The sequence below is a fragment of the Megascapheus bottae genome, chromosome 5 (genome assembly GCF_031878675.1).
Source record: "Megascapheus bottae isolate mThoBot1 chromosome 5, mThoBot2.hap1, whole genome shotgun sequence".
NCBI classification, from domain to species: Eukaryota; Metazoa; Chordata; class Mammalia; order Rodentia; family Geomyidae; genus Megascapheus; species Megascapheus bottae.
Genome location: NC_143513.1, coordinates 23,180,359 through 23,324,537, shown reverse-complemented (window position 1 = coordinate 23,324,537; position 144,179 = coordinate 23,180,359). Strand labels below are relative to the sequence as shown.

Genomic DNA, 144,179 nt, shown 5'->3' with positions numbered 1-144,179 from the left:
AGTAGCTCCAATTGTTTTTCCTGCCAATAGGCCACTGCTCCCTATGCAATTAGACTGTGGCCCATATAATTGGGGGAGCAGTTCTATGCCATTTTTTTCATAACTAATGCAGTCATCATAGAATGCCACAACATCCATATATTGTCTCTTCCTAAAGATTACAGGGCAGGTCTTTAAGAGCAGCGGCTGGATGGCTCTAGCCAGGACACGGGGCGTGCCAATTGCTAAGATGCTGCTAGGCCAGCTACACCCAAGAGCTGGGGCCTGTGGCAGTTTCTAGGAGCTGGGGACTTAAGGCCTGAGAGGCAGGCGATTGTAGCTCCTCAGGGACAGGGTGTGGAGGCTGTCCTGCTGTAAGCTTTTTTTGGGGGGGAAGGTCAGAGTCTCCTTGCAGAATATCATTGAGGGGCAAAAAGATATTATTAGGCAATTTTAAATAAGGCCTGAGCCATTGAATATCTAAGGGTATGGAGGCAGTCAACACGAAAATGACTTTATGAGGAGATATTTGCAAGCCAAGGTTAAGAAAGGCTTTAGAAAGTAGATCTGGCCTGTCCTGAGCTGCCAACAAAATATCATCAGGGTGTAGGGGAATTGTAAAAAAGCAATCTTTAAGATCAATGATCATTTTATCCACATAAAAACAATTCCTTGTCAAACACATTTGGTAAAGGCTATTTACAGTGTACATGGCCAAGCATGCACTATTTGTAGTTTCAAACAGAAAATGTTCCTTATTTGACCACAATTGCAATAATTACATGAGAATTCTTATAAAAACATGAATCTTCTTAATCATTTAAACAGTCCCCGACTCTTTAACATTTAACCTCATTAATCGTTCCCTTCTTGGGGAACCAAGGACATAATTCTTCTAGGTAATCGAAAAATGCCTTTAAATCTTTCTTTTTAACCCAAGTTCCTCGTGGCTTGAGAGCCTCTTTTAAATCTGAGATGAACAATTCCTGTGACGATGATGCCTGTCCCATGGTCAGTCACTTACCTTGCGCCATCTTCACTCCTCAGCGTTGACCGAAACTGATGTCTCGGGTGGGTAGCTCCGAGCCGGTCACACAATCACTTGGATCCAAGTTTTCCTGGAAGACAGTGTTCCTCAGCCTCTCGGGCTCCTGGGCCTCACGTTGGGCGCCATTTGTCCCGTCCAGCGGGATGTCAATTAGGGCCAAGAACCTAGAGGGAGGAATGAAAGGGACAGGAGACACGAAGAAGGCAGCAAGACAAGCGTCCTGATCAAGCTGCAAATTTTATTTTTCACACAGGGGTTTATATGCCTCTTCAGGAGAGGCAGGAGGGGCTTGGGGTATAGGAACTGCTCGGGTAGGGGGTCCGGTAGTAGGATGTTTGCTGGGGGTAGAGGCCAGGTGGTAGGATGTTTGCATGTCAACGCAAGCAGGCATGTGTTGCTAGTGACGTATTACAAGATGCAGGCACATTCTTACACTAAGAATTCAGGGAATGGGAGAATGTCCCCAACAGTGAGGTAGCTGGGCACTGGTGGCTCATGCCAGTAATGCTAGTAGATACCTAGTAGGCTGAAATATTAGGGGTTCAAAGCCAGCCTGGGCAGGAAAATCTGTGAAATTCTTATCTCCAACTAAGTAGTAAAAAAAAAAAAAAGAAAGAAAGAAAGAAAGAAAGAAAAAGAAAACCTGAAAGGGAGCTATGGCTCAAGTGGTAGAGTGCTAGCCTTGAGCAAAAAAAACAAAAAAACCCCAAAAAACTGGCTCATTCAGTGCACACAAGCGTGTATACACACACACACACATACACACACACACACGCGTGCGTGCGCACATGCACGAAGATGTTTTGCTTGACCTTGGTGATACGTACCTGTACTCCTAGCTACTTAGGAGACTGAGATCTGAAGATTGCAGTTTGAAGTCAGCCCAGACAGGAAAGTTTCTGAGACCAATGCACACAGACACACAAAACTGGAAATGGAGCTGTGGCACAAGTGGTAGAGAACTAGACTTGAGTAAAAGCACAAGGATAGTACCTAGGCTGACTTCAAGCCCCGGAACTAGCACAACAATAGAAAAAGAAAATGAGATAATATAGCATTTTACAGATTCACTTGAGCTCTGAAAGTCAGTTTGTGCTCGTTTAGGCTCAGCTCCACCACTTACTGTGTGCTGAATATGTTATTTTCTCCCTTTGTTTCTTATTATTAGCATGACCTTGGGCATATTACAAATCCCATTGTGCCTTACAGGACTAAATATAAGAGCCAATCTATTTTAGAAGAATAGCAAATACCAAGACTATGGAAAATGCCCATAGTGCCATGTAATTTTGAAATAGATAGCAAGGATTTTGTTTTTATTTTTTGTTCAGTACTGTGTTTAAAAGCAGGGTCTTACCTTTGCTCGGCAGGCCCTATACTGCTGAGTTACATCTCCAGGAAACCAAGGATTTTTTTAAGTCTGTCAAAGAATATAGAGTCTGTCCTCCCTCCCCCTTCTCTTGCTCCCTTCTTCCCTCCTTTCCTTCCTTCTTTTCCTTTTTTGGTAGTAGCTTCTTGTTATATAGCCCAGACTGGCCTCCTGCTTCCTATTCCTAAGTACTGGCATTATAGGTATATGTTACCACATCTCCTTTTCCAATGTTCAATAATATCTCATTGTATGAATATATATATATACTATATATTACACATATACACAGTGAATCAGCATGTGTGAGAGAGAGAGAGACAGACAGAGAGCATGATTGTTACTATGAGACTTTAGAGGAATATGGAGAAAGGTGGAAGACAAAAGAAAGATGAAGGGTGAATAATTTTGAAATGCATTGCAGTATATATGAGGATAGTACAAGGAATTTCAGTGAAAGCTGCTGATCTACAGGGTGTTGGAGTCAGACAAAGGGAAGCAATAGAGAGGGATATTATACTATGTGCACAATTGAAAGACCATGGAGAAAACCCTTGGTACAGTTCACACACACACACACACACACACACATACACACACACACACACACACACACATACACACACACACACACACACACACACACACACACACACAGAATGAAATGGCAGGGAAATATAACAATCTCTCCTGGGTTAAGTGGGTACCAGCAGGAGCCTGGAGAGCTAAGGAAGGGGGAGGATGAGGATGAATATGATCAAGGCAGTCATGTGCATTATGAAAATATAATAAAACTTGTTTTAAGAAGGGAGGAATGGAAAGAGAGAGAGAGTTAGAGGGGATGAAATTGATCAGGATACATTATATGCATCTCCAGATGAAATTCCACTTTGTATAACTAATGTATGCTAATAAAGAAAATTCTGGGGTAGGGAGGTTGGGGAAGGAAAGAGCAATAGAGCCGTTGACCTGATTAATGTATAATCTATGCATATGTGAAATAACACAACAAAGCTTCTTTGGACAATTAATACACATTTTTAAGATGAAGGACAGGATATAAAACAGGCCCTGGTTGAGAGTGAATCCTAATTGGAAGAGAGAAGGTGAATACAGATGGTACATGAGGGTGAATTTGGTTGGATGTATGAAAACAACATGAATCTACAGAAATTTAAGAAGGATTAAGGGGAGATGAGAGAGTGATGGAGGGGGTGAGTTGGATCAAGGTACATTTGTGTAGATACAGAAATATCACAGTAAGAACTCCTTGGATAAATAATAATGTCAACAAAAATTTCCTAAGATGAGGGGCTGGGAGCATGGCCTAATGTTTGCCTAGCATGTCCAAAGCCTTGGGTTCAATTCTTCAATCACTTACACAGAAAAAGCCAAAAGTGGTGCTGAGGCTCAAGTGGTAGAGGGCTACCCTTGAGAAAGTCCAAGGACGGTGCCCAGGCCCTGAGTTCAAGCCCCAGGACTGGTAAAAATAAATTTCCTAGAGTGAAGTTTACAATATTAAGCACCGCAGTCCTACTGAGAAGCTGCCCTAAGCTGGGCATGGGGCTCACAATTATAATCCTAGCTACTGAGGAAGATCAGATTCAAGGCTAGCCTGGGCACAAAGTCTGCAGGATCTCAGCTCCACCAATAAAAGCTAGGCAAGGTGCCATCCCAACTCTAAGAAAAGGATGTAGGGCTGGGCCAGCCCAGGTATAAATGTGAGGGTCTACTAAATAAATAAAGTAAAAGGGACTGGGGGCATGGTTCAAGCGGTACAGTACTATAAGCCCCTGACAAACATCTGACCTAGAGTTCAAGTCCCTTTTAAGAAAAGAAGAACAAGAAGGAGGAAGAGGAGGACAAAGATGTCCTAAAATGTGAAGTATTTTAATACTTGGTTTATGAATTTTTTTTGTATTTTTTCATGCTGATACTGGGGCTTGAACTCAAGTCCTAGGTGCTGTCTCTGAGCTTTTTTGCTCAAAATTGGTGCTCTACCATTTGAGCCACAGGCTCTTTTGGTGATTAATTGAAGAAAAGACTCCCAAAGACTTTTCTTCCTTGGCTGGCTTCGAACCATGATCCTCAGATTTCTACCTCTTACATAAATAGCTAGGATTACAGGTGTGAGCTACTGGTGTCCAACATTATTTTTGTCATTTTGACACAGGGTCTTGATGTGTACCTTAGACTGGTCTCCAACTCATTATTTTCCTGCTTCTTCCATGTTATAGAATAATACATATTTGCCTTTATGGATTTTGGTGGGGGAGGAGGGACTTTGCTTTGGTTCTACTTGTTGTTGTTGTTGTTGTTTTAACTTTCCACAGTTCTGGGACTGGAACTCAGAGGCCTGGGCATTGTCCTTGAACTCTTTTTGCTCAAGATTAGCACTCTACCACTTGAGCCATGGCACAATCTCCAGCTTTTTCTGTTTATTGAGGAATTGAACCCCGGGCTTTTATGCATGCTGGCAAGCACTCTACCACTAAACCATATTCCAAGCCTGGTTTTGCTTTTAGACAAGGCCTTGCTATATTTGTGTGCTTGTGTGAGTATATTTGCTGGCACTGCAGCTTGAACTCAGGGACTTGCCCCTTGCTCACCTTTCTTATTTACTCCCCCCAACTCCTGGTTCTCCTAGTCTTTTCAGTGTTGAACTATTGGCATGAACCAACATGTCTGGGAATTCATGGATTCTTGACTATGAGTTTAGGAGTGATGGGAGCTGGACTTGAAATGTCATATGGGTACAAATATGAGTCCCCTGACCCACAAGATGAAAGGAACTGACGTGGAGATCCATACTGTTCTACCATACCTTGTAGGTGTATGGTGGAGTGTCTAGTGTGAAATGTAGTTAGACAAAGGTAATAAAGATCACCCATGAGATAGACACAGAGAAAAATGAGAACATTTATGGTTAAATTGAGTAACATTGTTTCCTAACAGGTTTAGAGAGCCAGAGAAGATGTAAATAGCCTTTCAGAAGCCATGGATTTATCTTTTGACCGCGAGTACCCTTTACATTTGCCTGACTAATGAAAGAAGTTATATTACACATGGGATCATTGGTGTCCCTAATGAGTCAAATTAGTTTTCCTGAAAGGACCCCAGTGGTCCTCTCAATTGCATCCTGGCACAGCAGGAAGACCTGGATCTGAGCCTTGTCTGTTGGCACACATAACTAGCTACATAGTATAAGACTTCCATCTCCACAGCCTTACAAGCATGGGCAGATCTGGGAATGTTGTCTTGGCACTGGGTGAAGCTTGTCAATCCTTTTGAGATTGTAGGACCATGGAGAGTTTTGAATGAGTGAAATGAGATGGGGGTATGCTTCTTATTTCTTTGTCTCAAAACAAATTTTAAGCAAGGTGTTGATGGCTCATATCTCCAATCCCAGTAATACATGTCTGAGAATAGTGATGAGAAGATAGCTGAGGCAGGAAAGTCCTTAAGACTCTTATCTCTTGAGCTACTTCTGGCTCTTCTGATGACAGAGCACTAGCCTTGAGCAAAATAGCTCAGAAGGGGCTGGGAGTTTGGCCTAGTGGTAGAGTGCTTACCTAGCAAACATGATGACTGAGGTTTGATCTCAGCACCACATACACAGAAAAAGCCAGAAGTGGTGCTGTGGCTCAAGTGGTAGAGCTCAGTCCTTGAGAAAGCCTAAGGACAGTGCTCAGGTCCTGAGTTCAAGTCCCAGGACTATTAAAAAAAAAGGCTCAGAGATAGCACCAGGCCCTGAGTTCAAACACACATACACACACACACACACACACCACCACCAACAACAACAATGACAATGACAACAACAACAACAATGACAAAAACTTAAAACAGAGAAAAGAAACTTCCTGACTTAATTTCTAGGGACTCATATCTGTTTGGGGCTCTATTTTTCAATTAACTAAGCATGCTAAGTTCGTGTTTGTTTGGTTTTTGGTTTGTGTGAGGCGTTTAGGAATTGAAAATAGATTTCATGGTGAGTAGCTGCTTGCTTTTCTTCCTTAGTAATTAAACTCAGAGGGTAGTGGTATGTGGGAAATTACTGAGCATTGCAGAGCACCTGTCCAGGTGTGTCCTCAGAACTTTGCCATGGATGGAGTGGAAATGAAAGCTAGAGTGGAGGTTAGCAGATCTCCCATTTTCTGACTTCACAGCTTCTGCGATGCTCGTAGTTGGATTCTAAGTGAGCTCTTGACTCTCTATTGAACTGTTGTCCTGCTTAAAATAGTCATCGCTGTCCATAGATGACTGCTGAGCAATGAAATGCGCTGTTCTGAATGGAGATGGGCCTGAAATACAACATGAGCTGGGTGCTAGCGGCTCCCGCCTGTAATTCTAGGTACTCAGAAGACTGAGATCTGAGGATCACAGTTTGAAGTCAGCCCAGGCAGAAAAGTCCATGAGACTCTTACCTTGAACTCAGAAAAAGCTGGAAATGACACTGCCGTTCAAGTGGTAGAGCACGGAGCTCCAAAGTTTAGGTGATAAAATAAACATGAGATATCCCACTCATCAGATTTTAATGCTGATTATATGAATAAATACTTAAAATATTGGGTTAAATAAAATGTTACTGAAAATAATGTTTATATATGTATGTGGATATAGATATACTTATATGTGTGTATATGTATATACATATGTCTATACAGAGATATAGTTGCCATTTTAGTGGCATCACTCGTTTTTTTTTTTTTTTTGCTCAAGGCAGGCACTCTACCACTTGAGCAATGCCTTAAGCCTACTTTTTGTTAATTAACTGGAGAAAAGGAGTCTTGCAGACTTTTCTGCCTGGACTGGTTTTCTCAGCCATCTGAGTAGCCAGGATTGCAGGTATGGGCCTGGTACCTGCCTCTATATTCTTTTTATTTTTTTGGCCAGTTCTGGAGCTTGAACTCAGGGCTTGATGACTGTCCTTGGGCTTTCTCAAGGCTGGAACTCTACCAGTTGAGCCACAGCACCACTTCTGGCTTTTTCTGAGTATGTGATACCAAGGAATTCAACCCAGTGGCTTTTGAAAAAATGTAAATGACTTGTAGCTCCTATTAGGTTTCTTTTGCACAAAGCTGCACCAGAAAACAGTGGGTTAGGCTGAAAAAAATACATCATAGTGACAGCAGTATCTAAATTCTGTAAGGAATCCTCATATTTCAGGAGGCTTTCTCTTCTTTTACAACATTTAATCAGATTTGTTCTAGGTTGGCCCAGAAATGGAAACAACATATCTATTTTAGTCTAGTACACTCAATGCCAATTATACATGGGAGATAATGCTTGGAGATCAAATAAGTAGCAATCCAGAGAGGCATAAATATATTGTTAATTGCTTGGAATAATAGTAATCTTGATAAGTAGTACTCAACTGAAATGGCCTTAGGAAAATTATTTTCATTTATTCCTGAGAGATATGCCCAGGGCTTTGGCCTTCTTTAAGATACAACTTTCCACTGAGCTCATCAGAGTTAGAAGTAGCTGGGAAAGAGGTTAGCAGATAACCATGTCTCAGGATCAGTGTGTGTAGGCCATAGAGTTTCTGGCAGGTTCTGCACATACTGCAGGCTGTACAAGGAGCCTAAGGTCCTGCCATCCTGGTTCACAGTAAAGAGAGGACATTCCTCCAAGAAATGCTGGTCACATGTGATAATACTCTCCATATACGTCAGCATCTGCCACAAATGCATCCTGAAAGACTGGTTGAAACCATGTCATCAGTCGCTGTGGAGGAAATAGACTTCAGCCGGCAATGAGGAGGCTTAGAAAAGTAAGGCCCAGAAACTTGTCATAGAACTGGTTTTTTAACATGAACATCTCAGTAATAAGTCTCACCCAAGTTGTAGGGCATCTAAAGAGTGTCTGCCAAATATGGTTCTATGCCTTTAAGTAGTCTGATTCAACAAAGCACTTGAAAGAGTACTTCCTGGAACTCTGTCACATTTGTGATCTGCTATGGTTTTGATGTTGAATGTACCCAAAGACCCATGGATTAAGACTTGGTCCCCAGAGCAGTACCACAGTGAGATGGTGGAACCTTTGGGATGGAGTGTGGGTAGGGAGGGTCAGGCTCTTAGGTCACTGAGAGTGTGTCCTCAAAAGGGTTTATAGGCCCAGCATAAGTAGCTCACTCCTATCCTAGCTACGCAGGAGTTTGAGGTCTGAGGATCACAATTCTAAGCCAGCTGGAGCATACAAATTCAGGAGTCTTATCTCCAGTAACTGGCCAAAACCAAAAAGCAAACACACACAAAAAAATTGAAGTGGCGATGTGGTTCAAGTCGTAGAGCATGATCTGGAGCAGAAAAAGTAAAGTAAAAATGAGAGATCCTGAATTCAAGCAATGCTAATGGCATGAGCATGCACGCACCACACATGCACAAGAGTACACCCCCCACTCACACACAGATTAGGAGAACAGGCCCATCATCTTTGTCTCTCTGCTTCAGTTGGCTAGACTGGCTTATGCCAGTCTTATCCATTAGTCTCACTTGAGAACACACCAGCATAGTGTACCTGATCTTGAACCTGGAGCCTCCAAATCCATAAGCTTAATAAACTTTTTCTCTATAAAGGGTTAGCCATCCCAGATATTTCATTGTTCTAATAATTACCTTTGATTAAAAATGATAAGGCTTTTTTTCCTAGCTACTATCTAACCTATACACATGACAATTATAACTGATGGCTCTCACCTCAGACTCTTAGCTTTCCCTCAAGGGACTTTTGCTTTAAGGAGTTTTCTACCAGATCTTTTTTTAAATTTATATTAAGAAGAAGAAGAAAAATAGTTAACCCAACAGACCTGACAGTTACCTTTAAGAAGTCCTTCTTGCAAAGATAATCATTGGTTGGCATCTACAAAGTTGGCTTGGGGGAAGTTATTACCTTGCCAAATAAAACAAAATGGCTTGCCATACCTAAACTCTGTGCAAACAATGAATTATGCTGAAAGTCTGCTTTCCTCTGAGGACTCTGGAATTCTGTGAGAGGTAGAGGGTGACTATGTGACCAGTCTCCAGTAAAAACCCTTGTTGCTCTATAATGAGCTCTGGCAGACAACATTTCCCATGTGTTGCTGTGACTCCTTGCTGAGGAATTAAGTGTGCCCTGTAACTGACTTGAGAAAGGATAATTAAAATCTTACACTTGGTTTCCTCTGGACTGGGTCCCATGTGTCTTTCACATGTGCAACTTTCCTTTGCATCCTTCTGCTCTAATAAGCAATAGCATGAGTATGACCACATGCTGACGCTTGACTCCTCCCACTGAATAACCCAGAAAGTGGTCTTGGATATCTTCCAAGGTAATGTTTAGGTAATAGACAGAACCTACTGGAAAAAGAGTGCCCAGGCCCAGAGTTCAAGCCCCATGACACCCCCCACCCCCGCAAAAAAAAAAAGTCAGCCCAAGGACAAAAATTTCACAAAGGAAGAATGAAAAAAGGATAATGTCATTGAAAAGTATTTTTATTCTTCTACCCTAAAAAATGCAAGCTCTTTGTGTATGAATGGGTTGGATTAGGTTTAGTATTGATTGTGTGTGTGTGTGTGTGTGTGTGTGTATACCAAATACTTAAGAAATAGTAAACAAGGATTTCCTTCTCTTCCCTCCCCTCCCCTCCTTGCTTCCTTCCTTCCTTCCCTCCATCTTTATTTTTATTGTAGGGATAATGTATAGAGGGGTTACAGTTACATTCCTCAGGTAATGTGTACTACTTGAATCTTGATACCCGTTCTCATGTTTTTTTTGGTTGTTGTTTGTTTGTTTGTTTTTTGTGGGTCAGCGCTGTCCTTCAACTCTTCAGCTCAAGTCTACCACCCTACCCCTGGGCCTGGGAAATGTCCCTGAGCTCTTCAGCTCAAGGCTACCACCCTACCCTTGAACCAAGCCCCACTTCCCATTTTCTAGTGGTTAATTGGAGATAAGAGTCTCCCGTTCTTTAGTGCCTAGGCTAGCTTTGATCCATGATCCTCAGATGCCAGCCTCCTGAGTAGCTAGGATTGCATGAGCCATTGCACCTGACTCCCCTTCTCATGTTTTGTCCCCCTTTCCCTCCCCCTTCCTTCCTTTCTTCCCACTTTCCTTCCCTCCCTCTTTCCTTCTTTTCTTCTCCCCCCCCCCCTCCTTCTTTCTGTCAGTCCTGGGGCTTGAACTTAAGACCCTGTCCCTGAGCCTCTCTGTGCTCAGAGCTGGTACTTTACCACTTGAGCTGCAGCACCACTTCCAGCTTCTGTGTATGTGGTACTGAGGGCTTCTTGCATGCTAGGCAAGCACTTAACCACTAAGCTACATTCCCACCCCCAGGTCTCAGTTTCTTAAGTAGCTAGGATTGTGTGAGACATTGTTTCTTTTGTTTTCTCTCTCTTTTTCCTTTCTTTTCTTTCTTTCTTTCTTTCTTTCTTTCTTTCTTTCTTTCTTTCTTTCTTTCTTTCTTTTCTTCTCCCCCTCCCCCCCTTTTTTTTACATAGTATCTCTCTGTGTAGCTCACCTAAACTTTTGAGTTCAGGCATGTACTACCATGCCCAATGGAATGCCTAGTTTGTGAGTTCTACTTCTAATGCTAGTTACTAGCTATAAGATTTTGAACAAGTTAATAACCTGTTAGTCTGTAATTGTCTAAATGTAAATAATAATTCCTTCACAGGGTTGCTAAAAATAAAACCAGGATTAATATATGTAAAGAATGTATATAGAGGCAAGAGTTTGGTGAGGTGGTAGAGTGCTTCCCTAGCATGCACGAAGACCAGGGTTCGATTCCTCAGTACCACATACATAGAGAGAGCTAAAGTTGAGCTGGGCATGGTGGTTCATGCCTGTCATCCTAGCTACTTAGAACCTGAGATCTGAGGATCGTGGTTCAAAGCCAGCCTGGGCAGTAAAGACAATGAGACTCTTATCTCCAATTAACCACTAGAAAACTGGAAATGTCACTGTGATTCAAGGAGTAGGGCAGTAGCTCTTCAGCTAAAGGACAATACAATGTCCTGGCCCAGAGTTCAAGCCCCACAACCGACCAAAAGAAAACTAAAATCCAAACCAAAAACAAACAAACAAAGATAAAAGAAAAAAGAAAAAAAAAGCTAGAAATGGTGCTGTGGCTTAAGTGGTAGAGCACTAGTCTTGAGAAAACCCAAGGACAATGCCTCAGGCGCTGGGTTCAAGCCACAAGACTGACAACAAAAAAAAAGAATGTATATAATCTGTGCCGTATAGTACCTAATTGAAAAACAATAGTGATTATTATTATTATTATGGCTGGAGGATATATAGTAAATGTATTAATAGGACATTGTAAAAAAACACAAAACTTGAGGTATATAATGTTACGTATTGATAACGAATTTGTAATTGAGGTAAACAGAACAGTCTTGTAAAATTTCCCTATGCAAGTCACAAAAGAAAATTACCCAAAACACAGCTCTAAGGTCCAGAAATGTCAATGTAATCTTTTGAAGTTAACCTAAGAATATTATCAATCAAGGGCTGGGAGTTTGGCCTAGTGGTAGAGTGCTTGCCTAGAATGCACGAAGACCCGGGTTCGATTCCTCCATACCACACACATAGAAAAAAGCTGGAAATGGTGCTGTGACTCAAGTAGTAGAGCTCTGGCCTTGAGAAAGCCCAAGAACAGGGCTCAGGCCCTGAGTTCAAGGCCCAGGGCTGGCAAAAAAAAAAAGAATGTTATCAATCAAAAGAGTCATTATTGCCATATGCTGGTGACACATGCCCTTAATCCCAGCTCTTCAGAAGGCTGATATCTGAGTTTGAAGCCAGCTGGAGCTTCCCTGTGAGACTCTTATCTCAAATTAACCACTAAAAATGCCCAAAGTGGGACTGTGGTTCTAATAGTAGAACCTTGAACAAAAATGCTCAGGGACAGTTTCCAGGCTTTGAGTGTAAGCCTCAGGACTGGAGCACACACACATAAAACATCATTATTTAACTGTAGTTCTATGATAAAACTGTCTTGTCAAGTGAGATAAAACTAGAACTTTGAATTTTATGATCTGATTAAAGAAAATTTGAAGACATAAGGAAACACTTAGGTCTAAGCTTCCAACAGTCTATGGCCATTGTCAAAGAGAAGATAATTTCTTCCAAAACAGGAAGCAGCATATTCTCAGGACAAAGTCCTTCCCCCAACGTCTAATAATCTGAAGAAATATTTTCCCTCAAAGCAGATGAAATCTCCTTAAAGACAAGCAATACTCTCTCTGATCCAGACCTTGGAATAAGAAAAGTCACAGAGCTAGATGCCAGTGACCCATGCCTATAATCCTAGCTACTTAGAAAGCTGAGCTCCCAAAAATAGCTGTTTAAAGCCAGCCTGGAAAAAGTTCATAAAAGTCCGTTTCAAACAATAACAAACCAAATGCCAAACTGATGGTGTCACTCAAATGGAAGAGCCCCAGCTTTGAACAAGAAAGCTGAGCAAGAGTGGAAAATCCTGAGTTTAAGCCCCAGTGCTAGCAGGAGAGAGAGAGGTGGGGGAGAATGAAGGGATGGAAAGAATGTTGCAGAAGCAAACCTTGGTGGTACCCATTGTTCCAGTAAAAGAAAACTATACTATGAACCTTGATTTATTGTTTCCACTTACAATACCATTTTTAACATGAGGAGTTACATGGGAGATTGGGGCACTGATTTTGAATGCTATCAGTTCACAATGTATTTGATTTGTCTGTTTCCCCTTGTCTTGATTTCATATCTGTGAAGCAGTCTTCTAATTCCAATGTGAGTCTACCTACCTACAAGGAAAGAATGGACTCACAAGAGGAGCTTAAAATATTTCCAGCATATCACTGAATAGTGTCAGTATGGCTTAGCTTTTCATGTTCTTTATTATAGGAGACAGAATGTTCCGATTATGCTCAGGGTGGTTGGAGTATTGGCATTTTTCTTCTCTTACTATATTAATACATTTGCCTTCTGGTTACTAATTTGGTCTCTTGTGCTTTTTAGCTAACTTTTCCCAGTCTCTTGGGGCCTGATTACTGCTAGGCACTGAGAAAATAAAATTTCTAGATTGCAGAAGCATTGGTCTTCTCATGAACAATTTCACAGACACTCTATTCTCTTTTCAGGGCCATGCCTATCTACTTACAAGCTATAAAGAAGGACACTGACTTTATTAGTAAGATCCAAGATGAGCTACTGTAATAAAAAAGATTCCCAAAAAACAGTGACTTAAAGGATACAAAGGTTTCTTTCTCTGTCATAGGTCTAAGAAAGATGGATGGCTCACACCTGTATTCCTAGATATTCAGGAGGCTGAGATCTGAGGTTTATGGCTCAAAACCAACCTGAGAAGAAATGCCTGTGAGGCCAGAAGTGGTGGTATGGCTCCAGTAGTAGAATGCCCAACTCTGAGCCAAAAAGCCTATCAAGAGTGCTCTAATTTTCAACCTAGTACCAATATAAAATAATTTTTTTAAGTCTAAGAAAAGAAGCCCAGGGTTGGCTTCAGAGCCCCAGGTCTCTTCCATCTCCTTAATTCATTCTCTCATGCCTTCATCCAGTTAATTGAAACTGGCTGTCTGTATGTTTATATTTTAGTCAGTGGGAATAGGAAGAATACTGCTTAAAGCAAAGTACTCACCAGGCAAGGTGGCTAACACCTGTAATCCTAGCTACTCAGAAGGCTGAGATCTGAGGATCAAGGTTCAAAGCCAGCCCTGGTACTTAAGAACCTGAGACTCTTAAATTAACCACTAGAAAACCGGAAGTAGGGCTGAGGCTTAGGGATAGGGCAGTAGCCTTGAGCCAAAGAGCTCAGGGGCAGCCTCCAGGCCCAGAGTTCAAGCCCCATGACCCACGAAAGAAGGAAAGGAAGGAAGGAAGGAAGGAAGGAAGGAAGGAAGGAAGGAAGGAAGGAAGGAAGGAAGGAAGAAGGGAGGGAGGGAGGGAGGGAGGAAGGAAGGAAGGAAGGAAGGAAGGAAAGAAAGAAAGAAGGAAAGAAAGAAGGAAAGAAAGAAAGAAAAGCAAAAGGCACTCTAGCTGAGGAAGTCATACGTATTACCTCTATTCATAACCTACTGGTCCAGGTTTCATCATATTATCACATTTAGCTGTAAGGGAGACCAGAATGTACTTCTCAGATTTCCCGTGACCAAGAAAATATAAAGCACTTTGATCTCTTTGAAGAATTGGTCCAGACTTGTGAATGTGTTGTAACATTTTTGTATAGGGCTGGGGGCATGGCCTAATGATAGAGTGCTTGCCTAGGGTGCATGAAGCTCTGGGTTCGAATCCTTGGTACCACATGCACAGAAAAAGCTGAAAGTGGTTCTGTGGCTCAAGTGGTAGAGCGCTAGCCTTGAGAAAGCCCAAGAACAGGCCCCGAGTTCAAGCCCTGGGACTGGCAAAAACAAAACAAAACATTAAAAAAAAAACCCATAGGTGTGTAAAGGTAATAGTAAACCTTCCTCTCAGAGGTAATCTTTTCTTGCTTTAAAACTTGTATTTTAAATGTAGGTATACATGTTTATAAAAAGAAATACTTTTTATCTGGGACTGGAGGCTCATATCTAGCTATTGGGGAGGCTGAGATTGTGAGAGGACTGAGGTTTCCAGTCTGGAAAGAAAAGTCCATTTCCATGCAACAAGCTATGCATGACTTGTCTACCATGCCTGTCATCTTAGCCTAAAATAGGTGAATTGCAAACCAGACCTGTACCTACACAGGAACTAGTTATTTTAACATAACCATTGCAAACAAGGGCTAGAAGCTGGCTCTTAGCAAGAGAGCAAAAGAGAAACCCTGAGTTCAAATTCTCATTTCACAAAAAAAGAAGGGGTGGGGATGAAGCATAGCTCAAGTAACAGAGTGCCTTCTTAACGAGGTCCAGGCCCCCAAGCTTAAATCCTAGTCCTGTCAGAACAAAGAAACTACAGAAAAAAGCAATGGAATACTTCTACACCTGTAAATGTCATGAATATGTTTATTCTTTATGATTATTTAACATTGCTTTTGAAAGTCATCCAAAAATCTGGGTAAATGATGTATACCTGTAATTCTAGTGCTCAGGAGGTAGAGACCAGAGGATTATGAGTTCATGGTCACTGGAATATATAACAAAATTCTTATTTCCAGAAAGAGACACAGAGAGAGAGACAATCACAGAGAGAGGCAGAAAAACACAGAAACAGAACCAGAGGAGGTAGAGCCAGAGGCAGAGCCAGAGGGACACAGAGAGAATGTCAGATTGTTATGGGGAATTTATAGCTGCTAAATTGATCTCAGTCCATGTGTCCAGAAGAGAATTTAGGCAGGATACAAACATAAGTAAAGGTAATAGAAAAACTTATTCAAAGAGAAATATGCAAAAGATGAGATCAGGATATAGATCTGCCATGGGAAGATAGCACTTCAGCCTGTCGTCACCATCTTCGGTGTTCCTCCTTGCTGTAGAGCTTGGCCTTGTGTTTAATATGGATAATTGGAATACTTGAAGACAACTTTCTGATTGATAGGCCTCCCTCCCTCCCTCCCTCCCTCCCTTCCTTCCTTCCTTCCTTCCTTCCTTCCTTCCTTCCTTCCTTCCTTCCTTCCTTCCTTCCTTCCTTCTTTCCTTCCTTCCTTCTTTCCCTCTTTCCTTTTTTTTTTTTTTTTGCCAGTCTTGGGGATTGAATGAACTTCTTTTACTCAAGGCTAGTGCTATATCACTTGAGCCACAGTACCACTTCTGGCTTTTTCCATTTATGGGGTGTTGGGAGCCAAGTGTGGGGTCAGGCTGGCCCATGGATCTGAGTAAGATAACCACACAAAGAAATGAGCTGTCATGTATGACGCCATGCCTATGAACTTTGAGCTATATCGTCGGTATAGTGAATTACTTTCTGCTGAGACTTGATTACCATTAGGTATGAATGTGTTATTGCTTTATCCCTTTCTGCTGAGACTTGATTACCAATGTAACACCTGACAGTTCCTTGTTTTGAAAGAGAGTATATAAGACTGGAACAAGAAATAAGCGGGAGCTGCAGTCTTAAGTTTACAGTCTTAGGCTGTGGTCTTGGGCTGTAGCCCTCTTTTCTTTTCTGATCCTCACCCCCTAAATCAGGAATCCCGCCTTGCTGCTAGCTGGCTCCGGCAATGTGGTACTGAGAAATCAAACCCAGGGCACCATGCATGCTAGGCACTCTAACTCTTAGTCACATTCCCAGCCCAGCCTTCCTCATTCTTTTTATCATTATTTTCTTGTTCTTTTGTAACACCCTGTCCCTATTTCATTGTCAGGCATATTTTGGATGATAAGCTTATCCTGCCATCTACAGCTGTTTGAGCCAAAATTTCCAATTCCTGGACAGCCTGCTTTTCTGCTAACTCATACTACTACAATGTTCTGTTCTGTTTGAGTTTTTGTTTATTTAGCTATTTGGAACAGTTATATTGTGCCTTCTCTTGGGCTGGGCTCCTGAAGAACACACACACACACCACATACATATATTCCTCTAAGATAAAATTTTAAATGGAATTACAGAATTTGTGCAACTTTACTGTGTAATATCAGATGATTGTCCAATATTTTGTTGGTGCAATTTATACTCCTTTCCGCCATGCAAGCAAATTTCTATTGCTTCATATCTTCATTGTGTCAAGGACAAAATGATTACAGTTTGAAGATCTCCTGCACCAACTAAGTATTTACATCTAAATTGGCATATAAACAGTGAAAAACATCATCCCCACAGATAGGCTGGCGTTTGCATGCATCTGCATAGCCAGATATGCTCACCTGTACATACCTGTTCTTGGACATATCTCTCATGCATTGACCTCAAAATATGCTTACTTTCCCCCTTATGCATCCGGATATGCACAGACATGTCCTACATGGAGAAGTCCAGGGTCTTACCTGGAGAAACAAGTGTTGATGTTCACAACACGCACCCAAGCACTGGGGCAGAAATACACTTGCGTACTTGTGAAAAACACTGTTAGGAAAATGGAGAAGAACAGAAAAGGGACTGGATTTTGGGGTAGGCTTATATAGGGCTTAACAAGGAATCAGAAAATAAAAATGGGCCATGGTTCCTTTGGGGCCCTGGACAGTGTCCCAGAGCAGAATGTTCTACCTGGGGTGTGGGGGCTATTGTCTCCAGAGAGCCAAGGTCATAATGACTTTCCTGCAGACAAGCATGAGAGCATGCACCTGGTGCTTTGCTTGACCCTGAGGACAAAGGCAGGACTCAATCCTTCAGACACACATGGCTGTGAGCTGGGGCAGGGGTGGAGGGGCCTACAGAGTACCAGAAGCAATTAGAGCATAAGAATCCATGGAAATAACAAGGAAGAAAATCCTTCCTCATCTCATAGCCCAGAGAAGAACCCCTACCACAGGCCTTTGGAAAACGAGACCTTTGGACAGGAAGAATGTCTTCTCCCAAACCACTCCCTAAGGTGAAACAGCTGTGATCCCTCACCCTTCAGAAAAATGCAATTTGAACTAGGCTAAGGGAAGGCAAGATAATCAGTTTATCTGCAAAAGCCTCCTGTCTGTCCTGCATGGTGTAGGAGGAAGCATAATATACATTGAGGCTCCTCTTGCTCCCAATTTCCCTGTGCCTACCAATTTTATGTAATTGACTTTATGTAATTGGGAATAAGGCTTGAAGTCCTGGGCACTGTCGGTGAGCTTCTTTGTGCTCAAGGCTAGCTCTCTACCACTTGAGCCACAGTACCACTTCTAGATTTTTTTTAAGTAGTTTATTGGAGATAATAGTCTCATGGCTTCCAACTTTGATCCTCAGATCTCAGCCTTCTGAATAGCTAGGACTACAGTTGTTTTTTTTTTTTTTTAATTCTAGAAGCACACAACACTTTATTTCATAAAACAGACTAAGTGTTCTGATGAGCCCAGCAGAAGAGGTTGATTTCATATACAGAAAAGGGCTTGATGGAAGCAGGGAAAAATAAGGAAAAAAGAGAACTGGCCATTTCATAGTGACATCATTTGTCAGACTAGGACAGCCATTGGCAGCTTGTAGAACTATGCCCACTGCTTAAAGATGAAGCTGACTCCTTCATCTGTTTGGGAGGAGCCACAAAAGTAATCTGTGTATCTTAAAGGTGAGCCTATCACAGATTTTTCATTAATGGGGATAGCACACACCTTTTCATTTCCTTAAACAAAGAAAAAAAATTAAACTATTTGTGCTTTGACCTGAATGAGTTCTCCAAAATTCAAGTGTTGAAAAAGGTTTGTTTTTCCTTATAGTGCTAGAGATTATACCCAGGGCCTCATGTATGACAGGGGAGTTCTCTGCCTCTGAGTTATACTTCTAACTCTGCCTCGAAACTTAATTCTCAGTGCGAGAGTGTCAGGAGAGCTTGGTACCAGTGGCTTACACCTATACTTCTAGCTACTCAGCAGGCTCAGTTGTGAGGATCACAGTTTGAAGCAAGCCCAGAGAGGAAAGGGCATAAGCCTTTATTTCCAATTAAGCAGTAAAAAGCTGGCCAAAAGATGGGATCTTTTGGGAGATGTTTGGGATATGAGGATGCATAGCCTTTTTTTGTCAGTTGTGGGGCTTGAACTCAGGACCTAGGCGCTGTCCATGAGCCTCTTTTGTTTGAGCCTAGTACTCTAATACTTTGATCCACAGGACCACGTCTGGTTTTCAAGTGGTTAATTGCATACATGTGGCTCATGAACTTTCCTGCTGGGCTGGCTTTGAACTCTGGTCCTGAAATCTCAGTCTCTTCAGTAGCTAGGATTATAGGTGTGAGCCATCAACAACTAGTGGTTTTAACATTTAAACCATAGATATAGAACAGATAAAGTGTGTGTCTTATAATTTTCAAACTGTATTAGAAAGTGGGTAGTATATTACTGCATTGTATTCTATGCATTTAGGAGGACATTTGTCATGAAGAAACTGGTTTTTTTCCCCCCCAGTGTTGAGAATCGAAGTCTTTTCACTTCAGATAAGTTTAACAGGCAGGAGTAATAGGGAGTTAAGATATTGGGGTGTCTCATCACATTCTGGAGAGTGTGGATGTTTAGGCTTCTACTTGGCTTTGAGGGACCATAGCTTGAGGAGAGTATCTTCAGTTGAGTGGTGACCTGTCTTACCCCTTAACAAGTTTTCTAGTTAGCTGGCATGCCCCTTCATTCTTTTGTTTCACAAAGAGGCCTTTTATTAAGAATATTTTTGGTCTATATCTTGATATTTTTTAATGTTTGGCTTTTCCAACAAGCTTGGGGGTATATTAAACTACTTATAAACTTATGGAACTTATTATGGTTTTTTAGTTTGGGGATCCTAAAGTACTTAGCTGTGTGGCTTCTTTCCACCTTCCAGGTTGGTTTTACTTTTGATGGAGCAATTCATAACATTTAAGTTTATGATGGCAAGAAAGTGATAAACATTCAGTAAAACCCATAGTCTAAATGTTGAATCTGGAGCTTTTCCTGGGCTTTTGATATATGATCCAAACTTCTAAGAGGCTGGGCAGCAGCAGAGAGCTGCTGTTCTGTAGGTGAGAAGTATGAAATGCATTTGACTCAACATCAATTTCAATTAATAGGCTTGCTGGTACGTGATCTCATTGCAATTGTGTAGTATCTGTATAGTGTCCAGAGCATTTTGTTGCATTTAACCAGAGTAGAGGAATACATCTAGTTCATCTTTCTGGAAGCAGAAGTCCAAAGCTGTCCTATCCTTTAAGACATAATTTCAAACAAAAACACATGGCAAAGACATAGGATAAAGCTACAGTTCCTATCATCAGGAAAGCAATCAAATGAAGAAAGTGAGCCCTAGACAGTAACTGCCTTTGAGAGTAAAATATAATCATACCTGCAAGCACCTTGAAATAGGAAGAACTACTAGAAAAATTCATAATGCTTGTGGAAAATCTTCTATGGAAAATCTTTTAATATCTGAACCAATATAATGCTCTGGGAAGAGACAATAATTTATATGATGGCCTCTGTCATGTTTGACAATACACATCCCCCCTTTCCTCCAAACTGAAGGATTACTGTTCATCAGGAATCTGTTCTACTACTGGAGCCTCATGCTCAGCCCTTTCTCGTCACTTTTTTTTTTTTCCCGGCCAGTCCTGGGGCTTGAACTCAGGGCATAAGCACTTTCCTTGGGCTTTCTTCAAGGCTAGAACTCTACCACTTGAGCCACAGCACCACTTCTGGCTTTTCTATGTATGTGGTACCAAGGAATTGAACCCAGGTCTTCATGCATGCTAGGCAAGCACTCTACCACTAGGCCAAATTCCTGACCCCCCCCCCCCCACCTTTCTGGTCACTTTGAACAGGACTTTTAATACTATTCCCTTTTCAAAGCCATGAGTGAAAACAAAACGATAGAAATAATGACAAAAATAGATTAAAAAGAAAAATTAGATGGGTAGTTCATGCCTGCTAGGGAGTAATCCTAGCTATACAAGAAGCTGAGATCTGAGAATTACTTTTCAAATCCAGCCAGGCAGAGAAGCCTGTGAGACTCTTTTCTCCAATTAACGACCAAAATGCCAGAATGGAGTTGTGGTAGAACACCAGGCTTGAACAAAAAAACCTAGGACAGTGCCTAGGCAAAGTTTAAACTCCACCACTAGCATATAAATACACATGCACACGTGCATGCGCATGCACACACACACACACACACACACACACACACACACACACACACAGATTTAGCTCTGCGTGCTTTTCCTGAGCCCTGTTCTCCTACTTCTAGGAGACTGCTATTCACAAGAGGCAGCCTTTGTATGGAAATAACACAAATGACAAAAGCAGTCTGAACATAAAATCTGGGAGCTAGAGTGATCAATTAATGTCTTGTATGGAGGCTAGACATAGTTGGAAGGAAAAGTATTTGAACAGTTACAAATATACAAACCTGCTGGGCTGCATTTACTAGTTGTGGTAGGTCTATCCCACTTAAAACCTACAGAAAATAAGAAAAGAGAAACATGAAATACTCCAGAAATGAATTAAAAATCCTGTTTGGAGGGCCGGGAGTTTGGCTTAGTGGTAAGGCCTGCCTAGCATGCATGAAGACCTAGGTTCAATTCCTCAGTACCACATACATAGAAAAAATCCCGAAGTGGTGCTGAGGCTCGAGTGGTACAGCTCTAGCCCTGAGAAAATCCAAGGACAGTGCTCAGGCCCTGAGTTCAAGCCCAAGCCAGGTGCTGGGTGGATCACACCTAGCTACTTGGGAGGCTGAGATATTAGGATCCAGGTTGGAAGCCAGCTTAGTAGGAAAGTCAGTGAGACATGTCTAAAAAACTACTCAGAAAAAGCTGGAAGTGGCATTGTGGCTCAAGTGGTAGAACACTAGCCTTGAGAAAAGAAGCTCAGGAACAGAGCCCTAGGCTCAGAGTTCAAGTCCTAGGACCAGAAAAAAAAATCCTATTAAAGTTGGAGTCTCAATCTGAGGAAACTTTCTAATAGCTTAAATGAATTTTCCCTACCTTCTTATCTGCCTTCTCTCTCTTAAGTTTCTATGGGATATTGTGGTGCAGAGCCAACAAATGAAAACTTTTCCTACTAGTTACAGATTGGTCCTGGCATTTTACCATCTCCTGGAAATTCTTAGCATGCCTCAAACCAGGAGAGTATGTTTGAAGATTATCCAATACTTTTGCTTTCTTTATTGTGGCTTCTGACTCTGTGAGAAACTGACATAAGTTCAAGAGAGAGAGAGAGAGAGAGAGAGAGAGAGAGAGAGAGAGAGAGAGAGAGAGAGAGAGAGAGAGAGAGAGAGAGAGAGAGAGAGAGAACGAACAAAATAAAAGGTCAAAGTCAACCTTGGTTATGCTGCTTAGATTAAAAGGTTGGGCAAATACAACCCTTGGCAAAGGAACACAAAGTAAATTTGGAGTGGGGCATGGGGTAGAGACCATGAAGTTGGGAGGTGGGGTGGGGGTGAGGGGAATGTGAACGCAAACCCTAGGCTCTTTCCTGTAGCTTTTTTTTTTTTTCAAAGCTTGTGTTATACCACTTGAGCCATGTTTCCACTTTGATTAATTCCACTTTTTGATTAATTGGATGTAGAAGTCTCATGAATTTTCCTGCTTGTGCTGTCTTTGTGCATCTTCAGATCTCAGCCTCCTGAGTAGCTAGCCTAACAGGCTTAAGCAACTCTCACCCTGGCCTGGTGCTGGGGTTCTTAATGCCTGAATATTCACTTTCATCTTCTTCTTCTTCTTCTTCTTCTTCTTCTTCTTCTTCTTCTTCTTCTTCTTCTTCTTCTTCTTCTTCTTCTTCTTCTCCTTCTTCTCCTTCTCCTCCTCCTCCTCCTCCTCCTCCTCCTCCTCCTCCTCCTCCTCCTCCTCCTCCTTCTCCTCCTCCTTCTCCTCCTCCTTCTTAGGCTTACTTTTCAAGGATTGCCTTTGAGAATTACCTTTCAAACTCAGCCAGTCAGGAAAGTCTGTGAGACTTTTATCTCCAATTAACCACCAAAATGACAGAATGGAGTTGTGGATTGAATGGTAGAGCACCATCCTTAAGCAAAAAACCTAGGACAGTGCCCAGGCCCTGAGTTCAAGCCCCACTACCAGCACACAAATTTGCCCCCTATTCCCTATTCCTCCTCACACTCAGGTTTAGCTCTGCTTGCTTTGGTGTATTCAGGGTTTCCAACCCTTGATTGAGATAGGAAACCCTGCAACTTTCCTCAAGAAATCCACATATATATTCTGGGCCTGCAAAAAAGAATTAGTAAGTGTGACTTCTAACCCTTTTGGATATACATTCTTACAGTGTTCTGGATTTTAATTTACTTTCAGTTGCAAAATAGTTGCAGGGTTTAGAATTTGCAAATGTTAAAGAAGTATGTCTTGAAATACAAAGCCGGTTATTAGAAATTCTGCTCTTCAACAAGAGTAATATTAATTATTTTTCCCCTTCTGTTTTACACATTTATTGAGAAGCCTTTGGGTTAAATAACAGCGAATCCATGAACAATTTCTGTAGTTGCTCTTCAACAAACGTTCTCTGAAAATACTAGCATCAGAAGATCCATGTATTACTTTAGTTGGAAATGCATACACTAGGTCAGACTGGGAATTTTTGTTCTTGCCTAAAAATTGCAGCAAGCTAATGCAGCAAGCTACTGCCAAAGTTTGTCCTTGACTGCAGAGAAGAAACACACGTTAGAAAAAAAGAAAGAAACGCACGTAGTTACAGTCTTCTGCGTGGAGATTCTGGGGCGCAGGCGTATTGATGACACCACAGCCTGCCCCCCCCCAACACTCACACACTCAGCTGTTCAGCAAATGAGACTCCCCCCCACCCTTGGGTAGTAAACAGACAGGGAGCTGGGGGGAGGGGCCAGGAGGGGCTCGGAAGATCTTGGAGGTTTGATTGGTCGATTCTCCTGTCTGTAAAGGAATTGGCAGTCTCCGTTCGCTGGGCCGCACCCCTGGACTCGGCGCCCCGCCCCTCGTGGGCAGGCTCCGGCCCCGCCCGGAGCTGCGAGGGCGCGTGCGCGAGTGTGTCCCCCACCCCCTCCTCCCCGCCTTCCTCCCACCCCGCCGCGGTAGTGCCCGCCCGGCCGCGCACAGTCGCAGTCCACGGGCCATCTGGGAGGCGGCATAGGTCACCGAGGTGGGGAGGCGGGGCAGCATGGCAGCCTCCTTGCGACTCCGCGGGGCCGCCTCCGGCCTCCGGTACTGGGCCCACCGGCAGCAGCCGGCCGCCGCCAGCCTCGCAGCGGGTAAGGATCTCGCGCCTCTTCCCGGCACGCCGCCTCTGGCCGCCGGCTTCCCGCGACCCGGCGGCGCGGAGAGGTCTTTCCTTGGGAGGTCTCGTGGTGGGTTGAGTTGGGGGGTTGAAAAACCAACATTTTGTCTGGTCTGAAAGGCCGGACTCTGTCTGCGGCCGCCGCTCGCAGGGCCCCAGGCTCGGTCTCGGTGGTCTCTGGTCCTCACCCCGTGCCGTGTGTGCGGGGCTCAACGTCCTTCTCCGCGGCGGGGACAGTGCGCTCTCGGGCTTGCTCCCTTGGAGTTGGGGCCCCGAGGACCTGGTTCGGGGGAGGCCCAACTTCCTGGGCTGACCCCGCACCAGTCGGGTGACCCCACCCTCCCCATCTTTCCCGGGGTTGCACCCTGAGTGGGCAGGCCTGGGGACTCCGGGCCGGATCGGCGTTTAATCCCCTCCGTGCGACACGGTAGCCTGACGTTCCTGCGAAGCGAGTTACCCTGGACCGGCGCGGCGGGTTGTACCCGCTCCCCTCCCCCTCCGCCGTAACCGGGATTCCTGAAAGTTACCCTTCTGTCAGATTATTAACCACAGCACCCTTGAAACAGAAAACGAGGGCCCCATCTGTCCCTTTCCTCCCTCTGTCTCTTCTGACGATGAAGTTATCAGCTAACTGGGGACCCGGGGAGCAGAGGCAGCCTTTAGAGATCAGTGAAGATCTACAGAGAACCAGTGCAGACTCTTCACCTTTCACGTCACAAACTTGACGTCTCGTAAGTGACCTAGGATGGAAGCCAGCTGTCTAGAAAGGAGAGTCTTCCTCCTCCTCCTCTTCCTCCTCCTCTTCCTCCTCCTCCTCCTCCTCCTCCATCCACATTTTCTGTGACATCTCGGTGCCTCTTTAATTGAGACGCTTGGAGGTGAAAGCTGCCTGCCTAGAAAGCAGAAGGCCTTGAGTTCAAACTCCGGTACTACAGGGGGGTGGGCAGCGAGGCAAGAAAAAAAAAGGAAAGTTCATTGACTTGTTGGGACAGTGCCATTGTGTATGTATAAAAGTTAGTTTTTAACAAGGCACTGTTTGGCACAGTCATATGCTGGGGGATGAAGCTCAGAGTTTTGCCTAATATGCACAAGTCTCTGGATTCATCCTCAGAAGGGGAGGGGAAAACCCCTCATACTATTATCTTTTTCTGATCCTGTTGAAAAGCCAAGTGCGTGTGATTCATGCCTGTAACCTTAGCTGAGGATTGAGGTTCAAAGCCAACATGGATAGGAAAGAGGAGATTTTTATCTCCAGTTAATCAGCAAAAAGCTGGAAGTGGGGCTGTGACCCAAGTGGTAGAGTGCTAGACTTGAGCAGACAAAGCTCAGCGACAGCAACCAGGACTTGAATTTAAACCCCAGGACTGGCACAAAAAAACTGAAACAACAAAAAAATATCCTCTCAAGAAATTAAGTTCTGAATAGATAGTTCCTACTCTTTCCACGCAGGAAAGCTTACACATTTCATGCTACAGAAAGACAGGCTGTATGTGGTGAAAAGATCTTCTTGTTGACAATCATAGTAACAAGGTCTACACTCATTATGTAAGCTGCAAAAAATATTTTCTCCTTTGGAGCTACAATAGCATTAGTCACCTTCTCATGCTATTAAAGTTTCACATGAATGCACAGTTCTTTCAGATTCAATTCGCTGAGGAAGATGTAGTTACTGCTTAGTGGTTTTGAAAGGTGTTTTAATGATACGTAATGAATCCTCAATGTGCTTTTTTAGGGTTATAAAAGTTGGAGGAATTTATGATGGAAGAATTTGAGACCTAAAACCTCTAGTGTTTGTTTTTGATAGCTGGAATGGCCTAACTCAAAATGCTAGTTTGACCTTTTGCTTAAGGTTCCTTGGCCTAAAGGTATGTGAAAAGAGTTTTGAAAAATCTTAAATGGTTTTGTGATGATGCATTCCCCCCCCAGTGGAATCCTCCCTCCCTCCCTCTCCCCCTTGGATATTGGGTTGTTTTGAAGTCAGGACTTGCATTATCCAGGCTTGCTTGCTGAGGGGATAGTACTTTTTGTTTGTTTGTTTGTTTTTGCCAGTCCTGTGGTTTGAACTCAAGGCCTGCACACTGTCCTTAGGCTTTCTCAAAGCTAGAGCTCTACCACTTGAGACACAGCACCACTTCCGGCTTTTTTTTCTATGTATGTGGTATCAAGGAATTGAACCCAGGTCTTCATGCATGCTAGGCAAGCATTCTACCACTAGGCCAAACTCCTGGCCTGTTGATACTCTATCACTTAACATCTTTTGCTGGTTATTTTGAAGATCGAGTCTCATAGACTTTAGTGCCCAGGCTGGCTTTGAACTACAATCCTCTGGATGTCAGTGCCCTGAATAGGTAGGATTATGGACATAGTGGCCCTGTGAAATTGTTTTAAACATTTCTATTAGTGTTGTTTTACCATAACATGTTAACTCTTTTGATTTCAACTTGAAAAGTTTGTACCAAAGAGTTTCAATTCAACAGTCAGATTTTAAGGACAGTTTATTTTGATCAATGTCACCTCTTTCAGCTTTCTCCCTCATCTTTCCCAAACCTATCCATATTATCAGGTTACATAGTTCAACTTGAATTTCAACTCTAAAAAGAGTAGGAAAATCTTCATGTAAGTTTGAAGTCCAGGGACATTAAAAAATAGTTCAAATAGTGATATTAGTGTTTTGAATTCTGTGGGGATATTTGCCCCCGTAGTACCCTTGAAATGTCTGTATAGGGCTGGGAGTTTGGCCTAGTGGTAGAGTGCTTGCCTAGCATGCATGAAGACCTGGCTTTGATTCCTCGGTACCACATACATAGAAAAAGCCAGAAGTGGTGCAGTAGCTCAAATGGTAGGGTTCTAGCCTTGAGAGAAAAATCCGAGGACAGTGCTCAGGCCTTGAGTTCAAGCCCCAGGACTGGCACACATACAAAAAAATATGGATGATAATATAAGGTTCTAATATAATTTGTTATTTATAAAAAGATGAGACCTGCCAGGTGTTGGTGTCTTATGCCTATAATCCTAGCTAATCACTCAGGAGGCTGAGTTCTGAGGATTGCTGTTCAAAGCCAGCCCAGGTAGAAAGTCCCTATGAGATGCTGATTTCCAATTAACCATTTAAAAACAGGAAGTAGTGCTGTGACTCAAAGTGGGCTAGAGAGGCCCCGAGTTTAAGCCCTAAGACTGACTCCCCCCGCCAAAAAAAGAGACCTGCTGGGTCCTGATGGTGGATCCCCAGTCCAGGAAGCAAGCCAAACAAGCATGGCTCCCAGTTCAAACCCTGGTGTAGGCAAACAAAACTAAACAAAACCAAAAAAACCTCTACCTAAAATCACTACTCAGTGTCATCTTAACTTTAATATATTTAATGCTTCACAAAGGAAATAGGTAAAAGAGAACTATTAAACTATATCCATATTACTGTTACCTTGCCCATTTACTTAAAAATACATTTTATATTTATTTTAAAATGTAATTTAATTTTAACCTTCCTCCCCTCTCCCTCAAGTCTTGGAGCTTGAACTCAGGGCCTGGGCTCTGTCCCTGAGCCTCTTTGTGTTCAAGGCTAGAGCTCTACCACTTGAGACACAGCACCACTTCCAGCTTTTTCTGTTTATGTGGTACTGAAGAATTGAACCCAGGACTTTATGGATGCTAGGCAAACACTCTACTACTAAGCCACATTCCAAGCCTTGTTTTGTTTTTATATATGTGTATATGTGTCAGTACTGTCGCTTGAATTTAGGGCTGGAATGCTATCTCTTAGTTATTTCTCCAAGGTTAATTGTACGTAAGAAGCTCATGAACTTTTCCAGCCTGAACTGGCTTTGAACTGTGATTTTCAGATTTCAGCCTCCTGAGTAGCTAGGATTTCAAGCATGAGCCAAAGGTTCTGGGCTTAGACTATTTCTGTAGAGAGGAAAAATTAGTGTAGAGGCTCTGTACACTTCTTGTGACTCATCAGTATTTACATGGAAAAATAACTGATTGCTTCATAAGTGCCTTATTTCCATATGGTTATGTTTTCACCCGTATAACTTATTAAAGTCCTTTATGTCAGTTCATTTATTTCATTTTTTAATGAAATTAGTTATAAAAATTACATACCTAAGGTAAAAGTCCAAAGGGCTATAGAAAAGTAAGAATCTTCTCTTCACATTTGGGTCCATTACTTTTAACTCCCTGGATATAAGTACTGTTTCTTCTTTTTTTTAAATTTTTAATATATTTTTTATTGTAATTAATAGAAGGGTTACATTATATTCACCAGATAGAAGGTACATTACTTCACATACATTGATACCCTTTCTCATGTCATGGTCCCCATTTCCCTCTCCTCCCCCCCCATCTTGATTTCCCTCCTTCCCTATCCTATATCAAATAAATCAGATAACAAGATGAAACATTGTAACAAAATGAGATAACCAAGGGACAGCAAAAGAGATGGAAGATAACATAGTACATTAAGGACAACAATCACTCATTATGTGGCTTTTGTTTCTATATCCTAGAGGTCTTTACATTTAGCTCACACTATGGCCTTATGTATCTAGATTTTGTTCTATTGTAAATCTCTGCTAGGAGAACCCATTGTCTACTGATTATGACAAATGAGGGAAACCATTGAGCCTATTTTCCTTTGAGTGTGGCTTACTTCACTTAATATGATTTTTTTCTAAGCCTTTTCATTTCCTTACAAATGGGGCAATGTCGTTCTTTCTGACAGCAGCATAGAATTCCATTGTGTATAAATACCACATCTTGTTGATCCACTCATCAACTGAGGGACATCTGGGTTGGTTCCATATCTTTGCTATGGTAAATAGTGCTGCAATGAACATCGTTGTGCTAGTGGATTTAGTATGTCCTTGTTTCTGGAAGTGCTGTTTCTTCTATACCCATATAGAAAGCCAGAAAAAGTAAGTACAGTATAATTTTTTATTCACTCAGTAATTTATCCTGGAGATATTTCCTATGATTTTAGATAACTACCACATTTAAAAGGATCTGCATTGGGCTGGGAGCATGGCCTAGTGGCAGACTGTTTGCCTAATGTGCTTGAAGCCCTGGGTTTGATTCCTGGGTACCACATACACCGAAAAAGCTGGAAGTAGTGCTGTGGCTCAAATGTCAGAGCACTAGCCTTGAGCAAAAAAGTGTCCAAGGACAGTGCCCAGGCTCTGAGTTCAAGCCTGAGGACTGGAAAACAAACGGACAAATAAATAAATATAAAAATTTGCATATTTTATTCTGACTTAATATGACGTATTATGCAGTTTTTCTTCAATGATAAGCAGTGTTATATAATAAACTCTATGCTTTTCAGAGTTTAGTGTGGAGACCAGCTAACTATGGCCTATAATTGTGTACCTGTTTATTTTTTTTTAAATTTTATTTTATTCATCAGGTAGTCAGTACATTACTTCTTGAACATTTATAGTCCTTCTGTTTTTCTCCCACCCCCTCTCAAGTTGTAAAGTTAATTCCCGACATATTATCTTGTGAATATTGCTATTACATTGGTATACACCCTTTGTCCTTTGTCTCATCATCTTGTTTTTCCTCTTCCCTTCCCTATTTCAAACAAACAAGTAAGTGTATGTACAGTACACCGGGGGGTACTTGTTTTTATAAATGAAATTACATTAGAACATGACCACACACATTTGTTTATATATAGTCTAAGGCAGGATAAGTGGAATCATTGTGACAGAGGCCTTTTTACTTGAAAAGTTGGATTTCTATGTTAAAAAGCATTCATGTTTAAGTTTCAAGTTAAATCTAATAGTTCCCCCTTCCTCAGGTTTCTAACCAAAAGAATATGTATTCCACCATGTATAAATGTACTTGATTTCATCAGTCCTTTTTTTTTTAACCAGTCCTGGAACTTGAACTCAGGGCCTGGGCACTATTCCTGAGTTTCTTTTGCTCAAGGCTAGCACTTGAGGCACAGCACCACTTCCGTTTTTTTCTAGTTTTTTCTGTTCATACTGAGGAACCAAACTCAGGGCTTCATGCATGCTAGACTAAGCCACATTCCCAACTCTATTAGTCCTTTTTGTTTTTAATTAAAGAATTTATTAACATTGATTTTTGCATCATATTTCAAATGATGTGTTTAACAAACAAGTATCCAAGAAGGGAATCTCTATATACAATCACAGGCTCTTAATTTCTAGAACGTAATCAAAATTAGGCCAAGGGTTTGTGTATCAATGATACATATTAATCAATGTAATAAAACAGTATGTCTATAGAGTCATACGTTTTTATGTCTATGTAGTTGTGTTTATATTTCCCGTACTATGTCCATATCATTGGTTATGCAAATATTGAGTCCTTGCTCTTGCACTGTTTTGCTATCAGTCTTTTTTTGTTGGTAGATTTTTTTCTTAGGTATAAGAAATGAAAAGTAATCCACCTAGTAGATGGTAATTGATGTGTTGTTCCTTTGGTTTTCATTTCTGTAATTATGTTAAGTTGAATATGTTTTTAGTTTTTAAGGGTATCATTTATTTTCTCTTAATTTCATTTCGTTATTTTCTTTAAAAATGTTTATTCATATATCTGTTTTAGTATGGTATTTTATTTTATTTTATTTTTGTGGGTCCTGGGGCTTGAACTTGGCCTGGGCACTGTCCCTGAGCTCTTCAGGTCAAGGCTACTGCCCTACCCTTGAGCCAAGCCCTACTTCCCATTTTCTAGAGGTTAATTGGAGATAAGAGTCTCAGATCCTTTTGTGCCCAGGCTGGCTTTGAACCTTGATCCTCAGATTTCAGCCTTGTGAGTAGGTAGGATTCCAGGCATTAAGCCTGGCTTAATATGGTAGTTTTTTATTATAGATGATTTCAAATTCAAAGTATTTAAATGATGTTAGCATTCATGAAATGCAGTTAACATTCATGTATTATTTGTTTAAGGGCAGCAGTTGTTAACATTTCACCACATTTACTTTATTTCTTTTCACATGCATTATTTGAAAGTAAATTGCCTGCACTGTAACACTTCAGTTCTAATTTTCCAATGTTCTACCTTTATAACTAAACTACCTCTACTTCACCCAAGAGAATGAACAATAAGTCCATGGTCTCATCTAATACACAGTAGATAGTCAAAACTTAATAGTATTTCTTAAGAATGTCTTTTATAGATTTTTTCAAAAAAATCAAATTAGGGTCTATTTAAACTTCACATGTTAGTTTGATTGACATATCTCTTTTCTAGTTGAAAACTAGTTTTTCTTTTTTCTATAAATATGATGTTGGCTTATAAAACAAATTTGCTGGGCACTTGTAATTCATGTTTGTACTTCTAGCTATTCAGGGGCTGAGATCTAAGGATCATGGTTCTAAGCTTGTGCGGGAAAGTTTGTGAGACTCTAATTAACCAATTAACCAGTTATTTCCAATTAAATATTCCCCCAAAATGCCAGAAGTGGAGCCTGTGGCTCTAGGGGTAAAGCACTACCCTTGAGCAAAAAAGCTCAGGGCCAGCATCTAGGTCCTGGATTCAAACCCAAAAGTCCAGCCTGAATATAGTAAGTACAGTTGACAAAATAAGCTGAGCTTATTTATACACTTTGATAAATTTTGATCTATGTATCCATGAAAACGTCACTATAGTCAAGATAGTGATTTTCATTGCTAAGTCCTCTGAAAATTTCTCATGCCTTTTTATATTTGTAAATATGAATATTGGTATATTTTCACTGAGTATAGATTTAGATTCAGTATAGATTTAGCTATAGTTGTTTTTTTCTTTCAGTATTTTAAAGAAATTGCTCCATTGTCATCTTAGTTGCATTGTTTATGACAAGATGTTTGTCATTATCCTTATCTCTGTCCTTCTGTATATAATTATGGATGTCTTTTCCCCCTCTGGTTGCTTGTGATCATTTTGACTATGGATGTGTCTTGGAATAGTTTTCTTTATTTGCATATTAGGATTTATTGAAGTTGTTGGAAGGATAGAGTTTATAGTTTTCACATTTAGAAAAGTTTCAACCATTAGTTTTTCATGTAATTTTTTTTGTCTCTATCCTCATTTCAGGACTCTATTTATATATGTATTTGGCTTGCTGGAGTTGCCCCACAGTTTATCATGCTCATTTTTTATTTATAACGATGTATTTCCTTTGTTTTGAATGTTTTCTATGGCTTTCCCACTAAGATTATTGTTCTTTAGTGTCTTTTGTATTGCTAATCTTACAAGATATTTTTATTTTGCATGTAGAGTTTATCTCAAGAAATTAATTTGGGTTAAAAATACCTTAAGTATCTTCTTTTGGAATATTATGGAAACAGTATAATAATAGTTTTTAATACTTTTTACTTATAAACCTAATATCTGTGTAATTTCAGGGTTGGTTACATGTTTTTTCTTTTTTGTTTGTCTTTTTGGCCACTCCCAGGGCTTGAACTCAGGGCCTGAGCACTATCCTTGGGATTTTTTAAGGCTAGAGCTCAACTACATGAGCCACAGCACAACTTTCTTGGCTTTTTTTTTTTTTTTCCTATGTATGTGTATCAAGGAATCAAATCTGAGTCTTGGTGCATGCTAGGCAAGCATAGTACCACTAGGCCAAACTCCCTGCCCTCATTTTTTTTTTTTTCTCTCTGACTTCTACATGTATTTATTTCATTGTGCTTCAGAGGACTTCAACTTTTGGGCTTTGCTGTCTTTTTTCTCATTTGGTGGTTTTATGAGTGGCCACAAGTTCACCTGTTATTTAAAAACAAAATATACAAAACAATATTTATCAAAATGAACTTCAAAAAATAAAAATAAGAATTTTTTCTTTTTTAATGTTTTTTCTTTTTGGTCTGTTTGTTCATTTTTGTGTCTTTGGGAGGCACAGAAATGTAGGGACAAAGGGCGAACAAATGCAACAATGGCACTCACTGGACACTGTTGAAAATGACCTATATACAACTTGTGGGTAAGGATGGAAGAGGAAAACAGAGAGCAAGAAAAGGGGGGACATTGTCCAAAAGGAATTGTACTCTCTACCTGACTTAATGTAACTCCTCTGTACATTACCTTTATAATAAAACTTTTAAAAGGAAGTAAAAGTAGCAACCACACAGATGATTTCTCTTCTTCACCTTGAAGCCTTGATCTTAACATTTCCTATAGAGCACTGGACATTTTTCTTTTTCTTTTTTGTGGGTTATGGGGCATGAACTCAGCCTGGGCGCTGTCCCAGAGCTCTTCAGCTCAAAGCTACTGCCCTACCCTTGAGCTAAGCCCCATTTCCTATTTTCTAGAGGCTAATTGGAGATAAGTGTTTAGTAGTGTCCCGTATAATAAATATTAACTATTACTATTTCTTTTCTAGTTCCTTGAATATCCATACTCATATTTCATTTTTTATGTAAAGGTCCTTTCCTTATCATTTTCCTAGCCATTTGAAATCTTAACTATCCTAGAAAGCTAAAGCCAAATTCTACTTTGAAGTTTTATCTCTCTCCTTTATCAGCAGGATATATGTATTCATATACACATATGAATGCATATGTGTACACACAGTCTTGTGTTAGTATTTGTATACTTTCTGTCCTCTTAGATTTTAAGAAGGTTGAGGACAAAGTATGCCTCTGAGATGGATACATATGAATGATTGTTGTTTAATTCTTGCAAAGTGTGTGAATAAATTTGTAGTTCTCCCTTGTCATACTTATTATATATTGAACTTAGAGTAGTGCTTGTTTAATTAACTTTCTTTAAAAACATAGCCTTCCTGGTTTCTTATGGATTTAGATTCCAGTCTTAACATAGTGGTCTAGCACAATCATTCTACATTTTTTCTTTTTCTTTTTTTCATATATTTTTTATTGTAATTAATAGAAGGGTTACATTATATTTGCCAGATAGAAGGTACATTAATTCACGTACATTGATACCTTTTCTCATGTCTTGGTCCCCATTTCCCTCCCCCCCCACCCCTCATCTTGTTTTCCCCCCTTCCCTATCCAATTTCAAATAACCAAATACAAATATATCCAGTATATTAGATAACAAAGTAAGATACTGTAACAATATTGTGGGTCATGGAGCTTGAACTCGGCCTGGGTGCTGTCCTTGAGCTCTTCAGTTCAAGGCTTCCACCCTATCCCTGGGCCTGGTAGTTGTTCCTGAGCTCTTCAGCTCAAGTCTACTATTGCTCTACCCTTGAGTCAAACCCTACTTCCTGTTTTCTAGAGGTTAATTGGAGATAAGAGTCTCAGGTCTTTTTGTGCCCGGGATGGCTTTGAACCTTGATCCTCAGATCTCAGCCTCCTGAGTAGCTAGGATTACAGGTGTGAACCACTGCCCCCGGCATGTTCTACATTTTCTTTCAGACTATTTTTGTTAATTTTCTAACAACCATTAGCGTTCTCTTCCCTTACCAAATATACATCCCTTTCTGTTTAATTTCAAAATAAGATTTCAATTAGTTGTCGTTTCTGTTATTGAACCTTTGTAGGCCAGAAAGTGAAGCAAAGGGCTCCTGCTATGTCAAGTGTGTTAAACTTAACATTAGTCACAAGAACAACATTAGTATTGTGATGTTACACAAGAATGACACTCACATTTGATGGTAGTGGAAGAGCCAGTCATGAAATTAAAAGAAATTAATAATGCTTTTAACCCAGTAAGATACTTAACATAGAGTTTTAAATGGTTTGATTTTTAGGAAATCCCATTTATATTAAGACTAAGTTCCAGGAAGAATAGGGGTCAGTCATTTTAGAGAATCTGAAGCTTAAAAAAAGGGTAACTGATTAGTTGTTGCATTACACCGTTTTTTGTTTTTGTTTTTGCCAGTCTTGTGGCTTGGACTCAGAGCCTGAGCACTGTACCTGAGCTTCTTTTGTTCAAGGCTAGCACTCTACCACTTGAGCCACAGTGCCACTTCTGGCATTTTTTTTTTTTTTTGGCACTGAGGAATTGAACCCAGGACTTCATGCATGGTAAGCAAGCATTTTACCACCAAGCAACATTCCCAGCCCACAGTAAACAGTTTTTTGTTTTTAATTTTGCTTATGTTAGTTTTATAAGGAGATGTGATTTTCATTATTTCATCTCTGGACATGTTTACACTTTATTTCAATCAATCTCCAACCCTTATATCCACACCCCCCTTCCAAAATAGTATCCCCAGCATTATCTAGTTTTAAAACTGGAGTCCTTGAAAGAGAAAGGAAGAATACTGGACCAAATGAAGGGGCAAGTAGAGTTATTTCTCCTCTTTCATTATATTGTGAGCTTTTCAAGGGCAGCTATCAAATCTTGCTTGTGTCTTTCTGAATTCTTTCAGTACTTCATGTAGTGAATGTCTGTTGAGTGCTATTTGTTGGAGTTCTAAAATTGTATTTGATGTTACTTTCATGTTGTTATAAAGCTTTCTTATTCACCAAATTACTTTGTTGTGTACCCTCAAGGTGATTTCATAAACCTCTTATATAAGAGAAAGAATAAGTAAAACAACTATATACTCCCTTCTTTCATTTCTTCCTCCTCCTCTTCCTCCTCCTCCTGCTCTTCTTCTTGCCAGTTTTGGGGCTTGAACTCAGAGTCTGGGTCTCTGAGTTTCTTTTGCACAAGGCTAGCACTCTACCACTTGAATCACAGTGCCAGTTCTGGCTTTTATTTTGTATATGAAGTGCTGAGGAATTGAACACAAGGCTTCACGCATGCTAGGTAAACACTCTACTACTAAGCCACCTTTCTAGCCCCTCATTTCTACTTCTTTCTTTCCTTGCTCAAGTTTATTTTAATGGGTGAGGTGGATAAATGGAAATCCCTCTGTTCTGAAGGTGAAAGGGGTTATGTCAAGTCTTGACACTGTTTCATTTGCCATTTAAAGCTTATGGAATCGTTCTTTTCCCCACCCCCAGGACTTATTATGGTTGAAATACATTCTCCCGGATTTAACATTTTGTTTATTTATTTGGTGCTGGGGGTTGAACCCAGAGCCTTTCACATTCTAGCATAAGAATCTGTATCCTCAGACCAAGATTTCTTTTAATTCCATTGGAAGGAATGGCTTCTGTAATTTTTGGAGTAGGAAGTTAAAACTTCACATTCTCAGGCCTTGCTCAGGATAAAGGTCCTTCAGTCTTTTTGTTTGCATTATTAAAATAGATAACATAAACAGGAATTCTCTACAATACTTCACATAATAGGTAACTCGTGTTTTATAAATTATAATTATTAAGTTTATTGTTAAAATTGGGAAAGGAACATTATAAAGGTAAAAAGTAGGAGAGACTGTTTAAAATTTTGTGACTATTTCCTGGAGAAATAAATAATTAGAATTTAGTCGGCTTGTACATTTTTATGTTTAAATGTAATCGGTTATTAGTACAAAACTAGCCTTCCACATTTTTAGTAGGAAATATTAAGTAGTAGAGCCATTTGTATTGAAAGATTGTTTACAATAAAAAATGTTATCTACTCCTATTGAAAGTAATATATTGAAATCAGTGTGTTCTAGGACAATGGCTTCTAAGACTCCAGTTGGATTCATTGGACTGGGCAACATGGGGAATCCAATGGCAAAAAATCTCATGAAACATGGCTATCCACTCATTGTTTATGACGTATTCCCTGAAGCCTGTAAAGAATTCCAAGAGGCAGGTGAACAGGTATGCCCTTTTCTTTAGATTTATTTCAGATTTTGACATTTAAAAAATGTGAGCACTTATTAGAAGTATGCTTAGTGGATTTGTGAACTTAACTCACTGTAAACTTGAGATTACAGCAAACGAGTGCTTCTGTTAGTTACCAGGAGGGGGATTGATTTTTAGCAGGTGACCTGGAATGTTTCCCAAGTTTGAGTTAAAGGCCTTACTTTGCTTCCTTTGTTTATTGTTTGAGCTGTTAATTAGTTTTGTAGCAGTAGCCTCTCATGTTAAGGCACTGTTGTCTTAGAATAAGAGTAGGTTTAGAGCTAGATAGCTTAGCTTGATTCTCAGATCCATGTTTACATGTTTTCCTAATGAAGAGAAGTTATTTTACCTCAGCTACTTTCCTCATCTGTAAAACATGAATGATAACAACTTATTAGAAGTTGAAGCTCAAATGAGAGAATATATGTGAATGTACTTTGAAAATGTTGTATGACAGCATTGTGTGAATACGTATTAGTTATTAGTTATAAACCCAGAGATAGTCTACAGGAGTGTATTATAATGAGAGTTGAAATATGACAGACTTTTAGTGCATTGTTTTTGGATGATCACTTATGCTTCAAGGATTTTGGAACTAGAATCATGTCTGATGATAGCATTTACTATTGTATTGTATGGGTATGTTAAACTGTAATGTAACTCATTTCAAGACCATATATTAGTATCTGAATTTTAAGTATAGTTTCTCTAAAATATGAAGGGCATTTTATACAAGTTGTAGAATGGTAACTAAAAGTGAAATTATTCTAGAACAAGGAGACTTCTAAAAATGTCCTGAGAAATACAAAGTAAGGTGAGAGAAAATAAAATTAAATATCCAATTCCTGGATAATGGGCTTGAAAGTCAATACAATTAGAAACACAATGCCTAGGTGAAAGACAGATTTAGGTAATCTAGGGAGAAGCCATTGGAAAGCCTGAGGATCCTGTATCTTCTTTCATGTCATATCTTGCATGTCATCTGGAAATGGCACAAGTGTTGTGTGATTATATGAATATAATCTTGAAACTTCTCAGGATATTTGGAAACTTCTATGCAATATAGTTTGTGGAAATTGACCTGAAACAACTTAGGGACTTAATAGTCTAGCTGGAAAGATTTAATCACTTATTTTGCTACAGAATCTGGTAAAGGTGATCTTTTGCCATCCTCAGATATAGTAAGTAAAGCATTTTAAATTTATAGGATGAGTCAATTAGTCGTTATTTTGACATGTCTGCTTTTAGTTATTGCACATCTGTTTGATGTCACTATAAATCGATACACACACACACACACACACACACACACACACACACACACACACACACACACACATATATTTATATTTGCCAGTCCTGGCTTGAACTCAGGGCCTGAGCACTATCCCTGGGCTTTCTCAAGGCTAGAGCTCTAACAATTGAGCAACAGCACCACTTCCATCCTTTTCTATGTATGTGGTACCGAGGTCTTCCTGCTTAATAGGCAAGTACTCTACCACTAGGCCAAAGTCCCCACCCCATAGAATTAGTTTCTTAACTGAGGAAATATCTTCAGTTAAATGCAGAATTTGGGGCAGAGGTTAGGTTGCCAGGGATGTGGCAGAATGAAAAGGATAATATCAATGAAGATGCATTGTACTTAAAAAACTGATTTATGAATGATAACTCATTTGTACAACTACTTAAAAGATAATAAAATATAATTAAAAATAGAATTTAACCAAAAAGTGAACTTGAACTACTTGGACTGATAAAAGAGCTTATGGCCTTCTAAATTTTTATTAATGCTTTTACTACTCTTTTTGCCATGTCAGTGACACTTACAGCTTACTTATGAAACAGCTGAAATGGCTGTTTTGTAAATTGTTTCTGCTTTTCCTCAGATTTCTAGAGCTTTCTGATCCTCTATCTGTAGAACCTCATATACTATTACTTTCCTCTTTTTATATTTGTTCTCCAATAAAATTCTTATTCTGTGTAAACTTTAGGTAAGTTGAAGGGAAGCTACCTTATGAGGAAGTGCAGTCATAGCCATGAGGTACACACATTAGGATGACTATAATAAAAAAAAAAAGTTAAAAATCTAGTATTCTGTGAACGTGTGCAGAAACTGGAACCCACATATACTGCTGGTATAGTGTAGAGTGGTATAGTCACTTTTGAAGAGACTTGGAGTGTCTCAAATATTTAAGTGTAGAGTTATATCTAGCAATTATGCTCCTAGGTATATATCCAAGAGAAGGGAAGCAGGTATGCATACAAGAAGTTCTGTGTATCAGTATTATCAATACCAGCCAAAGGTGGAAACCACTCAAATATATGTTAGTGGATAAACAAACAAAATGTATGTATAGATTAGAATATTATTTATAGGACCAGAAATGTGGCTTAGTGGCAGACTGCTCACCCAGCATTCATGGAGCCCTGGGTTCGATTCTATGGTACCAGTTAAACAGGAAAAGCTAAAAGTGGTGCTGTGGCTCAAGTGGTAGAGTGCTTGCCTGGAAAAAGCTCAAGGACAGTGCCCAGTCCCTGAGTTCAAGCCTCAGGACTGGTAAAAAATATATATAATGAGGGGCCAGGAGTGTGGCCATTCATGCATGAAGACCTTGGTTTGATTTCCTGGAACCACAGAGACAGAAAAAGCTGAAAGTGGCGTTATGGCTCAAGTAGCAGAGTGCTAGCGTGGAGCAAAAAGTGTCCAAGGACAGTGCTCAGGACTGGCAAAAGAAAAAGAAAAAATATATATATATACATACATATATGCATAAAATGGAAAAAAATGAAGTACTGATATTTGCTGCACCATAGATGAACTCTTGAAAACAGGCTAAATGGAGAAATATGTTCTGAAGTTCCATTTCTGTAATAAGGAAATCTGTAGAGACAGAAAGCGTATTAGCTACTTCATGTGGAAGAGGAGATAGAGGATGGAATACAGAAGTTCATGGATAGGTAGTTCTTTTGAAAAGGCTGAAAAATTGACCCTGGTGATAGTTGCACATACTTGTGACTATAATTAAAGCCTAGTGGTGGAGTGCTTGCCTTTCATGTACCAAGACCCAGGTTCAATTCCTTGGTACCACATTCACAGAAAAAACTGGAAGTAGTTCTGTGGCTCAGAACTGGAAGTAGTTCTGTGGTAGAGCTCAGCCTGGAGAAAGCCCAAGAATAGTGCTCAGGCCCTGAGTTCAAGCCAGGACTGGAAAAAAAAACAAAAACAAACAAAAAAACTGTACCAAATAATATATCTTACATTGACAAATTATATGATTTATAGATTATATCTTACCAAAGCTTCTTTCCAGTCTCCAAAATGTATTACTCTTTTGGGAACAGGGTGTTTAAAGTTGGGAGTCAGTCAAGAATCTTGAGATGATATCTTTTCTCTAGGTTGAACTTGAAATGTCCTTCTAAGAGACATGAGGGAAGAAAAATAGACCCAGAGGGCAAGGTCATTGACTTTAAAAAAATCAAGGAATGCCAGGAGCCACCAGTAGCTAGAAGAAAAAAGGATCCTTTTAGAGCTTTTGGAAGGAGCATAGCCAATTGAGGGCAACTCAATTTCAGACTTTTGCTTTCCAAAACTGTATGTGAGTATTTTTATTTTTTAGGGGTCCTGGAGATTGAACTTCTGGGCTCATAATTGCTAGCCAGGAACTTTACCATTTGAGCCCTGCCGGAAGCCTTTTTGGGGTTGGTTATTTTTTCCCTTTTTATACCCAGACGGGCCTGGATTGTGATCCTCCTACTTGCGCTTCCCTATAGTGCTGTGGATAGCAGGTGCATTGCACGTAGCCATTATGTTTACCCTGTAGCTGAGATTGTAAGCTTGAGTCTCTTGTTTGTGGCAATTTGTTACTATAGCCATGTGAAACACAGCAAGTACTGGGATTCTAATTTTTATCTTTATTTTATTTTGTCTATTTTTTATTTTTATTTAGTGTCTCTAAACTGCTTTCCTTGTGTGAAATAAGGATAATAAATCATACCTTTTTCATAGGATGTGTTGAGTATTAAATGAGTTGACATAGTATTTAAAGTATTGTTTGGTACATAGCAAATACTGTCTGTCAATGTTAGGTGGAAATTATGAAGTTTTTTTTTTTTTTGCACTGTCGTATACAACTGTTACTTCTCATGTATTCATTCTTTTGAAATGACAGTGTCAGAGTTTATATTTTTTTTCCCTGAAAATTACCTTTTGTTGTAATGATTGCTATAGATTAAGGTTCCTGTAAACTACCTTAGCAAAATAGGGGACAAAACCTTCCTTAAATTACTAATTCAGGGCTGGGAACATGGCCTAGTGGTAAAGTGCTTGCCTAGCATGCAAGAAGACCCAGATTTGATTCCTTGGTACCACTTATATAGAAAAAGGTGGAAGTGGTGCTGTGGCTCAAGTGCTAGAGCTCTGTCCTTGAGAAAGACTAAGGGCAGTGCTTAAGCCCTGAGTTCAAGCGCCAGGACTGGCAAAAATTTTTTACTAATTCAGCAGGCATTTTCTGTGTGCCATGCATTGGACAGTAGCCCATAACAAGAGTCATAGACCTTTGGGGACCAGTCGTGTATACGAGATTATCAAAACACACAAATGTATGATTCCAGATTTAATAAAGTGAAAGAAAAGGTAAAAGGACATACTAGTCTTGAATGAGGTCAAAGGTGGGATTGTAAGCAAGTTCACCCACTCTGGAGGTTTCTTAAAGAACTGAAAATAGACCTTCCCTATGATCCTGCCATACCACTCCTGGGCATCTATCCTGAACATCATATGATAAGGATACCTGCTCAGCTATGTTCATCTCTGCACTATTCTCAATAGCCAAGCCATGGAAACAACCCAGATGCCCTACTGCAGGTGAATGGACACAAAAGATGTGATACACACACACACACACACACACACACACACACACACACACACACAATGGAATTCTATATAGCCAACAGACAAGATAAAATAATGGCATTCGCAGGGAAGTGGATGAATCTAGAGCAAATCATGCTGAGTGAGACAAGTCAAGACAAAAAGAACAAAAGGGGCATGGTATCCTTAATATGTGGCTATTAGATCCAAACAGTACAAGAGCGAGGACTCAATAGTTGCATACCCAATGCTATGGACATGGTATTGGAAATACAAACACAACTACATAGACATGAAAATTTATGACTCTATAGACATAATGTATTATTACATTGATTAATATATATCTATGACATAGAAACCCTCAGCGTAATTTTAATTATGTTCTAAAATCTAAGTGCCAATGATTGTATATAGAAGATTCCCTTGGTTGTTAAACGCATCGTTTGAAATATGATGTAAAAATCAATGTTAATAAATTCTTTAATAAAAAAAAAGAAGGAGGTCAAAGGAGAATTTCTTCAAGAAACAAAGTCTTCAACTCCATTTGATGAAGATTTAAAAAAAAAATTTTGCCAGTCCTGGGGCTTGAACTCAGGTCCTGAGCACTGTCCTTGGGCTTTCCTCAAGGTTAGCACTCTATCACTTGAGCCACAGCACCACTTCCAGCATTTTCTCTGTATGAGGAATTGAACCTGGGTCATGCTAGGCAAGCACTCTACTATTAGGCCAAATTCCTGGCTCCACTGATGGAGATTTTTGAGTTGGGTTGGCAGTTGAAGCTTGAGTGCCTGCCATAGGTCTCTAGTTTTCTTACTGCTGTTGAATTGGATGTGTCAAAGTGTTTCACGTGTCCCAGGTAGCAAAAACTAATAGTACAAGGAAATTTCTAAAATAGTCATTTGACTGTAATAATATGGTAGGGGCAGTTTTTGAGGAAGAAAGCTATATAATTCTTGAATCATTTTGTTTCTGATGAGAACTGTAGAAATATTGTATAAACTTTTCTCACCCTCTAGCAGAAATGGTGTAATCTGAAATAGAAATCATGAAGACAAGGAAGTTAGAGTTCTGGGACATAGATTCAATTATTACATTTTCCTTTTTTCCTCGTCCTTGTGACATGTAAGTTGATATATGGAATGTTTTAAGGGTAGAAGACAGGCTGTAAGTAGCCACTCGCCTAGATTATCCAATAGTGCAGACTTGTTTTCCCTTTGTGTGCATCTCTGGGACCTAACATTCATTGGGAAGTATTCTGTATGTGGTTCACACTAAGGCAGAAAGCCTAGAAGACAGAATCCTCTCTCCCTACCTTCCATGGCCCTCAAATTGATTGTGTTAGTAGTGGTAATGAGAACTGGGTAGAAGAATGAATTAAATGTTAAAGTTGAAGTGTGAAAAAACAATGGGCCTGAGGGTAACTATCTTGTCATAATGAAAAAAAACAACTTTTCTTTTTTTTCTTTTTAATTGATTTATTTTTTTGCCAGTCCTGGGCTTGAGCTCAGGGACTGAGCATTGTCCTTCAGCTTTCTCAAGGCTACAGCTCTACCACTTGAACCTCAACACCACTTCCAGCTTTTTTCTATGTATGTGGTACTGAGGAATCGAACTTGGGTCTTTGTGCATGCTAGGCAAGCACTCTACCACTAGGCCAAACTCCCGGCTCCCAAAAAACTTTTCTTGGTGGTACTAGGGTTTGAACACAGGGCCTTGGTTTGGGTAGGCAGGTAGGTGCTCTACCATTTGTGCCATGCCTCTACCTTGAAAGTACTAGTTGATAAATGATTTAGGTTGGCAAGTTAGGAAATGTTTGGATAGTAACAGTGTCAGTTGAACAACTATGAATTCCTAGGAGTATTACTTTAAAAGTAATCTATTAATCTAGATGAGTTAAATTCTGATGTATTGCAATGTCAGTATTATTGTTTTATGGCTGTATTTAGTCTTAAAAAGTTTTGGTTGAAAGCAAAACTAATTTTATTCTTTTGCTGTAAAGCAAAGACAAGGCCTAGAATGAGAAAGAAAAATAAATGTATGTGAAAAATTTGAAACTTCTTCCATTGCACATAACAATGCTCTGATTAAAGGTTAAAAGGCTTGGAGTAATCCATGAGTTCACACATACAGTTTAGTGACAGGTGTTCATCTTCCCTCACTTGTCCTCCCATGTTGCTATTTAAAGTAAATCAGATGAGGTTGAAGCCAAAGAAACAAGTCTCTTTTTTTTTTTTTTGCTAGTCCTGGGCCTTGAACTCAGGGCCTGAGCACTGTCCTTGGGCTTTTCTCAAGGCTAGTGCTCTACCACTTGAGCCACAGCACCACTTCTGGCTTTTCTATGTATGTGGTCCTGAGGAATCGAACCCAGGTCTTTGTGCTAGCTAGGCAAGCACTCTACCATTAGGCCAAATTCCCGGCCCCAACAAGTAGGTTTTCTAGTCCCTCAGAGATTACAGAAAGAATAGATACATCTAAATTCAAAGAACTGATACTATGGGTCTTAGGGCAGTACATTTTGATATCTTTATGTTGCTTTATATGACTATATTTAACCATTTTATAAATGGTCTAATTTGTTATTTGTGGTCATAAAATTTTTGACTTTATTAATAATCTTTTATTATATCCCTCTTTTCTATTGGATTCTTAGATTTGACCAACAGCTCATCATCTCAACTTTTAGTATTTGTTTTCTAAGGATGTAACTGATCATCAGGCCTTCCTGTATCCTAGAACTCAAGACCAGTAAATTAGGAACATAGGGGTTTAAGAACACAGATTTTTTTTTTTGGTCTGTTGTGGGATTTGAACTCTGGGCCTGGGTGTTGTCCCTGAGCTCTTCAGCTCAAGGCTAGCACCCTCCCCCTTGAGCCGCAGTGCCACTTCTGGTTTTCTGGTAATTGGAGATAAAAGACTAAATAAAATGAACTCTAGGATATGGAAACTAGACGTTTATCTTTTTAATTGTTGTTCTTAATGTACTGTTATTTCTTTTTCTTTCCCCTTATGGTTAATCTCATGTGGTTACTGTATCTGACTTCGTTATGTGGATATATGTTCATTTGTTTATTTGAAATAAACAAAGGAAAGGGAAGGGGGAAAAGAAGATAACTGGGACTGGGTAGGGAGAGAAATGGAGACAAAAATATAAGAAGGGGTTTCAATGTTCTTTGAGAAGTAATATACCCACTATCTGATGAATGCAACTGTAACCCCTCTATACATTATCCTGACCAAAAAAAAAAGTCTCACGTTCTTTAGTGCCTGGGTTGGCTTTGAACCACATCCTCAAATCTCATCCTTCTGAGCAGCAAGGATTACAGGCGTGAGCCACCACACCCCGCAACACAGATTTTTTTTTTTTTTTTTTTTTTGCCAGTCCTGGGCTTGGGCTCAGGGCCTGGGCACTGTCCTTGGACTTTCTCAAGGCTTAGCACGCTACCACTTGAGCCTCAGCACCACTTCTGGCTTTTTTTCTATGTATGTGGTACCGAGGAATCGAACCTGGGTCTTCGTGCATGCTAGGCAAGCACTCTACCACTAGGCCAAACTCCTGCTCCTCCCCCCCCCTTTTTTTTTTTTTTGCCAGTCCTGGTCCTGAGCTCAGGGACTGAGCACTGTCCTTGGACTTTCTCAAGGCTAGAGCTCTACCATTTGAGCAAATTACTTGATCTTTCTCTGCTTATTCCTCCCCTTTGCTCTAGCTTTGTTCTATAGAACCTGGCACATAGAAAGTACTATTTCTGTTATACAATGGTGTTCTACACCTAAAATTCTAACTACTGAGAAGGCTGAGATCTGAGGATCATGGTTCTAAGCTAACCTGGGCTGGAAAGTCTGTGAGACTCCAAAAAGCCAGAAATAGAGCTGTGGCTCAAGGGATAGAGCACTAGCCTTGACCAAAAGAAGCTTGAGGACAGCACCAGATCTGAGTTAAAGCTCCTGAATTAAAGACCAGCAAAAAAAGAAATATTTCTGCTGCTGCTACTATTATGGTGATGATGATTGTGTCCATATTATATTTCTTCACACTTAACTTTTCCTCAATACCACACATAGAAATACAGTTTTGTTATGGCTGAGTTACCAAGTCTAAGTCCACAGTGCTTTGGAAGAGGATTTGTAGACATTTTAGATGAAAGAATAGTAATCAGAATTTTAAAAATGAGATTAGATGATCTTACAACAACCTTGCTTTAAGGATGTATCCTGTTTTTTCACCCCTCCATTCCATTTTTACTTTGGTATTAAGGCTTGCAAACTTGTGGTTCATTTTCATTGTTTAGGATTTTCCTTGGAGATGCTCTGATCCACACCAAAAGTCTAGTACATATGCATAATTTCTGTGTTTGTTTTCTGGTTGAACTAGACTTAATTAGATCCTCTTTTCTTTCATTTTCTCCTTAAAAGTTTGAGGACATTTTGTTGTTCTTGATTTGGTAGACTGTGATGTTTGGTTAACTAAATCTCTTGTGACCTAATCTGCTATCTCCTATGCTCTTATTAAAACCTTAAAAGCTTCTTGCTGAGACTCAGGTCTTTATCATTGCTCACCAAATGTTTCAAGATATAGGCACAAACCATTTTTGTCAATTTTCAAATGTAGTATAATTTTGAAGCAACAGTATGCATTTCTACTTTGAAAGTTTTAAAAATGTAAGAATAATTAAGTTTAACAAAGTTTTGTTCATGCCATTGCTTTGCAAGTTTCTGTTTCTAGGGTTTCCAGTGCTGAAGGTGTTTTTTTGTCTAGAAGAGGTAGCAAATTTTCTGTTCATATAAGTGATGTAGAAAAGTTCTCTCCTAATGACTGTGTAAAACCAAATTATTGCTCCTTCATATTTTCTTGGCTCTTTTTGTTTATCCCTCTCCAGCAATGTAGATTTATCTGTACCATATTCAGTACTTTATTCTTTTGATTACATATTTGTTGGTGATATATGCTAGCATATGGACAAATGGAAGTAAAATCCAGAGGACTTGACTCATATATGGAAACTAGTCAAAGTTGAGATAATAGAAGAGTAGAATTGTTTTAATTCATAGTAGTACAAAATAAGATATATGCACTCAGCAGATTCATCTGGACAGCTTTGCAAACAGAACAGAACCAAGATCCAATAAGCCAGGCTGGTGATTATCCAGAACTGTGGAGATATTGAGGACCTGAATTGTGCAAGTCCTGTGAATTTGTCCATTTGTATTCGCTCATAACAGGCACTTCAATTCCCATTATCCCCTTTTAAAACAAGACCAGTCTTCCTAGAATTTAAGGTTATTAAACATGAAAAATATTTCTAAGCTTCTTTGTTACTTTGGTGACAGCCTTAAAGAAAAAAAAACATCAAATAACAATTCTTATACTATTTATTGGGAAGCTAAAGCTAGAGAGGTTGAGTGATTTGCACCAAATCACACTTCTTGGGTGAGCTGTAACTAAGGCCAGGCCTTTGTCTTCTCCAAATTAGTGTTCCTTTCTTTGATTTGTGTTGTCTTTGCTTATTCACTCAGTTTAGCAAATATAATGGAAGGGATTCTAATTAATTTGTCTGCTAAAGGATATTGTGGCTAGTATCAGATTTGCAAGGAGGTTTTGTTTGTTTGTTTTTTCCTTCAGATTTTGAGTTGTGGCCAAATTTTGTCAGTTGTTTCAGTTTTGAAGGCATCATATCAATTTGAGTTTCTAACTATCTAAGAAACATTCCTCTGTAATGTAAATTAGAGACTTACTGTAATGTACCAGTCATTTTAGAGAAGTTGTGCCATTCCAACTGTTACTATAAGTGTGTGTGTGTTTTCCAAGCCTGTGGACTTTTGACCTTACTTTGCTGTATAATCGAGGGGTTAGCAGTACTCTGGCAAAGGAAGCATCCTAAGAAGCACATGCTTGGGGTGCAAGGGCCTGATGACTGCACCATGTACTTGCAGTTGGATGAATTGGCACTGCCGTTTCATAGGCCTGAAAAGCATGGAGTTGTGAGGTTTGAAGCTGGGGTTAGGTAGGATCTGTGAGCTAATTGTTGGTCCCCTATATGGGCCCTCTCAAAGAGTTATTTAAATGGAACTGACATTCAATGAAAGAATCCCCCATTTCCTAAAAGGAATCTTGAAATTGACTCAAACTTTAGGACTTATTGATACCCCTGCAAGATGTAGAGATGGAGTTGAAGTAGAAAAAAAGGCCACTGAAAGCTATGCCGTCATTTTGTATTGTATTTACTTTGTTAAAGTGGGGATGAACAAAGAGGGTCCTTCAAGAAATTCAAGCTCTTGAAATAGTTCAGGAGTAAAGAATTACTGAGTTGTGTCTCTTCTCCACCTTCCTTTCCTGTCTGCCTTTGTCCTTCTCTGTCCTTTTCTTCCTCCCATTAATTATTCCCATTCTCCTTTCCCTCCTCCTGTTTCCTTTCTTTTCTTCTTTTTGCTCTTCTTTTTTTTTCTTTTGTTGGGGGGAGACTAGGTCTCATATGCAGCCCAGACTGACAGCTGTTATATACCCTAGACTGGTACCAGACTTCTCAGTGCTATGATTGCAGGCATATACAAATCTTAAGCTATTGTCTCTTAAGCAAATTTGAACTGTTCACACGGAAATAGCAGAGTCTTTTGGAATATCTGTGTTTAATTTGTGTAGAAAATTTTCATGTAATTACTTATTTGTAATTTATTGGAAAGATTTTGAATTTTCTAAATTGTGGCAAATCCAGTTACATATTAATATACATGTTCAGTGTACTTCAGTATGGTTTCTAAAATGCTGCAGTTTTAGATTGAAATTTGTTTTAGAGACTAAGATGTTTTATAATGTTATTTCCTATTCTGTTAATTCACAATGTATTACGATATTTGATTATGGGAATTTTAAAGAACAATTTGCAAAAATGCTTTATGCAGAATTTAATTCAGGAACTTACATTTATGGAAATTTGAAATGAAATTTTTTTCTTGCTTATATTTAGTTTATTTTACTTTTCACTCTTCAACAGATATATCAAATTCATGTTAACAATATGGAAACTTAAACTACATGAAAAGCAAGGGATATTACCATTCCTAAAATGCATATCTATCATTCCTTCTAGTAAAAAATACCAGTTTTATGTACATAATGTATGCTGAAGTAAGTTGGTTTATGCTTACATAGATTATTCTGGAGAGAGGTTTTCACCTGTCTGCTTGATGTTCCTTTGTCTTCTTGGTTTTTTTTTTAATGAAAAAAGGATACCAGAGAAATTTGTGAGTATGATAGATTCCTTCCATTAAAGGAGAATATGAATCTGAGTGAACTCTTGGTATTTTCTATCTCTTTGGTTGCCAGTAGTAGGCAACAAAGTATCAAAGTATGTGTGTACCTAATGTATACATCAACACAACTTTGTAGTATGCTTATGGTCTTTTTAAAACATAAATCTTGGGTAGTTGTACATTACTATTATTATTATCAAATTATGTACAGTAGGCCTTTGGTATCTTCAAATCTATGATTGCAAGAAGACTGCTCTTGAGGAAAAACTACAAATGCTTAGGACAAATGGTATTTAGTAATGTACGGTGGATGTTTGTTAACTTTCCCCACAGCATTGTTCAAGTTCCATTAATGACATATCTTTTCAACACTTTATCACTTAAGCACATCCACTTTTGCCTTGCTTTTGAGGCATTCTTTATGCAATTGAGAACAGAAAACCACTTGGCAAATTACGCAATGATTTAAGCACAAGTGACCACAATGCAAGACTGAGTGAGCGCTTCTATCAACTGAGCTGCATAATGTGTGCAAAGACATTTAAAATGTTTGTTTTTAAAAAATCTTTATGGTTTAAAATTATTATGTTTTGATGGCACTTGGTTAAATCTGCAAATAAAGCAGAAGTATTTGGTTTTGCCTCTATCTCATCAACTCCCTTCATATTTTCAAATTGACAGATTGAGTCTACACACACTGCATTTATACATACAAGCTATTTTCTTCCTTATCAATAGAAAAAATAACTGTTTTTTATGTACATTGTTATAAGTATGCATAAAAAGTATATCCAACTTATGCCCTAGTAACAGCTTATATTTTCCTTGAAATAATTTGCCTTTGCACTTTTTTTTTTTTAAAGGTAGTGTCTTCCCCAGCAGATGTAGCTGAAAAAGCTGACAGAATTATTACAATGTTGCCTACTAGTATTAATACTGTGGAAGTTTATTCTGGAGCACATGGAATTCTCAAGTATGTATTTTTCAACTATGGCTATTTCCTTGTCAGGAGTTTTACTTCTGTTAGAATGAATGGGAAATTACAATGATGTTTGTTAAGCCTTTCCATACTGTTTTGTTATTTCATAAAGTGAACAGTGTGCTTTCTTTCTCATTATTAGGGTTTGTTTTTTTTTCACTGAAGTATATGACTTTTGGGAATAATTTCTCTTGTTTTTTTCCTTTAACTCTTGCATTAAAATTAGCCTTTCATTGGTAACATGTTTAAGAGACTTTTAAAACTTACATTTTAAACTATACAACTATTACAAGCATAATTTTCATAGAAAAAGGGTTCTATGAAAAATAAAACCAAACATTGGAAGGAACACTATTGACATTTTATAGTAAAATAAAAGGTTATTGTGTATCCTCTGGGTTAGTACATCTGTAATAAGAACTATAGGGAAGTTGGACTTAAAAATTAGCAGTAGCTCTTTAAATAAAATAAAATGTAGGTCAGAGTTTCCTAGCCATCACCTATCTTTTCTGTGAACCTTTTGGTTAATTGTTGCTTATTGCCAGATCCTTGTGGTTATATTAGAAAGATTATTCTCTTTTCTGGTTTCTATTCCTAACTAGTTTTGTTGAATTTCAGGAAACAGCTAATGCCAAACCTTTAGGACCTGTAGACACATACAATGCAAAAGGAAGAGTTTAGTTTCAGGAAAGTGTAACACATGGCATTTGAGGTTTTCAGAAACTGAGTTGCTCTGGAAAACTAACAAAGTTGGAAGTGAAGGACACTTGGATATTAGGCAGAAAACTGATAAGATAAATGTTTAGATTTCAGAGATGGTTGAAAGACATTCATTTTGTACGGAGCTTGCCAGGCCCTCAGTGTGTGTGGTCCTGAGGTATCTTAGCTGACTCATTACTCATGGCCCTGCTTTACCTCTCAAGAGATAGTTATGAAAAACTTTTATGCAGACTCACCCTACATTTATTAATATCTTTACTTTAGAAGATAGCAGACAATTACCAGATCAAGTTTGTGTAGTCCTTTTCAAGACTTTGCCTGTACATTCCATGTAATTTCCTTATGGATGATTCTTTATTTTCTTCTGGGTCCAGATCATTTCCTCACATCTAATGCATATGTAATTTTTAAGATCATCTTCCATTTTTTTTAAAAATTTAAGACCTTAAAAAATATCAAAATATGGGCTGGGAGCATGGCCTAGTGGTAGAGTGCTTGCTTAGAATGCATGAAGTTCTGGGTTCAGTGCCCTGGTACTACATACATAGAAAAAGCTGGAAGTGGTGCAGTGGCTCAAGAGGTGGTAGAGCTCTATCCTTGAGAAAGTTCAGGGACAGTGCCTAGGTCCTGCCCTAGGGCTGGGGAGAGAGAGAAATTTTAAGCCAGTTCTAACTAGTAGTTTTTAAAAGTTAGGGGCCGGGAGTTTGGCCTAGTGGTAGAGTGCTTGCCTAGCATGCACAAAGACCCAGGTTCGATTCCTTGGTACCACATACATAGAAAAAAGCTGGAAGTGGTGCTGAAGCTCAAGTGGTAGAGCTCTAGCCTTGAGAAAGTCCAAGGACAGTGCTCAGGCCCTGAGCTCAAGCCCAGGACTGGCAAAAAAAAAAAAAAAAAAAGTTAAACCAATGACCTCTTTGATGTCTGAAATGACATTTAGTTGATCCTGATTGTGTAGGTAGTTATATGAAATGTTCAGAATTATAAACTATAAATATTTTTGTTTATTTGCTTAGAAGAGTGAAGAAAGGCTCATTATTAATAGATTCCAGTACTATTGATCCTGCAGTTTCAAAAGAACTGGCGAAAGAAGTTGAGAAAATGGGAGCTGTTTTCATGGATGCCCCTGTTTCTGGAGGTAAGTGGTAGTTACAATATATGCATGCCTGTTTCTGTTGGTCAACAGTAGCAGCCATGGTTTTGTGTTACCCAAGGTTTTTCCTGGTATTTCCTATTAGAGAATTCCTAATCTTTCACTGACAATAAAACTAAGACAAACTACTAGCATGATATTTAGTAATTTCTTTTTTTTTTTTCCAGTCCTGGGCCTTGAACTCAGGGCCTGAGCATTGTCCTTGGGCTTTTCTCAAGGCTAGTGCTCTACCACTTGAGCCACAGCACCATTTCTGGCTTTTCTATGTATGTGGTCCTGAGGAATCAAACCCAGGTCTTCATACATGCTAGTCAAGCACTCTATCTCTAGGCTAAATGCCCAACCTGATATTTAGACTTCTTAAGGTGCTACAACTTTGAACAGTTATGAATATGATAGAATAATTTCAGAAGTTTAGCTTTTAGGAACTGACTCATAAAAATAATTAGCTTCACTCGTTTTGTAACTGCTAAAGAAATTAAAGTGGTAGAAAAGAAAATAATATTATTTCACAAAAATTATACCCAGATGAGTGTAACCAAACTTCAAGATTATCTAGATTTCATGTTATTTTTTTCTAGACAATAGATAATGAGGAAATACTTTCCAACTTACTCTACAAGACCCATGTGACTTAAGTCAGACAAAAATAAATTGGAGAGAAATTACATGTTGTATCTTTTCAGTCATGGATACACATGGAAAAACTTAAAAAAAAAGTATATTAGCAAACCAAATCCGGCCATGAATAAGAGAGAACAAGCACTATGGCTAATTTTGGTTTATGCAGCTTTCTCTTTCTCTATACCTCTAGTAGAGTATTTGCTGGATAATTAGTGATAGATTCTCTCATACTTTTCTATTTGGGTTGACTTTGAGCCTTGATCCTCAAATCTCAACCTTTTTAATACTTGAGTTGACAGATGTGAGCCACCAGCACTTGGCTGGCTTAAAGATGTCTTAATATTAGAAAATATGTAAATGTAATCTCAGCACATAATATGACTTACAGATCCTATGACTGGAAAAGGTAAGGAAAGTCACTTTGAAAATTAAGAAATGGGAAGAACTTAAGATTGAATTGCAAAAACAGGATTCCCTGTTCCCTTGAACAAAAAGCTCAGGGACAGTACCTAGACCCTGAGTTCAAACCAGCAAAAAAAAAAAAAAAAATAGAATACAAGTAGCAACTATAAGACCAGTATAAATAAACTGCTACTATATGCTATTACTCATACTGTGAACTATGAAGGAATGAAAATAAAAATACTATGAACTATGAAGGAATAAAAATAGCAACTGTAAGACCAATAGAAATTGCTTTGTGTAGGGATAGTTTGTGACAATAACTGGTTGACATGTGTTCTTTATGAGTAATAGTATATAGTAGCAAGGAATCCTGTTTTTGCAATTCAGTCTTAAGTTCTTCCCATTTCTTTCTTTTTTCTTTTTTCTATCATTCCTTGGGCTTGAACTCAGGCCTTGGGCACTGTCCCTGAGTTGCTTTTACTCAAGACTAGCACTTTATCACTTAAGCTACAGAGCTACTTCTGGTCCTGTACTTTTAATGTGGTACTGAGGAATCAAACCTAGGGTGTCATGAATGCTAGGCAAGCCTTTTACCACTAAGCCACATTCCAAGCCCTTAAGTTCTTCCCATTCAGACTTTCTTCCTTTCAGTCTCATTCTTTGGTGACTTTCTTTTTTTCATAGCAGTCCATTGTCTTCTGATTATTCAGTTTCTAACAATTTCATCTACTCTAGTGTGTAGTCCCACCTAAACTGGCATGAAGTAAAACCGTAGGGGTATTGTCATGTTTTCTAACTCCCAGAGACTGGTTTCTAACCTGGAAGAGAGTTAACATTCTCGTAACAGGTTTTTTTTGGGATTGCCTCGCTGTTATTAGTAAAGCCAACTTCTTCCTCTTCTTCTTCCTCCTCCTCTTCCTTTTCTTCCTCCTCTTCCTCTTCTTCTATCTCTTTTTTTTTTTTTTTTTTAATCCTGTCCTGGAGCTTAAACTTCAGTCCTGGGCACTGTCCTTGAGCTTTCTCAAGACTGGAGCTCTACCACTTGAGCCACAGCATCACTTCTGGCTTTTTCTCGGTATGTGGTATCGAGGAATTGAACAAGGGCTTCATGAAGGCAGCACTGTACCGCTGGGCCACAGTGCCGCCCTGAAACCAACTTGTTGAGAAAGATGTAAATGCTGTCTTGGTATATCCCTATTGGGTTTGAGTATAGCTAGGACAGGATCTATACTTTGTTGAATGGAAAGCAGAGGGAAGAAAAGATTGTTTTATGAGGCTCTTTTCCTTTCCCTCTGTTCTCTGATAGTAGTATAGTGATGCTATTTCAGAGGCCACAGTGTTTATATTTGTTCCTCTTTCTTCTACCTCACTCTGAAGAGAGCAGACACTATTTAATTCAACTTTGTATCATTCTAAATCTCCAGGATATAATCCTAGTGAGCATTTAATAAGATGTAGCTGATTGAATAAAAAAGTGCTTTGTACATTTGCTTATTTAAAGCCTGCCTTTGCAAATGCTTTACCACTGAACGATATATTTAGCCCCTTTTTATCTTTAAAATTTCATATCTGTGTTAAGTATTTTAGAACTACTTTCAGTTGTTCTCACTCTTGAAAATGTAGTATCCACAGCAACTGAACAAGGAAGTCTCTGCATGAAAAATCTGGACTTTAGGAAGATATACTAATAATGTGTGAGTGGTTGCAAAATGCAAAATAATACAACAGCAATATTATTCCTGATACTTAGCAGTCAGTAAGGAAAATTCTCAATAATAGTTTGATCTACAGTCACTATAGACACGATAGTTTTCATTCTATTTTAGTACATGTTTGCATTTTGTCTCATACTCAGCTTCAGGGATTTAAAGAGAAGGTAACACTGGATTTAACATGTAGTAAATTCTGCAGCAAGAGAAGTAGTTTTCCATTAGAAAAAGAAAAAAATACATGTATTTTAAAGACCAATCGGAAACGTGATAGATGATTCAAGCAATATGCAAGCTAACTAGGGCATTTGGACTTGGATTTGACAATTTTTTACTAAATATTCTTTGTATTTTGAAACAGGGAGTGTATGTGTGGTGTGTGTGTAGCTAAGGCCTAGAACTCTGTTGTATTAAGTTCCTGTGAATAGTCTTTAAACGAAGAAGGAAAGGAATTGGTTAGTTAAATAGTTTTATCACCTTTAGTTTTATTTTCATGGTTGTTACAACTCTGTTAATGAAGAAACTAAAATAAGTTCCCTTGGATATTTGAGAACGTGTGAAACTTTTAGAAAAGAAGTCAAATCAAAGTCTCCTTTTCTTTGTTCATGAAATACTTTGCTCTAATGTAATTTTTGTCTGATTCTGTACTATACTCTGTTGACTCATTCCTTTTCTTTCCTTTTGGGTTGATAGTACCTTGATCCCAAGAGACTTCCTTGTTCCTCACTTCATATAGTAGACCTTAGGGTTACAATTACTTTATGGGTTTTTTGTATGCCACTCCTGGGTCTGAACTTACATTCTGGGCACTGTTCCTGAGCTGTTGTGTTCAAGTATAGTGTTCTACCACTTGAGCCATACCTTCACTTCTAGCTTTTTTTGAAATGTGATATCTTTATTGTTTTGAGTTTCAGAGCATGGTGAAAGTATATCTTTTTTTGTGAATTTTCAATTTTTTTTTTTTTTTTTTTTTTTGTGGATCATGGGGCTTGAACTTGGCCTGGGCACTGTCCCTGAGCTCTTCAGCTCAAAGCTACCACCCTACCCCTGGGCCTGCGCACTGTCCCTGAGCTTGTCAGCTCAAGGCTACCACTCTACTTTTCTAATTGGAGATTAGAGTCTCAGCTCCTTTCATGCCTGGGCTGGCTTTGAACCGTGATCCTCAGACCTCAGCCTCCTGAGTGGCTTGAGCCACTACACCTGGCTTCAATGTAATGTTTTTATTACCTCTATGAACATCTTACACATATTTTTAGATAATTATTGCTTATTAGTAATTGGTAATTATTAGTTATTAATTATTCATTATTAGTGTTTGTTATCACTGTACAGTGTATCTTTATAATTATATTTTCTAATTTTGTTGCTGATATATAGGAATCTACTGTATCAACAGTCTTCTCATTCTAAAAATTTATCTTCACATCCTCTTTATTTTTTATTTGAATGAACATTTTGGTTGTGAATTATGGCAGCTATGATTCATCTTTTCTGATGTCTACAATTTATAACTACCATTCTACCATCAGAGTGGTTAGGACAAATGATGACTTGTGTTTAGGATTTTAAATGGAGTGTGTCTAATGTTTCAATGTGCAATATGATGCTTGATGTAGATCTTGAAGGAAGTTTCCTTCTACAGTTATTTTGTTAATATTTAGTTGAATCTTGTTCTTACAAAATGATTTTTTGTCCATTGAGATGATCTCATACATTTCCCCTGTTATCATTTTATGTGTTGAATTGCTCTACTAGAATTTTCAATTTTAGCCGAGCACTGGTGGATTATGCCTGTAATCCTAACTACTCAGGAGGCTGAGATCTGAGGAGGGTAGTTCTCACCCAACCCCAGCAAAAAAGTCCCATGAGATTCTTATTTCCAATTAACCATTCAAAAACGGAAGTGGCATTGAGGCTCAAGCAGTAGAGCGCTAGCCTTGAGTACAAAGAAGCTGAGTTATAATGCCAAAGACCTGAGTTCTAATCCCCAAACCATAAAAAAAAAAAACCCAAAACCAACAAAACAAAATTTCACTTTTAAAACATCTTTGCATTCTTGAGATAAAATTTACTTATTATTAGGATATTACTGTATTATTGCAAGTAGTAGTTAATTGGAGAAGAGTCTCTTGAACATCCTTGCCTGGGTTGGTTTTGAACTGTGAGCATCACATCTCGGCCTCCTGAGTAGTTAGGATTACAGGCATATGCCAATGAGTCCCAGCTTTACTGAATACCTTCTACGTGCTAGATATGCTACAGGTATTAGAGTTAAGGCTTTGCTGCTTGGAAATTATGTTTAATAGGAATAGAGAGCATAATCTTAGTAACTTGTGCCTTTATTCACAGCAAATCAACAAAAAAAGCAGAGTAATCATTAGACAAAAGAGACTAATTGAGGGGCCGGGGGTTTGGCCTAGTGGTTAAAGTGCTTGCCTAGCATGCATGAAGACCCAGGTTCGATTCCTCGGTACCACATACATAGAAAAAAGCCAGAAGTGGTGCTGAGGCTCAAGTGGTAGAGCTCTAGCCTTGAGAAAGTCCAAGGACAGTGCTCAGGCCCTGAGCTCAAGCCCAGGACTGGCAAAAAAAAACAAAAAAGAAAGCCTAAGGACAGTGCTCAGGCCCTGAGTTCAAGGCCCAGGATTGGCAAAAAAAAAAAAAAAGAGACTAATTGATAGGTTCATTTATATAGGCTAGATGGATTCTCTTTCTAGAGAACTGATACTGAAGCAGAGATGTGAAAGTAGAGGTCCAGAGGAATACTGTTTGGAGAGAAAGCTGCTCTGTACTGGCTCCAAGGCATGAATAAATGAGTATGTTTGTGGAAGTCTGATCACTGCATCACCATGATTTAGATGGTAGTTTCACTTGGAGTTTGTTGATTAATCTTTACATATGCTTAATTCCAACCTCCATTTAACACTTTGTGACTATAAAAGTAAAATTAAATAGGCATTATGCAAAGTAGGCTACAACATTGGACTCTGTAAATGTGTTACATAAATTTATTTTATGCAAATCACATTCTCATGAAATTTGTAATCTTCATTTAATGTCAAGTGTTGTTTATTCATTCCACTTTGAGTACATGGATTTGTGTGTGGTGATGGGATCTGCAACCACTGAATTAGTTCCGGTTTGACCAGCTCTTTTCTATACCCAATACAAGGCATAAAGCAAATTTAAAAGTTTTGTTTGTTACTAATGATCAAATCTGTTCTCTTTGCACCAAGGGCATCATTATGGCACTTAACTGTGTTTAAATAATGGCAGATAAACTCACTGATTACCTAATATGTGTAGGTTTTCACAGGGAGCTTAAATTGAAGTAACTGAAGTGGCACTTGTAGTTAGTTGGTGTTTCCATGCTGGCAAGCCTGATTGATTTGTTAAATTGTATTTTTCCAGTTAGAAATTGATGTTAAATATTTAAGCTGTGTATATGTGTTTGTGTAACAGCTTGCTACCCAGGAAACCAGACTCTTATTTGGCTAAATTATATTTTAGTAATTTGAGGTATTCTGAGACTGTTGAGTAGTAAGCAAAACCTATTTCTGTAGAATGTTTGGCTTGCTTGCTTAATCTCAATGAAAGTTTCATATAGATTCCCTTATTGTTTTAAAAATTAAATGTGGAGTCTTGGCTTTTACTGCTCATTGAACTAGATATATGGTGTTTTTCTGCTAGATCTGTATCTAATTTGTGGTAAAAGGACCACAAAAACAAAAATTATTTCCATTTTGGCACCTCACATTATTACAGTTTAGGGCCTGTTGGCATTTCAATTAAAGCATTTTCTTAGGGAAGCTTAGAGGCATTTTACCTGGCTTTGGGCTGAAGCATTGTGTTTTTTTGTTGTTGTTGTTTTGTTTTGCCAGTCATGGGGTTTAACTCAGGGCCTGGGCACTGTCCCAGAGCTTCTTTTGCTCAAGGCTAGCACTCTACCACTTGAGCCACAGCACCACTCCCAGCCTTTTCTGTTTATGTAGTACTAAGGACTTGAATCTAGTGCTTCATGCATGCTAGGCAAGCACTCTGCCACTGTCACATTTCCAGTCCCCCATAAGTAAATTCTTTTATCAAATTTCATAGAACTCAATTTGTCCTTGTTTATAATGTACTGAATAGGAAGAACTACCAGAGTAGTTCTGTGTGTGTATGTGTGCATGCGTGTGTGCGAGCGAGCGTGCACCACTAATAGAGCCACAGGTCCACTTCTGATTTATTGGAGATTAGATCGCATAGACTTTCCTGCCTGGGTAGGCTTTGAATCAAGTGTTATGAATGTGCTGGATCACAGCAATATACATGAAAATAAAGAATTGTCTCAGCAAGGCTAAATTCACTTCTGCATAAGGACGTACCATCAGCCAAAAATCTGGCAAGCAGAGCAGGAAAGGCTCTTACCCTACTTACCCCTAATGCAGCAGGCCTTGCTCCTCTGCATAGACTGAGCTCACATTCACAATTTGCTTATGATTGGCTAGTTTGTATAGGGTAAAATCAATCAATCTATCTATCTATCAATCTATCTATCTATCTATCTATCTATCTATCTATCTATCTATCTATCTATCTATCTATATCTATCTTGTTAGATTAGAGCTTGAACTTTGGGGCCTGGGTACTGTTCCTGAGCTCTTTAGCTCCAGGCTAGTGCTCTACTACACAGTCATTTCCAATTTTTATTTTTTTCCTGGTGGTTAATTGGCGATAAGAGTGTCACAGACTTTTGTGCCTGGGCTGGCTTTGAACCAAGATCCTTAGCTCTCAGCCTCCTGAGTAGCTAGGATTATAAGTGTGAGCCATCAGTGCCCAGCATTAAGATGACCATTAAAAGGCTTTGCAATAAGATTGATACTACATAAGTAATAAAAAACCTTCCTATACCCTCTATTTCTTGTATAGTCTGAGGTATGTCTTTTCTTTCTTTTTTTTTTTTTTTTTTTTTTGCCAGTCCTGGGCTTCAGCTCAGGGCCTGAAGACTGTCCTTGGATTTTTTTCTCTCTGAGGTATGTCTTAATTCTATCTTGGAAAAACCTGTTAAGACAAAACCTTACATTGCACAAATCCTTCCTTACCCCCAAGCAGTTCCTCTTTTTCCTTTCTTTATTTTATTTTTGCAGAATAATCAAGAGCCAAGCCACTGGACCAAAGGAGGAATTTTTATTTATTTATTTATTTTTTTTTTTGCCAGTCCTGGGCTTGAGCTCAGGCCCTGAGCTCTGTCCTTGGACTTTCTCAAGGCTAGCATTCTACCACTTGAGCCTCAGCACCATTTCCGGCTTTTGTCTATGTATGTGGTACCAAGGAATCGAACCCAGGTCTTCGTGCATGCTAGGCAAGCACTTTACCCAGTAGGCAAAACTCCCGGCCCGAAGGAGGAATTTTTAAGAAAGTACTTTGATAGAACTTTAAGGTAGTTTTTTTTTTTTTCTTCTGTTTTCTTTTCTTGCCTTGGGCTTGAACTCAGGTCCTGGGCACTGTCCTTGAGCACTTTTTCTCAAGGCTAGCACTCAATCACTGTTTATGTGGGTAGCACTGAGGAATGGAGCCCAGGACTTTGTGCATGCTAGGCAAGGACTCTGCCAGTAGGTCACACTCCTGGCCCATTTATTTTTGTATTTTCTGATGTGCTAAGACTTTATTACAATAGCTGTCATAGTCCCTATGTATGTTGTTAATAATTTCTTAGCATAATTAATGAAGGTAGTGACCCACTTGTTACTCTAGAAGACATAACTGATGAAGCACTAGTTGTCTCCTAAGAAAATGATAGAATGAAGTAGCAAAGACATAAACATTTAATTCAGTGTTTTCATTATTATTCAACAACTATTCTTGTTTTAACCATTTGTGTGTTGCCAGCACTGTGCCCTGTAACAGTCTACCTTTTTTTTTTCTATGTGTTTGCATTCCTTTGTCTCCAAATCGGAAGATTGAATTTTAACTGTATTGTAATTTCTAGTCAAGTGCTCACTGAAAAGTTGGTTTTGGCAAGGCTGCCCTGTGCTGGAGGGACACTGGTCTCTTCACATGGTTATGTGGAAAGGCAGGCGTCCTGCCTAGAGTAATCCCAGGGAATTTTTAGTGTCTCTAAATAGCCATTCAGGATGCAAGTCAGACCAGACACAACTAGGTCTGCTCACACAGCTTAGAGCTGCCACACTGTGTTTTTTAAGGGTGAAATAGATCCAGTGAATAAGTCAGAAGCTATTCCTATGCATAATATGCTTTCCCTTTTAACATTACTGACTCTTAAATAGAAATTAGTTCCATTATACATTTTGCTCTTTATGCCTCTTACAATTTAACATGAGATTGCTGGATAGAATTGGCATAAAGCTCGAAGAAGGGATGGAATTAAGACTTTATTGATAAGAGCTTTGTTACTGTGGTTAAACGGATACCCTTACCAGACTTGCAGTTTCTGGTGTCTGATTTTATGTTTTCTTTTTCTTTTTTTTTCCTGCCAGTCCTGGGCTTGAGCTCAGGACCTGAGCACTGTCCTTGAACTTTCTCAAAGCGAGAGCTCTACCACTTGAGCCTCAGCACCACTTCCAGCTTTTTTTCTATATATGTGGTACCAAGGAATCAAACCCGGTCTTTGTGCGTTCCAGGCAAGCACTCAACCACTAAGGCAAACTCCTGGCCCATGTATCTGATTTTCTAAAGGAAAGTTAGCAAGTTTTATAATGCTAGCAGCTAAAAAGTATATGAAGTTTAAGTTTAAGCCAATTTCAATGTTTTCCATACAATCTGCTTGTTTTGTATTCCTTAGAGTGGGTGTTCTATTGATTTTTTTTTAAGGTAGATCTTACTCTATAGCCAAGGCTACCCTTGAACTTGAGATCTTCCTGCTTAAATGTCTCAAATGCTTGGATTACAAGTATGCACATTTTGTGCTAGCTGTCTTTTAATTTACATGTAAATTTAATCACCTTTCCTTCATGACTAGGCAAGGATGGCACATATCATCTTCCAACTCCTGCTTTGAAGGGATTTTAATCTGACCTGAAGTAGAGGTTATTTTGTATTTAATTCCTGTTGCTTCCAGTATATGAGAGATAAGGATTTTTTTCCTTAGAAAAATATTAAGAGCTTTAAGCAGTACTGACATTTTTTCAAATAATTATACGCTATTAGTTGAAGTCATTATCCATTATAACCTCTGATAGTGCATTGTTCTTTGGAGTTTTAAAAAATGAAACAGTCTGAGTGAGACGTACAAGTAATGGTATCATTAATTAATTTCATTGCTCTTAATTCTTCTGTGTGAGAGTAATACAGGTTCTTAAGTGGCCTGTATATTAAAAGAATAGAAAAATAAACTTGGGGGCTGGGAGTTTGGCCTAGTGGTAGAGTGCTTGCCTAGCATACACGAAGACCGGGGTTCAATTCCTCAGTACCACATACATAGAAAAAAAGCCGGAAATGGTGCTGAGGCTCAAGTAGAGCTCTAGCCTTGAGAAAGTCCAAGGACAGTGGTCAGGCCCTGAGCTCAGCCCAGGACTGGCAAAAAAAAAAAAAAAAAAAAAAAAAAGAAAAATAAACTTGGCAGACACTGAAATAGTTAATTGGCTTTTCCAGCCAAGGTAAGTTTGTAAAACTTTCTGAAAATTAAGAAATGGGAGGAAAAGAATTTTTCTTTGCAGTAATGACATATTTTATTAACCCTTTACCTTAGGCTATAAATTTTTTTCTTGCCAGCATTCTTTCATTAGATAAGCATCTGGAGGAAAAGGTTAGTTTATTTGCGGTAATTGTTAAATATCCGCAGACATTCACATAGTTAAAAGAATGATAGAATAGAAAATGCTGGGTTGAGATGAAGTTTTAGTTAAAAAAAGTGACAATATTGAGAACGTCCATATAATTCTGGTTTGGAAACCTGTAGTTTGTAATAGAAAACTCTGAAAACAATCTTTAGAAATGTCTGATGATAGCTCATGGTCTTCAATTGGTCTGAATTTTATATTCTTCTTAATATGCATATAAACTCCACAAGTTTTTATTTACATCTTTAACCTTGCACTCTGTTAGAAAAATAGGCCATCACTATTGGACATGTCTAAGTGAATAGGAAGAGTCCACATGTGATATAGAAAACGTACCTTGGGAGCTAATGTGAGCAGGGCATGAGCATGCGCAAAGTGATAGATGACTGTCCTTTTCCATTTTAACTGCTAGTTTGTGTTGAAAATTGTAAAGTTAAACTTTTTGGTATTGTTACTACCTCAAGTGGTAATATAAAGTATATTGAACAGAATTGACTGAGCCTGTTAAAAAGTCAACATAAAACTGGTTAATTAGTTTATATTATTACATCACCTCTAGTAGAGAATCAAACTAGTACTAAGTTAAGAGGAGCTGCATCAGGTGAGCTGACTGCTTGCTACCCATATGGGGCTTTAAGATAATGATGAGTTTAAATTTCCTCTTAGAGCTAAGTGAGAATAAAACTGAAGGCAATAAATACTCTTGGCCAAAGCCATTAAATGAAAAAGCTGGGAATACTCCAGCTCTTGACTTAAATTGTTTGTTTATCAGCTGGCGCCTAGTCTGGAGTCAAGAGCTGGAGATTTGTATCTGTGACAGAACTTTGAAACTCTTGCAAGACACTTTCATTTCAACTTAAGGTAACTTGAGTTTATAGCTTTGGCTTTAAAGATTACTAATGATTTACTCATTTCCTTACCATTTAACCAGAGTGGACTTTTTCCCAGGAAGGGATCTGTGTTTATTTAGGGCCTTTGTCTGCGGAGGGATTAAAAGGCAGCCCACCAGCATTGTGAACTTGATGGTAATAAAAGGTCACCAAAACACACCATAAAAACATTCTTACCATGGAATTAATTATACAGTGTAATTTTACAAAGCAACTCAGTTACTCCATCCATAACACACACCCCCTTTTAAACATTTTTTTTTTGAAATTAAAGCTTTGGTACAATTTTGGATTATGAAAAAATACTAATTGTATTTATACTCCAAGAAAAATGTCATGTGTGCATACATGTGCAGCTAATTGCTTAAAAATCCTAAACATTTAAAAATAATTTATCTAATATGAGATGAATTAAACGTTTAAGGAGAGAATAGAAGAATCAAAACGGAGGGTTTGGCATTTTACAGAATGGCTGTTTGTAAAAGCTCAGGCCTTATTGAGAGTTTATCTGTGCCACCAGGTGGCATTGTATCCAAACCTGCTTGTGATAAAAAGGAGTTTAAAATGCATTATTTTTTTGTTTGATACAACATAATACCTTTTTTAAGTTTTTACTTTTGAAGTGCACTTAAAAATACAACTATTACCAAGGCTGAAGAAATATATCCACAGAATTGAAAAGATTTGAGATTTATGCAGATATTTGCTTTTAGGTTGTTGATGTCAAAATTAAACTCTTGGAGGGCTGGCTTAAAAAAAATAAAAGGAATATAGAATATTTTTCCTTTTTGCTTGTTTAAACAGTAGGAAGAGAATCCTGCACAAAAAATACTTATAAATAATTGAAAATCCCCAGTGCTGCAAATTATAGCTACCACCACCCTCCTTGTTTTTTTTTTTTAAAAAAAGTGTTAGCAAGTTTCACTGTATGGGAATTTTAAAAAGAAGGAGAGACCTTTGATAGGTGCAAGTTGGTCCTTTTCACAAGCCAAACTATGAGATTCATTAGGCAGTTCATGTTCATGTCTTAAAAGCTGTTTTTGAGAAAGTAACTTCTTGAGTTTCCTGTGCTGGTTTCCAGGGAGTCTTTATAGTCTTTCAGATCAGCTCAGTTTTTAAAAAGTGATAATGTAACAGCAAAAAAAAAAAAGGCCTCATTATAAATTTTATAAATGTGAGATATTTTTCATTAAAATGTGGACTTACCTTCTATTTTTATGAGCCTATAAATATAGGTTAATAAACTGTAGCAAAACAATTAAATTATTTAATATAGCTATCCAGGTGTTACAGTATGTTGTTCAAATAAATAAGGTTCACTGTACGTTCTGTTTATTTTTATTTTTTTAACGTGTGTTTACCATGCAGAGATGTTTAATGCTTAGCTTTGATCATTTATCAAAAAGCTTTATGAAATGGTACTCATTGTAAATTCTTGCCTCTTCTCTGAGCTGTCTTAATGTGCATAGTCTGTTTAAGAAATGTATATGTTTTCAAAGTAAATATTTGACCTCCCACCTTGATGTACTTATTTGAAAGCAAAACTCTTTTCTCCCTTATATTTTGAATAACTTGATTAGAATATGTGTTGTACTGAAACTAAATCTGCACAGTATTTATTTAGTATTATTATAAGAGGGACCTTTTTGTTTAAAACATGATCTTATGCTTGAATGCACTGTAGACAAAGGTACTCACGGTATTTGATCTTTAATATTTTACTTTTAAACTTGATCCAATGGTCTGATTCTCAGCTTTGTTGTATACTAATATTTCTACTTACTTAACATCAAAAAGCTGTAGTAGTTTCCCTTTACAGATTATTCCTGTGTCCTGGAATTGCCTCCTGCTTCTCCATGGATTGATTCTTGGCTTGTTGTATTTGAATTTTCTCCCCAGAGTTTTTGTGTACTATATAGCCAACATTTAAAAAAGAATCAACTTGATACATGCAATGAATTGAATCAGCAAAAAATTATACTTACTATTCATAATATGATTAAAGCTGCTTGGTCCAGAATCAGTTCTATATAATAAGAGTAAGCAAACACAAATCTGATGTAATAATATGCATACATGTAATTACCTACTGTGTTTTTTCAAGTTATTTCGATTAATATTTCTAATATTAGATGACTATATTTTGCTGAAATTCCAGCAATCCATTTTTATTTTTTTTTCATTAAAAAATAGTACTCATTAGGAGAAAAAAATCTTTACTCATTAGGGTTTGTGCTATTTAGTAATGAAGCATTTAGATTTTGGCTGCTCTCATTTCAGTTGAAAATAGTATTGCTGTGAGTGAGTGTTGCCATGGGAACTTCCACATAGATATAAAAGGCAAGACTGTCTTCAGTGGAGCAGGAAGGGGGAATGTACTAAAATACTACTGGCCTAAATGATCTATTGTATGTTAGTGGGTTGCAGGGTACTGGTGGGGGCAGTCACCTAAGATGACAAGAGAGCAAGCAACACACAAAATCAATATGAGGAATAAAATCATTTCCTCATGCTTTTGGAGTTTCATAGGTGGCAGTATTTTAACATTTGAAATAAATGTGATTCTTAATTATTTTTAACACAGCGTTTTTAGTGGATTTTTATACATCTTATTTTATAAAATGCATTTGTGGGCTATAGACTTGCTTGATTTTAAATGAAAATATTAACTCAGTGAAATTTGTTGGCTTAAGAACTAGGATTCATGATATTGAAATGAATGCCTTTATAGATTTTATTTAATATGTTATATTTTTCAAATACCTGAAATTTAAAATAAAACTAAGCTAACTAGAAGATGTTGTAGCTTTCCAATAAACATGGCATTGAGGCTTTATAAACATTTTTACAATTAAATATTTTAAGAAATTTTCTATAACTATTTACACAAGGAATTAGTGACTTACCATAGCTGGCTAATGTAGTGTAATTTTTAAAAATAAGGAATGAAAATAATGCAACCATGCATTAGATCCCTTTATATTCTTTTTTTTTTTTTTTTGCCAGTCCTGGGTTTTGAACTCAGAACTTGAGCACTGGGCTTTCTCAAGGCTAGAGCTCTATCACTTGCATTACAGTACCACTTCTGGCTTTTTTCTATGTATGTGGCACAGAGGAATTGAACCCTGGCCTTTATGCTTGCTAGGCAAGCACTCTACCACGAGGTCAAACTCCTGGCCCTGAGATCCTTTTATAGTCTTTAGAAATATATATGATTAAGTCTAATTGCTGGTAAAGATGATTAGAGATCAGCCAACCTAACTGTACTCAGAGTAAAACTTTTTTTTTGTCAAAAATTTAAACATTTCCTCAGCTTGAGTTAGCATGGCAAAAAACAACACCATTATAGTTATAATTACCATGGATTCTGGTTGTCAGATACTTCTTATACAAAAGAGAAAAGACATTAACATGATACTAGGTGTTTAAACTTACCTTTTCAATTAATCTAGGGAAAAAGTAATGCTGCCAACCTAATAAAACACCTAGGAGTTTTGTAATTAAGAGAGGCCAGGAGGTGTGATCTAGAAAAGAAGGCTTTAAAAGACAAAAACACTGCCTGTCTTTATCTGATGTAAATTAACCAGCTGTGGGAAGAGAATTGTTTTCTATTCCATCTGACTAGAGGGTGTTGGAATGGACCCTTGAATTTAAATTAGCATGCAGAAGTTTACTTACCAGTGGATATATTTTGCCAGGGGGGGGGGAGGGACATAAAAGACATAATTAGGATTGAGAATAAAGAATGAGAAAGTATGTTTCCAAATAAATATTATAAAATAATTAATAATTGTTAGAGCATGCTTAGTTGTTGATAATAATTTTTTAAAGAGACTTTGGCTTTTAAGTGTAAAAAGCAAAGCAGCAGCAATCCCACTTTTAAATGTCCTTTGTCCTAGTGTGTGCTTAAGGTTCACTAGCATTTTGATGTTTAAGGAAAATTGTAGTAAGAGAGATAAAATGGCAAATAGTAGTTAAGAGAATGAATACAAGTGTTGGTTACTTTCAGTTTCGCTTGCTGCCTCCATTCTTGCTGGGGGAAAATATGACAGTCTCCTGAAACAGTCTTATCAATATTGACAGTCTTATCAATAAGTATATTCATGATACCTTTATTTTAATCCTTAATGTTTTGTAATACAAAGCTTTCTAGACTTAGGCAGTTCTTGTATTTATTAAGTTGTCTTAGGCTGTCATCCTGAGAGGTCTGTGTATTTTAAAACCTTAAGTGTTCCAGGTATCCCTGTGAAATACAGTGCGGAGGGCAAGACTTGTTTGGAAAGGATGAGATGGCTGTACAGTCTCAGTAAGAATTTGTCTTTGGCCCAGTGGTAGTGTTTGCCTAGCATGTACAAAGTCCCAGGTTTGATTCCTTGATATCACATACATAGAAAAAGCCAGAAGTGAAGAGGAGACTAGATGAGCGAGAAAGGGAGACACAAGGATCCCAAGGATGTTATGAGAGGCTGTACAACTGGCCCCCCTGGGCAACTTCCCAAATCTTCAGCCATGATTGGCTCACTGGTGGTTATTTTAATGTTACTGTTGATTGGATCATGTGTAATTAATGCAATGATGTCCTTTGTTAAAAAAAAAAAGAGGATCAGAGCTACAAATTGATGATCTTACACACCCGGTATAACCCCATTTGTACTGAGGTAAATGAGTCAAGGATTTGACTAGGCTAAAAGAAAAGGGGAGATTGTTAAGGGGAGTGAAGACTGGCTCCATCTTGAATGCGCTAAGAGTTCCCCACCTCATTGTGGGAGGCCAACCAAGGTAAAGCAGCCCAGCCACCTTTGCCCTTCTAGGGGAGGGGCAAACTTATTCCATGAGGTGGAATATCTGCCTGGTTTGTGGGGCAGGGAGCTGCTTTGTGTGGAGATCAGCCAAATTCACAGGCCAATTCCAGTTAAGGTAATAGGTTAATTCAAACACTCAGCTGTAACCCTATTGGTTACCTGCGTGTGGCTGGAGCTGACTTTATGGTCCCACTGTGTTTGTAACAATCCCATCAGCCCCTGTGTATGGCCAGGTTTGACTGCATGGGTTTTGCCCTTAAAAAACCCAGGGTGAGAACCGTTAAGAGTCATAGTGTCAGCTCCTGAGCCTGCACTGTTTTCCTGGCTGGTCACTTCACCATCTACTTCCTCAATAAGTTCACCCTTTTATATGAAAAAAAGAAAAAGAAAAAGCCAGGAGTGGTGCTGTGGCTCAAGTGGTAGAGCTCTAGCCTTGAGAAAGCCCAAGGACAGTGCTCAGGCCCTGAGTTCAAGGCCCAGGACTGGCAAAAATAATTTTAAAAAAATTGTGTGATTTTGCAAAAATAAAACATGTAAGGTAGAGAATTTCCACCTACAAGGTAGCACTAGTACTTTTTAGATTTTCTTTTGCTTGCGAGAATAAAGGAATGATTGTGTGTTGTTTTATTTAAAAACAAGTTGGACTTTTTCATTTCTCATTGGTACTACCATTTAATGATATCTCATCACAAATTGATATCTCATCAATTTTTGGGCTCAAAAGTATAAACCAGTAATTATAATCTCCTGAAATGTTTTTTGTAGGTATTTTAGGAGTTAGATTATTAAAAGGAACTAGAGCATCTTATTTTGTTATGTAGTCATATTGTCAGCTCACATGTTTGCTGCTTTAATTTTCACTTTTAAGCTTTTATTTTTCAAGTTAATAAGTTAAGCTTGTAACTTTTCAAGTATGAAAAATTTCAGTGTGTGATTGGTCAGTGATATATTTTTTTTGAATGTTTGTAGTATTTACTGTTAAGACTAACAGTGTATAAAACTTACTGTGCCATAAGAATAAAAGCATATTATTAAGTTCTAATTTGACATCATTGCCATCAATTTGTTTCTCTGAATTATATGAAAAATTTTGGGTAATTTTCATTTTATTACCAGTATTTTCAATGTGTATAATCCTGCAGTATTTTAGAAGAAGTCTGTCTCAACAGCTTTTAAGAGTGGATCTCAGCCAGGTGTTGGGAGCTCAAGCCTGTCATCCAACCTCCTTAGGAGGCTGAGATCTGAGGATCTCAGTTTGAAGCCAGCCTGTACAGAAAAGTTGCCAAACTCTAATCTCCAATTAACCACTCAAAACTGGAAGTGACACTATGGCTCAAAGTGGTAGAGTGCTAGCCCGGACAGTGCTCACGCCCTGAGTTCAACCCCCCCACAACCAAAAAAAAAAAAAAGTGGCCATTTAAGAATGAAGAAAATGCAATAAAAGTTATTTCTATGCTTAATTCAGTTTATGTTAAAGCCAGTCAAGCCTTAAATTTAAAAACAGTGTTCATTGAATTTTCTCTGAATTTTGAGATGAAGTGTGCCAGAGAAGTGAATAATACTAGTGTATGTTTAAAAAACGAATCAAACTCTACCCAATTCCTGTTTTGCATATTCTAAAATAGCTTAGTTTCATGACACAGATTTCTTGCTCCAGTTCCCAAGTTATTGGAAATAATATATAATAATATATAATATTTGGAAATAATATATATGTATATGTATAGCTTAAAAAATTCAGTTTGTCTTCTTTCCTTCAAAGATTCTCTGCTTACTTGTTTCCTTCCTTCCTTGTTTTGTTAGCTTTATTTTGTGCCAGTTCTGGGAGTTGAACTTAGGGGCTGAATGCTATTCCTTAGCTTTTTCACTCAGGGATAGTATTTAGCCACCATTCCACTTCTGGCCTTTTTGGTGAGTTAATTGGAGATGAGTCTCTTGGATTTGTCTGCCTGAGCTGTCTTCAGACTGAGATACTTAGATCTCAGTCTCCACCTGACTCACACCAATTTACAATAATACTTATTTACATGGATTGCTGTGAAGGAAAAGGATAGGTAGAGAATATTGGCAAGAAATTCCTGGAAAAAGATATCATGGCTAACCCTTCCTAGGATAAAATCCAAGGGAATAATGGTTATTGCTAGCAATAAAATTATCCACCGGTGGTGATGAGGACCTGAATTCAGACAAATCTTATTTATGTGTGGTTTTGTTCACTCTTTTCCTATTGTTGGGTGGATTGGAAAGGTACCCTTCCTGGCTCATAGATTATGTCAGGACCTTGGTCATGTTTACTTTTGTTCACCTTCAGTGACGTGTTCTCTCTCTCTCTCTCTCTCTCTCTCTCTCTCTCTCTCTCTCTCTCTCTCTCTCTCTCTTCGAACTCTTCAGCTCAAGGCAACTGCCCTACCCCTAGGACTAGGCATTGTCCCTGAGCTCTTTGGCTCAAGGCTACCACCCTACCCTTGAGCCAAACCTTACTTCCCATTTTCTAGAGGTTAATTGGAGATAAGATTCTCAGGTCCTTTGTTCCCAGGCTGGCTTTGAACCTTGATCGTCAGATCTCAGCCTCCTGAGTAGCTAGGATTATAGGCATGAACCACCGCGTCCAGCTTGATGTCATCTTTTCTAATCAAAATACCATATAATAGATTCTTCTATAAAGAAAAGAAAACTTGATCTTTTCTGTGCATCACTTTTAAGTAGTATTTTTTTTTTTGTATTTAGTCATTGCAGATTTAAAAGGGTGAATTGTAATGTTTCAGGGAGTAATGAGATTGTAAAATAATGTTTTCATGAAGGAGAGATAGGGGAAAACTACAGAGGACATTGGAGAAAAATAAAAATACTGTTTCTGCTGTTGAAGGAAGAGATTCCTGTACATTCTTTATTATATGTAGACTAGAAGTTTTAAAAATGAATAGAATAAGCCAGTGCCATTGGCTCACACCTATAATCATACCTAGTTTGGAGGATCTCAGGATCACCATTTGAAACTAGCCTGGGTAGGTAAATCCATAAGAGTCTGATCTCCAGCTAACCATAAAAAGCTAGAAGTAGAGCTGTGGCTCAAGTGGTGGAGCTCTAGGCTTGAGCATAAAAGTTCAGGGACAGCACTCAGGTTCAGAGTTCAAGTTCCAGGATTGATAAAACAAAACACCAAAAAATGAATAGGACACTAGATGCTGGTAGCTCACGTCTAATCCTAGCTACTGAGGACGCTGAGCTCTGAGGATCAGAGTCCAAAGCCAGACTCGTATCCCCAAGTAACCACCAGAAAACCATAATGGTGCTGTGGATCAAGTGGTAGAGCTTTAGCTTTGAGCTGAAGAGCCCAGGCCCAGAGTTCAAGATCCACGACTGACCCCCCCCCAAAAAAAATAGGATAAAAAACTATGGGGAATGATCATTTTGATGTTGGAACTGAGCAGCCTTAAGCATGGTTGAAATGCTGGATAGTTACATCCAACTTGATACATACTATAGATTAAGGATTACAATTTGGGAATGAGTGTGGGAAATGAAATGTCTGGTTTCATGTTATAGCAATTTGGGTAAATGTGTGCTTATCCGTGGATCTGTATCTTCACTGACTCTTCTCTCCTACTCCATCAAAACCAAGGGTAGAAGAGCCTCAGATGTAAGATGCTGTCTATCACCATTTTCTTCACTTTCTGTAGACTAAATTTCCTTTTCATTGGCAATAAAAATGAAGGTCATATCCCTTTTGTTTTATCTGAGTTTTAAATGTTCTCAAATTTTTATATGGTTATAACACACTTCATAGAGTTATAAAGGACCAGCAAACATTTACTTGTAATTTTCCATGCAAATCTTTTTTGGAGAGAAAAAGGGACTTTTCCTTATAAAAGAACTTATGCATGGAGGACTTGCTATGTAATCTTAAATATATTTTACTTATTGTCAAATTTTAAATATAAAAGATTAAAAATAAAGTTTACAATAGAAAATTTAATTGGGTTTACTTTTCTGTTTCCTAGTGAATTTTCTTAAATCATTGTTCTGTACTTAAACCTTTCTTCAAGTTAGACCCAAACAAGCCGTTTAATAAACTTTTTGGTTTGGACCCAAGACAACCGTGAAGGATTATTGATAATAGATACCTTGTATGTGAACTCATACATAGTTTTGATACATATAATGTTTGCTTTCTGAAATACTTGATAATAATTCCTGCCCTGTAAGAATCTAAAGTGGATGGGTGGTGTCAGTTGCATGTCCTTTTGAGGTGTTCTGTTTTAAACCATTGTTTAGTAGAAATGGATATGTTTTTACATCTATTTTGACTTGTAACCATTTTGTTTTGGTTATGCTGGGGAGCATGAGTTTTGCTTTTCTGTGTTCCCTTAGTATGTAATTATTGGAGTGAAATGGTGGTTAGGCTTCTGTGGGAAAGAAGTCCTTATTTCCTGTCTTTGTTGCTGTATGTGGGTTGCTAATCTCCTAAGAGTCTTGGGATGTAGATCTGTACATCACAACCAAGAGTGGGTAGTTTTTATGGCAAGGAAGAAGGAAAAAGATAGTATTGAAGCAATTCCTGTGTAGGTCTGCGAAGTGCAGATTGCATTTCTCTTTCAGTGGTGTTAGGTTTATGGCCCTTTTTTGGGAAAGTGCTATTAAGTGTTTGGAGACCTTTATCTTTCTCTGTTTTGTTGTAGCAGATGGAGTTGTTCTCTGGTGGTTTTGCTCGGTATGATAAATGTTCTACTAAAAACTGTGCTTGGTGGAAGTTTGATCTGAAAAGATACTGTTCCTTTCAATTTCCTGAAAATGTAATTGCAGTTTAACTATTGAACAAATGAGCTCAGCAATACTGTAAGCTTCTTATGGTGCTTATAATTCTGTTCTTCTTTTTTAAAAAGAGGGTTTAAGCATAAAAACCAGAAGTGAGGAACCGTTTTGTATGAAATAATATCAGTGATAGAAATAGTCTAATCTTCAGAGTTCTCAGGGAGAAATATCTAGATAATAAGTGGTTTTCCTTATTTTATAAAAGAAGAATGAAAAGAGTGAAGTTACATGATTCTCTTGGGTTACAGAAAGATTAATACAGTATAAGAATTTTTATTTTGTTGCAAATTTTCCACTCAAAGCATTGCTATTCTGAGTGAATATTTATTGTTTTCTAAGGGTATTTCCCTGTTTGACTATGCTTTTGTTAGTTTTATACTGCATAATTTAACGAATTGGAGGGTTTTTTTTTAGATAACTGTGTAGTTCTGATAGCTCCTATACAGCCTGTGGTTTGTCTACCTTGATATTAATAGATGTAAGCTAGTACCTAGCTATTTGATTGTAAAACATTTCTGATTGATTGAATTTTTGCAAATTACAACTTTGGCATTTCAATGACTTCCATTGGTACCTCCTTACCTTAATACATGTAAGTCAAAACTTGATGATTTATTGAATCTCAATCTCCCTCTTGAACCTCCTTTATAATTTATATCTTAGCTTTCCCGTATTATGCATTTAATTGTTAGGAACAAGGTAAGGAAGGATAGTAGCAGCTAGTATGGTCTTTTTTTTTTCATTGTATTTTATTGTGGGGTAACGTATAGAGGGGTTACAGTTACATTCATCAGGTAGTGGGTACCTTTCTTCTTGAACACTGATACCCCTTCTCATGTTTTTGTCCCACTTTTTCTCTCCCCCATCATCTTGTTTTTCTCCTTCCCTTTCCTATTTGAAATAAACAAATAAATATATATACAATGTATCAGGTAACACAGATACAGTAACAACAGGCGATAACATACAATCAAATTAGGTAGTATCAATTGAGTCTGCTCAAGGCTTTAACTGATGAGTGGGTTTGGGAGTCTCTAGTAGTAGTTCCCATTGTGCTATTGCCCTGTGCCTGTTGGAAGATTATTGAGTCCCAGCATCATGTTCGTCTTTTTTACTGTGGCTCTTAGAAGGCCCAGAGCTGCTTTTGTGTGTGTGTGTGTGTGTGTGTGTGTGTGTGTGTGTGTGTGTGTGTATTATCTTATTTATTGAAGAATTTATTAACATTGATTTTTATATCATATTCCAAATGATGTATTTAACAACCAAGTATTCAAGAAGGGAATCTCTTAGATTTTAGAACATAATTAAAATTAGGCTGAGGGTTTGTATATCATAGATATATATCAATCTATGTAATACAACATTATATCTATAAAGTCATAGGTTTTTATGTCTATGTAGTTGTGTTTATATTTCCAATACCATGTCCATAGCATCGAGAATGCAAATATTGAGTTCTTGCTCTTGTACTGTTTGGATCTAATAGCCACATATTAAGGATACCATGTACCTTTTGTTCCTTTGGTCTTGACTTATCCCCTCAAAATGATTCGCTCTAGATTCATTCGCTTCCTTGCGAATGCCATTATTTTATCTTGTCTATTGGCTATGTAGAATTCCATTGTATGTATGTGTATATATATATATATATATATATATATATATATATATATATATATATATACCACATTTTTTTGTATCCATTCAACTGCAGTAGGGCATCTGGATTGTTTCCATCGCCTGGCTATTGTGAATAGTACAGAGATAAACATAGCTGAGCAGGTGTCCTTATCATATCCTGGGTTATGATGTTCAGGATAGATGCCCAAAAGTGGTGTGGCGGGATCATAGGGAAGGTCTATTTTCAGTTCTTTAAGAAATCTCCACACTGCTTTTCAGAGTGGCTGAACTTGCTTACAATCCCACCAGCAGTGCAGTATTATTCCTTTTCTCCACAGCCCTGCCAGCATCTGTCATTGTCTGAGTTCAAAATCTTGGCCATTCTAATTTGAGTAAGGTGGTATCTTAGGGTTGTTTTTATTTGCATTTCCTTTATGAGCATGGATGATAAGCATTTTCTCATATGCTTTTCTGCCATTTTAACCTCTTCTTTTGATAAGTCTCTCTTTAGTTCCCTTGCTTATTTAGTGATTGGTTTGTTGGATTTGGGGGGGATTAGTTTCTTGAGTTCCCTGTAGATACTGGATATTAAGCATTTGTCTGATGTGTTATTGGTCAATACCTTTTCCCAGTTGGTTGGCTGTCTTTCTACTTTAGTAGCTATGCTTTTTTTTTTTTTTTTTTTTTTGCCAGTCCTGGGCTTGAGCTCAGGGCCTGAGCACTGTCCTTGGACTTTTCTCAAGGCTAGAGCTCTACCACTTGAGCATCAGCACCACTTCCAGCTTTTTCTATATATGTGGTACCAAGGAATCGAACTCAGGTCTTCGTGCATGCTAGGCAAGCACTTTAACCACTAGGCCAAACTCCCGGCCCCTAGCTATGCTTTTATCTGTGCAGAAACTTTTTATTTTTAGGTAGTCCCATTTATTGAGTCTCTCTCCAATCTCTTGTGACCCTGGGATTCTGTTCAGGAAGTTTTTGCCTGTGCCTGTGAGTTCCAGTGTCTCTTCAACTCTATTGTGTAGCAGTTTCAAGGTTTCCAGTCTGATATTGAGGTCTTTGATCCATTTTGAGTTAATGCTTGTGCATGGCAAAAGGCTAGGGTCAATTTTTAGTTTTCTGCATGTGGCTGCCCAGTTTTGCCAGCACCAATAACTGAATAGGCTGTGTTTGTTCCACTGTATATTTTTGGCTCCTTTGTCAAATACAAGTTGACTATAGGTATGTGGTTTTATTTCTGGATCTTCTATTCTGTTTATTGATCTTCTGGTCTATTTTTGTGCCATTATGCTGTTTTTGTTATTATGGCTCTATTGTAGAGTTTGAAGTTTGGTATTGTAATACCACCTTATTATCTTTTTTAATTGTATGTTTGTGTCTGTTTGTATGTCAGTCCTAGGGCTTGAACTTAGGGCTTGCTATCTTAGCTTTTATGTTTGTTTTTTATTGTAGGCTAATGCTGTATCACTTGGTAAAGCATTTCTGCCTCTTTGGTGGTTTGGGGGGTAAGAGTCTCATGCCTGCTCCAATTGGCTCAAACCCTGAACTTCAGATCTCGGTCTCTTGAGTAGCTAAGATTACAAGCTTGAGCCACCAAGCTCAAGAACTGGCTTCAGTTCTGCATTTTTGGGACCAGTAATAGTTATTGGGTTTTTTGGGTCCTTTTCTCTTTTTCCTTTCTTTTTAATTTAATTTTTTCAGTTGATTTTTATTTTTAGATTGAAATTTTTTTATTGTAATTAGTAAAAGGGTTACATGATATTTGCCAGATAGAAGGTGCATTAATTCACATACATTGAGAGATTGAAATTTTTAAAAGCAAATTTAGGTTAAAAATATTTTTTTTAAGTACTCATTATCTAATAGGCAATGGGAACATAATAGTTAACATGAAAGATCTGTTTCTTGTAGTTTTTTTTGTTTGTTTTTTGTTTTTTAACTGAAAGATTTTATTAACACTAATTTTATACATTATATTTCAAATGTCAAGAAGGGAATCTCTATATGCAATCACTGGCACATAAATTTTAGAACATAGTTACAATTAAGCTAAGAGTGTATATGTCGGCCGGGAGTTTGGCCTAGTGGTTAAAGTGCTTGCCTAGCATGCATGAAGACCCGGGTTTGATTCCTTGGTACCACATACATAGAAAAAAGCCGGAAGTGGTGCTGAGGCTCAAGTGGTAGAGCTCTAGCCTTGAGAAAGTCCAAGGACAGTGCTCAGGCCCTGAGCTCAAGCCCAGGACTGGCAAAAAAAAAAAAAAAAAAAGAGTGTATATGTCATAGATCTATATGTTTTTCATGTTTTGTCATTTTAGAATGTAACTCAGAACTTTCCTTTGTATATTTTCATTCTTGTCTATTTTCATTTTTTGGCTTAGTTTTTCTTGTTTTTGAAATGAACATTTTCTAGCTCCCATTTCTTATAGCTTTTACATATTATAATTGAAGATGGAGCTATTAAGAAAGTATTTTTATTACAAATATCCATGAACTGCACTTTTTAAAAAGCATACTTTTATAGTTCAGAGGGTTACAAGTTCATAGTACAGGTAATGATTCAGCTCCGTGCCTGGGCACTGTCCCTGATTTTTTTCATTCAAGGCTATAGCATTCTACCACTTTGAGCCACAGTACTTACCATTTCTGGTTTTCTGATGGTTAATTAGAGATTAGTGGTTCACAGACTTTCCTGCCTGAGCTAGCTTTCACCTGAGATGTCAGCCTCCTGAGTAGCTAGGATCATAGGTGTGAGCCACAAGTACGAAGCTGATTTTTTTTTTTTTTTTAATTTTGGTAGTACTGGGGTTAAGTCAGGGCCTTGCTGGATAGGCCTGTATCATGTAAATTGTGTCCCCAACCCTTTTGCCTTTATTTTTTTAGATAGCATCTTGTGACTCCCCCCACATTTCCAGGAGGGAGGGAGGGACACCCAGAGATATTCCCACTAATGCTTCCCATATTGCTTAATTACTGAAATTATACACACACACATACACACACACACACACACACACACACACACACACACACACACACACACACACACACACACTATGCCTGGCTTGTTGGTTAAGATGAGGTCTCAGTAACTTTTTTTGTGTGAGCCAGTAACTTTTGTCTCCACGTCCAGAGTTACTGGGATTGCAGGAGTAGGCCTTTTTTTTGGGTCGGTCCTGGGGCTTGAACTCAGGGCTTTTTCAAAGCTAGTGCTCTACCACTTGAGCCACAGCAGCACTTCAGCTTTTTCTATGAATGCGGTATTGAAGAATTGAACCCTAGTCTTCATGCATGCTAGGTAAACACTCTACCACTAGGCCAAACTCCCAGGCCCTAGGAGTAAGCCTTGACAAGAAATAAAGTTCTCAGTAAATGATACAGTCTCAGGTAAGGACTCTGTTGCTTTGTTTCATCATCTGGAAGGATAGGCTTCTTTACATTTTGTTTTATTTTGTTTCTAGAACATCTGAAAAATTTCCAGACTCTTTTTGCTTGGCTATTATTCCAAAAACACAAGAGAGTAATGTCATATCCTTCCAAAGACATTCTGTGAATATTTTAGTTGGGATTACACTGGAAAATTGGTATGTTTAGAAAACTAAGTCTTATCAAAGAGTAAGAAGTAGGCTCAGTGGGACTGTTCGGATCTTTTCAGACATGTTACTCTTTTAGTTTTTAATGCTAAGAGTAGCGAGAGGGCATTGGAAAGTTTTAAACAAGAAGGCAAAATTTCTAAAACATGTCAGTAGCTACAGAGTATGTCAGATGTTTTAGACAAAGGATAGGAGTAAAAGCTGGGAGACTCTTGGGAAACTGTATTGCAATGGTCCTGATGTATATGGATGGTAGTTTGAGCTGTGTTTGTAGATGAGGTAAAGAAAAGTGGTTACATGGGATTTTGTTTGTCTTCCTGAAAGTACTTTAGATTCTGGTATTACAAGAAGTTATCTTATAAACTGTATCAGAAATAACGTAGATTAAACGTAGCTGGCTTTGGGCTAAAGCATTTCTTTTCTCCCCCCCAGTCTTGGGGCTTGAATTCAGAGTCTGGAAGCTGTCTCTGAGCTTCTTTTGCTCAAGTCTAGTGCTCTACCACTTGAGACACAGCACCATTTCCAGGTTTTTCAGTTTATGTGATATTGAGGAATAAAATCTAAGGCTTCAGCCTGCTAGGCAAGCACTCTACAGCTAGGCCACTTTCTCAACCTGGGAGGCAATCTTAACTTGCTCTTTCACTAAATTTCTCATTTACTTCTAATGAGAGACTTGGAATTAGTGAAGATTTTTTTTTTTTTTTTTTGCCAGTCCTGGACTTGAGCTCAGGGCTTGAGTACTGTCCTTGGACTTTCTCATGGCTAGCACTCTACCATTTGAGCTTCAGCATCACTTCTGGCTTTTTGCTATGTATGTGGGGTACGGAGGAATCGAACCCGGGTCTTTGTGTGTGCTAGGCAAGTACTCTACCACTAGGCCAAACTCCTGGCCCTTGTGAAGAATTTTCTAAATAATAATTATGATTGCACTCATTAATTAATTTTAATTTTATGTAGTACCTCCACATAGAAAAGCTAAGCTAAATATAAAAAAATTAAGACTTAAATGAGACCATTTGATACAAAGTAATGAAAGTATGTGCTAAGTCCCTTATAAATAGAAAATTAAGGGGCCTGGAGTATGGCCTAGTGATTGAATGCTTGCCTAGCATACAGAGTCCTGTACCACATACATAGAAAATCAAAATGGTCCTGTGGCTCAAATGGTAGAGCACTAGCCTTGAGAAAGCCGAAAGACAGTGCTCAGGCTGGAGTTCAAGCCCCAGGACTGGTAAAAAGGAAGGAAGGAAGGAAGGAAAAAAATTAAGATTGTTTCCTTCCTGTGTTTGCATTTTTCCTGTACTACTTCTTCCTGCCATTAACAATTTATTGCTTTTTTTGTGGGATTATTTTGGAATTGAAATTAACAGAAGCTTGCTGAAAGGCTGGAAGTGCATTTTTTTCGGGGGGAGGGGGGTCCAAGATTAGCACTCAAACTCAGTACCTGATTCTTGGCTCATTGGCTAGTGTTGTATCAAGTGAGCCACAGTTCTGACCCCTGGAAGTACAATCTTTTTTTTTTTCTTTTTTTTTTTTTTGCCAGTCCTGGGCTTGAGCTCAGGGTCTGAGCACTGTCCTTGGACTTTCTCAAGGCTAGAGCTCTACCACTTGAGCCTCAGCACCACTTCTGGCTTTTTTCTATGTATGTGGTACCGAGGAATCGAACCCGTTGCCCATAGATTTTAAAACCTGAAATATGTTTAAATTTGACTTGTACTTGGCTAGCAATCTTCATTCTTCCAGTTTTTTTTTTTTTTTTTTTTTTGCCATTCCTGGGCTTGAGCTCAGGGCCTGAGCACTGTCCTTGGACTTTCTCAAGGCTAGAGCTCTACTACTTGAGCCTCAGCACCACTTCCGGCTTTTTTCTATGTATGTGGTACCGAGGAATCGAACCCAGGTCTTCGTGCATGCTAGGCAAGCACTTTAACCACTAGGCCAAACTCCCGGCCCATTTTTTTTTTTTTCAGTCCTGGGCTTGAGCTCAGGGCCTGAGCACTGTCCTTGGACTTTCTCAAGGCTAGAGCTCTACCACTTGAGCCTCAGCACCATTTCTGGCTTTTTTCTATGTATGTGGTACCGAGGAATCGAACCCGGGTCTTCGTGCATGCTAGGCAAGCACTCTACCACTAGGCCAAACTCCCAGCCCATTCTTCCAGTTTTACAATCAACAATTGTTTTTCAGATTAAAGATCCTAAGTGTTTCTATAGTAGCATTTCTCATAGCATCTATTTTAGTCAAATTTCTGTTGATATTTATATCATTGCATGATGAATAAGCAAACATTAAGACACATTTCTTCCTCACTGTCAGTTCTTGGAAACTTGTCAGTTTGAAAATGCATTCATCTTTTTCTCCTATCCTCTCAGTTGATTTACAAGTCTACATTTGTAATGACCTTCCTTGGGTGAGAATCTTTAAATTACAGCCTGACTATGGTGGAATCTCTTGTTTGTCTTGAATGAATTAAAAATAGTTAAGTGTCTTTTCATGTTTATATCCCAATTAATCTTCAGATCGCTGGTTGGTTAAAGGGAGTTATTGAAAGAGAAACAGAGTTGCAAGGTGACAGAAGGAAGTGCAGGAATGGGGGAAAGGGTGTGGACAGGCAGCTCATGATCGAAGAGAAGGTATAACAGAAGAGAGAAATTTAGATAAGGCAACAAATGGTCAACATGAAATGTGCCTGATGAATTACCCTATCATTTCTTTCCTTTTTTATATAAAACTGATATTTGGTAAAGTAGTATGATAGCATTTTCTCCTAGTAATTTTTCCCCAAAATAACTTGTACCATATTTTTTTCAGTGAGATTTAGGTTTCATATTTCTGGTTGTAAAGCCATTTTTTGCCAATTGTAGGGAGTCTGCTGCTTTAACATTGCTTCATGTCTGATTGGAAGGTTTTCTTCCGTAATTAATTTTCCCCTGAGCCCTTTGTAGAGAACAGGAGCCCACTGCAGAGAGGTTAGAATACCATGGACTTTAGCTGTTCAGCTTTAATGATACAAGGAGATAGCAAAGCAAGAATAAATGAGGTACTTTTAGGTGAGGGAAAAATGTGAACTGATTGTCAGTGTGAGATCAGTTCTAGGAGCAGTTAGGCAGCAGTAATAGGGCACACTTGAGTAATTGAATTTGCATAACAAGGCTTGCTGGAAGGATCTGACAGGCATAGAGATTTGTCTAGCTGCAGAGCTCCAGATGGACATGACCACGCAGCAGCTGGGTGGCACGTTGCTCAGCATGGACAACACCGCCCAGACAGGCAGCTGGACCCTGGCGATTGCAGGGCTGTGGCAGGCCAGCTGGTGGCTTCTGACAGCCAGTGGTCCTGTTAGTGAGCTTTTTCATAATGGCCTGTCAGGGTACTGGACCTACAGGGACTGGCAGGAGAATGTCACAAGTCACCAATGAGGGTTGTTAAGCTGAAGAAATTTTATCCTGGGGTGGTGACTGCAGCCACAAAACTAACACCTCCCAGTATGATTCCCTTCCTTTTCAGAGAAGACAACCTCCTTATCACCCCCACCCCAACCCTCAGTTGCTCTGATAATTAACGCAGTCATTCTGAGTTTTTGTAGTACTTTCAAAATGGTGAAACCAAGTTGCCAGCCTTCCTAGAAACCCACTAGATAAGTTGGGAGGGAAATGAATATTCCTTTTTTTTAATTAAAGAATTTATTAATGTTAATTTTTGCATCATATTTTAAATGACAAGTTTAATAAACAAGTGTTCAAGGAGGGAATCTCTATTTACAATCACTGGAACTTAGTATTTAGAACTTAATCAAAATTAGGCTAAGTGGATATTCCTTTTAATCTTTTCCCTTACTTGGCATATTTGCAACAAGGGCATATTGATGTGTTTATTTTTTTAATTGATGATAATTTAATAATTTATCTTAGATGTTTTGTCTATAGGAGAAAACATGTTTAAGGAAAAAGTTGTACAGCTAGTAACCTGGTTTGTTCAGGTCACCTCGTTCTTTATGTCCAGGTGTTCTGCATTTATGTGGAGGAATTAAACCACTCATCTCCTCAGACTAGACTAAGCATGGAAGAATGCCAGCCTAAGGCTGCTATTAATGGATTTTACACCTGTGATCCTCAATTGAGAATTTTGTCATCTCACAACATTTCTTCTTTAAAAAATAAAAGGAAAATTGGTTATATGCATTTTTTTCTTAAAGTGAAAGATTTGCTGTTAGAAGCCTAAAACTCACTTTTAGTACTTCCAAATTCTATTAAAGTGAGCAAAAATTAATATACTTCCAGTGAGTGTCACTGATATTGAGTGTTTCTTTTTGGATTCTTACTATTGCTTTCCTCATTTTTCAGCTTTTTTTCTCTCTAATGTTAGTCCCTATATCGTCCTAGTGAGTTAAACAGAGTAGATGTCACCATTTTAATTAGATGAGATGGGGGAACACAAAGGAAGCCAGTGACCAGTGTTGCCTGCTAATTGTGGGGCATCTGGATTTGGTGGCAGTAGCGATGGTCTGGAAGAGTTAGGTTTTTGAGGGGGAAGGCAGCATTGTACTTTAAACAGATTTCAGTTTTTCCTGTAAGCCCTATATGTTCAGATAGTTTCTCTACAATTGGACAGCATTACTGCTATTTTGCCATAAATAAGACATGAAAGTTGGGGTTTAATGAAGGAATGAACAGATTGTCTTAGGAAGTAATTTGTTCTTCGTTACTACACTCCTTCAGGTACATGGACAAATACACCATTTAAGAAGAGAGTCAAGAACCTAACAAGTCTTTAGATTAGTTAAGTGTATTAGGACACGGAAGAAATAGATGGCAGACTTAAATAGTGATATAAAATGCAGTTATTCTAGGTGCTGTGACTCAACGCCTGTAATCCTTACTACTCAGTAGGCTGAGATTTGAGGACCATGGTTTGAAGCCAGACCAGGAGGATAGTTTATGAGTCTCTTCATCTCTTAACCACAGAAAGCTGGAAATGGAGCTGTGGCTCAAGTGCTAGAGTACTAGCACTAGCCTTGAGCAAAAGAAGTTCAGGGACAGGGCCCAGGTACTGAGTTGAAGCCCCAAGACAGGACCAAAAAATAAAAATAAAATTAAAAAATGCAGCTAAATGAATGCATTTTTTTGCTGACTTTTTTTTTATTTTATTTTTTTTATTTTACGGTCAGGAGAAACTAACCAAGGCCAGTGGTACATCCTGGGACTAGGAACAATAGGAAATGATTATGACTCTATAAAGCAAAGCTGTAAGAGAAGTAAATATTGTACTTGCTATGCAAAGTTGTCCCTAGCTTTATTTTCTTTAGTTATTTTTCTGATAGATCTCTCACTTTTTACCCAGGCTAGTCTAATACCTCAACCCTCCCACCTATAATGCCCTCCATATAGAGAGATTGCAGATGTAGGGCACAATGTCTGACTTTTTCTCTGAGAAACAGTCTCATAATTTTTTTGTGTGTGTGTGTGGGTTATGGGGCTTGAACTTGGCCTGGGCGCTGTCCCTGAGCTCTTCAGCTCAAGGCTGCTGCACTTCCCCTGGGCCTGGGGGGTTGTCCCTTAGTCTCACTAAAATTTTAACCGCAACTGTCTCCAAACTTTACTCTTCCTACCTATTTCTACCTCCTAAATAGCTAGGGTTGTAGGCATGAGTCACTGTACTTAACCAAGAGTTAAGTCATGGGGGTTGAACTCCACCTGGGTGTTAGCCTTGAGCTGAAGAGCTCAGGGACACCACCCTACCCTTGAGCCAAGCCCCACTTCTCAGTTTTCTAGAGGTTAATTGGAGATAAGAGTCTCAGGGCCTTTTGTGCCTGGGCTGGCTTTGAACCATGATCCTCAGATCTCAGCCTCCTGAGTAGCTAGGATTACAGGTGTGAGCCACTACGCACGCATGGCTGTAGTTGCCATTTTTAAAATTATTATTATTATTTTTGTTCAATACTTTAGTTTTATTATTAAAGGATTTTTAACATTGATTTTTACATCATATTTCAAATCTCATGTTTAACAAACACTTGTTTGTTCAAGAAGGGAATCTCTATATACAATGACTGGTACATAGATTTTATTTAGTACGTAATTAAAATTAAGCTGAGGGTTTGTATATCATAGATACATATTAATCTATGTAATAAAAGATTATGTCTAGACTATGTAGCCCATCAGATTTTTATGTCTATGTAGTTATGTTTATATCTCCAATTACCACTTGACCACACTCCTGCTTTTTATTGTTTATTTTGGAGATGGAATCCACTCAGGGTTGCATTGAATCACCGTCTCTGGATCTTAAACTCTAAGTCGTCTGGATCTTAAACTCTAGGTAGAATTACAGGTGTGAGCCACCAACATCCAGCTGTGGTTTATTCTTTATCACAGAGACCAAATCCATTTGAGTTGCCTTCTTTTTCCAGATTCCTTTTTTTGTAATAGAATTTCCTTTCCTTTGGGTGAATGGAGGAATATAATTTCCTGTATGGTCTAGTGTGTACTAAAATATAAGAACTATTCCTGAGCTGTGAGAAAAGACTAAATTATAGATCATGTTTGGATACTGCTAAACAAAAGTAATCAAGAAAAAAAATAAGTATGTAATGATAGATATATCAATTAACTTGATTTACTTATTAATGGTAGGGACATATTTAAAAGCATACTACATATATAAATATATAGCATTTTTAGTTTTCAATTAAATGTTAAGTTATGGGGAAAGCAAATATACCTCTGAAAAAAAATGGAATCATGTAAGTTTAAAGGAAGTGAATTTTAAATGTTAGGATAATAAGCAATAGCAGTACCTGTTGGAGCTAAACCTAAGCTGAATAATGAGACAGCCAATGTTATCCCTCTCTTCTTGTGTCCTCCCTTTTTTCCTGATGGTCCATTATTATGTATTCTCAGCTCTTTGTTGTTCTTTCCCTTTATTAAATTTGATCCCATCCTTGGTCACGTCACACTATCTGCACTTAAGTAGCTAAACATGGTTGGTGTAAATACATGACCGTGTTGTCCTGGTGTCACTTTTAAATCAACAGTCACTTATCATAAGTGGGCTGCCCTTAAGGACTGCATACTTGTTCTTCTTCATTTCCTTAGTCCATTAATTCATTCCTTAATGAATAATTGTGTCACACATTTTCTTTTGACTACAGACCTCTAGTATTCTTCCTGATACTCATTGATGACCTTCCTTCTTTCACTAAAAGAACAAACACAAGGCCTTGTGCTTGCTAGACAGATATTGTTCCACTTGAGCCATACTGTTTCTGCCGTGAAATATTCAAATATTTGCATTAAGCTAAATAAAGGAAAATGATAGCCTCATATCAGTTTTGGTGGTATTGTTATTATATGAATGAATTTTAAAATTTATTGCTTTGTGGATCTTACTGTATAATTGTGCTCTAGGAAAGGATTATAGATTTGGTGAAGCAAACTATCATCTCAAGTCAAGAAGAATAAACACATCCTACCACCAAGTGTCCGAGCAGCCATGTATTTGTGTGCAGATGTCTGCCTTCCAAGTTAAATCAGCATCAGTTTTACCTGCTATGCTGTTGGATTTGATGCTGTTTTTCTGGAAGAGTAGTGTCCACTATGGTCAGAATGTTGATTTTGCTGATTGCTATCTTCTCAGTGTCTTAGTTCTTAACCTAATGAGTGAATGGATGAAAGAATGAATTTTTTTTCTACAAAGAAAAGATATGTTAAAAATATAAACTTTGAAGAATACAAAATATGCCCAGTGAATAGTTTTTCCCTGTGTTTTATGAGCAGTTTATGATCAAACTAAATCTATTCATTTAACAATATTGGCTTTAACAGCTCTATCTAAATATGCTAACATAATAGCATTAGAAAAAATTCCTAGTAAAATTTGTGCAGATAATAATCCTAGGTATCTGGACAGTTTTTCACTACTGGTAGTTAATTACTCAAATTTCTAAGTGAGTAAGCTTGTATTTTCAAATGGATTTCATTGGTTCAGTGGATCTGTGCCAATCTAGATTCTGTTCTTTTTACTCATTCTTGCTGCTTAGAAGACCTGGGTTCAACTCTCTGCTCTTTTTACTTTTTCTCATCTATGATATGAAACAGGGCATGATGATTCTTATTTTGAGAAATGCCTACTATGGTTGTGCTATAATTGACTGCATGTTTTTAATTAAAATCAAAGGAAGGCCAATCAGGAAAAGGGTGGTATATGCCTATAGTCTAGCAGTTCCAGGTTTAGGTAGAATCATTATTAGTTTGAGGGAGTGTAGACTACACAGTAAGATTCTGAAAAGCAAAATAAACAGCATATCTAGGGAAAATATGTTTGTTAGTTAGATTCCTCTGTTTCCATAAAAAAAATCAAGAAAAAAATCATGTATTTAAATTTGATTCTGTATTTTCCCCACAAACTCGTTAATTTGTAGAAATTTGATTATTCAGCTGGACTCAGGTAGTTCATGCTTATAATCTTAACTACTCAAGAGGCTGAGATCTAAGGATCAGAGTTGAAAGCCAGCCTGGACAGGAAAATCCCTGAGACTCTTATTTCTAACTACCAAAATGCAGGAAATGGAGCTGTGGCTCAAATAGTAGAGCATTATCCTTGAGCAAATAAAGGTCAAAGACAGCACCCAAGTCCTGGATTTAATCCTTAACGACGAGCACAAAAAAGAAAAGAAACTTGGTCATTTAAACTTTTGTTTGTACTTTAAAAAATGTATGAATTAAGTGTGTGCATGTGTGTGTGTGTGTGTGTGTGTGTGTGTGTGTGTGTGTGTAAAATGCAATGCAGTTGTAGTATGGAAGAAAACATCATGAATTTTCATGAACTATAACTCAGTAGTATAAAACCAGTCTGTGAATCCTGCTTTTCTTACCGTCAGTCAGATTTTATTACGATAAAAACCTTAGCTTCTTTCATGATTGTTGAATTTTTATTTTTCAGAATGTCTTATAATGAAACTCAGCTAGGTTATTTCTACAGTACTGCTTTGTAGATACTCTGAACAAAATAGTTACTGTGATAAATCTTTTACCTAGGAAGCAATTATCATGGTAAATTCAAACTACAGATAGAAAGCAGATATGCAAATCTGATTGTTAAAGTGAAAATATATACCAACTCTGCAAGGTAGGAATATAAGTTAATGAATAATTCTGTTCATAGACATTTGACCTCAAATGGATTGAGGGTATGTTTCATCACTACCTTAGCATTAGCTTAGTGTATAAAAAGTCCTGGATTCAATCCCTAGCCCTGCAAAAACACAAACACAAAACAAAACAACCCTCCTCTCTTTTCCCCCTTACCAAATTCTTTCTGCAGAGAATGACATTCCATTTTGCAAGCTAGGTGATGGAAATCTGTCATCTCAGCCTGGAGGCTGAGGCAGCAGGATCCAGAGTTTGAAGCCAGCCTTATCTTTAAAAGAGAGAGAGAGAGAGAGAGAGAGAGAGAGAGAGAGAGAGAGAGAGAGAGAGAGAGAGAGAGAGAGAGAGAGAGAGAGAGAGAGAGAGAAAGAGAGAGAGGAGAAGGAGGAAGAAGTAAAAGGAGAAAAGATGGAAGGGAGGAATGAAAGAGGGTGGGAAAGGAAGAAAAGGAAAAATTAAACTCATTTTTCAAGGAAGTTCTTAAATTTTATAAATCAATAGCTATTTCTATTGATCTTTGGGTCAGAATATTCCCTCCCTTTTTACCTTTTTAAAGATGAAGGAAACCAATTTGTGAACAATCTCAATAATGAATATATAGAGTATTTCTACGTTCTGGTGATTATTTTTAATGTCAGTTTTTGTGCTCTTTGTCTCATCGTCTACACACACATACACATACATATACGCATACATGCTTTTGCTTTGAAGCAGAACCATTTAACTTTTAAACATTTCTTTTCTTTTCTTTTCTTTTCTTTTCTTTTTTACACGTATTTTCTTTTTCTTTTGTTGGTTGTGGGGCCTGGCCATTGTCCCGGAGCTTTTCAGCTCAAGGCTACCACCCTACCCCCTTGAGCCACAGCCCCACTTGTGGTTTTCTGGTGGTTGATCGGAGAGAAGAGTCTCACAGTCTTTAGTGCTCAGGCTGGCTTTGAACCTCAATCCTCAAATATCAGCCTCCTGAGTAGTTAGCATTACAGGCGTGAGCCACCGTACCCAGGTGAACATATATTTTCTAAGAGGGGTGCTCATCTGTGTATCTTGAAGACTACTATCATGCCCAAGAAATCTGACATTCATACGGTGTCATCCAATAATATATGACCAGTACTCAATTTCCTTAATTATCTCACCTTCTAAGTAATTGAACTTTTGTTTTCTTTGATCCAATATTTACCTAAAAGCCCTGACATATCATATTTGGTTGTCATGTTTCTTTCTTTTTGTTGTTTTTTGTTGTTGTTGTTCTTGTTGTTGTTGTTTTGCCCAGTCCTGGGGCATGGACTCAGGGTCCTGAGCACTGTCCCAGGGCTTCTTTTGTTCAAGGCCAGTGCTCTACCACTTGAGCCACAGTGCCACTTCTGGCTTTTCTGTTTATGTGGTAATGAGGAATTGAACTCATGCATGTTAGGCAAGTGCTCTACCACTAAGCCACATTCCCAGCCCCCTGTTTCTTTCATCTTTAATTTAGAAAGTCTTTTGCCCTCTATTAAAAAGGGAAAAAATATGATTATGCCATTTTTAGAGTCTAGACCAGTTGTCTTATGGAATATTTGTCATTTTTTTATTTGTCTGGCTGTTTCCTATTACTAGTTTCTTCTTGACAGCCATGTTGAGCCTGATTTAAAAACAAACAAACAAACAAAAACTTCTAAAAGTCTGCTGGGTGTGGTGGCTAATGCTTTAATCCTAGCTGCTCAGGAGGCCGAGATCTGAGAATTGCAATTTGAGGCCAGCTGGAGCAGAAAAGTCCATGAGACTCATGTCCAATAAACTACTCAGAAAATGATGGAAGTGATGCTGTGACTGGGAAAGAAAATTTAAAGTTTGGCATGCAGCTGTAGAAAACCATGAATTATTCCTCATAGTCCCAGATGCTTTTCAAAGCATTATACATCAAATATGAAGTCTTATACTTCAAATATAAAGATGCTGAAATAAAGTTTGCTTTTTACAGATGCTGAAAACTTTGTTATAGTAAGAAAATTCATTTTTGTTTTAAGTGAAAATTGGCTGTCCAATTTGTGCTCTAGGACTTTTGTGAAACATAGTAGAATGTGCTTTTCTATGAACTTATAAGAATCTTAAAATGATAGTATTAAATGATGTCTTCTGAAAATTTGGGCTTTCAAATTCCCATCAAAAAGGCCTATTGTGTAAAACAAAAACTAGCTGAATTGCAGGAAGATGCACGACAATTGCATTGTGAAGATGAAATCTTTTCTAGCACTCTCTTATACTTGTGGTCATTGAAGAAAAGGGCAAATTTCAACATGTATATTTTTGAATCTTTCTGTTCTAGTCTTGTTATTATTGAAACTTCGTTATCGAAGTATAATGTTAACTTTATAACCAAAATGACCTTTTAGTATAATGCTAATATACTGTGCTAAGGAAGTAAGTAAATAGTTAAATAATATGTGGACTTCTATTGTCATGCATTTTCAAAAGAAAGGTTTCTCATAACTGTAACAAATGTTTATGTTTAATGTTTTCTTTCTTTTTAGAATGCTATTAACTCTCAGTTAGCAAAATTAGCATATTGAACTCTCTAAAATACTTCTTTTAATTAACTTGGTTTATATATCTCCATACTAAAAACAGTAGATGTTAATAACAGTATTCTACTGTGAGTAATAAGTGGTTTTAGGTTTTGTTTTTGTTTTTTTTCCCTGAGGTCAGCAGTGTTTAGATTAATCAGGTTGACATTTCTTGCTGGTGGGTCATGAACTGTTGATAATAGCATTAAATGGTGATTCAGTTGTTACAGGAGGTACAACTCATTATCCAGCTACTATATTAAATCATCATGGAAAACAACTGGCATTCACACTTGTGTTGTACAGCACTGCTACCGGAGGGAAGTGTATATGTTTCTTTTGTTTCTTTACATCTTTTTTTTCCATATATTTTTATTGTAATTGTAATTAATAGAAGGGTTGCATTATATTCACCAGATAGAAGGTGCATTACTTCACAAACATTGATACCCTTTCTCATGTCTTGGTCCCCATTTCCCTCCCTCCACCCTGTTTCTTTACATCTTACATTCAAGTCTGCAACTTTGCCACTTCTTCATTTTTTTTTTTTTTTTTTTTTTTTTTTTTTGCCAGTCCTGGGCTTGAGCTCAGGGCCTGAGCACTGTCCTTGGACTTTCTCAAGGCTAGAGCTCTGCCACTTGAGCCTTGGCACCACTTTTGTTTTTTTTTTCCATGTATGTGGTCCCGAGGAATGGAACCTGGGCTGGGTCTTCATGCATGCTAGACAAGCACTCTACCACTAGGCCAAACTCCCAGCCCGCTTTGCCACTTCTTAAGAGAACTGGAACCAATAGCTTGGCTTGTTCAAGGTTGGCGAGTGAAATATATAATTCTTTTTGTAGCATGTACCAAGTCTTTTCATCATGTTTTTAGCCTTTCTTTGGTCTTCTTTAATAAGAGTATACCCAGGTTTCAGATAATAAAAGCAAAGTCTTTAATAAGGGCATGCCTAGGTTTTAAGTAATAAAAGCAAAGTATGTCTAGGAATTTGTAAATGGAGTTTAATTTGAACACAAATTATTCCTATAGGCATATAGATTTTTTTAAAGTATCTATTTATTTTAAAAGAGAGATAATGGAAAAAGCTGGGAGAGATATAAAGTCCACATATGTAATGAAGTAGTTTTTTTTTTGAGAAAGGAAATATAAAGACCTCTTTAAGAAAAATATAAGGTATGCATAATAGATACATAAAACATAATTATAGAATTATAATAACCATAGCATTATATAATAATTATTGAACTAGGATTATAGCATTATGTATATATTATATATATTATATATATGTATATATAATATATATGCATACTGGGGATTGGACTAGGGTTTCATGCAAATACATTTTCCCTACCATTGAGCTACTTCCTAATCTCCCTGACTCTCCTCCATCAACCACCTCGGTGGTGGTGGTGGTGGTGGTGGTGGTGGTGGTGGTGGTGGTTGGTGTTGTTCCCACAGTTGCTGTGAGTTGCTTTTTAGGATAAATTCTCAGTAGATTTAAAAAAAAAAAACACTGGTATCTCAGAACCAAAAATTACTGTTATCTTTGTGTGTATAGATAGGAAATAGATAATAGCATGATTATTAGCTAAGTTTTTGGTCAGATAGTAAAGAATTAGTGAAGCAGTTGCTTTGTGGTAATAAACTGCTCCAAACACCCAGCATAGAGTCATTCAATTCTAATTTGTTAATGCATATATGATATTTGGGCAGAAGCTGGAGAGCTCTTTCGCACTTTATATTGTCACACAAATTGTATTTTCAAGAGGAAAAAATAAAGAATGAATATTTATATTTTGGGCAACTAGGTTCTTTGGGCCCTATAGTATCTCTTCGAGAAATAATGTAGCATTAGAAAATTATGGGCCACTAGAGGTCACTGTTTAGTAATCAACTTTTAATGAACCAGAACAGTCAGGAAAGCCAATAAATTACTATGTGGATTTTTCTAATTATGAATTCATATTTAATCACTCAATGACAACATAACTGTGGAACCAGTTCTATGTAGTTTGCATATATGGTTATGCTAATATACCATTATATTTCTCAGATGTTGGTCCTCTATCATTAGAGTAGTACATTACCAAAGGCTTTGTTCCCCAATTTTAATTACTAATTATGAGATATAATTAAGTAGCCACCTCTGCCCCTTTCATAGGCCAGAAAATCTTTTAGAATAGTTTCATCATGGATAAAGTTATGTATTCGTGAACATAGATGGTTGTTCATTTCTTTTTCCTTAAGTCTTAGAGTTTCTAGTTGCTTTTGTTCTCCCCTGTACTGTCTTATCTGATTTCTTTCCCCTCTCCTTTAGGTTGCTTTCATACTTTAACTTAAATCAGTCACTTTATATAGTCAGTGACTGATTTGTTTTTCAAGCATTCTGGCCTTAATTCAGTGAGTAGGAGAATATGACTTTTACTGTATACGTTTAAGGAATCCTAGGCAACTTGAGCTGAGCCAGCCAGCAGAGGGAAAATGTCAAGATGGTTAGCTTGTAAGCTTGTGCTGCACTGCTCTTGCTGTGAGCAGATGGCTGTCTTCAGCCTGGCCATCTCAGAATCAGTTCAGGAAAAGGCAGCTTTCCTTACTTATGTGATTTGGGGGTCAGGGGGGACGGGCAAAAAAAGTTTCCTTTTTTTAAAAGGTAGCCAGTTGCCCAAGAGAAGGTATCCTAATTGCAGGGAGAAAAAAACCAAACTGAACATATGCATGTGTGCTTCCCTTTCTGAAGACAGTCTTGTACATTCTTGCTTAGAAAGCAGACACACCAGCACATCACTGCACAGACTTCCTCTACTACCACCCCGCTGCTTGCTTTAGGGTTGCTCTGCTGTTAGATGTGATATTTCACTGTTCTGAGATTTGCTTCAGATGGCCCAAGGTATGTGTGTCATATGTTTCTACCAAGGTGTATCCTATCCACTTCTGTCTTCTTAGACTGTCCTGTCTGCATCCAACTTTTTTGTGTTTCCATGTGTCTCAACTGAACCAGTATTTCTTAAATTATACCTTATTGTTCAGTTCCTCAGTTTCCTTTTATGCTTTTTAAATTTTTTAAAAATCTTTTCCCTGTTTCATTTTTATCCATAAGACTTGCCTAACGGATGTCTGTTTAGATAGCGGTTATGCTTTCTGGGAACAACCATGACATGTAGGGCATATGCCATCTCACCTCCAGTATAATTACTGTGTTTTGCTCTCAGTGTAAAAAAATCTATTGTAAACTCATTGAGTTCAGAGGTTCTTGAAAAACAAAAGTGCTAAATTTGTCAATACACAACCTAATTGGCAGTGTTTGGTTATATAGTTTTAATCTGTGAAAATCTGGATAATTCTGTAACGTTAAGGTTTGTGTATTCGGGAACTTTGCGGGAAACCATGGGGACTTTTTCTATTAAAATAGGTATTTGTCTAATAAGATGAGTTCTATGTGATCATATGAGAATAATAGGAAACTTACCCTCCATGATTATACCTGCCTACTCAAATCACTGGGAATACAAATCGTTCTCTACTGAATCTCCTGAGTTAAATATATATTTTGGGCTGGCAGCGTAGCCTAGGGGTAGTATATATGAAGGATTGGATTTGATTCCTCGGACCACATGTACAGAAAAGGCCAGGCTTGGTGCTGTGGCTCACATGGTAGGCAGTGCCAAGGCCCTGAGTTTAATTTCCAGGACTGGCATAAATAAATAATAAAATAAAATCCCTGAGAAATAAAAAAATATATATATTTCATGTTTTTTTGTTTTTGTTTTTTTGCCAGTCCTGGGCTTGAGCTCAGGGCCTGAGCACTGTCTTTGGACTTTCTAAAAAGTAGAACTCTACCACTTGAGCCTCAGCACCACTTCTGGCTTTTTTCTATGTATGTGGTACTGAGAAATTGAACCTGGGTCTTCATGCATGGTAGGCAAGAACTCTATCCCTGGGCCAAACTCCCAGCCCCATATTTTATGTTTGTGAAATGATGTGCCTAATATTTGCATACATTTAAAGCACTTGATACTATAGTTAAAATGTTTTTCTTATAAGTCTCAAATTTCTTCTATTTTGATAAAAAATTTTAAAATGTAGAGATTTTGTGCATTTTGAACTCTTAATTCGTTTTCTAGATCTTTTCAAATGTTTCCATTATCTCTTTTCTCAAGACATATATAACTAATTCTTTTATTTTTTTCAGTATTAATTACTAAGAGTGGTAATTTAAAAGTTTTGCATGCCTAATTTTTTTTTTTTTGGTTGGTTGTGGGGCTTGAACTCTGGTCCTGGGTGCTGTCTTTGAGCTCTTCAGCTTAAGGCTACCACTCTATCACTTGAGCCACAGTGCTACTTCCAATATATCTAAATTTTTGCATGTATTTTATTATGATAGAAACTACATACATTTTTATGTGATACTTTATTATGATAGAAATGAACTTGGAAGTTTTTTGTTTGTTTATAAGTCAGACAGGTAGAGAGTTATTCATCTGAAGTTTGAGACATTTTTTCTTTGGAAACAGTATTTTCTTTTAAATATTAAGTGATTATTTTCTGTCTGTTCTTTGAAATCATACAGGGGATGTGTCTCTATAGATATTTTCATTCCATTTCTCAATTCATTTAGTCTTTCCTTCACTTGGGATACGATATTTTTAGATCTTTGTTTTTGACTTCATATATTCAATCTATGAATCTCTACATCATAATATTTCTTTTTTTTTTCCTAGTCAATCATGGGATTTGAATTCAAGGCCTGGGTACTACTCCTGAGCTTTTTCTCTCAGGAGTAGAACTCTTATCACTTTGAACCACAGTTTCACTTCCCATAAGATTGTTTATGTTATATTTTTGTATAAAATGATTCTTGAGATTCCACAGAAATATTAGCCAAGAAGCTAATTTGTCTAATTCTTTGAGAAAATTTACCTACTGTTTTTTTTTCTCCTCCTTCTTATTTTCCTCTTTTCTAAGCCTTGCTCTAAATTTTCTTGTGGAGAGCTACTTTCAAAATGTCATGTATCTCATTTTTATAGTTTTCTTAATTCTATATTTCTATCACAGACATTTTCTGCCTTTCAGATATACATCTATATATATGCATATATGTTCATACATAAAGGTTTTTTTTTGTTGTTTTGGTTTTTTTTTTGGTCCTGGGGCTTGAACTCATGATGGGGGGCACTGTCCTGAGCTATTTTGTTCAAGGTTAACACTTTGCCATTCTGAGACAGAGCTGTACTTCTATTTCCTGGAATAATTGGAAATAAGAGTCTTATACTTGCCCACCTCGAGAAAGCCAAAGGAAAGTGCCTAGGCCCTGAGTTCAAGCCCCAGGACTGGCCTAAATAAATAATAAAATATTTGAGCTTTCAAGCATAATCGTCAGATCTCACCCTCCTGAGTAGCTAGGATTACAGGTGTGAGCCACCAGCACACGGCCAGCCCTGTAGTTCTATCTGTTGGCATTTCGAGTCAAACTTATTTCATTGTAAAAGTGATGTACAGATGTTCATTGCAGCACTGTTTACCATAGCAAAGATCTGGAACCAATCCAGATGCCGCTCAGTAGATGATTGGATTAATAAGATGTATTTATACACAGTGCAATTCTATGCTGCCATCAGAAAGAATGTCATCGCCCCATTTATAAGGAAATGGAAAGACTTGGAAAATATCATTAAGTGAAGTAAGCCAGAGTCAAAGGAACATAGGCTCAATGGTTTCCCTCATTTGTACTAATTAATACAAACCTTGGACTCGCCTAGCAGAGGATTACAATAGCTGAAAACCTAGATACACAAGGCCATGTAGGATAAAGGCTAAAAGAAAGGACTTCCAGGATATGGAAACAATAGCTATATAATGTGATTGTTGTCCTTAATGTACTATGTTATCTCTCATCTCTTTTGTTGTCCCTTGGTTATTCTCATATTGTTACAATATCTTACCTTGTTATCTGGTATATTGTATATACGTTTATTTGTTTATTTGAAATAGGAAAGGGAAGGGGGAAAAAAGATAAGGGGAGGAAATGGGGACAAAACTATGAGAAGGGATATCAATGTGTGTAATGTAATGCATCTTCTATCTAGTAAATATAACTGTAATCCCTCTATTAATTATAATAAAAATATGAAAAAAATGATGTATAGAGGGATTATAGTGCTGTGTCACTGAGCTACATCCCTCTGCATTTGCTCTGGGGCAAATGCTTGACTTTGGGAGCCAAGGGCTTTGGGAATTAATTTAAAGGGTAAAGAAAATAATGGGTAATGATAAATCAGGCAGTATGATCACACCAAGTAAAAAAAAGTAATTCCTCACTCCCTCCTTCCATGAAAAGACTAAAGTACCCAACGAGGTTATACCCTCAAAAGAAAAAGGATAATCTAGGGATAATCTATCCATTTTCAAGAGTCTAATTAGGAAGTTAGTATCATTATTTTCTAATAGAGAACTAGAAAATATAAAAAATGAGGTATCATTTAGAAAAAGTACTGAAATTTAAAAATCAATAGATAAATTGAGGAGTTGAAAGAGATAATTAGTAAGAAGAGACTAGAGAGATAATCCCAATGCAATACCGAAGCAATTACTGATGGAAAAAAGGAAAGAAAGGATAAAAGTCAAGAATGTGTGTCTAGAAAGAAATAGTTATAGGTGCATCTAATTGGAATTTCAGATGAAATGGGGGAAAATGGTCAACATGATGTTTGAGAATGTTTTTAGAATTGAGAATTTATATTTTTTTTTGGTTTATTGTGGGACTTGAACTCAGGGCCTGAGCACTGTCCCTGAGCTCTTCAGCTCAAGGCTACAGCCCTGCCCCTTGAGCCACAGTACCACTTCCGGTTTTTGGTGATTAATTGGAGATAAGCATCTCAGGTCCTTTAGTGCCCAGGCTGGCTTTGAACCTTGATCCTCAGATCTTAGCCTTCTGAGTAGCTAGGATTACAGGTGTGAGCCACCATGCCCAGCTTGAGAACGTTTTTAGAATTGAAATAAATCCACAGAAACAGCAAACAGTATATACTAAGTGGGCATTAAAAATGAAATCTCGGGCTAGGAATGTGGCTTAGTGGTAGAATGCTTGCTTAGTTTGCATGAAGCCTTGGATTTGATTCCTCAGCACCACATAAACAGAAAGAGCTGGAAGTGGCACTGTGGCTCAAGTGGTAGAGTGTTAGTTAGCCTTGAACAAAAGAAGCTTAGGGATAGTGTCCAAGCTCTGAGTTAAAGTCCCAGGACTGGCAGTAAATAAATAAATAAATAAATAAGAGAGAGAGGGAGGGAGCAGTCACAAGAGCCTCCATCCTTTCCCTTTTTCTTTTTCTTTTTTTCTTTTTTTTTTTTTTTTAAGATTTTTAAAATGCTGTTGTAAAGGTGAGATACAGAGGGGTTACAGTTGCCTAAGTTAGGTAATAAGTACATTTCAGGTATTGTAGAGTTCATTTCCAACATAGCATCTATAGGGTTTCACTGCTGAGTTGGTTAAAGTTTTCTGGTGGCTGTGGTGGCTATGCAGCCAATACTTAAAATCTGAGAGAGGAATTCTTTTGCGTTACAGAAACTACAACCCAAAACAATGTGTGGAATCTTTTTTATATTTTTCTGGTTTTCTTACTGCTTGGCCTCAGGGATCAGAATGTGATTGAGGCAGAGTACTAGAAATTTAGAAGAGGGAGACTGTTCACAGATACGAGAGACTGTCAAAAAATGTTTATGAATTTCTGGGTCCATCCTTGAGCCATACAATGTTTTCCTAAACAGCTCAGTAAAATTAGCTATGGAATAGTCTTCCTAATATCAGGCTGCTTCCTGGCTGAAGCATAGTTAGACAGATTCAAATAGCATCAGGGTTTTGAAAACTGAACTGATAATGGGAACCATCCCCTCATGCAAACAAGTTGAAATATATAGCCCGACAATTGGTTGGATTTGTCTGGCAAAACAAACACAAATACCAAGACACATTGTTTTTCAGAGTCTGAGTAGTACTCAGTTTCATAATGTTTTATATTCCAAATGTCCATGACATTGTAAGAAATTATTTGACACAGAATGAGGAAAATCTGATCAGTTTTCAGGGGAAAAGACAATGAACATGTCAACCCTAATATTACCCAGATGTTTCATATCAGACAATGGCTTTAAAATAGCCATTATAACCACACTGTGAAAAGTAAGAAAGTCTTAGTGCTAGGAAATAAAACCTTTAAAAAAAATGAAATGAAAATCTTATAACTGAAAAATATATTTATCAGAAATTTGAATGATACCATTGTATTGTGTTCAAAGCAAGGTAGATAATGGGTAAAGGAATTGGTGAATCTAAAAAGAGAAATTGCATAAATTTTGTACAATTTGAGTAACACAGAGGAAAAAAATTGTTTAAAAAGCCAGATGTAGAGTTGCATACCTATAATTCCAGGACTCAGGAGGTTGAAGCCAGCAGCATCAAGAGTTTGATGCCAACCTCGATAGGCACACATACACACAAACAATAATACACTTGGAAATAGACAAGAAAAAGACAAAAATGTCAAGAGAAAAGTAGGAAACATACATGTGAAAAAATAAAATAAACCTTATGTAATGGTTTTCAACTTTGCTAGATGACAGATGAATTGTATTTCAGTCATGCTTATTTAATCTTACAGTCTTGTTAAGGAGGTGTAATTCAACTCATTTATTAGGTGAGAAAGTTAAACCTTAGGATTAGTAACTAATTGAAAAGTTCCCTCCTAAATATTACATCTTATGGAAGTAGTTGAATGTTTTTTCTATTAAATTAAAACCCTTTTATATTTTCCAGTTTTATATTTCTGCTTTTGTATTTTTCAATTTCTTTAATATATATGCTATTTTCAAAAGTCATTTAAAGGAGTTAATTTAGTATAGCCCTTTAAGAAAAAGTAGAGCCTTAGAAGGCTGTGAATGGTTATAGTCCTACTTGGAAGGCTGCGAATGGTTCCAAGCCAGGATAGGCACAAAAGTTTTCAATAACTTTTCTCCAACCAATAATTGGGTGCAGTGACATGCACCCATTATCCTAAGCTATGTGGTAGGCTAAGAATGGGAGGCTGCTTCCAGGCCAGCTCAGGCAGGAAAGTCTGTGGAAACTCCATCTCCATGAAATGGAACTAATTGCACATGCTGGCACACCCATGATCCCACCCGTGTCAGGGAGCCTAAAAGTAGGCAGTATGAAGGGTCGGGTATGTGCCTGGTGGGAAGCAAGACCCTGTTCTGAAAATAGCCAGTGAAAACCAGTGTTGAAGGTATGACGTCGGCCTAACAAGTGTGAGGCCCCGAGTTCAAACTCTACTACCACCCTCCCCACCCCTGAGCCCCAGGGTGGGGGGGGAGAAGAAGAGATTTTTAAAAAGTTTAAACTGGTAGTTTAAGCCAGGCAGGGTAGCTTATGCTACTCACAGAGGTCAGCCCAGACAAAAAGTTCTTGATCTACTTCAACCAATGAAAAAGCGATATGTGAGAATGCAAGCTGAGGCCTAGCTGTCTTTAGAGAGTAAGTAGGAATGCAATCCAGGCTAATCTTAGGCATGAAAACAAGACCTTACTCTAATAATGGACAGTAAAAAGGAGTAAGAGAATGGATCAAGTGATATAGTGCCTGTGGAGCAAGCACAAAGCCCTGAGCTCAAACACCAGTGCAACTAAGGGGAAAAAATATATATACATAGATAAGGAGAGAATGAAGATGAATAGTTTAGATTGGATTGGTGACAATTGGATTCAAGGGAATATACAGAGGAAGGCCAGGTAAGTTATGGTAATATTTTAGGTAAAAGCTGAACAGAGCAAAACCAAACCAGAGCAATACTGTGGGAATTGGAAGGGAAAAAATGTAGAGCTTTATCAAGATGATAAAGTTATGTTTCTATATATGTGCTTGTAAGTACCTGGAAGTAATAGAATATAGTAATATGAGAAAGCAAGTAACAGTACACTCCAGAATGAGATACATTTCTCCATGGTCTAAAAATAGAAAATTCAGTGGTACAAACACTGCTGGACAGCTGAAGTCTAGCTCCAGAACTGGGCCAATAGTGGCTAGGAGTTCTATTTCTGGATCAAAAAAAAAAAGAAAAAAAGAGGGAAAAGTACTCCAAGTATTGGGGTTCTGGGTCCTAGATGAAAAGCCTAAAGACTGACAAGAAAATCTTTTACTGACTGTTGCCTTGGGCTAGTTTTTAGCAAGCTTTGAATCTTGGACATATGAGGACACAGGGAGAGAGGTGAGCACAGGTAGCCAGTGTGGAGGATCGGGATGAAAGACTAAAGATAAAGTACACCATTCAAAATGAACCTGAAAGCCAAAATTCTAAGTCCATCAGAGAAGGCGAGCTGGATGCTAGTGGCTCGTGCCAGTAACCCTACCTGCCCAGATGCTGTTTGCTTAGTTTTATCTTGTTTTTGCCTCCTTTATTCCTCACTGTTCCATCACTCTTCCCCCCCCCTTCCCTCATGTATAATAAATATGGGGATGTGTTTTATTTTTCTTCTCTAAGAAGCTTGGAATGTGTGTGGGAAGATGATAGTAATTGGATTACTCAAAATTTGCCCATTAGCCTTTTTTTTAACTTTATGGTTGTTAATGCTGAATGAAAAGAATATGAAATTTAAAGGAAAAGTGTCAGTTCCTATCACAGATTTCCCAGATTATAGAAGCATAATAAGGTTATAGACAATCTAATGAGAGGCTTATTTAGATATAAAAATTATTTTCAAGCTGAAAGATCAGTTTGTGACAAGATAGATTTTCATATTTGTTTTTGTGATGCTATGCACCAGGTCACTGAGTTACACCTCTTGTATCCAAGGTAATGTTTTTTTTTTTTTTTTTTTTTTTTTTTTGCCAGTCCTGGGCTTGAGCTCAGGGCCTGAGCACTGTCCTTGGACTTTCTCAAGGCTGGAGCTCTACCACTTGAGCCTCAGCACCACTTCTGGCTTTTTTCTATATATGTGGTACCAAGGAATAGAACCCGGGTCTTTGTGCATGCTAGGCAAGCACTTTAACCACTAGGCCAAACTCCCGGCCCCCCCCAAGGTAGTGTTTTAAAAATCATATTCCCCAAAGGTATTATATTAATTCTCCTTGGACTCTACATATTTGACTTTCAGGAGCTTAGTTTCATTGCAGTACCATTTTGATGTGGGCAAATGCTTTATAAAGTGATTTTCAAAATGAAAGCAAACCATTTCATTCATTGACTTAGCCCACCTTTGAAGCCTTGCTCTGCATTTCAGTCTGTGTTTCTGTAGTACACTGGCTCTTTCCAAACCAGCCTAGCTCCACACAGAACATTCTGTTGCTCTTTTAGCATCAGCAGGGCTATTGTGAAATTTATCTGAATTCAAACAAGGCTAATTAAAAGAGCTTCTGACAGTTGTTGTGATCTGACTTTGACTGCAGCTTGATGGTCATTATGGGTAAATAATGAACCAGGTCTGCAAATGTAGCAGCTGCCAACTTGGGATAGAAGAACGGCTATTGCTTCCAATTTAAGGATCTATCGACCGCTTCTCTTCTCCCTGCAGATCTTCTGTAGAAAACAAATGTTTTCTGCTGCTGCATATTGTGGTTTCAGCTGTTTCAGATATAGCCTATAATTTCCTTCTTTAATATTTAACTCAGGACATTATTAGCTTTCAGAGTTAACTTTTCTATTTTGAAGTTCAGCTTTGTCTTATGTATACTATATACAGTTAATCAAATAAAGTTATTTATATGCATTTAATTTGTTTATTGTGCAGGAAATCTACTTGTGAAGAAGTTTCAAAATCATATTTAGCTAATATTTTTACAAAAGGGATGGATGGATGTCTATTGCTTCTGTTTTCTTAAAGATAGATATCTCCTGCCAAACCTCAGTTTGGGTTTGTGCTCTCCTCATCTATGACTTTGAAATATTTTTTTACAAGAGTGTTCTATTCATTAAAGTGCAGTATTGGATATTTTCTCATTCCATTGTCAACTTTTCAGCCCATCATGAGCTTTTCCTTGTCCTATTAGTAAGTCAGAACAGGTGCATTAACGTTGAGAGGTAAGAAATTGCATTCATAGGTTAATACACTTCCCTGCAGATCCTTGCACTTATAAAATATAGTTTCTGAACTTAAAAAGTCATATTCTTGAATTTAATGCAAGTACTTTGCATATTTTTAGCATTGACTTAGCTGCCATGGAAAAGACACTGTATTATGTAAGTGCAAGGATAGAGTGGTGCTTTGTGCAGAATGCAGCAGAGCTTCCTAGGTCTTGCTGGGAGGAAATGATCTCAAACATGCTCCAGAAAGGAAGTCCTTTTTGAAAAATAATGATGAAAAATGGCTCATTTCACCATGCATTTGTATCAGGAAAAATTAAACAAACTTTGTTTGTCTGACTTCAGAATAGTACTGTGAATGATTTTGCCTTTCTGTCTCCAATGTGGCTAATGCCAGAAGTAGTGTTAACAAGGGTTATGTTATGCTGGCTTATGTTAAACCAGATCACCCCTAACATGTGCAGCGCCATTCATCTGTGTCACCAAAACCCAAGAGAACATCTGACATGGACTCCGCAACAGAAACAGTGATCACTTACAAATCAAACATGGCACGCTCTAAACTGATTGTGCACGGCAATCTTTTCTAGAAAGGACAACTAATTGAACATGATAAAGTGTAAAGTTAATTAACACCCCTAAATTTGTTGATTACTTTCACGGGATTATATTGTTCGTTGAGTAGCAGCTTTCTGTCCCAGCTGTCGCCTTTTTCAGCTGAATGTCGCTGGTAAACAATAGAGACACCATAACAAGTCGTAAATGGTCCCCGTGACAGCAGCCCCTTGTGAGGCTGCATCTGTAGAAAATGATTAGAACAATTGCATTTTAAAGACGGCTCACATTGCAGCCCAAGTCCCATTGGTCCTCTTCTTGATCTCTTTTGATGGCAGACTGGTTAAAACATTTAAGTTCTTTGGAGTAAATGAAGTGATTTACTATGTTTTGCTGTGTATCAATGGAAGGGGTTTGGCAGCAGGGTTTTACAATATTAAATAAAGACGAATGTAATTTGTGATTTAGCTTTACATCATCTCTTCCATCCCTAGATCTGAAGGCCTCTTTTCCAAAAGGCATAGAGTAGAAAATGGTCAAAAGTGGTTATTTTCAGTCATCTACACTTTTGTCATCCTGAAGCAAAATCCCAAATTTTAGCTCTTTGCTACTGTTAGGTGAAAGATTTTAGACATAGGTAGACCAAGTCGATTTACTTCATGTTCTGTTTAAACTATTGTTACATTTCTGTGACAACTATGTAAAATATCTTTGTAATACAAATTGTATCAATGCCACATAAACACATGTTTTCATTGCTACTTCTGGGTGGAGAAATCTGGACTGAGAGGTTCTGACTTAGCCAAGTGATGGGTGATTTTACTTTGGATTGCTTGATTTAAATCACATTTTTCAGTTTTTGGCCTTTCATAATAATGTTCTCATGCATGTGTACTTACGCTCATGCTTATTCAACAATAAGTTAAATTATTAGTACCACATATGAAAGAGTCACCACATGCTACTCCATAATTGAACTTTGACTTTTATATATAATTGTCACATTAAAATGGTATGTATCATCTATAAGATGATATTTTGGTATATGTATGTATTTTGAGTGGCTAGAGGGAACTAATTAACGTTTCTTAAGCATACTCTTATTTTTGTGTGTGTGCATGCACATGTGTGTCTGTGTGTCTGTGTGTGTGTGTGGTGAAAACACTATTATCTACTCTCAGTAATTTTTTTTTTTTTTTTTGCCAGTCCTGGGCTTGGGCTCAGGGCCTGATCACTGTCCCTGGATTTTCTCAAGGCTAGGGCTCTACCACTTGAGCCACAGCACCACTTCTGGCTTTTTGCTATGTATGTGGTACCGAGGAATCGAACCCAGGTCTTCGTGCATGCTAGGCAAGCACTCTACCACTAGGCCAAACTCCCGGCCCCTACTCTCAGTAATTTTTAAGAAAATAATACTTTGTTATTAAAAAGTTGAGCTTTCTTGTTAAACTAGAAAACATTAAGTCTTTATTGTCCTACTATTCTTGATACTTTTATTCATTACTGTTTCTACTCTGCTTACCTTCTAAGAAAAAAAATTAACATTTGTGAGACACATACTATGCAGTTGAAACTAACATTCAAATTGCTATGGCTGTAAGGACCTGAAAGAATCCGAAAGATAAGCAGGCGTTAACCAGGCAAAGAAAGGAGTGAAGAGGAAACAACCCAGGAAAGGCGTGAAGGTATAAACAATCATTGTACATTTAAGTCACTGCAAAAAAGCTTTTAAAATATATAGCAAGGAAAGTTCTGGAGGGTAGATGGAAACCACAGGAGTAATTATGGTTATTGACAAAAAAAATAAAGATTATAAAATTAGAAAAGAGCTGGGCACTGGTGGCTCATGTCTGTAATCCTAGCTACTCATGAGGGTGAGATCTGAGGATTGTGGTTCAGAGCCAATGTAAGCAGGAAAGTCTTTGAGAATCTTGTCTCCAGTTAACTACCAAAAAGCCAGAAGTGGAGCTGGAATTCTAGTGGTATAGCACAGTAGCCTTGAGCACAAAAGCTCATGATCAGGGCCTGGACCCTGAGTTCAAGCCCAAAGGTCAAAAAAGTAATTTTTATTTACGAGGGAAAGTAGATGGAGTTGTGATTTTATAAGAATATTTAGTGGTAGTAAATAATACTTTCAACTGTTGGTTATAATGTCCATGTACTGTACAATACAACACTTAAGCCTGTATTATATTTTTACATCATTAAAGTACGTATGTGAAGCTGGGTACCAGTAGTTCACACTTACAATCTTTACTCAGGAGGCTGAGATCTGTTTGAAAACAGCTGGGGTAGCAAAGTCTGTGAGACCCTTATTTCTAATTAACCACCAAAACGTTCCAAGTGGAGCTGACCCAAATAATAGAGTGCTAACCATTTGAGCAAAAACAGCACCCAGACCCTAAATTCAAGCCCCAGAACTAACACACTCAGTGTGTGTGTGTGTGTGTGTGTGTGTGTGTGTGTGTGTGTGTGTGTGTGTGTGTGTGCTACATTGTGAACTGTAGCCATTGTGTTACATGTGCAGGGTATAAGAGGTCTATTGAAATTACTCCTCCTTTTCCTGGTTCTGTTTTCTAATTGATTTGTTGTGATAAGCAAACTCAGATCTCTGTGAAGAGAGGTAAGGCATTAAGTACATTTAGAGAACTAGCAGAACTCAGTGTCCACATAATAAATCATACCAAATAACTTGCTCAGCTCATGTTTGTTTAAGCTGCCCTAAACCAGATTTGCAAATAGATTAAGATTACTGAAGTTTTCTTAAGCCTACCTACAGTGGACCCAAAGACAAGTATTCTGTGACAACAGTTTCTTGTTTCCCTTTTTTACCCTCTCTCCTTTTGAGAAACATATTTCAATGACAAAGATTGCAAAATGGAGGGAAAGAAGGAATTGGGTTTTGTGGGGACTCATGCCTGTATCCCCAGATATCCTGGAGATAGAAATAAGAAAGGTTGAAATTTATGGTCAGCCAAGGCAAAAAGTCAGCAAAACTTTATCTCAACTAACAAGACTGGCGTGGTAGGCACCTAGACCAAGTGACTATAGACAGGAGGATCTTAATCTGGGCTTATCCCTCGACAAAAATGTAAAATCCTGGGCTGGGAGTTGGGCTTAGTGGTAGAGTGCTTGCCTAGCATGCACGTAGACCTGAGTTCGATTCCTCAGTATCACATACATAGAAAAAAGAGCCAGAAGTGGTGCTGAGACTCAAGTGGTAGAGTTCTAGCCTTGAGAAAGTCCAAGGACAGTGCTCAGGCCTTGAGCTCAAGCCCTGGACTGGCGAGAAAAAAAAAAAAAATCCTGCTTGAAAAAAACAAAAACAAAAAACCTCGGAAAGGGTCTGAGGACAAGCTCAAATGACAGAAGCCCTGAGTTCAAACTAATACTACTCTACCCTTAAAAAAAAAAAAAAATGTCGGACCAGGAGTTTGGCCTAGTGGTAAAAGTGCTTGCCTAGCATGCACAAAGACCTGGGTTCAATTCCTCGGTACCACATATTTAGGACAAGCTGTGGCTCAAGTGGTAGAGCGCTGGCCTTGAGAAAGCCCCAGGACAGTGTTCAGGCCCTGAGTTCAAGCCCCAGGACTGGCCAAAAAAAAAAAAAAAAGTGGTGATCAGTCCCTCATTTATTGGACACTTGCTAAATAATGCTATTTTTTGGCATATACCCTGATATATCTCTTTCCTAATTATAATTTAGGTCTTTTGAGGGCAAAGACAACGTTTGCTATCTACTCCAACTTTACATAATTTTAGATTTTCTGGAAGTCTTACTTCAAATTTTCTCCTGATGTATCAGAAAACAGATGTTTACCCATTCAATCTGTGCATATAGCACAAAGCCCTAACACCTTGTTAAGACACTGAATTGATACTTACTGACAGTATTTTTCTTCTTTTTGTATGTGTATATAACTATGTTTTTGTTTCTCCTGCAGAGAAACTCTGTCTTTCTTACACGTATACCCTTACTCTTACTCCATCATCCTTATTGTACTTAGTGGTAGGGTACCTGCACCATTACAAACACTGATTTCATTCTCTTTGGGGGCAAGAGCTATTTCTTCTTTCCCAGGGCTGAAAACATAGAATGGACACCCGCTCATTTTTTTCTGTCAACTATAATAAATCTGCTTTAAGTTTGTATTGTTATAAAGATTCTATATAGAAGGATTACAGTTACATAAGTCAAGTAAACAGTGCATTTCTTTTTTTAAGTTAGTTTACTTTATTATTACTATCAAGCTGATTATAATTACATGAATCAGGTAGTGATTACATTTCCTTTTATACACTGTCTTCTGCTTCCTCATGCTCTTGCAGTTTCTCCCTCCCATCTCTATCCATGAGTTGTATAGTTCACTTTAATTAGTGTTCAATGATCTCCACCACTGCACTTTCTTACCTTTTCCCCCTTGAGTTCTTACTCCCCTCACTCTACCAAAGATACCCACTTGAATATACCATACATAAAGAAAAGAAGACAGAATCATCAAAAAATTAAAATTAAAAAAGATCTCTTGTTTTCATATCTTGGAGTTCATTTTGATATATATTTATTTTGCATAAATATAAAGAGGCATTTAGGCATTGTATTTTTGTGTTTCTCTCCTAAGAGTATCCTTGTTTGGTTTCACTGTGTTTAAGTATCCAGAATCTTGTATAATTTATCATATCCCTGTGTATTTTAGATCTCATTTCTGCATATCAGAGAGAACATGTGCCATTTGCCTCTCTGAGCTTGGCTTATCTCACTTAACATGATTCGCTCTAGTTCCATCCATTTCCCTGCATGTGACATTATTTTATTCTTTCTAACATATAAGCCTTTTTGTGTAAAATTCTACTGTAGATAGGTACTACTGTATTTGGATCTGCTTATCTTTTGTCAGGCATCTAGGCTATTTCCATGTCTTGGCTAGTTTGAATAGTGAGACAATGAATAAAGATGTGCAGGTGTCTTCGTCCTGTACCAGTGCATAATGTCCAGGGTAGATGCCCAGGAGTCCTATGGCTGGGTTATAGGAAAGATCTATTTTTAATTTTTTGAGGACCCTCCAATAGAAGTAAATTTCTTTAAAAAGAGATAGGCTGACTCAGAAACTTGGGATTGTCACACTTCATCATAGCCTCAGTCCTAGTACCTAAGCTTGAACACAGAACCCTGTGTTCTTACTTAGCTTGCTTGCTCAGAGTACATACTCCATCTCTTTTTTTTTAAATGTATTTTTTTTGTAATTAATAGAAGGGTTACAGTTATATTTGCCAGATAGAAGGCGCATTACTTCATACACATTGATACCCTTTCTCGTGTTTTTGTCCCCCTTTCCCTCCCTCATCCTCTCCCCTCATTTTGTTTTCTACCCTTCCCTTTCCTATTTCAAATGAACAAATAATCGTATATAAAATTTACCAGATGACAAGGTAAGATGTTGTATCAATATGAGAATAACCAAGGGACAACAAAAGAGATGAGAAATAACATAGTACATTAAGAACAACAATCACACATTATATGGCTCTTGTTTCCATATTCTGGAGGTCCTTTCATTTAGCCTCATCCTATATGGCCTTGTGTATCTAGGTTTTGAGCTATTGTAATCCTCTGCTAGGAGAGTCCAAGGTTTGTACTAATTATTACAAATGAGGGAAACCATTGAGCCTATGTTCCTTTGAGTCTGGCAAACTTCACTTAATATGATTTTTTCTAAGTCTTTCCATTTCCTTACAAATGGGGCAAAGTCATTCTTTCTCATGGTAGCATAGAATTCCATTGTGTATAAATACCACATCTTGTTGATCGACTCATCAACTGAGGGGCATCTGGATTGGTTCTATATCTTTGCTATAGTAAATAGTGCTGCAATGAACACTGCTGTGCTAGTGGATTTAGTATGTCCTTGTTTCTGGACAATTGGGTAAATGCCGAACAGTGGAATTGCTAGGTCATAGGGGAGTTCTGTGTTTAGTCTTTTGAGGAACCGCCATACTGCTTTCCATAGTGATTGAACAAGTTTACATTCCCACCAACAATGTAGTAGGATCCCTCCTGGCCACATCCCCGCCTACATCTGTCTTTATTAGATTTCTTGATCATGGCCATTCTAAGTGGAGTGAGGTGGAATCTTAGAGTTGTTTTGATTTGTATTTCTTTTATGGCCAGAGATGTTGAGCATTTCTTCATATGTCTATAGGCCATTCTTATTTCTTCTTCAGAGAAGACTCTCTTTAAGTCTTTGGCCCATCTTTTCCTAGGATGGTTGTTTCTTTGAAGATTAGTTTGGGGGTACTCCATCTCTTGAGCCATGCTTCTACTCCAGTATTTTGCCAGTTAATTTAGAGATGGAGTCTGTCAGAGTTTTCAGCCTGAGCTGTCTTTGAACCATCTCAGTTGTCTATTATTTGAAAAGCAGGGGAATCAGCTATCTTCAATAGCGTTGGCATTTTCCATTTTGTTTATACAAATGTGTATAGTCCTTTTCTGATTCTAGGACAAAATGTGTGAGATAAAGCACTAAAGACAGCCCCAGGTGTTTAGTCATCTTGAATTTAATGCATTTGCATATGAAAATTAATTTCCTTTTTCTAATTTATATATATGTTCTTTGTGTAGTATGAAACATATTTTGGTTTTGTATGTTACTGGTGATAATTGTTTGAATATGGATGCATGTCAATTTGAATGTTCCAAATGATAGGATTTCAAAAACATGTAACTATTTCAGAGCTGAGTGTTTGGCCTAGAGGTAAAGTGCTTGCTTAGCATGCACAAAGCCCTGGATTCGATTCCTCGGTACCACATACATAGAAAAAAGCCAGAAGTGGTGCTGAGGCTGAAGTGTTAGAGCTCTAGCCCTGAGAAAAGTCCAAGGACAGTGCTCAGGCCCTGACCTTAAGCCCATGACTGGCGGGGAAAACAACAACAACAAAACATGTAATTCAGTGGTTATGTTGTCTACTTACTTCAGAGATGGGAAACGTTAAGACAAGTGGTATTTAATGATTTGCTACCGTGATAAGAATGCCTTGTAAGTGTTGGCATCTTCTTCGTATTGTTATGAGAGCTGTTGTCAGTGTTATAGCCATTTATTTCCTCAATCGTCCTTCCTTATATCTACCTGTCTTATTCCATTTTGGGCTGCTATAACAGAAGACCTAGGTTTATAACTTATGAGAAATTTTCCATTTATTTTGTGCCACTACTGGGGCTTAACCTCAGGGACTCTTCTGATACTCTACCAACTGAGCCATGCCTCAATTTCTAGCTTTTTGCTGGTTAATTGGAGATAAGGGCCTCATGGATTTGTTTGCATGGGGTTGGCTGCGAGCTGGGATTATCAAATCTCACCCTCCTGAATAATTCAGAACCAATGAGCCACCAGTACCTAACCAATAATTTTTTTCCAACCAATAATTTTTTAAAAATGATTCTGACAGTTAGAAAGTCCAAGCTGGAGGATCCAGTACCTGGCAAGAAAGAGCCTTTTTGCCTCATCTCATCTCATGATGGAAAATCAGAGAGAATTAGCAGTGGGAAGAGAAGTGGAGAGTGAGTGTGAGAGCACTTGTAAAGTAGAAAACTTGTCCCTTTATTAGGACAGTGGCATCAGTCCATTTCTGGTGATGGAGTCTTCATATTTTAATCACCTCTCCTCAGGCTCCACCATTCAGTAGCTGACCTTGATGATGAAGCTTCCAGCACTTGCTTTTTGGAGGATACATTCAAACAAAAGCACTTTCTCCTTCTCACTTGGTCTCCTTCTCACCTGGTTTAAGCAGTCAGGCTACTGAGCATCTCTTATGAACCAGACTGTGAATATGGGGCTGATGAGCCAACTATCACTGCCTTCATGAACTAATTTTCATATGGAAAATACAGCGCAGAAACAAAATAGGAAGTAAAGAGAAACCAGGGGTGATAGATACTATAAATTAAATGAAAATACGAAAACAAAATGGGTAGTGATAAAGTCCTAATTTTCTTTAGAAGGTTTTGAGACTTTCTATGAAGTCCAGGCTTAAATGCACTTGTCCTACCTCAGTCTCTTAACGGCTGGGATTGCAGGTATATACTACCACTCCTAGCTCAGTTAAGTGCTGTTCTGAATTGTTAGATGAAGTAGTGTGAGAAGGCCTTCTGAAGAGGTCAGTTTTCAGCAGGGACCTAAGTTAGTGCAAGGTCATGAGTAGCTGGGGAAAAGTATACTAAGTGCAGTGTTTGAAGATGGAAATGATGCTTTATCTGTGTGGGGAACTGATGTCTGGGAAACAGTGAGTGGCAGAAAGAATGGTATGAAATGAGATAGGAGAGGAAGCCAATGGCTGTGTCAAGGTGCTTTTTTCAGCTTTATTATACAGACACTGATGGGGAGGCTTTGGAATGTTGAGAACAGAGGAGAAACATGACTAGATTTGTGTTTAATAGAGGCAAGAGCAGAAGGGAGATCAAGTAGGAGGCTATTTATTGTGGTCATTCATGCAGCAGCCTAGAGTTGACAATGACTCTGGCTAAGAATGGTAGTGATGGACAAGTTGAAAAGTGGCCAGATTACAAATGTAGAGCTTCTTAGCCCATGTGATTTAGCCTTCACCATACTGCCAACCACAGGGCTTGATACTTAGTAGTTACACTGTAAATTGGGTTGAATGACAACCAAATGCACATTTCCCTTAAAACATTTTGCAAGAGGTCTTCGTAGTGATGCGATTTTAACATCACTGTCCATGGATTCTCATCACTCCTCTTCCTCCTACTCTACCACCTCTTCCTCCTCCTCCTCCTCCTCCTCCTCCTCATCATCATCATCATCTCCTTCTTCCTTCTCCCTTCTCCCTTCTCTTTTCTTTCTTCTTTCTTCTTGTCCTGGAGCTTGAACTCAGGGCCTAGGCACTGTCCTTGAGCTTTCTCTAGGTTACAGCTCTATCACTTGAGCCACAGCAGCACTTCCAGCTTTTTCTGTATTTGTGGTATCAAGGAATGGAACCCAGAGCTTCATGCATGCTATGTTAGCACTCTACTGCAGGCTACACTTCTGGCCCACTCCATGGACTTCTTCATAGTATTTCTTCACGTTGGCCACCTTGCTTGTATTACTGATAGGTTCACAAACCATGGCTTAGACAACCAAATAGGAAAACTCCCAAGATGGAACATATTTAAATGGCATTTTAATTTACTATGTTTGCTCACATTTTCAGTCTGTGAAGAGGTTAGTAATTCTTTTCCCATTTCATATACTGAGACTAGAAGTTAAATAATTTGTAATGACACAGACAGCAAGTAGCACTCAGAAAAACTTCATTTTACTTCCATAGGTTCTTTACTATTCTTATTTGCTTGTATTCTAAATACTCATCTATTAAATATCATACACTGTACTACATAATGGAGATGCTGAAATAAACAAGACCCTAATGTTGACCTTGTAGGAGGAGTCAAATGAGAAAAATCTAAGGTTCTACCAGTGATAAATGCTTATAATAGAATTAAATGCAGCAGTATTTAAGTATTTTATATACGATTATTAAGACATAAACTAAAATACAAGCTGAATCTCCCTAACTGAAGCACTTGGGACTAGAGTTTTGGAATTTTGGCATTTAGAATATTTGCATGGTGGGCCGGGAGTTTGGCCTTGTGGTTATAGTGCTTGCCTAGCATGCACGAAGACCCGGGTTCAATTCCTTGGTACCACATATATAGAAAAAGCCAGAAGTGGTCCTGAGGCTCAAGTGGTAGAGCTCTAGCCTTGAGAAAGTCCAAGGACAGTGCTCAGGCCCTGAGCTCAAGCCCAGGACTGGCACAAAAAAAAAAAAAAAAAAAAGAATATTTGCATGGTATATAATAAAGTGTTTTGGGTTGAAGCCCAAGTATAGACACAAATTCATTTATGTTTAAGTGCACCTTATGTACTTTATCTAGAGGTCACTTGAAATTAAGTTTCAGTGTGTTTTCATTTTGACTGCATACATGAAGTCAGTTATAGAATTGTTTTACTGTGGTATCATAATATTAAAAAGTTTTGAATTTGGGTGTATTCCAGATTTTAGATTTTTGGATTACAAATACTCAACCTATAAATACATCTCCCAGTATTCTAGTAGCTGTATGAGTGTGCCTTTCATGTTTTCTTATTTTGGAGTACGAATTTAAGTTAAAATGACATAATTACTTAGTACATTTGTTATGGCTAGTCATAAAAATCTGTACATATTGTCTTCTAACATCCATATGATGTCTTTTGAAGATGTCTTACCAGCTTTTGAATTCCAGCTTTCTAGTTTTTTTTGTTTGTTTTTGTTTTTTGGTCAGTCGTGAGGCTTGGACTATGGACCTGGGTGCTGTCCCTGAACTCATCAGCTCAAGGCTACTGCCCTACCAGTTGACCTGGGTGCTCTCCCTGAGCTCTTCAGCTCAAGGCTACCTCTCTACCCCTGGAGCCACAGTGCCACTTCCGGTTTTCTAGTGGTTAATTGGAGATCAGTCTCATAGTCTTTAGTACTTGGGCTGGCTTTGAACTGCCGTTCTCAGATCTGAGCCTCCTGAGTAGCTAGGATTACAGGTATGAGCCACAGTGCCTAGCTAGCTTTCTTGTTTTCTTTCCCCTAAGTTCAAAGTGGCTATATATTTTGTTAATGATACCTTATATCTTAGCCTGTTTTTACATTGAGACTAGGTTTGATAATGTTAAAGGAGAAGATAGATTTTGATTTTCAAAAAATGCCAGAATTGTAGAATTATCCACTTAGACCTTTGTATTGAGACATAAGATACAATAAAGTTGGAAATAACTAAAAGCCACTTTGAGAGGAGGAAATAAAGAATCTGCCATGAGTTTCTGAATTAAATGATCAATGCTTCTTTCTTGCCATATATTGGTGATTCATAGGAATCCTAGATACTTGGAGACAGAGTCAGGAGGATCACAGTTCAAGGCCAGCCTTGGTGTAAATGTGACTACCCTCTTAGCTACACAGGAAGTATAGGTAGGCTGATCACTGTCCAGGCCAACCCAGGCATATACTCAAAGGGCAAAAAGAGCTAGGGATGTGACTCAAATGCCTGCCTAGCAAAAGTAAGGCCCTAAGTTCCTCCTCCTCCCTTTATCAATAGATTAATGGTAATAATAGTTATTATTCTTTCTTTTGAAGTCTTCTCCTTCTTAAGTAACGTATTGCTTCTCTCTGAAATAAGTGTTTGAACAAGTGAGAAAGTGCACCTGTCAAAAGATTAACCAGCTGAGAACCACTGTCAGCATTAATTTTCCTTTAATAAATGGCTCTCTAAAGCTGTTTAGCAGTTTGTAATCTAGATGCAAGGCTATTGACCTATGATGGATAGTGCTGGATTTGTTTGTAAGCTTTGACTTCTATTGTCTGCTTAATTTCTCTATGTCAGATCAACAAAGTGTAGGAAAAAGAGTAGTTATATGGTCTGAATAAAAATGGCTAACAAGATTGAGCAAAGTAATTGTTCACTATTTTGGTGAATTTAGAAACTAGCAAAATGACAATCACTTAAATGCCAGCAGTATCAGGATGTCCAAATGACATAGATTCGCCAATTGAAAGACTTATTTTATAATTGGGGTTTCTAATATAATCTTTTGTCAACTGTGTGAAGAGATTGTGAAATCATGTGATTTAACCATATGTGTGAGCACTTCAACAAGGAGGAAAGTGGCCAGATCACAAGTGTATAGTTCCTTAGCCTATATGATTTAGCCCCTACCATACTGCTATCCCCAGGGCTTGATATTTAGTAGTTACATTGTTAGTTGTGTTGAATGACAACCAAATTCAGATTTATGACTTGTGAGCACTACTAAGATTGTTTGGCCAACATTGTGCTTACTTCTTTTGCTTTCAGTAACTGGTTAAAAATAGTATGAACCATAAAAGAAAAGCTACTTGATTAAGCCATAACAAATTATTCAGAATTTGAATGAAATAGGGTACTCTTTACTCGGGCTTTTTAAAAAAGGTATAAAAACTTAATGTCATTGAATAAATCAGGTTAAATCAGAATAAATTAGGACATTACTTGTAGCTATCTGTTCTGTAATTATGTAATTGCAGTTTCTAGTTGTCCTGTAAAATAAGCTATAAAAGTGAACCTTGTTCTAATGTATTTTACCCGCATGTTCTCCTGTTGTTGAATAATGAAATCTAACTTGATAATTATGAATTAAGATTTTTCTCAATAGAAAAGAACTGTAATAATACTCTTGATTTTATAGTTAATAAAAATTTAGATGAATGAGGTTCCTCATGCCCTTTTGAGATAAGCCTAAGCCAATTTTTTTCTGTGCTAAATTATGAGTTGTTTTTCCAATCATTTCACCAGTGAACATGTATTAAAGTTTTTGTTAAAAGCTATAAGGAAGTCACCAAACCAGTGTAAAAGTTATTTCTTCTTCCTGCTCATATTACTAGGGATGAGTTGGCTCCCAAAGATAGATAGCAGGAAGGAAAAGGAAACTATGAGAATAATCAGTAAATTAGCACAGTTTTCTTTCCCTTATAGTCTTAACACCTGACATGCCTCCCTGTTTGTGGACCACAGATCTTTCCCTCATGTGATAAGATTGGGCAGAGGGTCAAGGGTGCCTCAAATGAGATTCTCCAGCAGAACATCTCTGTCTGCTCTTGTGGCGGTCTGGGCCCTCAGAATCCTTTTGCATATGCTTTCTATTACTGAGTAGGCTCTGAAGGAAACAGTAAGTGAAGTAGGGTAAAACACACATTTCAATTCCCCATATCTACGGTGCCATGGCTGTGCCAAAAAATTTAATACGTAATGAGCATAAGACTAAGTCTGTAGTCTTCTTTTGATATGTGATCAGCTTGCATGATACATGATTATTGGAATAGCTGATGCAAATGTATGGCTATTTTAGAGTATCTTTCACATGCCTCTCACAGGCACATTTTGGAAACAAGGTATTTTCATTTCATTTTGATATTTTTAAAATTTACTGATGCATTTAAGAAATGGATTCTTTGGATTCTTTTTGCCCTCAAATGATGCAGGTGTAGGAGCTGCTCGGTCTGGGAACCTCACATTTATGGTGGGAGGAGTCGAAGAGGAATTTGCTGCTGCCCAACAGTTGCTGGAGTGCATGGGCTCCAATGTGGTGTATTGTGGAGCTGTGGGGACTGGGCAGGTAAGATTGTCCTCATCTTGACTTGATGTAAAATTGGAATACTCCTCCCCTTTCCTGACCACATTCTTACTCCTCTTTATTCTGTTTAAATCTATGGAGTCTTTTTGTAAATTTTCTTAATTTAGAATAAAATGGTTTTCCATCATTTTGTTTGGGCTTAAGCAGATGTCAGCTAATGTATTTTTTTAAAGATATATATTATTAGACTCTTGGTATATCATCCCAGTGACTATTGAAATTATCCTTAAAACTACTTTCATATGAAGTGCTCATGTTATCTGAGTGACTATTACCCTTCATCTACTTTTGCAAGGCATGAAGGTGACCGTAACCTATGCAGTTTAATCTTTTTCCTGAGAAGTAAGTAGTTTTCACTGCAAAATAGGAAGTGATTGGCCATACTATACTTGGAAATCAAACTTCTAACATGTACTCTCATTCAATTCTTTTACCCATCCAGTGCTTTTACCCTGGTCACTAGGACTCCCTTTATCTTATTTAAGACTTTTGTGTTATCTTAGATGTATTTGCTGAGAGATACTTACACTGCCCCTATACTCTTGTCTAATTATTCTCTAAGCTTTGAGTTTTACTTCAGTGATTCCCATTACTAATCATCTTTTCCATATTACCTGGCCCAATCTTTCTTTCATTATCTCATACCTAGTTTACTACTCAGGGGATCTAATGAGTTTCTAGATGCTAAATTTATCACATTGTTCCACATTATCTAAAAGCAAGTCCATCAGAGTTTTTTGTACCATCATGTTATGTTCCCTCTGAACCAGATAGGTCTCTGTTTTTTACTATGCCAATTTTTTTTTGCCAGTCCTGGGGCTTGAACTCAGGGCCTGCGCATTGCCCTTGCTCTTTCTCAAGACTAGCACTCTACCGCTTGAGCCACAGCACCACTTCCAGCTTTTTCTGTGTATATAGTACCGAGGAATCGAAGCCGGGTCTTCATGCATGCCAGGCAAGCACTCTACCACTAGGCCAAACTCCCAGTCCTACTATACCAGATTTTAACTCCCTACCCCACAAGACAGTCCTAACTAACAAATTTTTCAGTATTGCTGAAAGCCAATGCATATGGATATTTTTCCCTACTAGTTCTCTGCTCTGCTGTTGATGTATTTAATTCCTCTTGCATTTACCTTTTGCCCTCTCTCCATATTTTTCTTTCTTACCTATTGAAATAATGTTTTAGACTGGGCGCCAGTGGCTTACACCTGTAATCCTAACTGCTCAGGAAGGTGAAATCTGAGGATCAAAGAGCAAAGGCAGCCCAGGAAGGAAAATCTGTGATAATCTTATCACCAGTTAACCATGAAAAAAGCTGACGTGGAGCTGTGGCACAAATGGCAAAGCACTAACCTTAGCAGAAGGAGCTCAGGAAAATTGCCCAGGCCCTGACTGAGTGCAAGCTCCAAAATGCCACACACACACACACACACAAACACACACACACACACACACACACACACACACACACACACACACACAAATCATGTCTTGTCTTGGGAAATGACTTTCTCTTATCTCTCTTCCACACTCTTGTGTTTAGTTTTCTTATTTCTCTGAACTCTTGCTTTCTCTACCATACATGTTACCATTTGATTGTTTTTGTTTATTCATTTGTTGCCTTTCATATAGCATATTATTTCCATTTCCCAATTGAGTTGTAAGACCCATCCTTTGACAAATGGAACAGTACTCCCTGTAGTTCTGAGTCCATAGTAAAGCAATTTATCACATGAAAATATGGATATTGAATATGTATTCAATTTATTTCCAGGCTGCAAAGATCTGCAACAACATGCTATTAGCTATTAGTATGATTGGAACCTCTGAAGCTATGAATCTTGGAATCAGGTTTGTTGAGTAGTTCATTTTCATAAACTAACAATTTTTATTGGCTTTTCTATTTGATTTCCCAATGTTAGAAAAAAATGATGTTTGTGAGAGGGAAATGAGTTGATCCGGGGGCATTTTGAAAGTACTTCATTATTGAACTTCAATAGACTTTGCTTATTGGATAAGCAATAGGACCTTAGAGAGCATGAATATTCCTTGCCATAATCATAAAATGTACTGCAGTGAACATTTGAAGTTACAGTATTCTTTTTATTTGGAAGGACATTTTTTTCTATTAGGTTGATATTGCTAAAAACTCTGAAACTTAAATATACTTTGGCAGTGTCTGACAAATGTTACATGTTAAACAATTACATGTTAAATAGTTAATGTTAGTGAATTAAAGTCTTATGCCACCATGTGACTGTTTTTTGTTTCTTTCTTTTTGCCAGTCCTGGGCTTTAACTCAGGGCCTGAGGACTATCCTTGAACTTTCTCAAGGCTTGCGCTCTACCACTTGGGCCACAGCACCACTTCCAGCTTTTTCTGTGTATGTGGTACTAAGAAATCAAACTCGAGTCTTCGTGCATGCTAGGCAAGCACTCTACCACTAGGCCAAACTCCTGGCTCCCATGTGACTATTTCCAAAGCTCTATAAAAGGATTCTTGTTGTTTTGTTAGAATAAACTTACATTCCTAAAGGTGTAAATCATCCCTAACTCTGATTTTAATATGCTTGTGGTTTGGTTACTTTACTTTCAGATCTATCTTTAAAATAAATGTGATCTACTCTTTGTCAATCAAGAGTTAAGGTTTATTTTCCTACAAATGATCATCCCTGGTAATGTTTAAGGAAAATGTGTCTTTTTTTTTTTTTTTGCTAGTCCTGGGGCTTGAACTCAGGGCCTGAACACTATCATTGAGCTTTCTCAAGACTAGAGCCCTACCATTTGAGCTACTGCACCACTTCTGGCTTTTTCTATGTATGTGGTGCCAAGGAATTGAACCCAGGTCTTCATGCATGGTAGGCAAGCACTCTACCACTAGGCCAAACTCCTCTCCAAGGTAAATGTCTTTTTGGTTTAAGAATGTTACATATGATTAATCTATTAATTTTTAATATGAATTCATGAATATAATAATGAGCAAGATACATTCAGGTGCTTTCTTCATATTCCCCAAAACTGCTTCATTAAAAATATTACGAAACACAATAGTGGTTCCTATCATAGCTTAAGCAATAGTTTTTGTTTTTTTCATAGCTTTTATTGTAATTAATAGAAGGGTTACATTCTATCTACCAGATAGAAGGTGTATTACTTCACATACATTGATACCCTTTCTCATGTTTTGGTCCCCATTTCCTTCCCTCCACCCCTGCCCCTCATCTTGGTTTACCCCCCTTCCCTATCCAATTTCAAATAGCCAAATACGCATATATACAATATATCAAATAACAAGGTGAAATACTGTAACAATATGAGATAACCAAGGGACAGCAAAAGATATTAAGTACATTAAGGACAACAATCACTCATTGTATGGCTTTTGTTTCTATATCCTTGAGGTCCTTTCATTTAGCATCATTCTATATGGCTTTATGTATCTAGGTTTTGTTCTATTGTAAACCTCTGCTAGGAGAGCCGAGTTTTCTACTGATTATGACAAATGAGGGGAACCATTGAGCCTATGTTCCTTTGACTGTGGCTTACTTCGCTTAATATGATTTTTTCTAAGTCTTTCCATTTCCTTACAAATGGGGCCATGTCATTCTTTCTGATGGCAGCATAGAATTCCATTGTGTATAAATACCACATCTTGTTGATCGACTCATCAACTGAGGGACATCTGGATTGGTTCTATATCTTTGCTATGGTAAATAGTGCTGCAATGAACATCGTTGTGTGAGTAGATTTAGTATGTCCTTGTTTCTGGATGATTGGAATTGCTGGGTCATAGGGGAGCTCTGTGTTTAGTCTTTTGAGGAACCGCCATACTGCTTTCCATAGTGGCTGAATGAGTTTGCACTCCCACCAACAGTGTAGTAGTGATCCCTCCTGGCCACATCCCCTCCAGCATCTGTTGTTATTAGTTTTCTTGATCCTGGCCATTCTAAGTGGAGTGAGGTGGAATCTTAGAATTGTTTTGATTTGCATTTCTTTTATGGCCAGAGATGTTGAGCATTTCTTCATGTGTCTATAGGCCATTCTTATTTCTTCTTTAGAGAAGACCCTCTTTAAGTCTTTGGCCCATCTTTTAATGGGACGGTTGTTTCTTTGGAGATAAGATTTGGAGTGATTCAATTTTTTGAGCTGTTGATATATTTAGACATGAGGCCTTTGTTTGTTGTGTGGTTAGTAAAGAACTTCTCCTACTCTGTAGGCTTTCTAATTAATATACTAGCTATGTCCTTTGCCATACAGAAGCTCTGCAGTTTAATGCAGTTCCACTTATCCAGCCTTTCTCTGATTTGTTGTGTTTCTTGGTCCTTATTAAGAAAATTTCAACCTGTGCCAAGTAGACCTAGTGTATTGAGTTATTTTTTTAAAACGTGGTAATGGAGTCACATTTCCTCTTAATTACCATATCAAGATGCTGTTGTTTCATTGAATTGCCCTTGTCTCAGATGTTAAACTATCTTGACCTATTAAGTTGTCATGTTGTAATTGAGATAAAAGAGGAATTTGCTTTGCATCAGTGCTAATTGGTTTATCAATATCCTGTACCATTTACATTTTAAAATTGAATGTCTATAAGATGGTAAGACATATCTGTGCAAATCCTTAATAAAACTTGGTAATATTTATGTGAGCCCTTCTGAGCAGTATCCCATATGTTGGCCAATGTTAGGCTATGGGTCACTTGTCATACTTGAAAAATTTGCTACTGGTAACTTGTTTTTGTGTCCATTCTGTAGGTTAATTTCAGGAAAGAGGAAAATGTAAATTTCTGGGACCCAAATTACATATAAAATTAATTGGCATACATCTTGAAATTTGAAGTTTATCTTATGCTTTCAAGTGAATACATCATAAAAAAGTCAAAAGCGTAGATTCATCCAGGTTGGACTGTACTAACATTTCCCTCTTACCAGTTTATTTTTCATTTCTTTTCTTTTTACTTAATCGCAGGACTTGAACTCTGGGCCTGGGCATTGCTCTTTAGCTCAAGGCTACCACCCTACCCCTTGAGCTACAACTCCAATCTGGTATTCTAGTGGTTAATTGGAGATAAAAGTCTCATGGACTTTAGTGCCTGGGCTGGCTTTGAACCACAATCCTCAGATCTCAGCCTCCTGATTATAGGCATGAGCCACCAAGCCTAGCTTATTTTATGCCAGTATGAGGGTTGACTTAAAGGTCTTTTTTTTTTTTTTCCCAGTTCTGGGGCTTGAACTCAGGTCCTGAGCACTGTCCTTAAGCTTTCTCAAGGCTTTCTCTACCACTTGAGCCAGCCACAGCACCATTCTGGGCTTTTTCTGTGTATGTGTTACTGTTACCAAGGAATTGAACCCTGTTTTTAGTGCAAGCACTCTACCACTAGGCCTAACTCCCAGCCCCAAAGGCCTCTTACTCTTGCTTGGCTTTTTCACTTAGAGAGTGCTCTACTACTTGAGTTTTGCCTGATGCTAGTTCTCGCTTTTTGCTGGTTAACAGGTAAGACTCTTGTGGATTTGTCTATGTGGGCTGGTTCTGAGCTTCAGTTATCAGACCTCAGCCGCTTGAGTAGGTAGGTTATAGGTGTGAACCACTGTTGCCCAGTGCCAGTTTATTCTTACTCATTAACTTGAGCAGTGCCATCAAGATGTTCCCCATGACAGCGATGAATCTTTTGTTATTCTTTGAATAATCTTCCTGTCAAAACTGACAAGTTGATCATTTGCTCTTCTAAAATGAAGCTTTGTCTAGGGTAAAGGTAAATGCTTGTGGAAGTTCTCCTACAAACAGCAGCTAATAAAGAATAGTAACAGTATTAATTTGAAATATATGTATACCATTTATAATGTAATGAAAACCATTGGCTTCTTCCAGTGGGCTTGTTTTCAAGGAGAAAATGAAAAGTAATATGATTCCAAATAGTTAAGAACAAAAGAATAGACTTTTTCTTATTTTTGGCCTTGATCCACTATGATAAAAATAATATTTAAAGATATGAAACTTGTAAATGTTTAATTTGTCTAAAACTAAATATGTGCTGGCATAGATTGATTGATATGATAAATAGGTCATAAATTTGAAACACAAGGCAGAAATTCATTTAATAGTTAAAATTATGAGACTTTCAGAATGTGCTAATAAATGACTTATTTTCATAACATTAAGATTTTTATCACTTCAACTTACAGAGATTCTTAGAGTTTGAAAGCCTTAAATACGAGTTTTTCAGCTATTGTCTTTTCTCCATGGTTTACAGACGTGGTTTAAAATGACAGGATTGCTCTCTAATAGAGTGCCCACGATTTATTGAGCTGTGCAAGGTAAAAGAGAAAATTGGCATCAGCAAGCATAAATTCCCAAGTAGTAAATTCCTACAAAGTAGTAAAGCATCAAAGCGGTTCAGCCACATTTATATTCTGTTCACTCTGAAGTGAAATTTTTTAGCGTATTAATGTCAACATTTACAAATTGAGTTATATATTCCTATGAGGTGATCATTTCTGATTAATTTCTTTCTCATAAGTGTTTTTTCCTGAGCACTGTCTCTCTCTCTCTCTCTCTCTCTCTCTCTCTCTCTCTCTCTCTCTCTCTCTCTCTCTCTCTCTCTCTTTCACTTTCTCTTTTAATAGAAGAATAAAACCTTACAATTTAAAATTCTTATTGACCCCATAGTCTTTTACAGTGAGTCTTTATGGATGTTAGTGAAATTTTAAAATGTTGTAAAAAAAAAAAGCGAAGATAAAAAATATTGGTATACATATATTTTGAGGTTCCTTTTTTATTAGACCTTTCTACTTTCTAATTGAGTTCCTAGTTAGAGCTCCAAAATAGTTTTATGGCCCTGAAAATGCCTTAGTTCTACTACAGAAATTTTTGTGCCTGTGTGACACAGAGAAACAGCATTGTTAATGTCAGTTTTGTTGTTTTGTTTTTGCTCTACTGGGAATTGATTTTTTTTTTTTTTTAGAAACATTGGTGGTATAACAAGGCATTTACATTGTCGACACAGTCCCAGGCTCTTCCAGCAACCACCACATTGTTTTCCACCAAGTGAAACCTAAAATTGTTGAACTTCTGTTGACTGATTGAAAACTATTCACAATAAGAACTTTTCCACAAGCAAAATTTTAATTTATTAGTAATTGCACTTAGAAGTTGCCTTTTCGTGTGATGATTAATACCTCTTATTTATATACCCTCATATTAGAGTATATGGCAATAAGGTTGTTATAAAATTTTGACCAGATATTTATGTATTTATTCATTTATGTCAGTTCTGGGGCTTGAACCCTGGTCCTGGGCATTGTCCCCAAGCTCTTCAGCTCAAGGCTAACACTCTACCACATGAGCCACAGTGCCACTTCCAGTTTTCTGGTGGTTAATTGGAGTAAGAGTCTCACAGATTTTCTTGCCCAGGCTGACTTGGAGCCATGATCCTCAGGTCTTCGCCTCCTGAGTAGCTAGGATTATGGGCATGAGCCACCAACACACAGCTGTTAACCAGATTTTTAAATAAATGGTAAAACAGCACCATATTCGCTGGTTGGTGTGATCTCCCACTACCCATAGGACCCAATGAGACCTAAGCTAGTCAGAGTTTGAGTGTCTGTCTAGTTATAAAATCCAACTATGTACAGATTTCTGTGTTTTCTTATTTAAAAATAATATATATGTAATACCAGCTACTCAGGAAGCAGAGATGAGAGGATTACAGTTTGAGACCAGCTAGGAAGAAAAAGGCCCCCAATCTCAACCAGCAACTTTGGCACAGTGGTTCAGGTGTATAGTACTAGCTATATGAAATGCATACACATAGAAGGATGGTGGTCCAAGACTGGTACCAGACAAACACATGAGACTACCTGAAAAGTAACAAAAGCAAAAAGGGCCGAGGATGTGGTTCAAGTGCTTGCTAGGCACTAAATCCCAGTACTACATAAAAGCTGGTAAGCCTTAGATTGTAGTGAAGACTGAGTTAATCTATATAAATCTTCCCCTTCCCCCCTTCTCCAGGGCTTGGACTCTGCACCTGGGCACTGTCCCTGAGCTCTCCAGCTCAAGGCTACTGCCCTACCCCTTGAGCCACAGTACCACTTCCGGTTTTCTAGTGGTTAATTGGAGATAAAGAGTCTCAGACTTTTTTAGAGCCCGGATTGGCTTTGAACCTTGATCCTCAGATCTCAGCCTCCTGAGTAGCTAGGATTACAGGCGTGAGCCACCATGCCCAGTGATTCTATGAACATTAAAAAAAAAAACTTTCTAGCACCAAGAAGGTGCTTAGTTCATGGTAGTTTATAATATCTGTGGCTGTGGTGAGTTAGTATTTGAATTTCACACACACACGCACACACACACACACACACACACACACACACACACACACACACACACACACTTGTTTATTGTCTTTCTAATGCTTTGATTTTAAGTTCCACAAAGGAGAATGGCTGTGAATCCTCATGGCTGAATCTTAAGAACTGGCAGATGATGGACTCTACATAAAGGCCTGAGTGAGGGGAGTGGGCCATAGGGTATAACACGGCACTTCTGCCTTAGTCACATGTTATTTGGGTGTGTTGGCTAATTCACCCACTCCTGGTGGCATTTGTAGCCCCCTGCTAACTTCTTGTGTGCCTTTGGTGCCTGTATGGCATTTGCAGGCTACGTAAACATTGGTGAATAAGTGAATGGCTCAATAAAGTCAACCCAGCATTCTATGCTCATTTTCAGATGTGTTTCTAAGATGCAAACATTTCAGTTTTGTATTTTTTTGTTCTTACATAAAACTAACCAATGTAGATACTTATAGACACTGTGAATAATCATTTTTGATCCTTAGAATCTTGGTTTCATAATGAAGGCAAAAGATTTTCATTCATTTTTAATTTTTAATAGCTTGTACATTTTTGCCTCCCCCAAAAGTTCTTTTAACATTCATGTGTTTTAGAGGTGAGCAGATTCGACCCAGTGACGTTTATTTGAGTCGCATTATATATGCAATCAGAAAAATGAACTAATTCTGTTTATTTCAGAGAACATTCCAGCAACTGTAAAGCCACATGCATGCACACACACTCTCGAACCATATCCAGTGGCAAGTTATTATGGGGACTGACAGACTGTCATCCTTTTGATGACTTGAGCTGTATATCTCCTGAACGGCAAGGGGCTCTTATGCAGAAAGTATCATATGTTCCCAGCCAATTTACAGGGAAACAGCAATAACATTTTATCATGGTTGAGAGCCCAGTAGCTGCTTCCTATTAAACTTGCCCTTTCAGATACCTGTCTTGGATTAATTTGTTGATTTCAAATGGAAACTCAGTCTTCTCCAGTGAAGCATGACGTTCTAGGGTAGACTCTCTGAATGACAATTACTGTGTATTCTAGCTGGTTTCAGACCATTACAAGCCTGGGGCACATAAGAAGACAGAAGACTTCAGTAACTGATTTTAATATCATGTCTAATTCTGTCAGTTATGAATGTGCCAAGGAAAGAATCCTCAGAAAGATGAAATGCAAAGTACTTCTCACTTGCTCTTTTTAATGATATACTTTGCTGCAGGTTGGGGGGTAGGGAGGAAAAGCACACAGGATTAGCAGTTTCTTGAAGGGAATCCACAGGATGGAGCATCAGGTTTGAAAAGTGAGCAGGCAACAACTGCCACCTGATGTTTTTTGTTCCCCTTGAGATGCGTGGAAATAGGAATGCAATTCACTAAAACAGGTTCAAAGTGTAACCTGATAGATTATTGAGAGGTTACTAGCAGCCTCTTTAACTGTGTTGAATCATTTAAAGAGAATATCTGAATTAGAAAACCCCTAAAGTAATATTTCAAATGGACAGGAAAGGCAATGTTTTAAGGTCTTTGAAATATTCTATCTTTAGCTCATTAGACAAGTAAGTCCTTGAACATTTGTGCTTGGAGAATTACTTGCATATGCAACAATAACTAATTGTTAATTTGTTATTTTACTCTTGGCTCTGTCTTTTCCTAAGGGAGACTGCTTGATTTTATTTAAATGGGGAAAAAAGCAATAGACTTGCATCTTTATAAAAGGATGAATGTGACTACTGGCTAATTTCTTTGGTAATATGTAACTACATTAGCTGAATGGGATCGTCTATATCTGTTGTAATCTTTAGTAAAAACATGATTGTAACATGATCCGTGTCATTGCCGCCACGTGAATTCAGACACACAGTATGCCGCATAGCCTTCCGTGAACTGCTGCTACCCCTTGAGGGCTAATTATGTATCTGCTGTATTACATGGCAAGTCCATACATATCCTGGCTGTTAGCTCTTACCCAGGCTTTAACACCAGAAAAATGTTTTAGTAGGCTTAATGCTCCAATTTTGAAATTACATATTTCACTCACACGAAGTAAGCAACATTTTAAGTGTGAAAAAAATGTAGTTTGTTTTCTATTAGTATGAGTTTATCTTTTCAAATCTTATTATTTTCTAGAAGAGGTTTGTTTTAAGACAAAACAAGTTTTTATGACAGCTGTTTTATAATAGCCCTTTGCATGAAAGAAACCAATAAACTTATGGATGTAAAGTTTTATTTGAAACTTCATTGAGTGATACTTAACAAAACTGTGCTACCCAAACTATTGAGATCATTACAATCAAAGTAGTTGAGCTTTTTGAGGCTTTTTATTTTTTCTCCTAAGGTCCATATTGAACAGCCATTTGTGCCATCAGCCCAGTGATAGAACAAATGATGTTTCCACTTGGGCAAGCTTTGTTTCATCAGGATCAGTAACCTTATCAGCAGTTGACCCAGAGCTATAATGCATGTCTCTGAATAGGTAGCATATGTCACTAGGGTGAACAGACTTGCCTCATAAGCAAAATTGTCTAATGAAGATTTTATAAGTAAAGAAAAGTATGCAGCAAGAAATGTCTTCTTTTTTTTTAAAGAATTTATTAACGTTGATTTTTACATCATATTTTAAATGACAAGTTTAACATACAAGTGTTCAAGGAGGGAATCTCTATTAACAATCACTGGGACTTAGTATTTAGAACTTAATCACAATTAGGCTAAGGGTTTGTATGTCATAGAAACATATTAATTTATGAAATAAAACATGTCTATAGAGTCATAGGTTTTTATGTCTATATAGTTATGTTTGTATTTCCATTACCATGTCGATAGCTTTGGGTATGCAGTTATTGAGTCTTCGTTCTTGTACTCTTTGGATTTAATAGCCACATATTAAGGATACTATGTGCCTTTTGATCCTTAGGTCTTGACTTGTCTCACTCAACATGATTTGCTCTAGATTCATCCACTTCCCTGTGAATGCCATTATTTTTTCTTGTCTGTTGACTATGTAGAATTCCATTGTGTATATATACCACATTTTCTGTATCCATTCATCTGCAGTAGGGCATCTGGATTGTTTCCATCAAATGTCTTCTTTTATAATGGCAACTTTTCTTCAATTCATTTTACTGCTCATGGTTCATCTCTTGCATGTGTTCGAATTAAAGCCAAAGGCGTAAGCATACATATAAATACAACCACACACATGCCCATGATGTATTGTTTACCTGTCAGTTCTTCTGAAATGTAACATTTGTTTGTAAAGAATGTAAAATTGAGGGCCAGGAGTTTGACCTAGTGGTAGAGTGCTTGCTTAGCATGCACGAAAACCTGGGCTCAGTTCCTCGGTACCACATACATAGAAAAAGCCAGAAGTGGTACTTTGGCTTAAGTGGTAGAGTTCTAGCCTTAAAAAAGCCCAAGTATAGTGCTCAGGCACTGAGTTCAAGACCCTGTACTGGCAAAAAGAAAGAAAAGAAAAGAAACATTCCTTTTATCTGACTGCGGTGGCTCACATCTGTAATCCTAGCTGCTCGGGAGGCTAAGATCTGAGGATCGAGGTTCAAAGCCAGCCTAGGCACTAAAGACTATGAGGCTGCTGAAGAGCTCAGGGACAGCGCCTAGGCCCAGAGTCCAAGCCCCATGATGGTGGGGCTGTAAAATTAAGATTTTCTTATTGGTTTAAAGTTCGTACATGACACATAAAAGCAATAATATTTGGGCCGGGAGTTTGGCCTAGTGGTTAAAGTGCTTGCCTAGCATGCACGAAGCCCTAGGTTCACTTACTTGGTACCACATACACAGAAAAAGCTGGAAGTGATGCTGTGGCTCAACCTGGAGAAGCTTAAGGATAGTGCTCAGGCCATGAGTTCAAGCACCAGGACTGGCAAAAAGAAAGAAAGAAAAGAAAACCCATGAATGTGACCAGCTAACAATGTGTTTAAGCAGTCATATATTATTTCTTCTTAATAGTAGAATAAAGCAGAAGTATTTCTCTCAATACACTATGTCTTGGCTCAGAAATGATCTTATTGAATCATTAGCTTTTACTATCTTATCATTTAAATTTAGATTCTTTTGTTTGTTTGTTTGATTTGTTTTGTTTTGTTTTCCCTGGGCTCTTCAGCTCAAGGCTACCATCAAGCTCCTGCTTGAGCTACACCACTTCTGGTTTTCTGGTGGTTAATTGGAGATAAGAGTCTCACAGACTTTGGTGCCTGGGCTAGCTTTGAACTTTGATCCTCAGATCTCAGCTTTTTTTCTTTTCTTTCTTTTTCTTTTTTTTTGCCAGTCCTACAGCTTGAGCTCAGGACCTGGGCACTATCCTTGGGCTTTCTCACTTTTTCAAGGCTAGAGCTCTACTACTTGAGCCACAGCACCATTTTTGGCTTTTTTCTATGTATGTGGTACTGAGGAGTCTTTGTGCCACTAGGCCAAACTCCCAGCCCCAGATCTCAGCTTCTTGAGTCTCTAGGATTACAGGTGTGAGCTACTGGTGCCTAACTAAAATTTGGATTCTTTACTCATACCAATCTGCTTTACTTTTAGAAGGCATATAATAGATGGAGAAGAAAGACCCTCCTCATGTGCAATAAATTACACATGCTATGTACCTTTTGACATTTAACACTTCTTTTCTTTGACCCTTGACAGGTTAGGGCTAGACCCCAAACTACTGGCTAAAATCTTAAATATGAGTTCTGGACGGTGTTGGTCCAGTGACACTTATAATCCTGTACCTGGGGTGATGGATGGAGTTCCCTCAGCTAATAACTATGAGGGCGGATTTGGAACAACCCTCATGGCTAAGGTATGGAAATGGTGAATGTAAAGACTAATCAAGGAGAGGAAAAATGTTTCATGACCTCTTTATTTCTTTATTTATTCATTTATTTGCCAGTCCTGAGCTAGAGCTCAGGGCCTGACCACTGTCCTTGGACTTCCTCAAGGCTAGAGCTCTACCACTTGAACCTCAGCACCATTTGCAGCTTTTACTCTATGTATGTGGTACCAAGGAATCGAACCTGGGTCTTCTTGCATGCTAGGCAAGCACTAGGCCAAACTTCCGGCCCCTCTTTTTTTTTTTTTTTTTTTTTAGTTATTTTTTCATTAGAAAAAAAATTTTTTTTCATTAGAAAATTTTTTAATACCAGTCATGGGGCTTGGACTCTGGGCCTGGGCGCTGTCCCTGAGCTCTTCAGCTCAAGGCTAACATTCTATCACTTGAGCCACAGCACCACTTCTGGTTTTCTGGTGATTAATTGGAGGTAAGAGTCTCATGGACTTCCATGCCCAGGCTGGCTTTGAACCATGATTTGAACCATGATCGTCTTATCTCAGCCTCCTGAATAGCTAGAATTATAGGCTTGAGCCACTTGCTCCCAGCTTCTAATTTTTTTTCTCTCTCTCTGTGTCTTCCCCCCAACCCCAACTTAATAAAGCATAACTTTGTGACTATCTTAGAAGGAATCATTACTGGAACAGGGACTCACTTTACCTTTCTCACTAGAAGTGAACAAAAACTTAGCATAAGTAAAAATTCTTTTTTTTTTTTTTTAAATTCCTTGGCTTTTAGGTTAAAAGAGTCTGGGCACTGGATTCCACTGGCTCTCACCTGTAATTCTAACTACTCAGGATGCTGAGGTCTGAAGATCTCAATTCAATGACAGCCAGGTCAGGAAAGCTCATAAGACTTTTATCTCCATGTAGTCACAGAAAAAGCCAGAAGCGGCACTGTGACACAAATGTAGAGTGCTAGCCTTGAGCAAAAGAAGCTCAATGACAATGCCCAGGCCCAGAGGTCAAGCCCTAGCGCTTGGGTTTGTTTATGGTATGAGCTGTAAAATAATGTTCTTCAGGGCCAGGAGTTTGGCCTAGTGGTAGAGTGCTTGCCTAGCATGCGCGAAGACCTGGGTTCGATTCCTCGGTACCACATACATAGAAAAAAGCCGGAAGTAGTGCTGAGGATCAAGTGATAGAGTGTTAGCCTTGAAAAAGTCCAAGGACAGTGCTCAGACCCTGAGCCCAAGCGCAGGACTGGCAAAAAAAAAAATAATAATATTGCTCTTCATCATAAATGTATGTTAATTTACTCACTTTAATATAAGAGCAGTTAGAACAAACAGATTGTTAATGCATATGCACATCATAAGACAAGGGGATCTTTCCATTATTTTTGAGTACACCTTCCTGCTTTAAGAGTATATATGATTTCTGTATAAATTAAGTCATTTGAAAAGCAAATTGTTGACTTATTTTCATTTGTGATATCACTTGTAGATATTCTTAGACTAGTAAAAGTTGAGGATTCTGCATAGTGCTCCTTCCTGCACTCAGTTTTGATCACCAGCATCAAAAGAAAAACAGAAAGGGAAATGCGTGAATGTGTATAGAGGTATATATACTTAGGTATATGAATTGAATGAATGTAAGAATCTATTTTTTTTGTCACACTCTCAGAATTTAGAAAGTTCTTCCTAAAGTATTATAAGCGTTGTTCCAAAGTAAGGCTTTACCAGTGGCCTCAATATGTTCCCTCCTGCCCTTACTTGATTTAGGATCTGGGATTGGCACAAGACTCTGCAACCAGCACAAAGACCCCAATCTTTCTGGGCAGCGTGGCCCATCAGATCTACAGGATGATGTGTGCAAAGGGCTACTCAAGAAAAGACTTCTCCTCCGTGTTCCAGTTTCTGCGAGAGGAGGAGAGCCTCTGAGTGAGCCCCTTGGCCTTGGACACTGATGGAAACCAAAACTGTCTTGGAGCTTCCTTCTAGCTCATTCCACAAGCAAATGGGTTTAATCAAAGGTCATCTGTCAGCTTTAGATTGTCTACATTACAGTAATCGCTTCTTCTTTTCATCTGTTTAGCAAACATATTATCTGAATTTTTTTCCCCCTGCAAGTCACTGATCGTCTCTGCTACCTAGCTGAACTGACCTTTTCAAAAAGTTGCATCCCTGAGCATCTTCAATTAAACTTCAATCAGGAGTGGAGTCACTTTGCAAATAAAACCAAACGTTTTGTCAACAGGATGAAACCCATGCTAAAGGAAAGAGATTGATGTACTAAGGGGAATTAGAGAAAGTATAGTGAATTACTATGTGTATCCTTGGGATGTTTGTCCTGTTAACCAAGTGATATGCTAGCCTTCCTGAGGCTACTGATTTACTTTCCAGGATGGCAATAAAGCAAAAGAGCCATTAGTACATGTTTTATAACTTGAACTGCATTACACTATCTTAGCGTAGCCCTCTTGTTACCACAGACATGTTTCTATATTTTTGGCTTCCTTGTACATTATTAATACATATTTTGACTTCAGAAGAATAACATCTTTAGACTGTTTCAGAGCCAATGATGATAGTTCCTTTAGATAATTATTATATTATTCTAAATATAACCTACCTTATTTTGAATTCAAATAAATTTCTATGCTGGTAATATTTTCCTAGAGTTTCTTTGTGTGCATATATATATCAGGGAAAGGATGGGCAGGGGCAGGGTGGGGAAGTAAAAGGGAACAGAGTTCAGAGTTGACCAGTGGCAAGCTGACATCACATTGCCCCGCTCAAATGTGTAGTGGACATTTTAATTTCCTAGGTCATAGAAATTATAGAATTAAGCCTACATTCTGTATAGCATGCTTCAATATGAAGCATGATTGCCACTCTTGCACCTCCTGCCTAGGAAACATGCCAAGTAATATCTAGGCCTAAAACTGGCAAAAGTATTCTTTATTACTTTTATCATTTTTCTGGTGATTAAAGAAAGTACAATTAGAAGTCCTAGGGATACAGTGATGAGCTAGGCAGAGCTTCTGCCCTTATGGAATGGTGTGCTGGTGTGTGTGTGTGTGTGTGTGTGTGTGTGTGTGCAAGAAGTTAATATATCTCTCTGGTGATAATAAGGACTTGTAAGAGAAATAAAGCAGAATAATGAGCAGGGATGGTTGGGAGATGAAAGTCTCTCATACAGGTAGTATTTAAGCAGAGGAAGAAGTCAGGGAGCAAGCTGTGCAAGTCTGAGGAAGGAACAGACATGGGCATGAAGGACAGGCTTCTGAGACAGGAAAGCTGTGAGTGAAGTGGTTCAGGTGAGGGGAGCCTAAACGTGGGGCCTTGAAGGCCATGGCAAGCCATTGGATTTTATTGTAAGTAAAATGAGCAGTGTACAATTCACTTTTGCTAAGTAACAACCCACACCAATATTTAGTGGCTTTAAACAACAAAGGTAATTTTCAAGATTCTCTATTTTATTCATCTGGAGCTAGATGTCTCATTCAGCCAGCACAGCTTCAGTAGTTAGGGGCTTCTCTCCTTGATCTCTTAAGCTCTAGGAGGCTAAACCATTTGTTCATGACTAGTGCTCTACCATTTGGGCCACTCATCCACGTCTGGCCTTTTGCCAGATAAGCATCTCATGGACTTTCCTTCCTGGGCTGGCTTTGAGCCTCCATCTTCAGGTGTCAGCCTCCTGAGTAGCAAGGATTACAGATGTTAGCCACCAGTGCCTGGCTGTAATTGTTCTTTTTAGCTTTAGGGTCTTTTAAATTTTTGGTAGGTCTGGGTGCTGCCCCTAAGCTGCTTTTGCTCAAGGCTAGCACTCTACCACTTGAACCACAGCTGTACTATGGCTTTTTTGGTAGCTTATTGGAGTTAAGATCATTATGGACTTTCCTTCTTGGGTTGACTTTGAACTGTGATCCTCAGATCTCAGCCTCCTGAGTAGCTAGGATTACAGAGGCAAACCACTTGGTTTGGCTTCTTTTTTGTCTTTTAAATGTCTTTCTTGATGGAAAAATTATCTCAAAATTTACTCATTTTACACAACTAGTCAATTTAGAATTCTACAACCACTACTACAATATAGTGTTAGAACATGTGCATCACCCTTGTAAAATCCCTGGGGTCCTTTTGCAATCACTCACCATTTCTCTCACCCCACACCAAGCAATCACCAATAGCTAATCATTCTGTCTCTAGATAGCAGCTGCTTTGCTTCTTGTCTGCCAGGCTGGTCTTCCTGGATTCATCCTTCACACTTTTTCAAGAGGTCTTTCTGAGATGGAGAGCCCATCCAGTTGTTGCCTACTTGAAATTCTTTAGCCGATAGGAAGCTGTTTGTTAAACCCAGTGCTCATGTTCCTTTGTATTGTTGCTTCTATTTTCTTCACAGGCACTGGAGGAAAATAGTACCCACAGTGCTTTCTGTTTCCCAGATCTTCTGTGCTTCCCATACCCCAGATTCCTTGGCACATGCCATGTACTTCACCTGAGACGCAGCCTGGTTCAGGTAAAACCTTCCTCAGAAACTTTAGGCTGTCATTTCCCCTGCTTTCATAGCTTCTTGTTGCATTTTCTCCCTATAAGAATTACCTGTTAACATTATGTGCTGCTTTGCTCATCTCTCTTCCAAACTAGGATGCTGTCTATGAGGGCACAGAATGCGTCATATCAGTTTTGAATACCCGCATTGAGTTAAGCACCTGGTATTAAGTGCTCAGTGTCTAAACATTTGAGTGAATAGAAGTTATAGCAATACATTTATCTTAGGTGAACTACTAACTTCATAAATGTTTTTTCTCTTAAATATTCTTACCTAGAAAGCCAAATTCGCTTTACTTTGCAGTTTATTACAAATAGCCTTCTGTGCTCAAAAAGTCTTTCATAGCTGGGCACTGGTGGCTCATGTCTGTAATCCTAGCTACTCAGAAGGCTGACATCTGAGGAGTAAGGATTTTTTTGGTTTGGGTTTTTTTATGTCTTATCCGTTGTGGGGCTTGAATTCAGGACCTGGGCGCTGTCCCTGAGGTATTTTTGCTCAAGATTCGTGTTCAACAACTTGAGCCACAGCTCCACTTCCAGCTTTTTTGGTGGTCAGAGATAATAAGTGTCCCACAAACTTTCCAGCCCGGTCTTTCTTTGAACTGAGATCCTTATATCTCAGCATCCCAAGTAGCTAGGATTACAGGTGTAAGCCACTGGTGCCTGGTGGATCAAGGTTTGAAGTCAGTCAGAACAGAAAAACCCATGAAAGGTATCTTTAATTAATTACCATGAAAGTGGAGGTATGGCTCAAGTGGTAGGGCATCTTGAACAAAAAAGCCAAGTAAAAGTACGAAGCCCTGAATTCAAGCTCCAGTTGTCTGTCTGTCTGTCTGTCTGTATGTCAGTTGTCTGTCTGTATGTCTGTCTGTCTCTGTCTGTCTGTCTGTCTGTCTGTCTCTCTCTTTCTCTCTCTCTCTCTCTCTCTCTCTCTCTCTCTCTCTCTCTCTCTCTCTCTCTCTCTCACACACACACACACACACACACACAGAATGTAATTCTTTTTCAAAGTTGGTTTACTCAAAAGTTTAGTGAATGCTGTTAAAACTGATTAAAATTCTGGAGGATAGGTGAACTAGGAAGTTGGAGGGTCCTATCCAAGGCCAGCTATTGGGAAAAAAAAAATAGAAGCTTAAGTGGTAGGTCATTTGCCTTAGCAAGCTTTAGATTGAATGAGGAGGGGAACTGAAAGAGAGGGAGGGAGGGCTCTAGTTGTGGGATGGGGGTGGGGGCAATGTGCATTATTTTTTGTAGCAAGCTTAGCCCAGCCCATGCTTTCTCAGCATGCATACAGATGAGACCTGTACCTGCTTCCCTTGTGGAGCAGAGCACAGCAGTTCCAAATGTCATCCTTGAAGAAATGCTGTGTAGACCTGGAGGTTTAAGGTAAATCTCAACACCAATTTTGACTTAACTTGAGGGATGAAGAGACTCCTTGTTATTTGCCACTATTATGATATAACCCAGCTGCAGCAGGGTCTAAATTGAAGTGAACAACAAATAGACCAGACCTCCTATTCGGCTTTCTCATTGCACAGATTTTGATTTTTGCTTCTTTTCTAAGTGGTCAAAATGCATATGCTCAGTCTACATTGTGTGTGGGAAAAGGCGAATCTGAGCAGAGAATGAGGCCACTTTATCTGTGTGCATAAATTCTACCCCAGCTACTGTCAGAAGGCTGCTACTTGGGAAAACAGCCAGTTACTGCAAGTCTCAGCTGCAGTAACTGCACCCCTGAGCATTCTCAAATGGCCAGCCAATGGGGAGTCATCTGCTCGAGTGGGGTTTTTAGCCATCTTTCAGATCAATTGAAGAAAGAGCTTAAAGACATCATAGGGATTTGTAAGGTTCCATGCAAGGTGTCAGGCCCATAAACCAGCATGTCTCATACCTTGCACACATGGAATCTTCTCTCGGCAGTAGATTGAAGATGACCTTTTACTATTTAATTGTATTCGTTATTTAATTCAAAACTATAGAAAAGGATGAAGTCTTCTTCATTCAGGATAGAAAATTAGACTCTTTGAGAAAGTTAACAAGAAAGTACAGCAGAGAAGAAGTGCTTGGTAACCAGACTGCAATGATTTGAATGTCTTATTTTTAAGAATTATCCCAGGGTCTGAGGTCTTGAGTTCTAGTCCTGGGTCAATGCTGAACTGTGCAATAATATGGACCCTTTTCTTCTTTTCACCATTAGCATATTGCTCTGATCTCCAGATTTGTATTAGCTCTGAAATTCTAATTCCTAGTTGAGGGCTTAAGAAAACATGAAGCATGTTTTTCTGACAGTTTTTGGACTTGCTCTTGTTAGGTATTATTTATTGCTCATATAGCCATCTCATTTATTAAGGTATTTTTATAGCCAGGAATAGATTCAGAGATCAATACATTCTTATTAATGATAGTCCGTCATGCCTGGTAAAGTTAGATGGCAAGAGAGCTCATCTAGCATGAACCACTTGAATAAACCTGACACAAGCTTAGCTACAAGCTGCATTTTGGCAGGCCTCTCTGTAAAATAATGACATTGGCAGAAAGGGAGCTTCTGGAAACCTTCCTCACAGCCAGACTCATAAAATCAAAGGGCAGGTTTGGGGTGTGTTTCTCAGCCTTGACTGTATATGCAAATCCTATGACTTTTTGAGCGTAGCATTTTATCTTCGAAAGGACAAAATTTGGCATTTTACACAGTCATTAAAAATGATAAATGCCTAAAATGCTTTAGTTTGGATTATTAGAAATTTGAACAAATATTGTTTCAATACTAAGCAATATTTCAAGAATAGAAAACTTCAGACTGATGTTGCCAAACCAGGAAATGAAAAAAAAAACTTTCACTATTTTCCCTTTAATCATATGAAATTAGACATAATTGTTGCACACACTCCTTGTAAAATGAATGGTTTGGAGCTTTTTGGAAGTGAAATACTCCTCTTGACTTCATTAAGAGATAGCCTTATGCCCTGAAAGAGTTAATTTGCTTCCAGATACAGCTTTTCAGGCTGATGAGCAGAATTCAGATCATATCAAGTTCACTGCTCTCTTAGATTTGTTGTGTGCCTCTTGAATTCCATTTCTATTTTATTTATGGATAAAAATTGAATTATTTGGTGATTTAAGTCTTTTTCCAGAAATTTCTTCTTAGATTCTAATCTCAAAGATCCTAGTATCAAAATGTGCGTTTTATCCTTCCTTTCTCTCTCTGTCTCTCTCTGTCTCTCTCTGTCTCTCTCTGTCTCTCTCTCTGTCTCTCTCTCTCTCTCTCTCTCTCTCTCTCTCTCTCTCTCTCTCTCTCTCTCTCTCTCTCTTTCTCCCCCTCCCCTTAATGACCTTAACCCTGACCCCAGGTCTGCTCTCTATAAGTGTACAACATGATTCATTCTCCTTGCTTGGTTTAGTTTAGTTCCTTTAATGAGCCAAGATGACCAAGGAGACCCCATAGCTTATTTGTGCTAATGCAAGTATGCCTACTAGTTCAGTCTTAACTCATTTATTTTGATTTTATTCTTGCCTAGCAATGTCCCTTTGTCTTAGACGTTAAAACATCCATATTTTAGACAAAGAGGGGCAAACAGTTTATGTAAATAGGAGAGGAGACAATCTGCTCCACTAAACTGAAAGATAAAGGAACCTGCCAGAAAAGAAGAGTCTATGTATATTGTGCACAGCTGTGGTGTTAGAAATTTGGTATAAATGTTCACAAACATGTTTCACTTTGCTGTTATGGCCTAATACACTTCTGCTTAGACCATTTTCCTCTTGTGAGTTCTCAGAATCATCCTAGCTCCAGTGAACTTTTCTCTCCTGTTTGTGATTTGGTGGACTGAATGTCTTATTTCCCCAGCTTCTAGAACATAATTTCTGAGCCTGTTTGTATGTGTAAGAATGCTTTTTTTTTTTTTAAGTTTGGTTTGGACTTAATACATAGTATTTGGGAGCTAATTTTTTTCTTCAGAGTTGCAATGACATAACTGGCTCATCAAGAACACTAAGAAGGTGATCAACAGAAAGAGACTCTTAGAAGATTTATGATAGGTTTCAGTGCCCTGTTATCCCACTTGCCATTCAGCCCAATTCATTTTGGATTGATAGATAGCTGTCAAATGTGTTTTGATCCTTGTGAATTTATGCTTGCTTCAGGGTCAAAAAAGAAAAAAAAATACTGAAATAGGTATGACTTTGAACAGTGGCTTAGTTCCTAATTATGGCCATCCCATCTAATTTCTAGCTGGAAAAGGACATTAAAAGCTGCCCCATCTGAAGCTGGGTGTTCCCTACACGGCACTGTACTCTTAAGCAGTTTAATCTGCTAGTTTTATAGGTCAGTGACACCCTGAAGCTTGTATACATGGTCACCACAAATCTTAAAAAAAAAAAATGCCATTTTCTTGACAGCTTCATGCTCCATAGATTTAGATGGCTCAGAGAGTGATAGTGAAGGACGGGGTTCTAATCTCAGTGTGGGAGCGGTAGAGAGTGGAGGCAACACCTACGTTCTCACACAAGAAAACCACTGCTTCAGGAATGAAAAGATGGACAGTGAGTACCAGTAGATGTGCAATAGATTTGTGTGTGTCTGTGTGCTTGTTTGTTCTCTTTGGAAATATGTGTCTATCAGTGGCATCCTTCATCTGTAGTACAGCTTTATGTAATGAATCCTTATTGGAAGAAACAAAATTAAAACTTCAAGCCGGGTGCCAGTGGCTCATGCCTGTAATCCTAGCTACTCAGGAGGCTAAGATCATGAGGATCATGGTTCATAGTTAACCCAGGAAGGAAAGTCTGTGAGACTCTTATCCCCAATAAACTATCAAAAAGTCAAAAGGGAGCTGTGGCTCAAGTGGTAGAGAGCTCACACTGAGCACAAGAAACTTAGGGACAGTGCCAAGGCCCTTTGTTCAAGCCCCAAGACCCACACAAAACAAAAAACAAAACAAAAACAAAAACAAACATACAAAAAAAACAACCCAACACCATCAAAGAAAATTCTTCCCAGGCAGGCAGAGAATTGTCAAATCTCCAGTTCTTCAGAGTTGGAGAATCCTTCCTGGTGTTTTCCCTATTATGTCAGATGGTTTCCTTTTATATATTCATATATATATCTATATATTTATGAATTCTGCATGGTCAGGTATTGTCATCCTAGCAGAGAATTTTCTTTGTTTAATGTCTTATCTGATGAGCCATTCTGTGTATTATATGCTACATAATCTCCACAAATGTATACTGTGGTCTATAAAACTGCCATACTGTTTTCAGAAACTAGTAATTCACAAAGTAAACCTGAGACAGTGCTGTTAATAAACACAAATTGCAAACAAGAAGGTAGTAAGTGGAAATAATGCACTCATTTAGGAGTAATAAAGCCTTTGATCTTACTTTGAAGGAAGGAGTCTATGTTTAAACTACCCATTCAGGGATAGCCAGATGCCCATAAAGAGCAGTGCTTTGCTTTGATAGAAAATCACTGAGGCCTGTCTAGCAGGTCTGGTTTGTAAACAGATTAGTTAAGGGCTCATCAGGATTGATTTGCATAGGATTCAAGGAACCCTTCTTTTTTTTAAACCTTAATGAGCAATGCTGATTCCAGGATGGAAACAGCACAATCTTCTTTTTTAAGCTAGAAATGTTAAGTAATGACTTCATGGGAGAGGGAAAGAATATTTATATAAAAACAAACTCTTGTCCTCAGCTTATGAGAAAACAATGACCTAAAACTTGCTTTGCTCTTACTAAATGTTGAAAAAACAGGTTATCAGTGTAACTTCCGTGTTACAAACAAGACTTTACTCTCTTGTTTCAGAATGAAAGGAAGTTGAGTCTGAATTATAACAGAAAAAGGTAAAGTGAAGTGCAGAGCAAATCACAAATCCTTATCCTTAGATTTTTTTCCCTTGGAGCCAAGCTATATTCTAGACCAAGGTCCTGCTTTGCTCAAAGCAGACAAAAGTCTATGTTCTCACAACCTACCTGTCAGAGTCCCCTGGAGATGGGACTGGTAGAGGAAGAAATTCAGCTAATTCAAGCATACATTCTGAAATTTCTACCAGGCAGCAGCAATTTGCTTGAAAGATGGCCGATCAGCATTTACAGAGACAACAACAGTAAGACAAATCTTACTACATTTGTTATTTTATTTTTCAGAACTGGCAATTCTCTTCCTGTCTGTAACTAAAAAAAAAAAAAAAATTCTCCTTAAATTTTGGGGGGTGGAGAAAAAGTCAAAAGAAGCCAGGCACATGTGGCTCATACTTGTAATTCTAGCTACTCAAGAGGCTGAGATCTGAAGATGACTGTTCAAAGCTGGCCTAGGCAGGAAAGTCTATGAGACTCTTAGCTCCATTAAACTAGTCAGAAAACAGGCAGAGGTGGCACTGTAGTACAAGTGGTAGAGTGCTAGCCTTGAGCAAAACAAGCTCAGGCACAGTGACCAGGCTCAAAGGTCAAGACCCAGTATCAGCCAAAAAAAAAGTCAAAAAATAACTTTGTTTATTCTTATTACTAAATATGTAACAAGTCGAGAAGCTCTGGAGAGACAAAGGGTAACTGGAAAATAAATGATTTCTGCATAAAAGTAAGTGATATAAGTGGTAGAGGACAAAGGCTTGGCTCACACCTATAATCCTAGCTACACAGGATGCTGAGATCTAAGGATCATGGTTTCCCTGGCAGGAAAGTCTGTGAGATTCTCCTCTCTAGTTAACCATTAAAAAAGTAAGAAGTAGAGATGTAGTTCAGCCAGGAGAGCCTAGCCTTGAGCACAAAACTCAGCTCAGAGACAGCACCTAGATCTTGAGTTCAAGCCCTACAACTGACCCCCCAAAAAGCAGTGAAGTTCAAAAAAGTGCTGTGCTGCTGGGCAGCGTCTTTCTGATTCAAGATGTTAATGTTGCAAATCTTGGTCCCACTAAGTTGCTCAGTTTGGAACTTGGATTTAAATAACATTTGGCTTTTGTGTCCTGCCTTATCAAGGCCAAGGGCCTCAGCCTTGCCCTGCTTTCTAGAAGCGAGACCCAATCAGCACATTCCTATAAATGTCACCTTGGATACTTTCCACTCCAGAGAAAATGACACCATCCTGGGAAGTGTTAGAAGACAGGCTGGGGACAATTTCATAGTGACTCAAACAAAACTTCAGATCCTGTCCAGGTAATTCAGATGGATGGGGGTATAAAGAGAGGCCATGCCCTCCTCGGCTCCAGATGGATTCCATTAGGTGAAGGGGGAAGAGAAGGCTGCCTGTATGAAAACAGCTAGGGAGAGCCTTCTAGTAAAATTGACTTGAGACAGACTGACTACCTGTCCTATCTCTAGGGAAAGTGGGTCACAGGAATTCTTTTTCACGCCAGAGGCTTTTGGAGACTGGCAGACCCCATATTAGCACCTGCTTCCAACCCTTCCATTTCCTGTTGTGGAGATCACTTCCAGCTTGCCTTTCCCATAAGTGCCTCCATTACATATGGGCTCTTACAGGCAGGGCCCCTTCCCCAAAGGGTCCTTCTGAATGGGTACTCCAACATACCTACCTCCTCAGAAGCCCTTTAGGCACATAGTCCCAGGCTGGGAGGAGGCAGAGCAGGAAGGCCACGACCAGAGCTGATACCCAAATGTGAGCTTCTTAAAAGTCAGACACCATAGGTTATTGTTGTTCATTTGTTTGTTTGTTTTTAATCACCAAAGTTTCATAACACGTAGTACAGTGCTTGGTACATACATGTGGATTCACCAGACCCTTCATTTGTTTGGTGAGTGAATGAACAGATAAATGTGACCCCATTTTGCTTATATAAACAGTCCCAATTTTTCTTGTATATACGCATCCCCAATTTTATTAGTAATTCTCTTGACATCTCCTCTTCCTTGGGCTCACCAGGAACAGAGTCAAAAACAACGCTCCCAAGAGCTCTGCTTCCCATGGATGTAGGGAGGAAAGGACTGAAGAGAAAGGAAGTTCCAGAGCTGTTGTTCTGTTACAATTAGGGCTTTGATGTGATGGGTCCACAACCAATTCCAGAGCATCAAGAAAAGGCCCTCTAAACATCCAGTTACAAATACCCACTGGAACAACCTGACCTGCAGTAGATGCTCAATTAATGCTCCTGCTGTCAGTGATCACAGCTGAATGTTGGCACACTGGCAGGTAGAATCTTTACCTGGAATCACAGCCTATTACCCTGAAATGCTCTATACTAAGCTCAGATAACACAGAGAGAACAGAATGTATCAGAGAATGAGATGTTGCTATGTCTTGTTCTCGTGGGTTAATAAAAACCCTCTTATTCCAACCTTGCCATGAGACTTTTAAAAATAATACATAGACTTATCCATTGCTGCCCTGCTTTCCTCTTGCATTCTTTATGTAGAAACATTGAGTAAGTATTAAGTCAGGCCAGCCAGGTGCTGTTGGTTCATACCTGTAATCCTAACCATTCAGGAGGCTTAAATCTGAGCATCATGCTTTGAAGTCAGCTTGGGCAGTAAAGTCCATGAGATTCTTTATCTCCATTTAACAAGCAAAAGGCCAGAAGTAGCTCTGTAGCTCAGGTTGACTGAATGCTAGCTTTGAGCTTCATAAAACTAAAGGACAACATATGGGACCTGAGTTTAAGCCTTGGATTTGATGGCCAGCATCAAATAGATAAGAAAACAAATATGTAAGTGAAATTGAACCACGAAAGGGTCAGACCTGAGTTTAATCCCAGCTCTATACTATTTCCTAGTACAGGCCTCAAACAGCGGACTCACTGTCTCTCTAAGTTAGTTTTCTCATCTTAAAATCGGGGTGAGAACAGAAAGTGGCATTTGCTACATAGTGTTCACTAAAACCAATGGTATTGCTATAAACTGCTGATAATCATCAAGTCAGGCAATGAAAAGCAGACTTGATAAACAGAGACTTGATTTCTGGTTAGTTAGTAAGAGGGTCTCTGAATCTGCTTGTAGGACATTACAGGGAATAGGAAAGCCTCACTACCTCAAACTTGGCACAAAAGAGGTCCATGAGTAGTGTATAGACCTCCTCCCCTTTGATGTGAGAGACTCACTTAAGAGAGGCCTTTGGACATCTCAACCCAAGTGTGGCATGAAAAAAGAGCAGAAGGACCTAGCAAATCACAGACAGCCTAGACTCAGATAGCTGTCAGAATTGCCTGGGTGTGGTTTGTGCTGTGTTTAAGAGTCATTTGTCTTTTTCAGCCTCAGCTTCAATATCTGTAAAGTATGTAAATAAAGGCTTGTTGTGAGGCTTCCTTCAGAAGCACCCTTCCCACCTGAGCCTCTGCCCTGGTGATTATAATAAGTACTCAGTAAAGGACAAACCCCTGAGCCACTCTTGGACAGGGATGCTGGAGCTCCTGGACTTAGCTTACTACATTAAACTTCTTGGCCATCAACACTTTAATAAGAGATGCTAACAGACAAGAAAATCATTGGGTTTGAGTTTCCCTCCTCCCCCTAAAGGGTCCCCTTCTACAGTAGGTGCTAATGAGCAGCAAAATGGCCAAAAGGTGGGCAGCAGGGAAGGCAGAGGGAGAGGCAGGGGAGGGACTTATGCCCCTAGCTAGGTAATCGACTGTGGAAGAAGCAGGGGGGTCTAAGGTGCATCTAGCACCTCTTCTTTTGGGTGTCAGGACCAAGAGAAGAGGGTCTGTGCAGGATCCAAGGGTTAACGGTCATTCTGACTCCCTACTTCTCTGGGGTCATATAAATAAGCGGCTACCTCCATGCTACTGTTGCAACAGCTGCTCTTCCTCTGGACAAGTTTCTATTTTTACTGATCACCTCCTTGACAGAAATGTTAAGCCACAGAATGTTCCTGGCAAGTGACAACATAGCAGTGTCATTGATAGTGGATGGGGCTCAAGTCTCCCATTCTAGGCCAACAGCCAGAACAGGCAGGCAGGCAGGAAAAGGGGTAGGTGCTGCACCCTACTGTGGGGACAAGCAGAAACAAAGCTCCTTTCATATGGGCTTTGCCATCCCATTCTTGGTGCCCACCGGGGGGCTTCAGGGGAGAATGGAGCCTTGAAGAACATTCGCCTTGAAGAACATTCCCCTCACATATGCTAGCCCTTTCCCCACATAGATACTAGTACTGGGGTGTTAATTCAGGGTCTGGATACTGTTCCATAGTTTTTTTCACTTAAGGCTGGCACTCTACCACTTAAACCACAGCTCCGGCTTTTGGGTTCTTAATTGGTGATGAGTATCATAGATGCTTTGGAATCAGAATGCTTTGGAAAAGACATTGGCTCGTTAGATGGTCTGTAGCTGCCACATTACCAGAAAAGGAGCCCTGAGGCCTAACACATGGCTAGCCCAGAAGCAGAGCCTTTTAATATCACAATCATTTTTCTTCTTGTGTTGTTTAGCCAGGATACTTATAAGTCAAAAACTTATGATTATTTTTTATTCTTAAGTAGTCATACAAAGCCACTTTGACTCAATGTATCAGGGGTTTCATTACTGTTGTTTTGTTTTGTGCCCATAATGGGACTTGAGCCTTCACAGATTTTTCTGCTCTGTCTGGCTTCTAACTATGATCCTCAGATCTCAGCCTCCTAAGCAGCTAAGATTTCAAGACTGAGCCACCAGAGCCCGGCAACATGTCAGTTTTAATTCCAACATTTTAAGAAAAGAAATGAAATCTTAATAGTTGTCCATAAGGGAAAGTCTGGTTATAAGCTTTCAGGTGGGACAAAGTATGCACTTAAAGAAAGTGGTTAACACAATTTCCAAGTATGACTGTACCATCTTTTCACGCTTAGAGACTTTTTTTTTTTTTTTACTAGTCCTGGGCTTGAGCTCAAGGCCTGAGCTCTGTCCTTGCATTTTCTCAAGGCTAGAGCTCTACCACTTGAGCCTCAGCACCATTTCTGGCTTTTTTCTACATATGTGGTACCCAGGAATCGAACCCATGTCTTTGTGCATGCTAAGCAAGCACTCTACCACTAAGCCAAACTCCCAGCATCACGCTTAGAGACATTTTCTTGATCCTTTTGGGTTAGAACACATGATGAGATGGGGGTCAGTTTCTGTCAGGAGTGAGTTACC

General features: G+C 38.4%; 1 protein-coding gene across 2 annotated transcripts; it reads left to right on the top strand.

The window, feature by feature from the left end:
- The first annotated feature begins 23,898 nt into the window (after window positions 1–23,898).
- On the top strand, window positions 23,899–131,235 carry Hibadh (3-hydroxyisobutyrate dehydrogenase). Of its 2 annotated transcripts, none has more exons than XM_090332805.1 (8): window positions 23,899–24,096; window positions 36,582–36,742; window positions 49,751–49,860; window positions 51,600–51,721; window positions 115,318–115,451; window positions 117,247–117,323; window positions 128,455–128,611; window positions 130,359–131,235. In XM_090332805.1, the coding sequence occupies exons 1-8, from the start codon at window positions 24,006–24,008 to the stop codon at window positions 130,515–130,517; spliced, it is 1,011 nt and encodes a 336-aa protein (XP_090188931.1). In that variant the 5' UTR covers window positions 23,899–24,005; the 3' UTR covers window positions 130,518–131,235. The 2 variants fall into 2 exon arrangements, with proteins under 2 accessions (XP_090188931.1, XP_090188932.1); XM_090332806.1 differs by lacking the exon at window positions 23,899–24,096 and adding an exon at window positions 35,749–35,795.
- The last annotated feature ends 12,944 nt before the right edge of the window (window positions 131,236–144,179 follow it).

Coding starts and splice junctions, on each gene's coding strand:
- Hibadh (XM_090332805.1), top strand. CDS start 24,006: ATGGCAGCCTCCTTGCGACTCCGCGGGGCCGCCTCCGGCCTCCGGTAC. Junction 117,324..128,454: donor GCTATGAATCTTGGAATCAG/GTTTGTTGAGTA, acceptor GACCCTTGACAG/GTTAGGGCTAGACCCCAAAC. Junction 128,612..130,358: donor GAACAACCCTCATGGCTAAG/GTATGGAAATGG, acceptor TACTTGATTTAG/GATCTGGGATTGGCACAAGA.